At 37.8% G+C, this 144,179-nt stretch overlaps 3 protein-coding genes and 2 long non-coding RNA genes across 6 annotated transcripts in view; all 5 read right to left on the bottom strand.

Moving 5' to 3' along the window:
• The window catches only part of spartb (spartin b), a 54,708-nt gene extending 31,925 nt beyond the window's left edge, over nt 1–22,783 (bottom strand). Inside the window, exons 1-5 of the mRNA XM_046862462.1 lie at nt 22,779–22,783; nt 20,454–20,654; nt 20,195–20,243; nt 19,602–20,087; nt 19,363–19,426 (exon numbers count right to left, since the gene is read on the bottom strand). Coding sequence (XP_046718418.1) covers nt 19,363–19,426; nt 19,602–20,087; nt 20,195–20,243; nt 20,454–20,654; nt 22,779–22,783 — 805 coding nt within the window. The remainder of the gene's footprint in view (nt 1–19,362; nt 19,427–19,601; nt 20,088–20,194; nt 20,244–20,453; nt 20,655–22,778) is intronic.
• A 29,709-nt stretch (nt 22,784–52,492) lies between these two features.
• On the bottom strand, nt 52,493–68,890 carry postnb (periostin, osteoblast specific factor b). Of its 2 annotated transcripts, XM_046863569.1 has the most exons (22): nt 68,653–68,889; nt 68,144–68,242; nt 64,845–64,909; nt 64,072–64,229; nt 63,695–63,859; nt 63,435–63,581; nt 63,044–63,185; nt 61,555–61,767; nt 61,296–61,430; nt 60,320–60,468; nt 59,788–59,924; nt 58,469–58,599; nt 58,169–58,299; nt 57,564–57,666; nt 57,367–57,434; nt 56,080–56,125; nt 55,973–55,987; nt 55,529–55,885; nt 54,550–54,594; nt 53,570–53,632; nt 53,450–53,482; nt 52,493–53,112 (listed from the first exon to the last, which is right to left on the bottom strand). In XM_046863569.1, exons 1-22 carry the CDS (start codon nt 68,769–68,771, stop codon nt 53,063–53,065), a joined length of 2,571 nt encoding a protein of 856 aa, XP_046719525.1. In that variant the 5' UTR covers nt 68,772–68,889; the 3' UTR covers nt 52,493–53,062. The 2 variants fall into 2 exon arrangements, with proteins under 2 accessions (XP_046719525.1, XP_046719526.1); XM_046863570.1 differs by lacking the exon at nt 54,550–54,594 and having other exon boundaries at nt 68,653–68,890.
• A 5,067-nt stretch (nt 68,891–73,957) lies between these two features.
• Nucleotides 73,958–140,203, bottom strand: trpc4b (transient receptor potential cation channel, subfamily C, member 4b). Its single transcript, XM_046862862.1, has 10 exons — nt 139,585–140,203; nt 130,098–130,616; nt 92,702–93,038; nt 91,690–91,829; nt 81,180–81,493; nt 79,436–79,631; nt 79,106–79,297; nt 77,989–78,030; nt 77,807–77,896; nt 73,958–76,861 (listed from the first exon to the last, which is right to left on the bottom strand). The coding sequence occupies exons 1-10, from the start codon at nt 139,996–139,998 to the stop codon at nt 76,343–76,345; spliced, it is 2,763 nt and encodes a 920-aa protein (XP_046718818.1). The 5' UTR covers nt 139,999–140,203; the 3' UTR covers nt 73,958–76,342.
• Nucleotides 102,200–102,859, bottom strand: LOC124394553. The gene is made up of 2 exons (XR_006927518.1): nt 102,417–102,859; nt 102,200–102,259 (listed from the first exon to the last, which is right to left on the bottom strand). It is a non-coding gene; the product is annotated as an uncharacterized LOC124394553 (long non-coding RNA).
• Nucleotides 108,561–108,927, bottom strand: LOC124394552. The gene is made up of 2 exons (XR_006927517.1): nt 108,778–108,927; nt 108,561–108,620 (listed from the first exon to the last, which is right to left on the bottom strand). It is a non-coding gene; the product is annotated as an uncharacterized LOC124394552 (long non-coding RNA).
• Nucleotides 140,204–144,179: the final 3,976 nt, after the last annotated feature.

The following is a 144,179-nucleotide window of genomic DNA, read 5'->3' as shown; positions in this document are numbered from 1 at the left end:
TATAATGCAAAATGTAGAACAGTGGGTAACTGATTAGAAGGTTGGGGGTTCAAGCCCTGGAATCTCAAAGCTGCCACTCTTGGGGCCCTTGAGCAAGGGCCTTAACTCACTCTGCTCCAGGGGCAATGTATCATGGCTAACCCTGTGCTCTAACCCAGCTTCCAAAAATCGCTGGTTTATGTGAAGTAAGAATTTCATTGTGCTGTAAAGTAAATATGACAAGTATTAAAACACCTTTCTAGTATTTGGTCTGAAATGATCTTTTTTTCATATCATCTTGGTATATCTGTTCAACATTGGGTTGTATTACATTGGGATTTTTCATTGAAATAATGATTCAAAACATAAATTAAAAAAAGCATTTTGACCCCTTGAAACAATTACAGAGACTCGTAACCACTAATTATGAACGTGTGAAGATGTTTTTGCCTGCATTACTCTTTTCAACACAGCTGCTACCAATCATCATTGACTCGTTGTTCCTAAAACTCACTGCCTGTTTCTGTTTCCAAGCTTGAGGTTCCATCATAACGCTGTCCAAACTTTACCCAGAGTCGAGTCTCTCAGCTCTGCCTGTTTCTGTTTCTCTTCCAAATGCTGTAATCCAGCTAATGTCGCTTTCTTTTAAACACACCGAGTCTAAAATGGAGCTTGATCTAAGCTGTGGTTCATTTAACTTTGAGAAGATCTGCTTAATGTGTTCTTGGGGTCATTTTTTCATTTAAGCTGTAAACTCCAACTCCATGTTCATTTCAATTAACTTCGCCCATGAATCCACACAAACACACCGTTCTTTCAGTTAAATTATTACCCAAAGGATTTATTAGAGAACCCTGCTCTGAGTGAATGATATTGTGTCTTAAACGAATAGTTCAGCCAAAAAACTTTACAGCCTAAATGACAGTCAGAATAAGACCCATTATTTAAGATAAGTTGGGTGTCTGATGGATTTTAAATGTAGTACAGGAACCAAGTCGCTGTTGTTTCTACCAAATAAGGGATTGCTAGATTAGCATGGTGTAAACCGCATGCCTGAGGGCACTGTCAGAACCTATTACATTGTTTGCAGAGTGATAATGAGAGCAAAACAATCAAACACACTTGATATTTCATTCATTTTTTTAGAGATACACCAGAAAAAAAAAATGTTAGCAAAGTTTTCCCATGTGTGTAAAAATAACAAGAAATCACCACACAGATCACATAGCCAACAATGAATGAATGAAAAGATAATTATATAAAATAGTCTAAAACTTTTTGTGTATGATATTCAGTGTGTATTTTTTCTTCAACTGTCTCGGAACACATGGCATTTCTACAGCATTACATCTACAGCCCTTTCCTTTGGCTCAACTCACACCTGACTGATTCAACAACGGATTTGTGCAGGACACTGAAAGAAAGAAAATAAGCAATAATGACGAACTACCTTTAGAAGGATTACACAGGAAATAAATATTGCATAAAATAGATTACTTATAACTACCAATTTAGTTGCTATGTCACCTATCAAAATCATCACAGATTCCCCTCAAATGAAGTCATATGACCTGAGAACAGAGTCTTTTTTACAAACACAACAACATGTATTTGTTTGCATTTCCATATGACTTGCTTTTATGATCCTTTCTTCATGTGATTGGTGTGCCACCTGATTGTGTCTACTTTTAATTATTCTGAGATACACATTCTTGTTCCTTTTATTTATATGCAACAAACTAGATAATCTAACAGTATGAAGATTTTACTTGTATTCCCATTAAAAAAAATCCTCCTTTAGCATGAATAACAGCTTTACACACTCTTGGCACCTGGACAGTTCATTTCTCCAAAAGTTCAGATGAAATTCTTTACCATGCCTCTTGTAAAACCTGCCAAAGTTGTTATTCACTAGTTGGAGATTCCTTTCTGGCCTTGTCAAGTCATGTCAAGTCAAGTTTATTTCTATAGCGCTTTTCACAACAGACATTGTCTCAAAGAAGCTTTACAGAAATTAACAGTTAAAGTGAATGATGTGCATTTATCCCTGATGAGCAGCCGTGGAGACTGTGGCAAGGAAAAACTCCCTTAGATGTCATGAGGAAAAAACCTGGAAAGGAACCAGACTCAAAGGGGGGAACCCAGCCTCATTTGGGTGAAATGTGATAGAGTTCATCCCAGAGCAGTTCAATAGTATTCAGGTACTGTGACTTGGCAGGCCATTCCATGAAAGATATCACTCCAGACAACTCTATAAATAATGCTTACAGAGCTTGGACATACACTTTGGTTTTTGTTTTGTTGTATGAGGAAGTCAGTTCAAATTGGATTCAGTCCAGATGGAATTGCATGGTGTTGAATTATAGAATAGAAGCCATGATGGTTCAGTTTTCCTTTCACTTTCCTCTGCTCCAAAACAACCCCAAACCATTAGGCTTCCATCTCCATGTTCGACTGTGGGGGTGAGGCAGACTGCTAACATCTTCTCCCATGTTCTCCATCTTACATAAGTTCTTCTGTTAAAGCCGTAAATGACCAAATTGGAATTATTTCTTCCTAGAACTTTCCTCCAGTCAAATCACTGTCCAAGTCTGGTTACTTTTGCCTTTTACTTAGTTGGTTGCATATAAAAAAAAAAGTTAAATGCATGTGTCTCAAAAACAATAAAAGACTATTTTTTCTGTTTTTTGACAGACACTGTATATCCTGAGGATATGGAGCACCAACTGAATGTAGTGCTTCAATATCTTTATGTCGATTTTATTAAAAAACACTGGAATATGGAATCACATAAACATTTGAGATGTTGAAAACTCAACACATTTTACAATTGGCAATTTTAACACAATAAACATTTAAATATAATTTTTTTGTCCAAACTATTACTTTAATTATTCTCCTGATGTTAAGAACTCCACTGTGTACAGTAGACATCAGGATGCCACATGGCATAGAAACAGCTGCCAAGACCTAAAGAATTCCATCCAGATGTGCTTCACAATCTTTCTCTCACTCTCACACACACATATTAAAGAGCAGCTGCGTTGCTGTTCAATCGAACAAATTAAACATACGGAGCTGAATAATTTTTCTATTCCATTTCAGATACATTTAGTCATGGAAAAAAAATGTATAAGAATTTAAATAAGTAACAGATCCTCTGGTATCATCATCCTTATGATTTTCATCAGCTTTTAGTTTTTAAGGCAAAACAAAGCAAAGAATCTTGAACTAATCCTGAAAATCGTGGCTGTATCATTTCAGTAAGAAGCCTCTCATACCATATTCTCTGTGAAATATGTTATTATTTCAAATGTTCTGTTATAAACATCCTAATTGGATGCAGAGATCATAAATTCCACATATTTAACAAAGCATTCGCACATTTCAAATCTTGCCTAGGCTTTGTTCTGACCCGTTCTGCACATTCAATAAGCTAGAAGGGTTTTTTTTTTTTTTGGTGCAGCAATCTCCAAAAATATTTTCACGCTTCATCTTCAATATCATCACCCTTCATTGAACTATTACCAATAAATAAACAATATATTTCAACTTAGGTTTTAAAATGTGTTTAAAGTACTTTTTCCCCCCTGACGTACTGGAGATTTTCTTTGCCCACTGGGGGAACTGTTATTAACTGTGGTCAATCCAACAATCCTACAGTGAAGATTTGTTGGCGTTTATTCTGCACAAGGTAACTGTTTATTCTGTAACTATTTTTGTTAATATTTAATCTTTAATAATATAATAATAATTTTTAATAAATAGCATATCTGTCATTGTTTGTTTAAACTTTAGGAAATAGACTAAGTCAAATTCCTTAAAAAAAAATATCATGCACAAGTAAAATCAAATTGAGGTTGGGGGATTCTCTGAACAAGAATTCATGGAACATAATGACAGACCTGGCATCCTGATCTTGTTCTCTGAATGGCAAGATGGTAGCTAAAAAAACTAATAAAAACATGTAATGCATTTGATGTCAAATTGCGTGTCAATAATTATAGATATCATACTGAATGCATTGATTCTACAATAATTGTGCTTTATTCCTGCCAATTTTAGAAAACACGAACATGTAGAATAACAGTGGAAGTTGATTATGACATGCAGATGTTGACTGTGTTATGTATATATTAATTCAAGCCTGTAACACATCCTAAAGCTTCCCTCCTCCGCATCTAGAACATCAGAACGTACATCATGACCAGTTCGTATTCTCGGCGCTACTGATAAACACCAGATTAAAAAAAACTCATATGCTTTTGATGATTCACAGATAATAAAACTCATCACCATCACAGCTGGAAAACATCTCTGGCCTTTCAGAAGCAAAAAAGCCATTGGTACTAATTCAAATAAACACCCTGAAATGTTTTTTTTTTTTTTGATTGAGTCATGGGTGTGGACATGATTTACAAATGAAGTGAAAGAACATCAAGATGAAGGTGGAGGGGTTTGTGCAGTTGTGGAATTTGAACACGGAGCCTTCTGTTCATTAGCACGTAAATGTCTTAATCGCTTACAGCAGTGATGCAGAGTATGCAGTGTGGCATGAGAATTAAAACCCTGGTGCATATCTAGGCTTCTATCTGTCTGTCTGTTTCTCTGCCATCCTTGCATCCATCCATCCATCCATCCATCCATCCATCCAGCCATATTTATTTATCTTATCTATTACATCATATAAGGTCTAGTGGTTAGGATTCAGCGCTCTCACAGCTGCGGACCGGGTTCAATCCCAGGTCAGGGAACGGACCCCAGCCATTAGGGTTGCACAAGCCAGTGCACTCTTAGTGCCGGTCCCAAGCCCGGATAAATGGGGAGGTTGCATTAGGAAGGGCATCCAGCGTAAAAACATGTGCCAAATCAAACATGCGGATAATGAATATGGATGATCCGCTGTGGCGACCCCTAATGGGAGGAGCCGAAAGAAAGTTATCTATTACATCATATACCTATATATCTGTGTCTGTTTGTATGACTGTCTGTATGTCTAAAATTTATCCAACCATCTTTCCTTCCTTTCGTACAACAATTTTAAGTTATCTATCTATCTATCTATCTATCTATCTATCTATCTATCTATCTATCTATCTATCTATCTATCTATCTATCTATCTATCTATCTATCTATCTATCTATCTATCTATCTATCTATCTATCTATTTATCTGTCTATCTGTCTGTCTGTCTGTCTGTCATGGAAATTTAAGTCTCTACTTATAAAATGAATGAACAGAGAGGATTAGTGAATGAGTAAAGTTTATTCTGTACTCTGCAGAAATCATCTTAGTTACACACACAGATAGAGTCTATTACAAGGAGGTGCTTCTTCTTCTCTCCAGCTGATAATATACAGAGCTTGTCACACACACACACACACACACACACACACACACACACACACACACACACACACATATACATACATACACACTCACTCCTACACACACTCACTCCCAGTCTCATCTCACCCTGAACCCGAACCAAGTTTTTCAACCTCTTATCAGGCTCACAACCGTGGTTCTTTGTTCCTTGTACGCAACTGAGACCTTGTGTCCAGGCATTTTGCACATACACATTTATGAGAAAAAAAAGAAAACCCACTTATTTCGCTAGAAACAGAAACAGAAACGAATCTCATAGGAACAAAGACACAAGACTTTAACAAGTCTAAGTTACAAATGATGCACACAGGTAATTAAAATCTATCTATCTATCTATCTATCTATCTATCTATCTATCTATCTATCTATCTATCTATCTATCTATCTATCTATCTATCTATCTATCTATCTATCTATCATCTATCTATCATCTATCTATCTATCATCTATCTATCTGTCTGTCTGTCTGTCTGTCTCTCTGTCTGTCTGTCTGTCTGTCCAACTATCTATCTGTCTGTCTGTCTGTCTGTCTGGTATCCGTTCATCTTTCCATCCATCATAATTATCTGTATGTCTGTCAATCCATCCATCTCTATTCATCTACTCAATTAATTCACTGATATATATCTATTGCTTAAATGGAAGGAACACAAAAAATTTGGTCTCATCGTATCTGTCCATCTGATTTTCATCCAACCATCCCTTCAGCAATTTCTGTAACACATCCTAAAGCATCCCTCCTCCACTGCTAGTACTTGACATGGGAACGTACATCAATATAACCAGTCCATATTTTCGGAGCTACTGATAAACACTCAATAAAAAAAAAACCTCATATGATTTTGATGATTCACAGATAATAAAACTGATCACCATCACAGATGGAAAACATCTCTGGGCTTTTGTGAATATTGTTAATAAAAAAATAAAATACCCAGCTGCAGAAATGTTTTAAAACTGTTTTAAATTAGGCTACTCAACTAACCACTACTGCAGATATGACCGCCATTATGATTACTTTTGAGATGTCAGTGATGCACACAGTTGTTTTAGTGAATAGCAGTTGGTTACAGTTCAATATAATTCAAATCATCTTTATTTGTACTGCGCGTTTAACAATGAACATTGTCTCAAAGCAGCTTTACACAGATAATGTGGTGATAAAAATGAATAAGATGTTCTTTATAAGTGTAAGTTTGTCCCTGATGAGTGAGCCGGTGGAGACTGGGGCAAGGAAAAACTCCCAGAGATGGCATAAGGAAGAAACCTTGAGAGGAACCAGACTCAGAAGGGAACCCGTCCTCATCTGTGTGGTACTGAATGTCCATTTATTACAGCTAAGCGATGTTGTGGTGTGCAGTGATGGTGATTGGATGCAAACTATAGTCCTGAGTCAGTGTAGCAGAATGTTGACATTAACTACAGTCCAAATCCATTCTCAAAACTCCTGTTCTTACTCCATAATTTCATCGAACCCCAGGGCATTGATGAGAAACCATCACCAGCTGCACAGAGTGGCCTCCAATTGAAGAGAACATTATCCAGAGACAGACCGGGACAAAGTGGGCAGATAAGAGGAGGGGAGAGGGGCGGAACATTGGTCACTGGAACCCAGAAGCATGTTTAACTCGACAGAGAGAGAGAGAGAGAGAGAGAGAGAGAGAGAGAGAGAGAGAGAGAGAAGAGGGGTGACAGGAAGAGAAGGATATGGATTATTATGTGCCTTTATTGTTGTATAAAAGTTAAGTACACTGTGTAATTGTGGACTCCGGTAAGACTCGCTGTGGAAGCATAACTAAAAGGGTGAACCAGAAGGTAACACAGACATGAGGGATCTCTGGGATAAGAGACGACAGCATACAAATATCCCAGTTCACCAAATACTCAAAATCCATGATCCCTCCAGATCTGCTCCTTTACCTAAGAAAAACCCTACTGATAAAAGACTTGACTAAATAAATACATTTTCAACCTCGACTTGAACACTGAGACTGTGTCTGAGACCTGAACACTGATTGGAAGGCTGTTCCATAACTGGGGCTTTATAAGAGAAGGTTACAAGGCTTCGGACGTTTGAGCGATCTCCCATTAATCACTTTCTTTAATCATGCATGTGTTTAATAAACCCTGTGGTATTTCCTTTTATGCACTCACTGCCATTCACTTCTAGAGACACACACCTACCAGGAAGAAGCCAAATTAACATTAAAAGCATATTATTAAATATATTTTATCCCTTAAAATGACAGTCTCCTTGAAACTAGAAGCATGGCTTCACTGGATTTCTGTCAGCCATGTGTCTGGGGTTTCAGAGGACACAATACAATTTTCAGAACAAGAACATTTTTCTTATTTCATTTGCTGAACTACTGATTGAGGAATGTAAACACTTTGGTAAACATCACATTGTCACTTTTTTTTATATTTCAGTTCAGGGAAAGTGTGTAATTTGTGTGCTCTTCTACATTCCTATTGTTAGGTCACAGCCGAACTCACTGACTACACCAAAAGCACACACACTTCCATGCTAAGAGTCAGCTTCTAATCAAACACACATTCTGGCTTGAATATAAATGGCTTTCAATAAGTGATCCCTTTGCAAATTATACACCCTGTTATTAGTAGGTTTGAGTATCTGATTTTGATCCCTTCATTTTTATGTTCTTGACCATGACTATGGTTCAGGGAAAGTGGTAGCTCAGTGGTTAAGGCTCTGTGTTACTGATCAAAAGGTCAGGGGTTCAAGCCTCAGTATCACCAAGCAGCCGCTATTGGGGCCTTTGAGCAAGACCTTTAACCCTCTAGGTACCACAAGCGCTGTATCATGGCTGACCCTTGGATGTGCGTATAAGGAATTTCACTGTGCTGTTTTGGCAGCAAAAGATGGGACCAACACAATATCAGGCAGGTGGTCATAATTTTATGTCTGTCCTGTGGCATAAAGTTATGCCTGGTAGGTGTATGTTGATGGTCAAAAATACATTTTCATATGGGGTATAAATTATATAAATCTGGTTAAGTTATTAAGTTTTTTAAGACTGTTGCAAAATATTGCTATATTTAGTGTTAAATTAATTTTCAATGATCTCCATGACCTCCTGTGTTAGAAAATAGATCCATTGCGTCACATGCCACACGCCGTTTCTTCCGCTCTATACACTTTATTCCCGGGAGGATGTCTGAGGTTAGTTTTCGACATAATAAGGCGTTGCACTTGTGCTGTGGGATTAACTGATATTAGTTTGAATCCAAGCAGATGTGAACAGCCTTAAGCTTAGAAATCTAAATCAAAGGCAGTGTATCTCTGAGATTTCAATAGATCTTGTATCCAAACCACTTCCAGTAAAATAACTAAACAAAAAAACAACTGCAAGGCAACCGAAATGGTGTCTCTCATGCGTTATTTAGAGCCAGAAAAGAAGAACCTGTAGGCGAAGTTGGGACAGATTGGATTAAAGCCCCCTTTTTCTTGGCTCTGCATTCATGTGTGGGACCTCAGGCTGGATTCGCACCTTTATCTTTTCTTTTGTTATTTTCGAACATCGGGTCTCGACATGCAGCAGGAAAAGGAATAAAGAAAAGAAAGATAAACAGACATTTCAGGTGTAAAAGCTAATATACAACGTGATGTGGAATTTTGTAAATGTATCTAACACTCCAGGGAATTTTGGTTATATCATGTATTACAGTTCATAACACGCAAAGCCTTACATGAACTCTATTAATTAATGCAGATAATATCGCTGCCATCAAATCTTATATTATAATTAGAGAATTTTTGCATGCCATGACAACATATTGCATGTGTTTGATGTTTTTTTAACAGGAATTTTTATACAAGGAGATAAAAAATACTTCATAATACGTCGTTATAATTAACCCCTGCAATACGTATTGTATGGGATGCAATTAACAAGACACACACAGACCCAAAAGAACTTTATAATCACCAATCCAGCCTTCATGCATGTTTATGTTGTCTGTGAGGAAAGCAGGGAACAGGAAGCTCACAGGGAGAACACAACTCCACACAGCCTGTAATGCAAGCTTTAGATCTGAACACACACTGGTGAATAGTGACATAATTGTCGAGTGATGTAACATGATTTGTGTACTTTTTAAACATCCCATTCTACATATAGTCCCCATTTTCTGTTCTAATAACCCCTTACTCTTCTGGGAAGTTGTCTTACTAGAATTTGGAGTGTGCTTATAGGGAGTTGTGCTTATTCAGCCACAAGGCTGTTATTATACCTTGGGTGCAGTCAGCATTCCAATTAATCCCAAAAGTGTTCAGTAGGGTTGAGATCAGGGCTCAATAACAGGCCACTCAATGTCATCCACTCCAACCCATATCTTCATGGGGCCGGCTTTGTGCTCAGGAGCATTGTCATGCTAGAACAGGTTTGGGTCTACTAGTTCAAGTGAATGGAAAATGTAATGCTACAACCAAATATGTACTGTACTATCAAATGCCTCTATCTTTGTGGTAACAGTTTGAGGCAGATTTATATTTGGCTGAAAAATGTAGGTGTACCAATATATTTGTCCCTATCGACACTTCTTCTTCTTCTTTTGGCTGCTCCAATTAGGGGTTGCCACAGTGGATGATCCTTCTTCATACTACTTTGTCCTCTACATCTGCCTCTTTCAAACCAACTATCATGTCTTCCCTCACCACATCCATAAACCTTCTCCTTTGCCTTCCTCTTTTCCTCCTTCCTGACAGCTCCATCCTCAGCATTTATCTACCGATATACCCCATGTCCCTCCTCTGCACATATTATCTCAATCGGCTCTCTCTCACTTTGTCCCGAAAACACCCAACATGCACTGTCCCTCTAAAAGAATTTCTAAACCTGTCCATCGTCATCACTCCAATTGAAAATCTCAAGATTTTTAGCTCTGCTAGCTCCAGCTTCACCTCCTGTCTTTTACTCAATGCCACTGTCTCTAAACCATACAACATCACAGGTTTTACCACAGTCCTATAAACTTTCCCTTTCACTGTTGCAGATTCCCCTCTATCACAAATCACTCCTGTCACTCTTCTCCACCCACTCCAGCAGGTCTGCACATCTCCCTTATTCTTAAAGATCGGTACCAGCACACTCCTTCTCCATTCCTCAGGCATCCTTTCACCTTCCAAAATCCTGTTAAACAATCTGGTTAAAAACTCCTCTGCCATCTCTCCCAAACATCTCCATGCTTTTACTGGTATGTCATCTGGTCCAACCGACTTTCCACTCTTTATCCTCCAAATCACTGCTCTCACTTCCTTCTTACTAATCCTATCCACTTCCTGCTTCACCATCTCCACACCATCCAACTCTCCTCCCACCCTCCCTCCTCTCTCTCTCTCTCTCTCTCTCTCTCTCTCTCTCTCTCTCTCTCTCTCTCTCTCTCTCTCTCTCTCTGATTTTCCTCAGCTGCTCAAAATACTCTCCATCTTCTCAACACACTCTCCTCACTAGTCAACACATTTCCATCTGCATCTTTTATTGCTCTAACTTCCTTCCACAGCTCAGTCCCTCTGCCTGGCCAATCGGTACAAATCCTGTTCTACTTCTTTATTGTCCAATTTTTTATACAGCTCCTCATATGCCTTTTCCTTTGCTTTCGCCACATACCTCTTTACCTTCTGCCGCATCTTCTTGTACTCCTGCTTACTTTTCTCATCACTCTGATGATCCTAATTATGTATCACCAACCTCTTTCTTCCTATGCTTTCCTGCACTTCCTCATTCCACCACCACGTCTCTGTCTTTTTTTCTCTTTCCAGATGTCACACCAAGTACCTTTCTAACTGTCTCACTTCTGCAGTAGTTGCCCAATTATCCTGCACCTCTTCACCCCACCGAGCCCCTGTCTGACCTCTTTCCTAAATTTCAGATTACAGTTTTCCTCCCTTTAGTTTCCAGCATCTTATTCTTCTTTCAGTCCTCATTCTTCTCCTCTTCTTCTTCACCTCCAAAGCGATTCTACAGACCACCTTTGAAGGTTGTTTAGCTACACTGTCCCCTGCCAACACCTTACAGTCTTCAATCTTTTTCAGGTTGCATCACCTACATAAAATGTAGTCCACCTGTGTGCATCTTCCTCCACTCGTATACGTCACCCTATGATCCTTCTTATTCTAAAAATAATATTTACCACTGCCATTTATATCCTTTTACCATCTGCACTTCTACATTCCTCTCCTTACAGCCATACCTACCCATCAACTCTGTTTCCTTCACCTCTGCATATTTAACATTTAAGATTATTTTCCCTTCATGTTTGGCTTAAACCAAGAATAAAATGAAAAATCTGCTAACAATGTTATTGTGACTGTGGAAAAGGGATAAAATGTCATAAAGTGGACAAATCTTCTTCTTCTTCTTTTAAACTGTCCTTTCATGGTGTGGATGGAAAGAGAAATGGTGTAGGGGGATTCTGAAGGAAGAGTTTAGTAAGAGTGTAGTGGAGGTGAAGAGAGTTTCTGATAGGGTGATGAACGTGAAGCTGGAAATTGAAGGGGTGATGATACATGCCATCAGTGCTTATGCTCCACAAGTGGGTTGTAAGATGGAGGAGGAGGAAGAATTCTAGAGTGAGTTAGATGAAGTGCTAGAAGGTGTACCTAAGAATGAAAGATTGGTGATTGGGGCAGATTTAAATGGGCATGTAGGTGAAGCAGGCTGTGGTCAAGATGTGATTACGGTTAGAAGGATGGATAACAATGACTTGTACTAATCACATCCAAAGTGCTGGAGCCAGATTTTGCAAGCGTAGCACTAGAACTGTACCATCACTGAGCTTATTTACATTTGCATTAGTCATTAAGCAGATGATCTTTTCCAGAGTATCTTGCAAAATATTCACTTTAAGGGGCATTGACACTAAATGACTCTTAGTGCAAGGATTCCAGATACTAATCCTGAGGTTAAAGACCAGGGTTGGGGTGCAAAGAGTCAAAATTTTACTTAACTCAGCTTTTATTCACATGCTAACTGTATATTAGTGTACTTTTAGATTTATTTGTTGTATATCCAAGAGTGCAATCCCTTTTTATTTCTTTCTTTTCTTTTTATTTAGTTAGAAAGCTTGCCAGAAATGTTCACCAGGCATCTGGCAGTGCAACAGTCTAACATCATGCTTAAGATTTACTCCAGGGATTAACTCCTTCTCCCTCTTTAGAGATGCACAAAAACTTTTTACAGACATCTTCATTTTTATCTTACTGTTTTTGAGAGAAATTCTCACTTAAAAAAAAAGTCAATTTAAAAAAAGGAGGAAAAAAAGTCAATTATCCTCTGTTTCAGTTACCACGTTTTACATTTACATTTTACATGTATGGCAGACAAACTTATCCAGAGCGACTTACATTTATATCATTCATACAGCTGAGCAGCTATGGAGTTAAGGGTCCTCCTCAGGGGCCCAGGAATGGCAGCTTGGTGTGGCTGGAATTTGAATTTGAGAACTTCAGATTTTTTGTGAGGATCAAAATCAGAATTATACTGCATTACCCATCAGCCAGTGCATATGATAGACTTGACTTTAATCACTCATGCTTGATCCATGTTAACATTACTTAGCACACTTATTTAATTTTGAGATTCTTTTTTTTTCTTTTTCTTTTTTTTTTGTGCATTTAATAAAATTTGTAGCCACCTTTGCTTCAAATATGTGATGATTTGATTTAAATGCACTTGACCACAGTCCAAAAAATATGAAACAGAAAATTTCAAAAAGGTGCCCAAATCTTTACCTATAAAGGGCCAAAAATTAACTTGAAAAAAATATATATTATATATAAAGTTATATTCAAATGAAAGTTGGTCATGGTCATGGTTTCTTCTAATGAATGATTTCAGAATATAATAAATAAATAAATAAATAAATAAATAAATAAATAAATAAATAAATAAATAAAAATAGAGCTATTTAGTAAATGTAAATACATATATAATAGATCTATTTAGTAAAGTCTAATGAGAATCATCAAATCAGTTCAGCTCATCTTAATTTCCAGAAGGTCATTTGGTTGCAGCATACAAGCATATCACATTAGATATATCACATAAGTCATAAGACAAATCAAACACACAGTACAAACCAATTTCCTCCCAAAAACTTAAAAGTTAAATCTTAATTTTCTTAATGTCTCACATTAAATCACTTAGTTTACACAAACAGTACAATTTTTGCTGCCCCCTCTTACAAAAACCATTAGTATTTGGAATAAAAGACGATGTATTATCCAAGAAGGTACCCAAATGTATTGTTCATCACTCAGTGCTCTTAATACCTGAATACATGAAACTCACTTTTATTGTTCAAAGCATGGTATATATATATATATATATATATATATATATATATATATATATATATATATATATATATATATATATATATATATACATATTATTATTATTATTATTATTATTATTATTATTATTTTTTTTTTTTTTTTTCATTTTTTCCAGCTCTTTGGTTGAATTTTATAGTATCCAGATAAGACTGAAAAGAAAACCAAAACAAGAGAGCTTCAAAGTAACACAAACACTGGGCCGCTCCATCTGTGTAATTGTATTAGACATGGATAGTAGTGGCATCAAAAGCTTATAAAATCATTTATCTATGAGATAAATAGTGCAACAAAATGCCTGATTCAACATATATGGGTTTTTTTTTTTATTGCTGACGTTCCAAACACTATTTGGGAGATGTTTCCTAGCTGGGGGCTGTGTTGGAAACAACTCTACTCTATGTTGTGGTCTTCATTATTCTAGGTACTTATAAAGAACCTGCATGTTTTGATTTAAGCAGATGTAATCTAAATTACCATAGTCTGAGATCTAAGGTACCAAAATGTGAGACCATTGCATTATGGGTTATTTAATAAATCACTTGAAATAAATACGTTAATAAATAAAAGAAGTGCTAAATTAGGTACTGCTGGAAAAGGTAAGTCGTTTGAAGACTTCTAGTGACACAAGCCAGGATGTCAAGTGGAAATCCACCACCTAGGGACATGTCAAAAGTGTCCTAAAACATCTTTAAATTCTAAGTGCTGGGGTTCTTTTGTTTTGACATGACATGTATGTTAAATAAATCTCAATGACACTACAGAGTGAAATATAAGCCATACATGCTGTAGGCAAATTCATTTTGAACTAAATGATGTACAGAGCTTTCTATAATAACAGTGTTTAGGGGTAAACGCTCCTCAAAAACTCGAACAGCTTGAATTTAATCCTGATAATTATGAATTTACAGTAAAAGTGATTTCAGTCTTTCAAATTATACTTAAATACTAGTTGCCTGGAGTTGTAACAGTTGAACCATGAAGATTTATCAGGGTTTGGACTTTTGCCAGCTCTGACATTCTTAGACTCCATTATGTCTGTGCAGTTAAGGTTGACCTGCATGAGCTCAAGAGCTGGAGATGTATTGAACTGTGGCATGCTGCAGGCCCGAACTGGTTCAACACACATACTGTGCAGTGGAAAGTTGGCCCTAGGCTTAACAAGAATCCCAATCTACGTGGCTTTTTGCACTCTCAAGCCTCCGCCTCTGCAGAGGGAATGGGAGAGGGGCAAAGATTTGGACTTGAAGATGCTCTAAAATAAAGGATGATAAAAAACGAGTTTAATGGGAATTATTATTAAATAAACAACCTCTGGTAAAAATCCTGTAAATGAACAAAGAGAATTTATGAGTGTATGTGTACAGAGTGTAAATGTTTATTCTCTTTGGTCTTAGGTAAAAAAAAAAATACATAAATATATATCCATCTATTGTGCACATTTTTTCTCTTAACATAAGTGCAAATTGTTTGTGCCTTATATGATATTATTTACGATGTGTAGGAATAGGACAGAGGTGAGGACTTGGACATATGATTGTACCTAAATAAAGGTGATCATAGGGCCTTTTAAAAAGTATAATAGGAATTATAAAATAAAAAAAAACCTCCAGTTAGAATATAGTGAATGAACGAAAATAATTGGAGTGTGTGTACAGAGTGTGAATGTTTGTACAGTACATTCCTTTTAGTCCTATGTTAAAAACATACATAAAATATATATATATTTTTATTTATTTATTCAATAACTTTTTTCTTAAAATAATTGCACATGATGTGCCTTATTATGGTGTTTAAGAATCGAAAAGTCCAAACAGGCTGTGAGTCAATCAGGTAACAGGAATATAGTGTGATGAAATGTGTGTGTCTATATATTAAATATAACATAATTAAACAATCGGATATTATGGCTTTTGGTTCGGATTCAAGTGTTTATCAGTGAGCAGTTGATAGTCGTAGCAATAATGAATATAAATTTGGTGTCCCCCTGATAAGGAATTTTTCCCTTTTCAGTCTGATTTACTGTCAAAGTTTCTTCCTTATACCATCTCAATGAGATTAATTTATGATGTTAAAATGTAAATTCCTAATGTATTTAACTTGGTTAAGCTCTTTCGGCACAATGTTCATTGTTAATCAATAATGATTCATTATACAAGATGCTTTTTAAAGCTTAAATGACCTTTATTTGTCTGTTATCTGTTATATGACCTGTATCTGTTATTAATTGAAAGGGGGAAAAAATCATAACAGATTTATTATTAAATTATTTCTAACCTTAAAACTGCTTTTCTGAGGTCCAAACTTGAAAATATGGACCTTCCTTGTGTCAGGTTCATAACAAGGTACTATGCTTCCAATAAGCCACTGCAAAGCAACATTTTGTGTCACGTGACTTTTAGCACCTGAAGCATATTGTCTTGTATTTATCATGTTGGAAATCAGGCTCTGGTGATATTTTTATTTCGGTTGTCTCATGTTTATTTTATTTTTTGATTATTATACTTTGGAAATAAAATTCTCCACTTGCATCTGCCTTCACTTCAATTACATGATGAGTTACAGCTGGAGAAAGGGATAAAACATTTGATTTGCTTGGGGACATTGTGTCCAATGTCAAAAACTGTCACTGAATCGGAGAAACAGATTTGAATACAAGATGAAAACAGCCAAAATATTTGGTCTAGAAATAAACCAGACAGCAGGAGACTTTCAAAAACCCAATATGTAATCCAGTATTACAGAATAATGTTATCTCTGAGAGAATCCAAAAGCTGTTATAAGAGGACATAAGAGAGGCTGGCGGGAGTGAAGGCAACGGCTTGGCATAAAAAAATAATTAAGGAGCATTTATATGATTAAGAAGTGGAAGTGTAAACCTCTTTAAACTCCCATCATTTAGTTTTTCCACTTTACAATGCTGTAACATTAACTATATCCTTGAAGCACCACAAAAGGTTCATAAATTAAATTTATTTAAATGTGTAAAAACATTATGTAACCAATCTCATTTAGAAACAAGTGCTTTCCCATTACTAGGAGACTGAGATAGCAAAACAAACATGGAGGTCTCTGGTTTAAGGTTTTAGCCCTTGGAATCTATTTTCCTTGTCCATGCGGACGTCATGTCTCTTTAGATTTAAGTTTTACAGGCACTTGTGCTTCTGCCACAATTTTATTTGCTTATTCTGTACTGCAACACTTTACTGCAGTTGTAAACTTCTGCTTGCAGTTTATCTTAATCTAAAAAACCTTTGACTGGTGAGATGTAATTTGTTTGTATTTTAATCATTGCTCAGCATTCAAGGTTTAATGCAACGATATCTGTATTCATGTTCAAAATGTCACTACTCAGGTTTAAATTCGCAAAAATAGCAAGTGGCAGAGCATGGAAATGTAACTCCAGAACTTAGTTCTTAGTCTCAAACAGATGTCCTGATGAGCGTTCTGGCAAGCTTTCTACCTGTAGTGACTGATATACAGTATCCTGCTAAAGAAAAAACATAGAAACGGTCACAGAAAGTCTAATAGTATCTATTACAAATACCATTAACAGTTTCCATTGCATAGTGTGTTTGTGTATATAATTAAATCTTCTGCATCAAACCAAAAGAACCACTGTAGAAACATATTGGAACCTGGATGCCTAATGTTTAAGGTGCTTTATACTTTTTACATGTACTTGTCACATGATACAGTGCCCCTGGAGCAGAGTGGGTTCAGGGCCTTATGTAAGGACCCATGAGTTGCAGCTTGGCAATACAGGGGCTTGAACCCTCAAACTTCCAATCAGAAACCCAGATACTAAATGCACATTATCAGCTTGTGCTGTTAATATCATGAACAGCAGCTACGCTAATTTCTCTTTACTGCTTCTCTTTCTCTATCCATCCCGAGGAATCCTGAGGTTGCCCTAGTCACGTCCCACCTCATGAAGATTATGACCTTTAAAGAAGTAGATGCCGAACTCATAAACTTCCCGTACCATCTAGAGACGTACCAGTGCCAATTGGATCCCACTTCATGTGTGGAGTTTTGACACTGGACCTCCTGGAGTGACCTCCTGGAGGCTCTGGCATGGAGAAGCTGGTGTTGGATCTGTGATGTTCGCAAATGTTGAGCTATTTTATAAGTTGCTCAGTAGCTCCTAGTTTTATAAGACAGACAGCTGATGTGTTAGAAGCAGGAGAAATAAGAATGCGTAAGGATTTGAGCAAGTTTGACAAGCACTAAATTGTGATGGCTAGATGACTGGGTCAGAAAACTGCAGCTGTTGTGGGATGCAGTGGTGAACCCATGTCAGGTTAATGGGCAGCCAAGGCTCACTGATGCACATGGGGAGCAAAGAGCTGGCCCATGTGTTTCGATCCAACAGACAAAATTCTGTATACAGACAAACTGTAGTTCAAATTGCTGTAGAAGTTAATGATGTTGTAGCGTCTGGCACAGGTCATTTAGATTTCATGTCCCAGGCATCCCTTTTAACCTTCGACATCTGCTCTTCAATCAAACACACAATCAATTCAATCACACACACACACACACACACACACACACACACACACACACACACACACACACACTTTTTGACTAATCAAACAAATAAATAAGATGTTCCACATTCCACGACATTAACCTATACCTTGTATGTATCTCCTCCCCAATTATAGTGGTGCTCTAAAAGTCTTATTCTGGTAACCCTGTTTTAAAGTTGTCTCTTCTGTTTAGGCTTGACTGACTTAAAATTATCTTCGCTTTATTCTTTCTTTCCTAACAAGGGTGCATTGTATACATCAGAATACAACATTGTATTAACATCAGTTATACTTTAATTACTGATCTCTGTATATTAATTTAACCCTGTTCTAATGCTGTAATTCCTTTTCATGTTTAGTATCCAAATGACCACAAAATTATCTATTCCTTATTTTTCAAACAATGGTGCATTTTATTTGATCACGAAAGGTACTATACCATCTTAATACACTTTGGATAAAACTTTAAAGTCCTCCAAAGCAAGTATAGCCCGGAAACCATGCCCACAGATGCATGAACAAAGGAAGTCTTTCCCTCCAAAATTTCAGGCCATAGCATTGGCCATTCCCCCAAAGATGGGTGGGGTTCAGGACCTTTAAAACATCTTGAACCCAACTAATCAACGTTCAGTCAAGCAAAGCAAGCCCGCTTACTCGGCTCGACCAGAAAGGCTCGGACCCCCGGGGCCCAAAGCCCAAATCTTTTGAGATCTTCCAGCAAGCTTTGTCTTCAAGAACAACACCTGCTCTGATCTTCAGGAGAACCTGGAAGAACATCTAACTCTATCCTAACTGACTCTTCAAAGATCTTTTTGTCGCATCCAGACTCTTGTGCAACAATCCAATGCAAGTAACCATTTTACCAACCAATTCAGATGCGTATTTAAATGTGAGCCCTCTATCGAATTTTTGAATTCAATAAATTCAAACTCTATCATTGTTTATTGAGTGATACACACACATACACAGGCATCAGAGAGTTACGAACCGACCATAATCCACAGAACGGAAGATAATCCCCAGAACAGAAAGTAATCCACAGAACTGGAACGTAATCCACAGAACTGAACGTAATCCACAGAACCAGCGTGGAATGCTGGTACCCTCGAGAAGGTCGGTGTCCGTATCCATATAGTAGGTCCAACACGAGTGAGATGGGAACAAGTGCTTATATAGCGTAAACAGTTACAAGAGACACATGCCAGGAGCAGCAGAGCGAGGCAGCATGACAGCTACCGAGGGGGCGTAGCAGGTGGATCCCCCCCCCCTCCAGACAATCAAGGGTCGAAGGATGAGGCCTGGAATGCACGACCAAGAAACTGGGGAAGGTTGGGGAACTGACTTCGCCTTGTGAGGAACTCTGAGGCATGGCTTCTCCTTGCAGGGGACTCTGAGGCCTCTGGGACTCTGTGACCTCGCCTTCAGATGGACTTGGAGGCAAGCCGTAGCCTTGTGGGGAACTTGGAGGCGGGCCATCACCTTGTGGGGAACTTGGAGGTGAGACATCGCCTTCAGGGAGACTTGGAGGCGAGACGTCGCCTTCAGGGAAGCTTGGGGGCGAGACGTCGCCTTCAGGAAAGCTTGGGGGCGAGTTGTCGCCTTCAGGGAAGCTTGGGGGCGAGACGTCACCTTCTGAGGAGCCCGGGGGCGGTGGTACAACATCCCCTTCACGGCCAGGCAGCGGTTCGATGCCCCTTTCGCGGCCAGGCGGCAATTTGACGTCCCCTTCGCTGCCATGCGGCGGTTCGACGTCCCTTTCGTGGCCAGGTGGCGGTTCAACGTCACCCTTGGTGAGACCCTGGAGCGGAGCGGCACCCTCGGCGGAACACTGAGGCGGAGCGACACCCTCAGCGGAATTCTGAAGCTGAGCGGCACCCTCGGCGGAACTCTGGAGCTGAGCGGCACCCTCGGCGGAATTCAAAAGCTGAGCGGCACCCTCGGCAAAACTCTAAAGCTGAGCGGCACCCTCGGCGGAACACTGGACCTGAGCGGCACGCTCGTGAAAAGTCTGTGCTCGAGCCAAAATCACCTTCTTTCATGCTCCAGAGCTTGCTGGCTCTAGAGAGTGCATCTCCAGATAGGAGGGAGATGCAGAAGGCGATCTTGGCCCGCTCGGCGGGGAATTAGGATGTCTGTGTCTCCACATACCTGCCAACGTTCCGTAGAAACCCACCCCCCCACTCGGTTATCTCACCAGGAAAACGAGCCGGGAATTCCACCAGGCTCTCGGGAAGGCGTGGTGCAGCTGCGCTCGAGTGCGAGTTTGAACTGAGTTCGGCTGGCGAACTCCGCTTTGGATTTTACCTGGAAGCTCGTTGCCGCTCCTCGCAGTTCAAACTCGCACGCGGTAAGACGATCCCGATTTCGGTTCCGGTCGGACCTTCTGTCAGTAACTCTATCATTGTTTATTGAGTGATACACACACATACACAGAATCCACAGAACGGAAAGTCATCCCCCGAACAGAAAGTAATCCACAGAACTGGAACGTAATCCACAGAACCAGCGGGGAATGCTGGTAGCCTCGAGAAAGGTCGGTGTCCGTATCCATATAGTAGGTCTGACACGAGTGAGTTGGGAACGAGTGCTTATATAGCCGGGAGCGGCAGAGTGAGGCAGCGTGACAGCTACCGAGGGAGGCATGGCAGGTGGATCCCTGACAATTATATTATATTATATTACTGAATTGACAGTAACATTGGTGTTATGTAGGGTGGAGCTCAGAAAACAGGAAATTTCACTAAACCCAAAAACCCAATTAAATATATAGTCCAATAATTCACAACAATGTCGCATTAATGCCCCAGTAAAAGTCTTCATAAAACCTATAACTTTATTTCCTGCTCCACTTGGGATGTGATTGAGACATTAGTTTAATATACTTTAGAGTTTTGTATAGTCTTCCGAAACACAGATTTACTGGAGAGTATTTATTTTGGCGTGGTGTCGTTTTAGCGGTGACGCATACTATAACTTTGCACGTTTTAAAAGTAAACTGAACTTTCATTGCGAGTTGAAGACTTTGAAGAAAAATAACCTGCCCTCTTTCAACCATCTGTGCTGGATATCCTGACTATTTATTAGCATCGCTGGATCTTATTTTATTAGTGTCATAGTTGACAGATATTGTAGTGGTGTCGCAAGATTGCTCGTTTGTTTACTTCTAACAAATGAATTAGATTAGCAGAACGATGTGCTCCCAAGGATTAGAGACAAATCACTGTTATTCTGAAAAGTGTTGAATATTTGGCTTGAATAAATGTGCACTAATGTTTGAATCACAATTTGTGGATCATTTGTAAAAAATGCGATTATATTTTCTATTAGCAGATGTTCCTGAATTAGTAAGCCAGGCATGACTTTTGTGTTGTTAAGAATAGGAAAAAAATGTGTGATAAATAAATTACACACTTACCTAAGAAGACTCTTTCCAGTGACAAATCAAACAATGCAATGTGTATTTTCTAACCCTCTAAATACTGACTGAATAATTACAATAACAAAATTAGCTCTATTGAATTCTATTCATATTGTTGCTTTAGAAATGAAGTCAGTGTCTAAATAAGAGCATGGTCTTCTTCTTCTATTGGTTGCTCCCATTAGGGGTTGCCACAGACACTACTCTGTCCTCTACATCCGCCTCCCATCTTTAACTCAATGCCACTGTCTCTAAACCATACAACATCGCAGGTCTCAACACAGTCCTATAAACGTTCCCTTTCACTCTTGCAGATACTCTTCTATCACAAATAACTCCTGCTATCACTCTTCTCCACCCACTCCACCCTGCCTGCACACTTTTCTTCACTTCTCTAACACACTCTACATTGTCCACTGTTGACCACAGGTACCCCCTGAATTCAGGACCCTGTGAATTCCTCCTACTTCTCCACCTCTTCTCCCTGCAACTACACCACTCCACTGCCCTCCGTCTCATTCACACACATGTTCTCTGTCTTACTCCTACTGACTTTCATTCTCCTTCTCTCCAGTTATCCAGTAGGGGAAATAATTATTTGATCCCCTGCTGACTTAGTAAATTGACCCCCTAACAAATAAATGAACAATTTAGAATTTTATGGTAGGTTTATTTAAACAGAAAGAGATCCAGAAAAATAATTTTAAATTAATGGTATATATAAATGAATTAAATTTTTGTTCGAGTAAAATAAGCATTTGTTCCCCTACCAACCAGCAAGAATTCTGACTCCCACACACCCAAATCAGTCATTGTATGTTAAGAAAAAACTCCTAATATCAGCTTATTGTGTACAAAAGACACCAGTCACAGAATCAACCTCTTCCATATAAACCTCTCCACCATGATGGGCGAGACCACAGAGCTGTCAAATAACGTTAGGGACAAGATTGTAGACCTGCACAAGGCCACAATAGGCTACAAGACCATCGGCAAGAAGCTTAGCGGGAAAGAGACCACTGTTGGCACGATAATTAAAAAATAGACGAAATACAAGATAAGTCAGTCACCCTCGCTCTGGAGCTTCATGCAAAATCTCACCTCATGGGGTAAGGATGATTCTGAGAAAGGTAAGGGATCAGCATAAAAAACACAGGAGGAGCTTGTTAAAAATCTTAAGGGAGCTGGAACCACAGTCACCAAGAAAACCATTGGTAACACATCAAGGTCCTCCTGCTCAAGAATGCACATGTACAGGCCCATCTGAAGTTTGCCAATTAACACCTGAATGATTCAGAGAAGACTTGGAAGAATGTAATGTGGTCAGACTCTGCATGTTTGAAGGCAGAGAAATACTAAATATGACCCCAAGAACACCATCCCCAATGTCAAACATGGAGGAGGAAACATTCTGCTTTGGGGCTGTTTCTCTGCTAAGGGTACAGGAAGACTTTATCACATAAACGAGGCCATGCACTCTAGAATCTTGGATGAGAACCTTCTCGCCTAAGCCAGAACATTTTGGAGTGATGGTTTGAATGGAAGAGATTGATTCTGGAACTGATGTATTTTATACAAATAACAAGTTGATATAATTAGTACTTTCCTAGAAGGACAAAAACATTTGGGTTGTTGCAGTCAGAATTCTTCCTAATTTGGTACGGGATCAAATACTTATTTTACTCTATCAAAACCAAATAAATTTCTAACCTTTCTTTAATGTTTTTTTATGGATTTTTTTATATTCTGTCTGTCATTGTTAAAATAAACCTACCATAAAAATTCTAGACTTTTAGTTTCTTTGTGAGGGGGTAAACTCACAAAATCAGCAGGGGATCAAATAATTATTTCCCCCACGGTATAAAAGTGCAAAAATAATTTATCTGTTCCATCTTAGCCCTGCTTAAACTCTTATTTTAAACTAACCAGAACTACCATCTTGTTTCTGGCAGATCTACCTTTGCATGCAACTGGTATACTGCAACTGATCCAGTCACATTTCCACAATATACAGCAAGTCCAAAATACCTACAATATGTTCCAATATCATTACAGATGGGATATGTAACTCCACATGGTGAAAGTCAATCCATTTAAAGTGAAATTAACAAACTTTGGTCCAGACTCCAATAAATCAAGCAAAAAACAATAGCAACAAATGTAGTTTAAAATTAAACCTGGTCACTGAACATGCATAGAAAAATAACAAAGATGAAAGAATAAATCCACAAGGGCATAAAGCATAACACAAACCGTTATTTCTGGCCCACGAAGTAACAGCAAAAATAGACACAATTACTTGTTCGAAAAGACCTTCTGTCAGTTTGCCAGGCTACACAAACCTTGCTCCTTTTACCATGTCAGTCTGCAAATTCTGGGTCTGCAAACCCCAGACAGGGTCAGGTTTTCCCAGCTAAACTGCACAAATATCACAAAATATCACTACATTATTACAGTGGTGGACAAAGTACACAAACCATGTACTTGAGTAAAAGCAGAGATACACTAGAATATTTTATATATATATATATATATATATATATATATATATATATATATATATATATATATATATATATAAAAGTGCTCCCTTTAAACTTTCACTTACATAAAAGTACAAAATTGCCTTCAAATGTGTTATGGCATATTATGTCCTATCATCATTTTTGTCAAAAGGCTATTGCTTAATCAACTTTAAGCAAGGTTAAATCAGTTTATGTAAAAAGACACTAATGTTACTCTCAGCACACTAATCTATTAAATAGAATGATATTAATGAGTCAAACACTGATTATCAATCAAAACAAGTTTAAAAGCTTCACCCTGATTGTTGGCTTGCTGTGTGCTTGACTGGTTAAGTTAATCCACTCATAAAGAAAAAAGAATGACTGATTTCACAAAATGTAGTTGAGTAAAAAGTTATATATTTGATTTTAAAATGTAGTAAAGTTGACGTAAAGTTCTCCCCAAATGAAAATACTTCAGTCAAATACATATACTTATTAAGAAAAGCAACTAATTAAATTTACACTGTCACTGCATTATTCAGAATAAGCATGTCTTCTAAACAGACACAAACAAGACTTGAAGAAAAAGCATCCATACTGTAGTAACTGCTCTGAACTCTATTTCCCTGGTGTTTCCCAGGGTTTAAAGAAGTATAGTGGTAAGAATTATACTTAATCATTGAAATCAAACGAAAGAAAAACACAAAATAAAATAAGAAAAGCCTGGTTAAAGATTTTAAAGTAGCCAGTTTTGATAGTGACCTTTTATTAAAAGCCAATTTATTTCACAGTTCAGGAGCAGCCACAGCAAAAACCTCTGCTTTTGTACTTAGTCCTTGTTACATGTAAAAGAAGCTGATGGAAGGATCTACTGTAAGTGAGCATGATGAAGAATGCAGCTGTAGTAAGTCAACAAGGTATTTGGGAGCTGAATTATTTAAATCTTTATAGGCATGTAAGTTTTAACATTAAAACCTTAAAATCAACCCTGAAACAAATTGGAAGCCAGTGCAGCAATGCCAAAACATGTTTTCACCTACCAGTATTAGTCAGAAGATGAACAGCAGCATTTTGAACCAACTGTAACCTGTTCGGGGATGATTGTGGGACACCAATGTACATCAAATTGTCTTAAAATCTTTCCTGGGTTTGTGAAATAATTCTCACCATAGGACTAGGCCTCAAAAAAGACCTGCAACATGCAGAATTGTACATAATCTTTTGCCATGTGTTACGAGACACTACAGCTCAGGGTAAATCATGTTTTTGGACAGATGAACGAAACAGACGTTACTGTAAATGAGAAGCTGTTATCGTGGAAAGGACAATCATCTTGGAAATCTGGATTTGTAGGCTGTTTGAAAAGAATAAGTATTATCTGAGAAAATGTATTGTAGATTTGTTTTATTATTAAAAACACATTTTTAAAGTGTGACTTGATAAATGCTTATCCAGGGATTTGTCGATTCTGCCATTTCTGCTAAGCATCTGTGTGACTCTCCGTTATTACTCTTTCCCACTGGCATAGCATGGTTATAGTGTTCATGACAAAGCACACAGGCAAATTTATTGAGCTTTGATGGATTTGCCAACAGCTGCAATGGCGTGCAAATAGTGAAATATTTAATGCTAATCAACAGATTGTTTGTGTCTGTTTTATAATTAGTCTCATGTTTGACTTGTAACTGCTTATTCGAGTCTTGAATGAAGTTTTCTATTTGTTTTATTCCCAGTGACTAACTCTTCCGGTTTTACCATCTGCCACTGGTTTTGGATGTGAGTTATGAGAGACCTTTGCTGAATATTGATAACTGTATTTTTACCTCACTTCTGAATATAGATAACAATAAAGGTGAAAGAATAAAGGGTTATTACTTTAAGATCTTATTTTTACCCTTCTTTTTATTACACATTTGCAGAGATAGAGTAACAAGAAATTTTTTTATTACATACATTATGCATATGTATATAGTTTGGAAACACCTGGTATTTAGTCTTTTTTAAAGACACATGCATTTTTTTTTGTTTCTATGCAAAAACTAGGTAATTTAACAATATAAAGATTTACTTTAATCAAACAAATCCATAAATGTACAGATGTTCAGTTTTATATTCATTGAAAAATCCTCCCTTAGCATGAATATCAGCTTTACACACTTTTGGCATCCGGACATTTAATTTCTCCAAACATTCAGCTAAAATTCTTTTCCATCCCTCGTGGAAAACTTTCCAAAGCATTTCTTCACTAGTTGAACATTTCTATCTGACCTTGGGATCCAGTTTATCCCAGAGCAGATCAATAGGATTTAGGTGCGTGACTGGGCAGGACATTCCTTAATATATAACATTCCAGATGACTGTTTGTATGGAATGGTGGCCATGTTGGTTCAGGATTTCTTTCACTTTCCAAAATAAGTCTCCAACATTCCCTGCACAAAACAAGCCCAAACCTTTAAGCTTCCACTTCCATGGTTAACTATGGGGATTAGGCAGTCTGCTAACTCTTTGGTTCCTTTTCCCAGAACCTTTTTCCAGTCATTCACTGTACAAACCGTGTCTGCTTTTACCTTTTACCATGGTTGTTGCAAATGATAAAAAGAAATTGATAGAAGACTAGGAGTTTCCAAATTGTTTGAAAACATTAGTCTGTGGTATTCCCAGGCATACATCTAATTGTATGGTCATTGTATCTGCATAACCAATATGCTGTTTTATAGGACGTTTCCTGAGAACCTGGGAAGTATTTTCCAATTAAACACACTGCGGTATCTCTTGACTCCGCACACCCATCATCTAATATGCATTAAAACCAGAATAGTAACTACAGGAAGCCAGTGCATATAAAGTTGTGTGTTAGAATACTAGGAAGATTGACTCTGTGGACTCTGGCAAGTGGACACTATGGACGTTGTTCCTCCAACTCCAGGGTCTATACAGTAGGTCTGTGGTCTTGGCAATAAGTTTTAAGTTTGCTGTCAGCCAGGACCACACACAGAGAACCCAGAGAAGTGGCCTTTGACTTCCATGGATACAATACACTAAGCATGGTCATTATGAGAATTTGGTCAAGTTTACCCACAAGCGGTGCAACAACCATATGTGATGCCCACGAAAGTGTGCCCACATTGTGTATTAGTTGTTTCTTTTGTAGTTAATTTTTATTATACACTCTTTTTTTCAAGATTTATTTTTGCATAACATGTAATGTTAAACAGTAACATATACATGCAATTATACCTCTGCGCCTGTAGGGGGGGGCAATGGGACTAGTTTGCCTATGCATCACCGGAAATTTCTCTCATAACTGAGAAAGATTTAATGAAGGCAAGCCACAGTTTCTGTGTCATCCTTTTTGTTCTCCACTTTTCAGGTGGGTAATATGTTTAAAACTTAACCAAAGTTGTTGTTATGACTTTGTGAACATTCAGAGACACTTTTGGTGTTAGTGTAGAGAGTTTTTTCCACAAGGCTGGATAAATGCTAATAAAATAAATGCTAATGCTGTTTAGCAAAGGTAACGCGGCACCGCGCTAGTGTGGGCAAGTAGTACTTTATGTGAGGTTTGTGTAGGCCACGTGCTTATATTTTCACGAGTCAAAATGTGATATCAGGCTCCCTGCATTTTGTTTTATTTAATATGTATAGAGATTTGGTTTTACTTTAAAATGATGTTAAGAGATGTTTAAATATAAAATTATATGTTAGTGTGTTAGTATATAAACATATGTTAATTAAAAGAGTTAAAATACACAGAGTTAATATGCAAAGCTCTACACGTTTAAAGAAGCTGACAATAAAAACTGCCATGTTATTTACAAGTTGCTGTGAAGCATGTAGTCCAAGAAACACTGAATGGTGTGTGTAAAAGTGCATTTAAGGTGCAAGTAACCAGCATGTTAATCTGTAAAGTGATGTAGAGATGTGAAAATGGTGTTGTAACAGAATGTGTTTATTTTTGGACACTCCAATATGTCTAAGAGGACAGTGAATATGGACAGTGAAATAAACTGGATAAATGGACAGTGTTTACACTGCAGTGAATAACATGTCAATAAACATAACTGAGAAAGATTTAATGAAGGCAAGCCACAGTTTCTGTGTCATCCTTTTTGTTCTCCACTTTTCAGTTTTTTTTATACAGCTGTCTACGGGCGCCACAACCCGGTACCTGTAACAGTTTATTGGGGGCTCGTCCGGGATCTTCTCCGCTGTCAGGGTGGAAGATGATCCAGTGATACAGACACCTGGGACCAAAGGTGACCAGCCAGGAACTAGCCACTCATTGGGGAGAGAGATTCGACACGGTGACCCATTGCGTGAAAGAGGGAAACACTCATGGCAGACAGTGAGAGGAAAAGCTTGGTGTGGACCATCAAGAAAGGCCTGCTCACCCTTTCTGCAGATGAACTGTTCCAGATTGCAAAGTCGCTGGGTCCTGTGCCAGGGGTGGACCGGTCTCGTTTGGCACCTATGGATGAGGAGGCTTGTTTCGACTACATCAGCAGTTTCATGCACAGTAAGCACTTGCAAGAGTCTGAGGATGAAGGCCTAGCTCACTTATTAGAGTTGAAAGAGGTAGTTGATGTAACTATTCAGAGTCATGTGTCTGACATACAAATGTGTGTAAAAGGTAATGCTGTCTCACATGTTCCACTGTCAAACTTACAAGTTGATATCACTGATGAGGAAACTCAAGCTAATGTTAATGTAAATCCAGTTGATGGTGAGACTGTTGAAGTTGATGCTAATGCAATACACCCTTTAGCAAACACAGCTATCAACACACACAACTCAGAAATACAGAAATTACTGGCTAGCTATGAGGAACTTAGTAAGAAGATCACACAGTACATACCCACCTCCACTCTGCAGTCCACACTCCATTCACCTGCAAAGTCACATCTCACATCACAGAATAGGGACACATTGAACACTAGGCGTTTGGGTGAATATCCCACAACTGTTGCTCATGACAAGTTGGTCTCCTTAAGAGAGTTGTCCTATCTACATCGTAGAGAGTTCAAGATTCAGGGTGGTCAGATTGGAGATCATGGTTCAGACATCAGTTATAACAATGTTTGCCGCCAGATTGAAGAAGGGGTAAAGGAGCAATTTAGTGATGCAGAAATTGTTAAAGCTGTCCTCAGGGCAATAAAACCTGGAATTTCAAAGATATGCTTATGAACAAGGAAGATCTGACTATCGAAGAGTTCAAAGTTTTTCTTTACTCCCACCTCGGTGAGCAAAACACCTTGGAGCTTTTCCAGGAGCTCATGTGCACCAAACAGAAGGACAATGAGACACCTCAACAATTCCTGTATAGAGCAATAGGGCTTAAGCAAAAGATCTTGCTGGCCTCAAGACATGCTGATACAGATGTGAGGTACAGTCCAAGCACAGTTCAGGATGTTTTCCTCCATACTGTACATCAAGGCCTGGGGCACAAGCATGATGAAATCCGTCGAGAACTCAAACCATTGCTTGCAGATCCTAGTGTGACTGATGAGACAATCCTGAAACAGATACATAAGATAATGAGCGATGAAAGTGGAAGACAGAGGCGTTTAGGTCCGGCCACCCGTCAAAGGCTCGCTACTGTGCACAGTGCTCAGGCTGAAGCAAATGTCATTCAGTCTCCTGGTGTCAAGGAAGAAAAAGTGGAAAAGAAATCAAAAACAGATGTGATCCAACAGTTGACAGACAAAATTGAGAAGCTGACCAGTCTTGTAGAGGTTATGCAACAGTCAGTACAAACACAAAAACCGGGACAAGTCAGGCATGCACAGAGAGGTAAGACAAACGACAGGAGGGAGAAACCATATGGATGTCACAAGTGCATTGAACAGAACTACTCCGCTTGCACTCACTGTTTCCGTTGTGGCGGCGGTCATCGAGCAGTGGGATGTCTGAAGAAAACGGTGCAGCAGGAAAACTGGAGCCAGTCCCTGTTGGGGGACAGACAGTGACTGGATCCCTAAAGTCCCAGACACACACCCGCCATACCAATGACCCAGACACACAAAGTGTGACAGCCGTTCAAGCACAAGGCATGACAGAAGTTCAAAGTCAGAGACAAACAAACCCAACCTCTGGTACACCATTTCACATCCTACCGAACAGCAAAAGTGGGCGTCTTGCCAAACTCATTGGAAGAAAAGCTCTCACCTACTGTAACCTGAATGGGTTAGCTGTGACTGCTTTGTTAGATACTGGAGCTCAGGTGAGCATGATTGACAGAGATTGGAAAAACAAATACTTGCCAGATACCATTGTTAACTCGCTTAGCGAGATTTTTCAGGATGGAGAGGAGCTGAAAGTCTGTGCAGTTAATGGTGACATGATTCCATTTGATGGCTGGATATCCCTAACAGTTAATTTGATGGGAAATGAAAATCCTGCTCTGTCAGTCACTGTGCCATTTCTTGTCAGCAGTCTTACCCTGGAGAGGCCACTACTGGGATTTAATGTACTGGAGGAGATGATACAAACACAGCCTGAGCAGCTAGTCCCCACACTCACTACCCTACTTTGTAACGCCATGTTGATATCAACCGATAAAGCAGAGCTTCTTGTAGCCTTCATCCAGGTCAGCAAACCCTCTGTACAGTGTGGATGTATACGGACTGGCAGACAAGATGTTGCCATTCCAGCGGGTCAAGTAGCCTGGATAAAATGCCAAGTCCCACCAAGCATGGACTCGTCTGATTTAGCCTTCCTGTTTGAACCTGATGATAACGCATTGCTGGCCGACCTGGATGTTGGTGATGCTCTGTTGGAGGTGCAAAACCCAAGGAAGCCATATGTAACTGTACCTGTCGGAAACAACACAAAACACTCCATCCTCTTACCAAGAAAGACAGCTCTTGGTCGCATTCATACTGTTGAGAAGGTGATTCCAGCGGCCAGCCCAACAACCCAACATCCACAGTAACCATCAACAGTGCTGTTTTAACCCCTGATGGCCCCAGCCCACCTCCATGGCAACCTAATGTTGACCTTAGCCATCTTAACGAGGAAAAAGGTTAGTGGTCAGTGAAATGCTTGAAGAAGCTGGCGCCGCACAAGGTGAAAACGATATTGGATGCATACCAAGCCTACAGATGTCGATCACACTTAAGGATACAATACCGTGCAAAGGACTTACTCTTCAGTCCCTAAGCCACTCTTTAAAGAGGTAAAAGAGTACATACAGGAACTGATGCTCAGAGGCTGGATAGTTAAATCCAAATCCCGTATGCTGCTCCAGTTGTCTGCGTCAGAAAAAGATGGAAGCTTGAGGCTGTGCATTGATTATCGCCTCCTGAACAAGAAGACTGTCCCTGACCGACATCCTCTACCTAGAATACAGGACCTGACAGATACCCTTGGTGGCAATACCTGGTTTAGCATATTGGACCAGGGCAAAGCCTATCACCAGGGTTTTGTTGCTGAAGATTCCCGTCATTTCACCGCGTTTATCACTCCTTGGGGGCTTTATGAATGGGTCCGTGTCCCATTTGGATTGTCGAATGCCCCTGCAGCATTCCAGCGAAGCATGGAAGAAATGCTTGGGCCTCTCAGAGATGAGTGCTGCATCCCATATCTTGACGATGTGCTCTGCTATGCAAAGACATTCGATGAACATGTGGAGGCGCCCGCAGAGTCCTCCAGGCTCTCCAGCGCCACGGAGTAAAATTGAGGCCAGAGAAATGCGAGCTATTCAAACAAGAAGTCAGGTATGTGGGCCGTCTTGTGTCAGCTGAGGGATCAGAATAGACCCCGTGACTTGGAAGCTGTCAAAACCCTGACGAGTAAAACACCACAGACAGTTGGTGAGGTGAGGAAGCTGACTGGATTCCTGGGCTATTACCGCTCATACATTCAGGATTTCTCCCGAATTGCAAAGCCGATCTATGAGCTGCTCCAAACGAAGTCAGGAAAAACCCGGATCCCAGTACGAGGTAAAAGTGCTGGGGGGCCACAATTACCCTCCCGAGAACCTGTTAGCTGGACTGCTGTACACCAGGGGGCCCTTGAACAATTGGTCACTCTCTTGACAAGTCCACCTGTTTTGGCATACCCTGATTTCCACTTGCCTTTACTTTACATACCGATGCTTCAGACCGAGGCCTTGGAGCAGTCCTATACCAGCGCCAGGATAGCAAACTGAGAGTCATAGGATATGGGTCAAGAACACTCACACCAGCAGAACGCAATTACCATCTGCACAGTGGGAAACTGGAGTTCCTTGCACTGAAATGGGCAGTGTGTGAGAAGTTCCGATTACTTATACTATGCTCCACACTTTACTGTCTATACAGATAATAATCCGCTGACTTATGTCCTGGGGACGGCGAAACTCAACGCGTCGGTCACCGTGGGTTGGTGAGCTTTCTGATTTTAGATTTGACATTAAATACAGGCCGGGAAGTCAAATGTAGATGCAGACACTTTGTCACGCCTGCCTCTGGATATAGAGACATATGAGATGACTTGCACTGGGGAAGTCACAGATGAGGCAGTGCGTGCAACATGGGATGGGAGTCAGGCAGCTAAGAGCAAGGACGTAGCCTGGGTGGCAGCACTTAATATGACCTCCTCTAAACCGCTCCAACAATCTCACTCCAACATACTGCCCATCAACCATGAGGATCTTGTGAGGGCCCAGCAAGAGGATAAAGCAATAAACCAGATAAGAGAGTTAAAACTGTCTGGCACTAAATTGACGGAAGCAATCCGAAAAACAGTGAGAGGAGCCGCTCAAAAGCTGCTTCATGAATGGAGTAAGCTGTATTTGGAAAATGATCTCCTTTACCGAAGAACTAAGGAGCAGAAACAGTTGGTCCTCCCCTGCAAATACAGGGTGCTTGCTCTGAAATATCTGCACAATGAGATGGGACATGTGGGCACAGAAAGAGTCCTCCACCTTGCTAGGGAGAGATTCTACTGGCCCTTTATGGCAAAAGAAATAGAGGATTATGTCACCGAAAATGTCCATGTATTCAGGCCAAGAAACCTACCACACAGATCCGTGCACCAATGGGCAGCATCACGTCCAGTTTCCCTTTAGAGCTTGTGTGCATTGACTACTTGCATTTGGAAGCCAGCAGTGGAGGTTATGAGTACATTCTAGTAGTGCTTGATCATTTCACCAGATTCTCACAGGCGTATCCCACAAAGAACAAGAGCGGTAAGACTGCAGCCGAGCGCCTGTTTAGCGACTTTATACCCCGATTTGGGTACCCGCCAAACTTCATCACGACCAAGGCCGGGAGTTTGAGAATAAACTGTTCCAAACGTTACAGCAACTGTCGGGAGTAGCCAACTCCAGGACAATGCCGTATCACCCGCAAGGAAACCCAGCTGAGCGGCTAAACCGCACCATACTCCAGATGTTGAGGACACTGACTGAAAGTGAGAAACTGCGGTGGAAGGATCACCTCCCACATGTTATACACGCATATAATTGCACCAGACACGAATCAACTGGCTATTCGCCCTTTTTCCTCCTTTATGGCCGTCATCCACATCTCCCAGTTGACTTACTCTTTGGGTTACCTGAAGACAAGGAGTCATATTCACCTAGAGGCTATGCCGAAAAATGGGCCGAAAGAATGTCAGAAGCCTACCGGATTGCCAGTGAAAACAGCAGGAAGTCCAGTGCAAGAGGAAAGGTTATTTATGACAGGAAAGCAAAAGGAGTGGTTTTACAACCAGGTGATCGGGTTCTGGTTAGGAATCTCAGTGAACGTGGGGGCCCAGGCAAGTTAAGACCGTATTGGGAGAAGACTGTCTACAGTGTTAAACAACAACTGGCCAACAATTCTGTTTACATTGTCTGTCCTGAGACTGGGGACCAGGAAAACCCGTACATTGCATCGCAATCTCTTGTTGCTGGTGAACGACTTACCTCTCGACATCACCGCATTCTCATACCAGACCTATCACTGGAAAAAAGCAACGCACAGTAAGACAGGGGGATCAGACAGCCACACAAACGGGCACCAGTGAGGGTCATAGCTCTGATTCAGATGATGATGATGATGATTACAACCAAGGGTATTGGTTGAGAACCCCTTCAGTGAGACAGGAGGCAGGGCCTCCTACTCATCCTGAGAAATCTACCTCGTCTCAGAGGAACCTCTGTGCAGCTCCAGAACCTGTATGTAGCACACCTTTTACTGTACCTGGGTATTCACCAAGCTTTATCCTGGCACTTCCAGAAAGTGAAGCTACCCAAGGCACTGATAAGGTCCTACATGATCTCAGTAGACCTATGGAAGAAAATGAAGGCAACCAGTATGTGGAGCCCAGCACCGAAAGCCGACCCTAACCCATCTTGTTGAGCAAGGCCACACAGAACTGAGGAGGTCGACACGTGAAAGGAAGCCAAGACAGTTTCTCACCTATGAAACATTAGGTGAACCATCAACGCAGTCACACACTAATCTTAACTCAGTTTCTGCTCACTTATCCCCATACACGCCCATCACCCATCTCCTTCACCCCATACCTGCCCATGTCATTTATTACCCCAATGAGTCTACCAGGTTTACAACCCATCTTGTACACTCAGACACCGTACCCACCATATACCCACCATACACCAGTCACATATATTCCATCTACAACGCTTTGCTATTGAGTAGAATTTCGATTACTAAGGATGTTTATGATTGAAGAACAGTTTATGTTGTTTGGTTAATATGTTTAAAGGAATGCCAGGAGCCATTCTTATTTTGTCGGGAGCGTGTGATGCCCACTTAAAGTGTGCCCACATTGTGTATTAGTTGTTTCTTTTGTAGTTAATTTTTATTATACACTCTTTTTTTCAAGATTTATTTTTGCATAACATGTAATGTTAAACAGTAACATATACATGCAATTATACCTCTGCGCCTGTAGGGGGGGGCAATGGGACTAGTTTGCCTATGCATCACCGGAAATTTCTCTCATAACTGAGAAAGATTTAATGAAGGCAAGCCACAGTTTCTGTGTCATCCTTTTTGTTCTCCACTTTTCAGGTGGGTAATATGTTTAAAACTTAACCAAAGTTGTTGTTATGACTTTGTGAACATTCAGAGACACTTTTGGTGTTAGTGTAGAGAGTTTTTTCCACAAGGCTGGATAAATGCTAATAAAATAAATGCTAATGCTGTTTAGCAAAGGTAACGCTGCACCGCGCTAGTGTGGGCAAGTAGTACTTTATGTGAGGTTTGTGTAGGCCACGTGCTTATATTTTCACGAGTCAAAATGTGATATCAGGCTCCCTGCATTTTGTTTTATTTAATATGTATAGAGATTTGGTTTTACTTTAAAATGATGTTAAGAGATGTTTAAATATAAAATTATATGTTAGTGTGTTAGTATATAAACATATGTTAATTAAAAGAGTTAAAATACACAGAGTTAATATGCAAAGCTCTACACGTTTAAAGAAGCTGACAATAAAACTGCCATGTTATTTACAAGTTGCTGTGAAGCATGTAGTCCAAGAAACACTGAATGGTGTGTGTAAAAGTGCATTTAAGGTGCAAGTAACCAGCATGTTAATCTGTAAAGTGATGTAGAGATGTGAAAATGGTGTTGTAACAGAATGTGTTTATTTTTGGACACTCCAATATGTCTAAGAGGACAGTGAATATGGACAGTGAAATAAACTGGATAAATGGACAGTGTTTACACTGCAGTGAATAACATGTCAATAAACATAACTGAGAAAGATTTAATGAAGGCAAGCCACAGTTTCTGTGTCATCCTTTTTGTTCTCCACTTTTCAGTTTTTTTTATACAGCTGTCTACGGGCGCCACAACCCGGTACCTGTAACACATACTGAAATCTGTGGAATAGATAGTCCTGTGTTTCTTCAGCAGATTGACCAGCATCAGAATGGTAACATTGCAAAAGATAATGCAATAGGTCTTTTGTTGATTAAAAAAAAAAAATTTGATTTAAATTCTATGTTACAGCGTTTCTGAAATGTCAAGACTAATTGGAAGCAAATATGATGATCCAAATATGTTGAGCAAAACTTGCAATAATGTTATACAGTAGCTGAAAAATGTGTAGCGTGTAAACCTGTTTGAAGACACTGCATTTGTTATGTAAAATAAATACAAATTAATATTTGATATAAATAAATAATATGTAATATTTGTTTAATCTGCCAATGACTTTGGATGTGGATTATGATAGACCTTTATTTATATATATATATATATATATATATATATATATATATATATATATATATATATATATATATATATATATATATATATATATATATATATATATATATATATATATATATATATATATATAGTGTGTGTGTGGAAGTGTTGCGGTTTAAATCGAGTGTGTTCATTCTTATTTTAGTATTATAGTGTGTTTAATAAATGGAAACTTGAACGGAAGCCCTATTGCATAAATGACACCTTTTTTATCTTTTTTTTTTCCCAAAATAAAGAAGGAGAATACAAATTATAATTATTTTTACTAAAACATCAGGGCTATAGTAGGACTGCAGACACTGTGAAATATTTTGGTTGATCGAAAAGAATCTACAGAAACAGAATAAAAAGTACTCAAATAAGATTTAAAGAAAACAAAAATTCACCATTATATTTAAAAAAGAAAACACATTCAGCATCTGTAGCAGATTATTAGCCAATTATTTAACTGATGACAGATCATTAAACCAGGGAAATTGAAACGTTATGTCAAAAAATGTATTGTTTAAGACCTTGGAGTGGTTTTTTTTTTGTTGTTCATTTTTAAGTAGCCTCCTAGCTGGCAACATGGATTGTTTTAAGAACAGCCAAGGCCTAAAACAAAGTGCCTAAAGATGATTGGATTCTCCCTGCGTCAAATTCAAAACAGATGCTTCATCTGTTCAGAGTCGATGATGCAAGCCGAAGTGCAAATACACAAAAGTCTGATTAACGACAAACTAATCAGTAATGGTTATGCGTTAAACAGTAACTTGTCTCCAATCAGTCATGTCAAGATTTTATCTATGACTTATACTTCAATATTATTATATATATTATATATATTGACTGAGGCATCATGACACGCATCAATGGTGAGTCATAGACAGATGTGGTGGAAAGAATCCGGTAATTTTCCAAAATAAAACATCGTTCAGAATCAGATAATAGATTAAACGGAAATAATGTAAGTTGTGTATTCTTTCTGTGCGCCCCAGTACCAATTAACCCTGGGGTTGAGGACCACTGTTCTATGTGACTTTCAGGACATGCCTCGTTCTCCGTAGTGCTGTGATACGTCATATTCACGTAGTTGCAGTGGTGCTGAGAGAAGTCGCTTGAGAAACAAGTGAGAAGAAATCAATCTGCATATCAAATATTGGTCACAAATTATTGGTCACTTATTAAATAATAAAAGTGCAGCGCATCTATATATAAATAAATAAATATGTTCGATGTATACGAACAATCCGATGCATTCAGGTAACCTGGTTGTATCTTCTACACATACAATTTTTCTTTTCAACGTATACACTGTATCTTGAGGTTTCTGTCACCAAGAAAATAGTTCTTCCAGTTTATTGTCTGTAAAAGACATTGAGAGTGTAAATTGTAATAAATGTTTGTATGCTATAAAGGAACAACTAATTATTGCTAATTTTTTACTAATAAAATTATATGATACAAACATATAATATCAGTTGATTAAACCAGACCCCATCCTCAATCTGCAACCCTTTGCTGTATTTCTTCTGCCCTTTTTTTTGGCCCCCAAAATACTTACATAATCCTTAGGACCCAAGGCAAACAAGAACTCTCGTGCAATGGCATGTCAGGGCCGGAAATCTCTTACTTCCAAGCAGGAGTTGATGCATACAATCCACCCCACAAAAGCTCTGTGTGTGTGTGTGTGTGTGTGTGTGTGTGTGTGAGTGTATGTGTGTTTGCGCAGTATTCGGATAGTGGTTGAACTTTGTAAGTGGGAAGCAGACAGAAGAAGGCCTGCTGCATGGAAAAAGAACTCCATATTCATACAGTATATGTGTTGCTTTTTGAGTATCTCCTGATAACTCATTTTGTTCATTTATTTAATCCTTGACGAAACTCCCTTCACTCGCACTACAACAGAATTCCTGTTAAACACTTTCATAACTCATAGAGGGAGGACAGCGATCATAAAAAGGATCATTTTTTCTCTCTTGTGCAGAGAAGACTCTCAGATTCAGACACTGGTTTCTATTCTGTTAGTGTATGAAATGGTTCTCAGTTGTATTTCATGGTCTTTTTCAAAGTTTTTCGTTCACAGTTCTCAAAATGTTTTTGATAAAGTTCTTATGTAAATCATGCTAGTGAAATATTTACAAAGACAAAACGATCCGGTGTAATGCTTTTTGGCGAATATCGCCACAGTGCTATTTGGCAAAGTCGACCTCGCATCACCTCACACCTGGACTGGAACACAGCTTGAGTAATAGACTTGCTCTTCTTTTTCTTTTTTCCTTTCCTTAAACAACATTCTTTTTTTTTTTTTCAACTTTATAGGCCTCATGTGTCCTTATGCTGGATACAAACATATTCATTCTCAAGCTGCTTGCAAGAGTGTTACTGAGAATCCTTCAGTTTGTGTACGTTTACGGTTATTGTGAACTCTATTTGATTGGCTTTTTCTATGCACTAAGAGTCTCATTATACTAGATGCAAAGACTGTGTGGATCGCATGATGATTTATCTATTTTTAAAACCTTACAGTGATAGACTCTGAGGTTTCATAATCATTCTATCATGGATCAAATCTGTTTTAGGTACTCAGCTGGCATTCATTACTGTATGCTTTGAGTTTGCATTCAGTTTGGCCAAAAAACATGTACACAAACTAAAATTTAATAAATCCTGATAAATGTTCCAGTCGTCCTACTGCAGTTATCTTTTTCAAATTACGTTGTTCCCGAAAAACAAATGTGGAGTAGGAAAAATGGCTTTATATATTTATTTAATATGTTATCATTGACATTGTTAAATATAATCCTTAAATAGTTTTAAAGTGCATACACAGACACTCAACATGGAAATGATTTTCTGTAGATAATCAAATAGTAAATTCAAGTCAAGTCAAGACAAGTTTATTTCTATAGTGCTTTTCACAAAAGACATTGTCTCAAAGCAGCATTTATCCCTGATGAGCAGCCATGGTGACTGTGGCAAGGAAAAACTCCCTTACAGTAGATGTCATGAGGAAGAAACTTTGAGAGGAACCAGACTCAAAAGGGGAACCCATCCTCATTTGGGTCACATCAAGAGTTTGATCATAAATCTTTCAACAATACAGAACACTGGAGAGAGAGAACTAACATGAGTACTAGAGTATAAGATTATAAGTAATGTTTTTTCTACAGTCTTATTTGTATGATTGAATGCAATCATACAAATGTATTTGTCACCTGCTTAACATGTCTAATAAATCAGAGTTAAAGACACTATAAAATTTGGTTTTATTAGTGCACAGGATAGTATTAACTGTTTTAACATGAGTGAATATACCATATACTCTATACAAACTAGAAACGAATGAGTGCAAATCCTTACATCCCCTCATTTTTTATTATACAAAATCCTCAGTGTTACATTAACAACTACAGTATTGTTCTAACTTTCATTTGTGACCAGTTGTAGACTGTAGGTGTTAATTTAACACAGAGGTACCTGTCAAAATTCTCAATTTGACAGTATATCTAAAAATAAAAATAAATGCACAATTAAAAATAAAATGGTCCATGTAAAAGAACCGAAGAAAACATTTTCCTGTTACTTACTCAGAGACTTGAGTCTGTTGAAAAGGTCATTTTCATTAATATTAAGTTTTTTTTATTGGTTTGACAAAAATACTATGTATAATATAGTAAGTATAATATTTTACACATAAAATATGTTCTATTTATTTTCCTTTAAATGTGTTTCTTTTTTCTTTGGGATCTGAAATTCCTGCTTTTTTTCAGAGGTGTGGGAAAACTGCATTTCAGTGATCAGAGGAAATGCATGCTTTATACAGACCATGTGTGTGGCCACATTTCTCAACAACAGTGAGCTGACAGCCAAGACCAACAACAACAAAATGAATCAGAGTGCACAGTACGAGAAAACTTAACGCCTTGTCGTTTATGAGAAATACACAGGAAACCCACTCCAGGTTTTTTCTTCCTCTTTCTTTTAAAGACTGCCAAGCTATTCAGTGATAAACTTCTGCAGTTGGGAGCTGCAGTTAAGTAGTTTTTTCTTTTTTGTTTGCTTGTTTTTTGATGGTGAGACCATCAGAGTGTGTGTCTAAGCACATCAGCTTATACATACACAAAAGTGCCCTGAAATAAAATTAGAAAGTAAAGATTTTTCCATGAGGTTGTATGTTGTTTTATTGACGTGTTTTTATTTAATTAGTTTAAGTTTCCATACCTGCATATAACATCAAGCCAAAAAAAATAAAAAGAAACCTTTGGGATTGTTAAAGGCGAATGCTATATGGAAAAGTAGGAGTAGTGTAAAAAACTAATCTTGTATTGTAAGAAAATTTAACCCAGACCCACTTGCATATGAATCGTCTACATTTATTTAGTAGTGTTCAAGATTTTTTAACCTTATTTACCATTGATGCTTATGTACATATATACATAGTTTACTTTGCTAAACAGGTTCCTCATAATGCTGTTTGACTTCCTGCCTGATTTTAGTGCACTTTGAATTGCTTTCTTGATCTCTACATAAAGTGAGTGATGTGGCAGTGTATTAGTATTTTAGTTTGTCCAGCTTTCTCACTTCCTTGTTACTAGGTACACTGGGTTTTGAAAACACATCATCATTCAAAAACATCGTTAACAAGCTTAGCTGAGTCTCTGTCATTACTTAGTGCCACATATCTGCATTGCTTTCTGGAATTTTGAGTCTAATATTCGCTGTATTAATGTTTCCTATGATGAATTTCTCATTACTATAGTGTTGAATGTTTTCGGAAATTTCTCAGTGACAAAAGAAGCTCAGAAAGCTCAAAGCAGCACATCTGCCTCATTTATCCTTCTCTTATGTATGAATTATTTGTTCTTGTCTTTTTTTTTATCGTTATTATAACAGTTTCACAGACAACCTCTAACTCATCAAGAGTAGACAAATGAGCCAAATCAGCACCAAATTCCCCAATCACGTCGCAAAAATTTCAATAAAACCACATTTGATGTCTTTTGCAGACTTTTGTTTTTAGTGCCTCATTAGCGATCTTGCCTCGAACCTGATGCGCATAAAAATAAAAGACCGTACTGCCGTTTTAACAATGCAATCATCTTTATCTACAATTCCATAGCATGCAACTCCTAATCAGCCTGAACTACTGGCCAAATATAAAAATAATCAAACGCCTTTTCAAATTGACTCTGGTATGAAAAACCCATAATTCTCTTTTATCAGCACTCTAGTTCAGTGCAAAAGTGGTTATATCTCTGGCAGTGAGCTCCTCTGAACGCTCTTAAAAACATGCCTATAAATAATAATCATATCCATATGATTATTATTCTGACGCATCAACGAGGTCCAAGAAGTACATGGCCTGCAAATTTACTTAGATTTTATAATATACTTTAAAAACATTGCCAAATCCAAACCTGGAAAAAGTGCAATTAGAGTGAGTTTCAGGTGTAAAAGTTATAAGTATAAACATTATATTTACTTCCAGATAGAATGACTGATTGATTACTTATAGGGAACCGTATATAGTAAAATAAAGCCCTAGAATTGTCGCCATTTATCTGCGATAAAACTATAACCCGAAGCATCTGTGCAAAATGATAAATGTCTTCATAGCTCAGTAATGCATCCAAGACAGGGAATGTATTCTTCCAAAGGAATATGAGTGTTCTTCCAAGTAAGGATGAACAAAACATACTCCAGAATACACACTGAAATGAATACTAGCGTACTCACTGGCACATTTGGTGCAAAAACACATTTGGACCTCCATATTTCAGTGTACGACAATTGAAAAGGATGTTATTTCTAAAGAACTTCCAGAGCGTGGTGTGTCACCAAACAGTGCCCTGGAATAAAAAAGAGATCCGAAGGAACATCGTACACAGATTAACACAATGTTCGAAACTTCACAGGTGGAATCTCTGACTTGTTAAATTAATTAAATAGATTATCTATCATGATTATATTATTATATAAGAGCTTGTGATCTACCAAACAAGAGCCAATCTGATTTTGAAGAATAATCGACAGCAATTAATCAGGTGAAAACAAAAAAGGTTCAGAATGTTCATGTGTGTTTTTTTTCTTAAATCTCCGGTTTCACGTCAACCGCCCAAAAACATGAAATGTGTGCATCAAGCTGCAAATGAAGTCATCTAATCCATGGTGTATTCTTTCCTAGCACCCAATGTTCCTAGGAACTAATGGACTCTGTCCAGGATAATATGTTTACTTAAAAAAATGTAATGAATAAATGACCGGTTTCTGTAAAAGGACTAATGACTGAGAAGCCTAAATTTCAAATTTCTACAGTAAACCCTAAAGAACAGTTGATATGTTAAAGTTTAACAATTTGACACACAATGCAAAAAAAGATGCATCTTACTTTCATTAAATTTACTTATTCAGGGACACATTTAAACATACTACAGGTCCATTGTTCTGGAAATACAACCTGGGTGAGATGCCTGTCTGTGACAAAACACCATGCCTAAACACATTTACGCACTCCTTCATACGGTGCCTGTGGGCAATTTACCATAAGAAAGCTCTTTCTTGTTTTGGGAAGGTGGGAGAAAACTGGAGAGCAGAAATCTGAGTACTGTAAAACCATAGTCTTTTAAGCAGCAAAGAAACCCTTCTGACATCATTGTGCTGTCAATAACTACCAATTAGATCAATAATATATAATTTAAATATAAATTTGTAAGAATATAAATAATAAGTTTGCTGATATTCATATTTTATGAAACCAGCTTGTACCAAACTCACTGGTTCCACGCTGAAAGAAAGAGAGACCAAACGTTCAAAAAGCATAGCTTTCTTTATTTACTTTCATTTTTACCCCGGCGCTTTTCTTTCCAGTACTCACGCCAGGGCTCAACCACACACTCGCAGTTCGGGACACCTTTCCATCTTGACGTCTTCCGTTGGCCACTCGCGGTTCGGCCCGCCTTCCTCCGTCGTCTGCCTGTTTAACTAGCGGATCAGCACGCTTTCCTGTGCTCCGGCCTGTGCTCAGTCACCGTTCGGTGATGCTTCCACCCGTCTCTGCTTGGTGGCTCTCTCCCCGAGGTTGGTGTCTCGCTCCTCCCTGCCGCCATACCTCTCTTCCACCACAGGGTTTCGCACCACTGTAGCAAAGGCTTTGGTTCCACGCTGGAAAAAAGAGAGACAGGCAAAAGTTTAACAAGCAGAGCTTTCTTCATTTACATTCGTTTTCCCCCTGGCGGTTTCCTATCCGGTACTTATGCCAGGTCTCACCCACACACTCACAGATCGGCCCGCCTTCCTCCGGCGTCCGCCATCTTAGATCGGCTCGCTTTCTCTCTTTAGTGCCCGCCCGAGTTTACCTGGTTTTCCTCTTTTCCGGGTGCACTCGATGCCCTTCCGCCTGTCTTTGCTTGGTGGCTCTTTCCCCGAGGCTGGTGCCTTGCCCCTCTGTATTGGCGTTGCCAGACTGAAACAGAGTGCACTGATTAGTCTCAACAGCTGGAGGTGTTTCTTATCGCTCGATCTGTCCGGCTCCACCCTCCACTTGCTCACCGCTGGCACACAACTCTTTCCTTTATATTAAGGGCATGCTACTTGTAATAAGTACATAGAATGGTAAAGTATTTAAAAGAACTCAACACAATTACTTTCTCAAATTGAATTGGGATTCAATTTGGCTCCAGCTTCAAAACATACAGTACTTTCCAAATCATACAGTATATCACTTCAGGTGATGCGTCTATATCAGAGTGCCTACAGAGGTGATCTTTCCTGATGACAGAAATATAGTGTTGAACTCATCAGGTTTTTTTTTTTGGTTTTCTAAAATGTATTGCTCAGTAAGTGCTGAAAACCTTCAGCCTAAGGACATGCTTCCTGACTTAGCAAGCCGTTGATGAGGTAAATCCTTGTGTGAACCCCATAATACATGAAAAATGTCAAGTGACATCACATTTTTTGTGAACAGTAAGCACTATAAGTAGAATTAAAGAAGATTATTATGTTCTGATGATGTACATACAACATAGATGTACAATCAGCCAGCCATGCTGAAAGAAAGAATGGTGCTTTATACTTATATTTTACAGCACAGTGAAATTTGCATATCCCAGTGATGTTAGGATGCTGGGGTTAGAGCACAAGTGCAGCCATGTTACAGTTCCCTTGGAGCACAGAGGTTCAAGAGCCATGCTTAAGGGCCCCAAGAGTGGAAGCTTAGGGGCTTGAACCCACCATTCAGTAACCCAGAGCCTTAACCACTGAGCTACCACCTCCCCTTACTCATCTGCAGATCAGAGGTTCTGACTATTTAGTCTTTTCTATTCTGAGCTGCTTTTCTGCTCACCAATGAAACAGGCATATTGCAATAATATTAAGCATATATTAAGCTTTTTAATCCACAATAGTTAACACAATAGTCTGTGGTAACTCATTTAACCACTCTTTACTGTATAACATATTAAACTGGTCGGCTCTTTTTGTGTGTTTTGTGTATCTGTCCTGTATTGTTTTATATTGTCTGTCTACACTGTTTTTCATCTTGCACTGTTTGCATTAGATTGTGGCTAGGACAACTTACTTTTAGTCCTTAGCTCTGTGTTGTGTGATGTAGCTCTATGTTGTTTTATGTAGCACCAGGAGCTTGGAGGAAAGTTTTTTGTTACTGTGTACTGCATCAGGTATGTATGGTTGAAATGACTATAACAGCTTCTTGACTTGACTTGGCAACCATGATGAGCAGTAAAGCATCTCTGAACAGAAAACACATCATGAAGAACATGGGCTATAGTAGTCCGTGCCTATCATCGAGGAAGTGGAATCTGAGTTACCACAGGTTATGGGCTCTGGAATAATTGGAAAAACCTCTGTTTTATTGTTGTTAATTTGTTTATTTTTTTGCAATTTTCAATTGTCCAATTTGTCTGCTTCAATAGTCCAGATAGTGTGGCTGGCTAAAAGTCTGGACTGGATTATTAAATCGATGGAGGACATACTAAATTGATTAGCCGATCAAACCTGTGTGTGAGGAGTTCTCTTATAATCAAATGACACATTGAATGTTTTTCACACTAACTATGCTTGTTTTTCCTCAAACAAGAAACATTAGCAGCACCTGCAGGTTTCCAATAAATAATTACAAACTTCTGGACTCTTTTTCCATGCACATGTAGGTAGAATGGAGAAAATAGCCGGGAAAGGCCTGCTAAGGTCTGTTTCAACCACGTGGCGATGATGTGAATCTTCTTTTGGTCCTGGCTCATCTTGAAGAGCAAATAATTGTCATCAGTTACTAAACACCAGATGGCTGACTTATCATTTATAATCAATGCAGATCAAACAGATGTTGGACAGAACCCCCAGTTTTTTTTCCTGTTGTCAGAAAACACTGCTAAACAATATCGAGTCTCTTACACCAGTCACGTAAATAATCAATAGATTTGCTGACTCGCAGACCCAACATGATTACACATCTCATAAAAATGTTTTAGTAGAAACCCCTCATTTAAATAAAATGTGTTACTCATTGTTTTACATCTAACATGCTCTGGAGAGCAGATTCTTACCAACATATCGCATGACCTATTAAATACATTTAAAAATCTAACCACCAAAGTGTGTTCCCTAAATTATATTTTTTCACATATGTTTTTTAATTAAAGCTTTTACACCAGAAGACCCTTTTTTGGGGAAATTGTGGCTTAGGTTCATTTAAGTGTAATTAATTTTTGCTTATATAGCGCTTTTAACAATGGACATAGTCTCAAAGCAGCTTTACAGAGATAAAGAGGTTATAATGTTGTATAAAAGAATGTATATCTTTAATGGCTGTACGTTTGTTATTTGAGATATCATTGTCTACTGTTACAAATACAATTACAATCTCTGTGAATAAGATATCTTATCCCATTGAAACACTGGGGTGCATACGATTCTGATAGAATCCGTGGAACAAGGATATGGACATGCTCCTGAGGTTCCAGTGACCAGTGTTCATTTTCTTCTCTTCGGATCTGCTGGATTCATCTCGACACCCTTCCTCAGGATTTACTTTGAGTTCCTGTTGAGTCTGGTTCCTATAAATGTTTCTTCTCATGCTAATTCAGGGAGATTTTCCCTGCCACAGTGGCCACTGGTTCGCACAATAGGGATTAACGTACAATTATAAGGAACCACTCGTTACAACCATGGTAAGTAGAAAAGCATCTCAGAACGGGGAATATTTTAAACCTTCAAACAAAGAAAGCTGGCAGAACATGGACATTTCTACCTTGCACACAGACAGTCATACACAAAAAGTCTGCACACTGCATAGGGACAAACATAAGCTTATAGAGAACAATTTTATTCACTCTTTATTAACATATTATCTGTGTAAAGCTGCTTTGAGAAAATGGCCATTGTTAAAAGTGCTATACAAAATAATAATAATAATAATAATAATAATAATAATAATAATAATAATAATAATAGAATTAAATGGAAATCGAATAGATTCTGTACAGATAACTCAATTTATATTTGCTTCAAAAATAAATAAATGCAAAAAAAATTAATTATATTATATTACATTATTAGATTTAATCTGATTTACCTGGAACAATTATTTTCTGTAACTCGGGACTAACATTGTCTCAGAGCGATTTATTTATTCCTTTAAAAGAACAAACCATTTGGAGAAGAAGTTTAGGAAGGTAAACTAACCATTTCTGTTTCCTGTACAGAAATCAGAGGTGCAACAATGAGGTATGCAGTATATGCATATGGGGCACCATTGTAATGTAATGAATCGAAGGGTGGTACCAACCATACCCCTCAGCAAATGTGCAGTTGTGCCCAATACAGAACGTATGCAATTTTTCCATTACAAACAAATGATGTGTATGCACAGCTAACAAAAAAGTAAGGATTCACCCAGTTGAGTGGTGAATAAATAATTTATATTTCTTATAGTTTGTCCTTTGATGTTTTTCTTCTTCTGAATATTATAAAAATGTGTGTAGGTAAATGTGTTGGAAAATTTGGAAATTTATATTTAAATTTCTTTTGGCTGAACAAGATCCAAAGATTTCAAAAAATATCATATAAACATTTGGATTCTACTTCAGTAACCTGGCTAATCAGCATCGGCATCTTTAAACCATTTGCATTGCTTGGGGAACAAAATAATTGAAAGAAAAAGTACACAAGCTATAAGCTCTCGTGACTTGTGTATAAACTAATAGTGCAGGAACTAGATGGTCTGTTGTGGAATCAGAGCCTGCTGTTACAGTTTGGATAAAGCACTTCCAGAAACTTGATACTAGAAATTTTGAATAATTACTTCGGTAATTTTGCACACTAGGGAGTTTGTGCACAACTTCAGAAGTGTAATAAAATCTGTAACCATTCTTGCCTACTGCAAATGAACACCAGCTGTATTGTGTCTGAGCAGCCACAACCAAGGCATGGTCTAAATAAGCAAATAATGAGTAAAGTACAAGCAAAGGAAGAAAAGAAGGCATTTGTCAGCAAAATGTAGCTCCTTGTTATTAATGGGAGTAAGCAACTACTTATAGTATTATATTCGTATTTAGTTGAATTTATTTACATAACAAATGAGATGTGGGGTCAAAACCTTTTCAAGCATTGAGTGTTTAAATGAAATGGCAGTAAGTCAAAGAAGCCATTAGTTGAGAGTTAACAAACATTACTCCACTTTTGATGCTATTAAACATCCAGGTTTATGAATATGTAATTCGGAAAAGCTTCTTGTTCTACATGAACCTATGAATCATATAATTAGTTAATAAATTAAATAAATAAACATACTGCATTATATGTCGGGATATTTAGGGCACACGGTGCACTTCCTGTTTTGTGGGGCGCACTTCCGGGTTGGCGGCCATCTTGCTGTTTTTTCCCCGCGCCTCCCAGTATACAAGGACATCTAGAGTTTAGCTTGGGGCTAGTTTATTTCACCGGCTTCCTTAGTCCTTGAGAATATTCTTGCCACTCTTTCTGTTCCTGTTCCTGACCCTAACCCTGTTCCTGCCCCTGATCCTGCCCCTGTTCCTGACCCTAACCCTGTTCTTGACCCTGTTCCTGTTCTTGATCCTGATCCTGACCCCTGCTCTGACTCTGTTTTGTGGTTTGAACTCTAGACTGTTTTAGCTTTTGTGTTTTTGCTCTGCCTATGTTGCACTGTTTGCCGGCTTTATGAATCTTGGACTGTTTCTGGATTTGGTTTTGTCTCTGCCTGCGATGCCCTGTTTGCCCTGTGTTAAGACCCTGGATTGTTTGTTGGACTTTGTTATTTCCTTTGTCTCATTGCTCTGCTTGCTACCTTTTTATATTAAAGCCTGTTTTCTCCATACCCCTGTAGCATCCTGCATTTGGGTCCTCTAATACAGTCTCCAGTCACACACCTGACTCACTGACAATTATCAATAATCACAAATGTGTTCATTTTTGGGCATTACCATCTTACTTCTGTTGATTATGTGCAGTATTACTTATGTAGAGTGGTGGACCAAGTACACAAAGCATGTACATGAGTAAAAGTAAAGATACAGGAAGTAAAATATTATCCCAGTAAAAGTGTCCCTTTAAACTTTCACTTGAGTCAAAAGTACAAAAGTATTTGCCTTTAAATGTACTTAAGTATCCAAAGTACTAATTTATTATCCCAGACCACTCATTGTGGTGCACTACATATGGTGTAAAGGCTAAATGGTTCATTCCATGTGCAGTGCACTTCCATATCCAAGTGGAGAATTCTGGGTTATTTATGTGATTTTACCAATTGGCAAAGTCTGCACAGTATTCTGTTTACTAAATCAGCCCTTTTTGTTATTTATTAACTAATGCAGCAATGTATAATTTTACTAAGGAGACTGGTTAGTCTCTAAAATGCAATCATGCAAATCTTTTTTTTTAATGAAAAATCAGTGGTAGTTGGGAATGGTACTGTAGCTTAGTGTTAAAGGCTCTGGGTGACTGATTGGTAGGTCAGGGGTTTAAACCCCAGTGTCACCAAGCTGCCAATTTTTGGGGTCCTTAAACAAGGCCCTTAAACCTCTGTGTTCCAGGGGTGCCATAACATGGCGGACCCTGTAATCTGACCCCAGCTTCCTACATAACTGGAATATGAGAAGATATAATTTTCCCTGTGGGATCAATAAAGTATTCTAAAAAAAAAAAAAAAAAAAAAGAAAACCCCCCTCTCTGATTAGTGTGTGGTGCAGATGTGACCACATGAATAAAATTTAGCAAAGAAGTGAACTTGGCTGATGCAGCTTCATTTTCAGAACAGCAATGTTATTGCATTTTGGACTAAATCCATTTAATTAAAGTGGTTCATTTTATTGGTTAATATCTATAAGCACTCAATAATAATTGCAATGAATTTGATAATACCCAAGTGTCCGTTCCAACCATGTGACCTGACAAACTTGACAGACCCCCAGGTTATGCTGTACAGCCTCTATTTCGAGAACCAGTGCAAGAAACACATAAGAATAACACAGTTGTTCATCAATTTATCTTCAGTAAGTACTTCTTCCTGTTTAGGGTTATGATAGATCCAGATCCTTTCCCAAAAACACTGGCAGTGAGCCAAAAAATACAGCCTGGATGAGATGTTGGTCCACCTCAGGGCACCGTAAACTCACACATTCACACATTCTTTCAGAATTAGGGGTAATTTAGTGTAGTTAGTCCACCGTATGCAATGATTTAGGGAGGTGGGAGGAAACATACGTGAATAGTATTTAACAAAGGACACTCCAGGACACTAAAAGACACCCAAGCATGGGTTAGATGAATACACAGAAGAATTGTAAAACACAACTAGGAAGAATGACAGAGACAGACCCTGATAAATTATGTTAAAGCTATGGATTGTGTTATGTTGATGCTAATGCAAAAAATAAATAATACATGATAATGCAATAATATATAATGCTAAGTTAAACTAGGTGCTGACCACTAAAAGAATTGTACCCTTCAATAATATTATTGTTTTATTATGTTTTAACATTAATATTTAATATTTTCTGTCAATTCAACCACACTGACTGGGGTTGGTTTACAGGGGGTTTAAAACACATTGACCACTGTCAGTCATTCCATATTTAAATTCAAATTGTCTTATCTGTTTTCTTTTTTTTTTTGGTGTTTGAATGCATGAGGTGAGGGCTGAAGTAGTGAGATATTAGACAAAAGTTTCTATAGAGTTTCTATACAAAATCTGTAAAGGTCTGACCTGGGGACCCTGGGTTCCAAAGTTCCAGGGTCCTACACAAGCTTTTGGAAATGCCATGATAGCTGGTCACAGTACTGAATGACAGCCTTAAAAAACATTTCCTACTCTTTACTACCTTGACAACTACGACTGTCATAAATGTCATGAGTCTTCTAGCCTGAGGTCTCATCATGAGAGATGAGATAAGAGAGAATAACTAGAGAATAACCTGTTGACAGAAATATTCAGTTTCAGTGCCAAGAGTTTTGCAGCTTCATGTCGTTTTGCTCCAAGATATTCCAATCTTGTAGTTTTTCTTTTTTTGTTTTTTTATCATCCGTTGAGTGATCAAAGAACTAATTGATCATCATATTGAGCTTTAGCTTAGAGCAGTGCTTACATTCTCAGGAAGATGTCAGTGTAAATGGGAAGAATAGAGAAAAGCAACCCAGGAATTTCAAATTAATATTAAATATAAATACATTTAAGATTAAAAGAATGCTAATAAATTTTTATTATCCAGACAATTAAAGTGCATAATTCTCTCCACATCATTCATCTATTAATCATCATTAAATAGTTTTCGTTTGCTTGTGTGTTTATTTACTAACTTTAAAATGTCTATCTAAAAATGAATATATGGTAAATCATGTGAGAACTGATTCATTCTTTTAAAACTGATGAAAGAACAAAACAAACAAAAACAAGTAAGGCGGAGGATGTCAAGGCTGTCAAGAGGCAGTCAAGAAGCAGACACTGGCTACTCTCTGCATGTATCAACGCCTAAATGGATTGTGTTTCCTTATGAAAAGTAGATTTTTTGAGGCATAAATCTTAAATGCCTCAAAAATAAATCTAAAAGACAAAAAACCAAGACAACTATCAGCCAAATAACACGCTATCCAAAGCAGGGTGGTTTTAGAATCATGCTACTTCTTTTCAGCTGGGATTAGAACTGTAGTCTAGAGACACTATATTTTCAAAAGTATTGGGACACCTGACCTTTTCTGCTATATGTGGTTCTTTTCCAAACTGTTACCACAAATCTGAAGGCACTAAATTTTACAGGACGTCTTTAGATGCGCTATAATACAATTTTGCATTTACTTGAACTTTACTTGAAACCTGTTCCAGCATGGCGATGCCCCTGTGCACAAAGTGAGCTCTTTGAAGATCTGGTTTACATGCTTTGGAGAGGAAGATCTTGAGTGGTCTGCTATAGGGCTCTGATCTCATCCCTACTGAACACATTTGGAATGAATTGGAATGCTGACTGCACCCCAGACCTCCACATCACCTAACTTTCGTATGTTTAAAAATCACATACTATACTTCTGACCAGGTGACCCAATACTTTTGCCAATATAGTGTAGATAGAATAATTAATTTTTACAAAAATTTTTGGCAAATGCTGGTTTTTGTTAGACAGCTGAAGGTGAAGAAGTTTTATGTTTCTGGATGAGAGCAGCCCAATGTACAAATCCAAGCATAGAAATCAATGGCTAATAAATCATACAAAATGTGAAAACCTGTCAAAAATCTAAATTCTGGCAAAAACCTACCTAATTTGAAGAGGGTTATGCATAGAAGTGTGGAATGACAAAATCATGAACAATCTGGAAGCTTTTAAGGGTCAGTTATGGAGTAACCAACACTTCACCCCCCCATTATATAAAACATGTTTTTATGTTTTTCATTTGAATATGGTTACTAGGTCCTTTATCCTACTTGCAAAGATCTGGCATGATTTTACCTTTGTTTCATTCAAGGCAATTTTAACAGGGGTGTGTAAACTTTTCACACCACTGTACATAAGTCTTATTTAGATGATATAACCAAGAAGAGTAAAGATCAAACTACTAAGCTGTGATGTAAAAAAAAAGATCCATGGAGGCTTTTTTTTTTTACCAAAATCTTGCAGTCTTTTATTATTTTTCGAAAGAAACAAATACTGAACATGAGCACCATGAAATCTTTCGCCATGCAGAAGTACAACCTCAACCCTAAAACAAAATCTGAATTCATGTTCCTTCTTGGTTTAAGGAGTTATCCATACGCTCTGATATATTCTCCGAAACAGATCTACTGAATGGAATTTAATGTTTAAAAAAAATATGCAGATGTGTGCAATTTCCACATGTTGCCTTGACATTTTTTTTCCCCCACTGGACTTTTTCACTGGTCTGTTCCTAATGTAAGCCTCTACAAAATCAAAATGATAAAAAAAAAAACTATTAAAAAAAATATGTACATACAAAGGGACAGTTTAATTTTGAAATTCCTCTCTGGATGTGCTAATGAACAAAACACAAACACTGATTGTCAATGTAAATTTATCTCTTTTTGGTTTAAACCAAGCTCTAGTTGGACTCATCCAAAAGGCTCTTACAAAGAGAGACCACTTTTCCCCACTTGAACCCCTGATTTCTTTTAAGCATTGAAGGGTCCATTTGTTTTTTCCCATCTCACTGAGTCTTGGGCTGGCTGGTCATCCTGGTTCTCCTTCTGATTCCAGCTGGAAAACACAGAGGGAGGAAATGACATAAGTGTGTGTGTGTGTGTGTGTGTGTGTGTGTGTGTGTGTGTGTGTGTGTGTGCATGCTTAGCTTAAAACAATATATTGGTGGCATTGATATTTAATATGATTCATAGACCTTGTTCACCAGTAGACATAAAAAGCCAAAGGGTGGATACATTTAACCTGCCATTCATTAAACTGGCATAAGTTTTTTCCATTATTTTTAAAAGTTATCATCATCACTACACTCAGGACATAAGGCTTGTCAGAACATGAGGCTCTCCAATGTCTTTAAATACAAGATCTAGTAAAACTATAGAGTCAAAGGCCTCACCTGGCACACGCCTTCCTGGCACTCGTCTTCCTTCTGTAATGAAATAAATCGAATTATATGGTTTGTTACAGAAATTTGTGACATATTGTGGAAAACCAGAAGGGTTTATTCGAATCTTACCTTGAATAGTTTGGGTAAATTTCTCAGCGTCCGTGTCCACATTGTAGTACTCTGTCTGTTGCCCTGTAAGGAATAATTCAGAGTTGTTAAACATGAACTTATGGACTTAAAGGAACTTAAAGGAAACTTTTGCATTTGCTGCATTTCGGAAGACACCCTTATCCAGGCTCACAATAATCTCAGCTATACACTGAGCAGTTGAGGGTTAAGGGCCTTGCTCAGGGGCCCAACAGTGGTAGATTGGTGGTGGTGGTGGAATTGGAACCCCTAATACTCTGATAAGAAGACCATCTGAGGGTCTTAACCACTGAGCTACCACTTCCCTGCAGGTTAGAAGATTTCAAAGTAAAGGGACTTTAAGAGAATCTGAGAAAGGAAAGAAGGGAGAAATCTTGGTACACTGCATCCATTCATTTGTTTTTAGTTCGGAACCCAAAAAAAAAAAAAAAATCAGGAGTTCAATTCATAGGAAATTTAATATTTATGAATGGTTAAGATTTGGGATTCAGGTCATAGTAGCACACATTTGCTGCTCTTTTTTGTGGATTAAAACAAATTCTCTTCTTATACTGTAATAACTATGAATTGAACACCAGGTTGTGCAGGAGGAGTCTAAAGAAATAATAAAGTTGTTTAACCCCTTAAAGTCTCAGCTTATTATCCATTGACCACACAGCATACTATCACATTGTAGTGTATGTATGTATATATATATATATATATATATATATATATATATATATATATATATATATATATATATATATATATTGGTAATATTTAATAACTGTAATAACACTTAGGAAAGTATGTCATTAAAAAAGGCAAAATGGTAAATCTGTATGCTGGGATTTTAAGGGGGTGGTGGTAAAGGTTTATAAAAGGGAAACAGCAGAAAGATTGGATATTTCTTTATATTTGTAGCTCTAACCCCACTAAATGCATGCATCAAAAAGGTTTTGCTCAGTATAGCGCACTACCATTCTGCTCCATTTCGCCAATGTTGCTGAAAAAGATCTCAGGACCTGTTGATGCAGAACATTTAGGCATGGTTAATTGTTTCCACGTTCCCATAGAACACCAAAAGCTTGATGCAGCAAAAGTATAAAGTCTTGAGTTGAGTTTTGAATGATATGTTATAACTTGCGTCTGATCGACAGTTTGAATAGTTATATGAGAGCATATGAACAATTTCGGCATTTTGGACCATTATGAAAAGGGGTCGCATTATATTATTTACCATTTTTCCACTTTAATCTATGTTATATGAATATTACCCAAAGGCCATATTTATCACACTGGATAGAGTTAAAATGAGGGAGTGTAGTATTCATCCAAATCGAATTATTTAAAACGTTTGCATCCCATACGTGCTCATGAGTTTGCAGAAATTTATATATATTTTTTTAAGACTTATATTTGGCAGTCACTCTAGTTTTATAAACTGATAACACAATATTACACATTACAAGTTTAAATAATCATTGATTGATTAATTTAATAATTAGATTTATTAATTCAGCTATTTAGGTACTGTTTAAACCTGGCAGGAGTAAAACAATTAAAATCATCTATAAAAGAATACAAATAGGAATAGCCATAGAGTTGTACACTACAAAAACAACGTTATTGTTACATAAGCATAGCCGTCAAGCTGCAATGACTTGAGTTGCATTAGTGGAAGATTTGCCACAAGCTACATTTGCGCATTTTCAACATCTAGTCATTATTAAAAAATTTCCATCTCATTGTGAACTTTGTCTTGCCTGCATATTTCTGAATGTCTGCAATTGTAAAACAGCAACGAACTTTGTTAAACAGCATAAAATAAAAAGTGATGAATCAACATACTGTATATACATGAATACAATGATTGTTTAAACCTTGTAATTCTCGTTGTGATTATTTGTTAATTTGATGAAAAAAAAAATCTTTAAACAAGAAAAAAAGGAATATTACCTTCCATAACTCTGGTCACTTTGGTAAGAGATGGAATCCCTTCAATTACCCGTGTAACCTTGGTGATGCTAGGGTCTCCCTGAATAACCCTTGTGACTTTAGTGAGACTTGGGTCACCTTCGATGACTCTTGTGACCTTGGTGAGACTTGGGTCCCCTTCGATGACCCTTGTAACCTTGGTTAGGGCTGGCTGTCCCTGAACAACCTTTGTGAACTTGGTTACAGTTGGGCCTCCCTGAATGACTCTTGTAACCTTGGTAAGGGTCGGGTCACCTTCGCTATAGCTGGTGATGTGGGTCTGTCTTGGGTCTCCTTCGACGAAACGGGTAACTGTAGATACCGAGGGTTGTCCATGAACTGCAAAGGCATTTGTGTAAGTGACACAAATAAGAACTTTCCATCTAATGCATACATGCTTGAATGATGATCAGCAGTGTTCAATACCTGTGACGATTCTCTCTGAAAAAGAATCAAAGTAAGGCATCAAATCACCATATTACCATATTAACCAACATTTTAATACAATGTGAAATTTGTATAATAAAACTTACTCATGAATGTCAGGGGAATCTCCTGAAATTTGTAGCCTGATACAAACTGTGTCAAAAGAAAGAATATAGTCATGTGTAATCACACTGCAATCAATCAATCTATAAACTTTTTTATTGCTTTGCATTTAAATACTTGATGCTAAACATCAAAACAGAGCAGTGGTATAATAAAAGCAGTGTTATAATAATGTAACAGCGGTGGACAGTAACGAGGAACATGTAATTCGCTACTGTTCATAATTAGTTTTTTCACGTATTTGTACTTTACTGAAGTATTTCCATTTGGTGAAACTTTTACTTTAACTTCACTATATTTCAAAGTCAAATATCTTCCTCTTCATCAGTGGTTCCTTTCCATATGTAAATATATCACACTGCTACCAATGCACTTCTGGTTAGATGCTAACTGTATTTGTTTTGCCTTGTACCACAACATGTGCAATGACAAAATTGAATCGAATTGTATCAAATCTTTTTTTTATAAAAGAATAAAAAGTAAACTAGTCAAACATGCAAAAAGCCACCAATCAGAGTAAAGCACACTCTCTGTTTTGACCTTGTTTTGATTGCCGCTTGGTAATATCTAATTTTTAACAATGAACATAACAATTTGAGAAACTCCTTATACCATCTCAGGGAAGAATCTGGTGAAACCTTAAGAGGAACCAGACTCAAAAGTGAACCCATCCTTAATTGTGTAAATATCCATTCATTATAGTTCCATCATTGTTGAGGATCTCAACTGTTCACTGATGGGTACTCGAATGCAAAAATATAAATGGCAGTTTATATTAGTTAAAACTGTGTATAATTGCTACAGTCTAGTTACAGGCTTTATAAATTCTAATGTATGTTTTATAACACATAATAAATGCATATACAATGTATTGCTCTACATACCCTGCATGTATCTACTGTATTTATAATTGGAGCATACATTCTGATTGTCAATGTAATAAAGTTTACTTTAAAATGATTTATTTAGTATTTTTTTTACAAAGTGTCAATATTTTTGCAAATTGCAAATGTAAAGCTGTAAGCTTCTTTCCTTTAATATGATATGCAAACATTTTATATTAATAGCAATTAGTGGTGTAAGATTAATAACACACTTATTGCTCTTATTGAAAATTATTTAGCTGTGATGACAATTGGTCCATATCACACCACTCCATTTGTGGATTATTTTCCTATAACCACACAATAACTAATGATTTATTGTCAATAAAAAATTTCCATATGAGCTCATATTTAATGTTTTTAGTTTTACCCAATATAATTTGATACCTTGATCTGGATGTACCTGATGAACCGTCTCAGGAGGGAAAGGAATTCCTGGTTTCCAACTGGAACATCTGCAAAAAGTGGTTTAGATGGAATGAGGTTTAGTTAAAAGATTGTTATTATAAGCTTCTGAAGCCTTGGTTAATTTTTAAATGCTACTGTATTTAGTATTATGTAGCTTGGAGTATTGGAGTCCACACCTGCAGGGTACAGAAGGCTCTTGGTGACATGAATGACTCCATTTGAAGCCATGAGGTCAGATTCTGGAATTTGCACAGAGTCCACCCGCATACCGTCAGCCCCCTGGAAATGAGTATAAATTAAATCAGTGCAATGGAATAATCCATACATTTTTTTCCTGGAAAGATCTTAAAAGATGTTAAATGTGAAACTGGAAAAGATCTTTGCACTTTGTTTTGAAAGGAATTCTTGATTATTTGAATAGATCCATTGTTTAAACTAATGCGACATATTGTAGGCTTTCATTCTTTTGTAACCCAGGGAAAGGACACAAAGCTAAGCAAGTAGAAACAGCAGTCTAAAGTAGCATGTTGTGTGAAGTAGTGTTGGCATGTAAGGTCAAGCACTCGTCTCCCACCCATAAAACATACAGACTTGGTAAACTTTTGAACCTCATTCATTTCAAATAAATCTATTCATACGCCTTCAGTAAAGCCTGCAGAAATAAAAACAGGCGATGCTTTAAAATGTGATTGACACCGGATTTTCATAAAGGTCTGAAAAGCCGGACTTGGAAAGAAAGAACCTGTGAAGAGAAAACTGTCAACGTTTTTTAAACACTTACATGCAAGACTTTGAGGTTGCTGCCTTGGAGAGATTTGAGCAGATTAGTGACTCCGGACTCCAAACCTCCACCAATGAAAATGCCTTTGCTGAAGTGGTAGAGCAGGATGGCTCTGAGGGCATTAGGATCACCTAAACAAAGAAAAGAAAAGAGAAGTGATGAGTATGGTATGTACTTTGGGTCTGTCGTACTTATTTTAAGATAATTGACACACCAGATGCATTGCAGGTCCTGCAGATCAATCATTGGAAACCATTGAAATATAGATATCATGCACAAGAGAAAACTTCTAAGACTTACTCTTCAGAATGTTGATATCTCTCTCAGTGAGACCAGCAAGAGCCTCATCACTTGGCACAAACAGAGTGAATTCGCCCTCCTGCGTCAGCAATTCAGTCAGACCAGCTGCTTCCATCAGATTCAAAAAGATTCTGCAAGCATTGAGGTCACCACTTTGAATCTAGATAAAAATTCTCACTATCTCAGTTGTATAAATTGCTTCATTTGGAGAATTATTCATTTTAATATACATTCGAATCGCCCATTTTTAAAACTGTATAGCACCCCCTAGTGTAACCACCAAAGACACTTCTAAAACTGCCTCAGCCTAAACACTTTCTGAAATTCAATCTGAGATAAGGACTGACATTCAACATGGCAGACGGGCAAGTATAGACCCTTTATTGTCTCACATCATTTTTTTCCATTACAATTTAGAGTCCCTGAGGCTACGCATATCACAGTAATTTTCCTCCGGGCAGATATTTTTTCTGAAGCTGTCAGATTATAACAAGAACCATATCATATTAAAACATCCTGACTGACATGAAACCTACTAGGGGTTTAAATACCAAAAGGCTATACAGCACCTGACAGTTCTCATTGAGGACATATTATTAAAAAATACCAGTTTATGAATTCTTGTCTTAATCTTTGCAGTTTTATTTTTTTTTTTCGTTTACTGTTTTTACTGTTTTTTTTATTACTATTTTAGCCAGGAAGAGTAGAAAAAAAATTAAAAGTAATCTTGTTGAAGCTATGAACAAAGTGGGCACCTTCTTAATGTGTTTACTTACTGTCCCACTTACTTGGTATATTATTTCACGACTCATGAGTTCTGGATACAATTTATTACCAGAAATTCCCCTTAAATATTGGTATTGGAAAAATAAAATGCATGTTCACACTTTTTCTCATCTAATGAATGAAAAATGGTAAGCATGCATTTCTTTGCGTTTTCAGTTCACCAGGTAGAACAGTTCATAATCACTTTTGCGTTTTACAATCTCTGCAAAATACTTAAACCTTCCACCATTGCAGATGCTGTCTATATTCCCCATTGTTTCCCTTCGCTTGTTGAAATGTATTAGACTTCATTCCATTTACTTTGTTTCGAAACAAGACCTTGGTGGTCTGGACAATTTTTTAACTAGCTCAATAAACCTCTATCCATTAAAATTCTTTTAACACCAACAATCTCATTCCAAATCCAACTCCATTTGGGATGAAAAACTCTGACCAGGGTTGCGATGGTTGCCTATGTGTCAATATTTTTTAGAGTCTCTGTTTAGAGATAACTTAACTAGTAAAAGTATCTCATTTATTTATATGTCTCTTACTTGAAGTTTCCATTTTCACTCAGCACTTTGTACATGCTGAATTCAGCTGGTTTGATCAGAGTCCTTATGAGATGGAGAGCACCGTTAATTCCCTCTTTGCTTCCTCGAATCATGCAGGAATTCTCAATGCAGACAGCCTTTCAAGATACAACATGCAAAAAACATGGAATATAGGCACATGGTTATATATAATACAATTCTGAAGTTTGTTGAATTGATTGCTTATGCATTTCATAAAGTACTATTTAAGATATGACTGGTTGCTTGTTCTAGTTGATTTTCTTAAATATTAAGTTTAATTGCAGATTATTATTTATTTTATAAAGAACATAATGGTTTAGATTTATAATGAAGTTAAATCAGAATATGCAAATAGGTTGACCAGGTCAAGTATGAATTTTTTTACAAGTACTAAACCAACAATGAATTCAATACAATCCTCAAGGTATTATATCTGCTAAGGCATATTAAAAGTAAGAACATTTTTTTTAATTTTCTCCATTACTGTGCTGGGGTTGGTTTAGAAACTCACTGTGCGGTAGACGAACACCCGGAGAAACTTTCCTCCAAGGGTCTCCAGACGTTGGCCATTAAACAGCTGACTCAACACAATCTTGTTCTTTAGGATGTGGTTTTCCAAAAGAACTCTCATGTCATCCTGGTCCATTGCCATGATCTCATCTATGGTAAGCATCAGCAAGTAAAAAAGTTCATGTACCTTATCCGTTGCATGGAGCCTCATCCTTTTTATTTATCTCCTCCATTAACGAGATACGTTGCCATTTTAGGACATGCAGCAATGTTTCTACACATTCATAATCAGATATCCTGTACATTCCTAAGAAAGAGCTGAACTTAACCACAGGCATAAAGTATACAGCACCATTTGGGAGGTCTATAAGTTTATTCTGAGGGAAAGACATTGTGTAATCTAAAATCTTACTATAAACAACCAAAAATGTATCATATTTGAGATTACTAATTATGTCCATTGAAAAATGTACATTCACTTCTACAAGATAGAATTTCAATTATTTTGCTATCTTTGTATTCACTTGGCTGATTTTGGGCATAAATCCTTTCAGTGATATCCAAAAGCATGTGAATTGATTTTAAATAATGGTCTAAATAATAAGGAATAAATGTACAACATGCATTATTAGTTCTTCTTCTCCAATTCATTTTAATACCAGTAAATCAATGTAGAATGATATGGATAAACACTACCCAGAACAAAAAAAATAATATTGCCAATTTGACTTATAAAACCTTATACCATCAACAAAATTCTTGGTAATGGCAAAACGTTTTTCACATCCCTGCCGAAATAAAAATACACACTTTATTTTGTATGTTTAGCAGCAATTGGAGTGAATGAATAAAATTCAGTGGGCCAAGAATTAGAAGATTTAAGCAGAACATTAAACTAATAAGTCAGTGAGAAAACACAGATGACACGTTCAAATCCTGTCAAAAGTGACTTAAGGAATTTATTTGGAGGAACCTACCACTGAAGACGACATTGGGGGGAGCCAGCAGCGTGTACTCGGCTTCCCCTCTCATGGCTGCTGACAGACCCAGTTCTGACACCATGTCGCCGAAGGTGGACTGTGACTGGCCAACCAGCTCCATCACCTGCTTAGCTTGTAGGAAAAAGTCCCAACCAGGATTTTTATGACATGTTGTGTTTATGACATCCAGTTTCCCGGTTGGTTTACTTATTTAAAAATGACAAATTTCGAACAAGATAAATAAGATGCAGCTAACCTGAGTTTGGAATGAGCACCTGGTCAATCAGGTGAATAACTCCATTACTGGTGACAATGTCCTTCTTGAGCACCATCTTAACCCCATTAACGGTGAGGCTCTCTCCATCACAGCCAATTTCAATGTTGCTGCCCTCCATGGTCTCATATGAGGTGCCGCTCATGATGGCTTCTGAGCACTGGACTGAGTCCAAGAGGTGATAATTGAACAGGGCTGTGAAAAAGAATGGAAATGCGCTTGAAGAAATGTTTGGTGTTGTGTTATTGCTGTAATACCAAATAATTGATATTAAGAACCTAATGATGGACAGGTTTTCCTAGGACATTAAGAGAAAATCAAACATGCATTACTTGCATGAGGTTTGTGCTTTAATGGGACCACAAGGGAACCAGTCACATTTCTCAAGCACATATTTAGTTGAGACTAATCGTGGACTTGAGTGATGCAATTGAGGATGACGAAGTGTCAGTCCAAAATTCATCTGAATACAGTGTTGAAATTCTACATTCTGTCTTTTTTCCAGTGATTTTCCCCTACACTCTCCATTTGTGGTTAAATATATAACATCATGGACTGTTTCTAGTAGTTGTCTTCTAGATAGTTGTCTGTCTTCCAAACACAAACCACCGAAACGCACTATTATGTAAGCTGTATGTCTGTGCCAGGTAGTAAATGCACCATATAATGAACCAGAGTCTCCTTAGGAACCCTTAGACCCCTTGAGAATATGCCTGTCAACAACCCCCTCACCATTTGCTTTCGAGTGGAGGACAGTTTCAAAGGGTTGTCAAATGACTGATGTGGGACCATTTAAAATGCAAGAATTCAGACCCTGCCAAATTTGATGGATTGTAAAACCAGCAGCTGTTTCCTGCTTCATTGCACTTGGCATCGTGCTTTGCTCACTTTGCAACTTACAGGCCTACAGTTTACATTGGAGCTATGTTGCACCACTTGGGCAAAGAGCGTTTCTTTGGACAGTCGCTTCATTGCACATGCAATACATTAGGAGATTAGTATATAAAGAGCAAAGATTGCTTTGCATGATCAACAGCTAAAATAATAGTTCTGAAGTCCAACTCAAATAAGTAACTGTGTATGACTTCATTTCTCACCAAGGTGTTTCAAATAAAACAATAACTCAATCTAATTGTCATTGCAGACTTAAGTCTGGTTTTAATGCTGTTCTCAAACTGTCTGAGAATTCCCACTGCAGAGAGCATATCAGTGTCACCATCTGTTTTGAATGGGGATGAAAAAAAGATAGATGTAACATCAGCACTCTTGGTTCACTCGAATCAGCAAACATGTCCTGTGTGAAACGTCATGCGGTTTTCCTTGGACTTGCACTTTATTAAAAAGTACCACATTGCTAAAAGGCTGCCATCTATATGTAGGCTCAACATTTTGCCTTTGGATGTCCAAGCTTTGTTTGAGAAAATACTTCCAAAGATGTAAAAGCACTCGTGACTTGAATTTACCAATTTACCTTGGAGGGCACCTTTGTTTCCCATAAGCCTATCTAGCACTTCCTTGTCTAGCTTAGAAAAGGCATCATTGGTGGGAGCAAACAGGGTGTAGTGGCCAGGTTTGCCCAACAGCTCCAACAGACCAGCATTAGTAGCCACATTCTGAAACAAGAGCAAAGACAAACATTTTACTCATTTGAATGTATTATTCTTTAAAATAAAATAAAAAAATTCAATTTCATGCAGTATATTTAGATCTCTGCCTTAAGAGACATTTAAATAGACAGTAATCGAATCGTTCCCTATAGGAAAGAAATTAAGAAAGACTTTGATGAAGAATGTTATCAATCCATCTAAAAACCCCTTCTTTTCTAAAAGAATATATAGACTTTTCTGCTCATTGTGACTTACGTTCAGAGAAGACAGATCGTCATCAACGTCAAGCACATCCTGAATAGTGTTTCCCACAGCAGTGATAACACGATCAATAACATGCACCACTCCGTTGGTAGCCACCTGGTTCCCATGAATGATCCTGGCACAGTTGACAGTGACGACCTGAACAACAGTGGAGAAAAAAACACTTTAAACTCAATATACAAATAAATAAATGAATAAATTTGCTTCATCATATCTCAAGAAACCTTTTTAAGAGCTTTTAGAATACTTACCCCATTGGAATAGTGGTTGATATAGAGCGTAAGGTCGTTGTACATGGACTTGATGGTGAGTCCATTCTTCAGGTCTTTAGTGAGAAGACGCTTGTTAGCCATGTGGTAATGCAGAGCATTGTACAGCTCAATGTTGACGTTGCTCACCAAAGCACCCCGTATTTCCTGGAATGCAATAAAACGCATAATTGTTAAGGAAGCATATTAATAACCATTTATTTAACCTAACCGACTGGTCGACTTAAGGATCAGTTTAATGTAAATGGATGATTTAATTCAGGGAATATCAGGTTAAAAACTGAAGGAAACAGATATAGAGTTATTTCTGCTTTAAAAAGGGTGGGTTTAAACAAGAGTTAGTAAAGAGGGATATTTACCGCATCTAAAAGATCCCAAGCTTCATTACTAGGGGCAAAGAACGTGTAAGATCCTGCTCCTTCAATCTCCTCTTTCAGCTTGGACAAGGCCGAGTACTGCTGGGTGGTGACTGCATTCACCAGGCCAAGTGTTCCGTACACATTGTCAATGGGAGCCACTGTAGAGGAAAAAGACAGTATAACCATTACAACAATATTATAAGTAGTGTTCTTTACATTTGTCAGTCTTTCCACTGGACATTGCCAAATTAATTGCGACCTTGTAATTGACAACTTTAGAAAAACAGGAAATTACATAAAATCCACCAGTATATAAGCAGTAAGTGGTTGTACATTTAGAAGCTCCTCCAATTAATGCATATACAGGTGGCAACCTACTGTTATAGGAAAATCACTTGGATGTGAAGTAAATACATTAAATTTTCCCAATAGTATACAACGCATTGTACTGTTACATTTAATGTTGAGAAACATCTGGGAGAAAACAACTGTGTTCTCTGATGGAAAACCTATTTTCATATACAATGCACTGATATCAATAATCCTTCCATAATCAAATCAGAATCAAGTTTACTGGCCAAGTTGACACACACAAGGAATTTGGTTCCAGCTGTTAGTGAAATATATATATATATATATATAGACCTTTCCTCTTTTTTTTTTTTTTTTTTATTACAACTAGCAGTTAAACCAATCAGTTTCAAGAACTAAACAATGTCATAAGCCATATTATTAAAGTCTATTTTATGTTTAAATCAACTGAAACTACTCACCAGCGGGACAGCCTAGCATACCGTCCAGCCTCATGTATCCTGGACAGCATTCATAAACAACAGTACTACAAAAAGAAAGAAAGATTTCTCAATAGACATAGAATGTTTTCTCAATAGACATTTAACCTTCATCCTGTACATCAATCATACAACAGCAAAAAGCACAGATTTGTGTTCCCATTCAATTACAGACTTTATAATCTAGCTGACCAAGCTTTATAGATGCTTTGGCATGTTTCATGACTTTAGCTTTCATGAACTATATAATTACACAAACATGACATGTGGCTTTGTGGTTAGAGATAGTTAGCCACACTAGCATTACATTCCCGCAACATTCCTAGTTGTTCTTTGGGGGGAAAATTGACCCATTCTAGCATTTTAGGACATGTGGTTAGCAGCAGGGGAATTTATATAATTTTAGTATTATTTATTTTATCCCTTGCAATTGTATTTTTTAAAATCTAATTCCCAACCAAATATAAACATTAAATTGCTACAGTAGGTTGAATGCCATAAAATAGGAAAAAGGAACTAATATTGGACAAAAGCCTTGGTTAATATCTAATGCAGTATGCACTATATATACTCTATCTATCTATCTATCTAGATAGATAGATAGATAGATAGATAGATAGATAGATAGATAGATAGATAGATAGATAGATAGATAGATAGATAGATAGATAGATAGATAGATAGATAAAAAAAAACAGCTTATGTTACACAGAACCCAAAAAGCACAAATAGAACAGAAAATAAAAACAGATTATCGCTCATAAATGTTTTTTTTTATGTATTCTTAATTAGCCTAAGATTATTTACAATAATTAGAGTATATTAGAGTAGTTACTATAAAAATTACAATGTATCGTTAATATAAACCTCTCACTTTGGTTAGTCAGAATTACAGTTCAAGCTGCTGATATAGAAAATTATTCCCTAATTTGAGAATCAAGATGTTCCAGTCACCTAACGTAAATTACTTGGGGAGTATTACATGTGTGAGTGTATGTGTGTTTTCACACATGGGGGTTGTAGGAGGTCAGGTTTAGTGGGCTGCAGTTCTGGAAAACCCCCACAACTGTAAATGGTTCCATATGTTTTTTGGGGTTTTTGTTGTTTTTTCAGCCTGTCTGTTGGAACACCTGGCTAGACGGAAGTCTACAAATCAACCTTGAAAAAAGCTTTTGGTCTGAGTCTTAAAAAAAAAAGTCAAAACCAAGGGCTGCCTTTGTGAAGTACACAAATAATTAGTTAAAGAGAAATTAGTCAGCAGACTAAAGAACCAGAGGCAGCAGACAGAATTTGGGCAACATTTTTTTTTTAGTTTGGGAACATGAGCATTTAGGTCATGGCACAGTACCAGCCTTGAATGTGGCAAGAGCTTTGAAGTGCAAAGCTCAGGGAGGAAGCAATATCTATTACACTTCTAGGCGGCTAGCCAAAAGAAAACAAGATTGTTTCAAACATTTCTCCCATGCATAGAGGAAGGCCTGACGCTCTTATTTTGGTAACCTGTTGGATTCCTGCCACAGCTACAGTTAAGAGTTTCCTAATGTATTTTAATCTTTTTTTTGTCAGTAATGGAACTTGTGGTTATTCTTCATTTAATTACAGAAAGTATTAAAGTGAAATATTCGAGGCACATGTCAAAATATTTAAGACAGACCCAAATTCAGATGGTTAGTGCCTTGGTTCACTGGACCCCTGACTATATTCTAAAACTGAGTAGATTATTCCATGTAGGAAAGTTCTCTCTATCAAGATGGTTGGTGATTCAAGTATCTTCAACTTCAGTTAAGCTCAAAGGATGGCCAGAATGGAAGGCAAGAATCGTAATTGGTCAAAAATCCTTTAAAGAACTATTAAATCCGGTGAGTTTTTTTGGCTGTGTCCTACTGTTGGGTACTCTTTAAAAAATGTAGCTAAATGCCCTTTGCTTTTGGTGCATTCTTAGAAATGGGGATTTTCATGTCTTTATTAAGGCTCATTAGATTAATTGAATAGTTAAGGGTTCCTAGCCTTCCAGGTAGAGAAACAATGGTAAAGCATTACATAGAGCCCTAAAGAGTACCATTAGGTAACATAAAAAAATAACCATTAGGGGTCTATTTCTTTCCTCCGCTTCTTCTTTTTTATATTTTAGTAGTTAACAACCCACCTATTAGAAAGTACCTTCGTACACTTATCAGGTTCCTTAAAGGTTCTTTCAAGTGCTTTTCTTTTCTACAAAAAAAAAGTAAAATATTTTTAAAGAGAACGTCTGTATTTTAGGGTTCTACTTTCCATCTTTCAAAAACTGATCCAGAGAGAAATATGTTTCAATAATGGTCACCAATTCTGCTAATAGAGAGGACCATGTTGTAGGGTTCTACATCAAACCTTTAAAGGATTCGCTCAGACTAATTAACCTATGCTTTGGAGATCTAGAAGGAAACTTTGGTCTAACTTTAAAATCTGATCCAACAGAACTCTTGTGGCAACATCAGCATTGACCCTAATTAGCAAAGTAAGTGAAATGAAGGATGATATTAAACTAGACCCCTGTAGATGCTAGAGCAAGCTGGATGATGTAAACCACTAAGTGTTCTACCACTGCTTTACATGGACACATAAGAAGAATATTCATAATCAGCTCGTGGACACACATGCGGTTATTTCCGCTGTTAAAAGAAGGATTGCTGAGTCTACAAAAAACGATCAGCGTAGAAGCTGTAGAACATCTGAAGCTGATGAGAAAGTCTGGTCTGGCTCAGCTCCATGTTTGAGGAGAGGCGCCGAGGCAGGACCCAGAGCGCTGGGGGAGCCGGAATCCTGCTTCTTTGTGGCCAGTGTGCCTCATAGCACGTGAGGCTGTCTTTTTTTTTTTTTTTGGAACCCATAAGCCACCCCACCCCCAACCCCCCTCACTCATCTCCAAACCTCGTCCTCTTTTCCAACCGCGGAAAAACAAATGGAAACCAGAAGCATCACAGACTCGACACGACCTGACATTTGTGGGCTGAAAACCCGAAGCGATCAAAGAGTCATGATGAGAAAATAATGATGACTGTTTTTGCAATAATGAATTTGATGATCCGTTTAATTTACACCATTTTGCTACAGTGTTTTGGATGCTTTTTGTTTTTTTCCGAGACCTGCTCTATCAGCTTGTCTGTATCTGAGATGCTTTATTAACACCTACTTGAAAACACCCAAACCAACTTTAAGGTCATGTTCACATCTAGCGACCAGATGTGTGCCTTGCCTGTGGGCGGGAACTCTTTTACAGGCCCAAGGAAAAAAGTTCCACTTACGCTTTCTTTCCACAGATAGTTCCTTGGTACCAATTACGGCAAGTACTGAAGTACTTCTTCTTGGTTCCCAACACATGCTGAAGAGCGCATACGTTTGGGCTGAGTGGGAATAGCAAGGGAAAAATGAAATATTGAGTCAGACCAATATACTACATGCATTATAAATGGTCTTTTTAAAAAAATCTTATTTTTATTATAGAGTACTGTATTAAAATTACAGGCTTATAAATAGCAATGTATCATAAATATTGGTATGATCTAAAAAAAAACTTACTGTAAAAGAAATTATAAAGGAAAAAAATTGATATTCATATTTTTTTATTTATTAATGTACATGAAAAATGAATGCATTTCCTTTATTCAAAACTCCTGAGATTTACTGAACGAATTCCACATACTTTGCATTAAAAAAAGCAAACCTAATAATAATATTAATAATAATAATAATAATAATAATAATAATAATAATAATAATAATAATAATAATAATTATAATAATCACTTCTTACCCTTCTTTCTTCGCTCTTATGCGGCTGTGGCTCACGATTTTATCATAAGCAGAGGAATCGACCTGATCGAAGGTCAAAAGCGCAAAGAGTGCAAAGGCAGCTGCAAAGAGGAGCTTCATCCTGACACCTCCTTCAGAGGGAGCTCAGAGAGAGAAGTGCTTTGAGCCGGCAGGAGACACGCTTATATAGTCTGGCTCAGAGTGACTCCACCAGCCTCCCCTGTTCTCCTGTGAGCCTTTTGGAGCTCATGCTTACCTATGAGTTTATATGATGTTGTGCCCCGGGGGGAGAGGGCTGAGAAGAATGAGAACAGGGGTGGAGGTTGTCACCATTTTGATGTAGTTTAGCCAACAAAACTGTGTGCCTTGGGGAAATGAATAGTTTTTGTTAGTTTTTTTATTAATACATTGAACCAAATTGCATTAGATAGATGAATAAAATGAGATGTATTTTAGGGTGTATTTTCTTCTAAGTAGAATTTGTAGTTTAGATCTCAGTTTACTTTATTCTCTGGAAATGATGGCTCATAATTAAAGTTTTCAAACCGACGATCATGCCAATGAAATGCAAACGGATATTCATAATTACATATTAGGAACTGTTTGTGCTCCATCAGTCATTTTGTGGCTGTTCTTGCAATCTGCTTGGTAACTTGGCAGGCTCACACTGCTCTTTTTTTTGACAGAAAAATAGATGACATTTTTTTTTTCTTCTGTACTTTTCGCACCGTATTAAAACACACCATGTATATTTTCCAGAAGAACCAGGATGACTCCTGTAATGTCAATGCAGTGTTGAGGACCCTGCAAGAAATCCTTGCATATGATCGAAATCTGCTTACCAGATGTCAATATGAGATGGACAGAGGAGTTTGAGATTGGCTTGGATCCTGAGAAGCTTGAAGACTCGCGGCTCCCTCTTGTGGCAAAGTTTTGATAAGGTTTCAAACCACACGCATGAGCCATGAAGGAAAGAATGATCAAACCATAAAGTACATGTTTTCGAGCTTATAATATATTCCACATTATTATGAACTTTCACGAGTATTGGATATCTTGTTTTTGTATTTTTTTTTTCCCTTAACATTTTAATTTATCGTATGCAATTTCATTTTTATCTATTTGTTTTATAATTGTTTTTATTAATTTCCACCTTTAAATGTGTTTGCAATTGTTTTTGCACGTTTTGATACTATTTATTTTATTTTCACATATTAGGATGTAACAGCTAGTTCGTTATTTTTTAATTCTTACACATATAATGTTTTTTATGTTAAATAGATGACATTAATGTTTTGTATGTTGAATTGTAATATATACAGCATATATTTCTAATTTTCACATATTTTTTACAATATAATTTTTTGTATATTTTATGTATATTTTCTGATACAGGGTATATGCTTTTTTCTCACATGTAATTCTTCCACACTTTTTTGTTTTACACAAATTGAAATTATATTCATATTTCATTCATATTTCAAATTAAGTCTGTTTGTGTGATTATTAAGTACAACTCAAGAACCATGAGAATGGATGAATATAAAGAGTTGAACAGTTAATGAAAATAGTACTATAATAAATGGACATTTGTTGTCACCCAGATGAGGATGGGTTCTGTTTTGAGTCTGGTTCCTCTTAATGTTTCTTTGTCATACCACTTCCTTATTACTAATACCTATTGGGGATAAATTTATAGATCAAACTTATATATTAAACAAATGTACTTATTTCCTACTTTATAACAATGTCTATTTTTAAAGCACTAAATATATATATATATATATATATATATATATATATATATATATATACAGTACAGACCAAAAGTTTGGACACACCTTCTCATTCAAAGAGTTTTCTTTATTTTCATGACTATGAAAATTGTAGATTCACACTGAAGGCATCAAAACTATGAATTAACACATGTGGAATTATATATGGAATTATATACATAACAAAAAAGTGTGAAACAACTGAAAAATGTCATATTCTAGGTTCTTCAAAGTAGCCACCTTTTGCTTTGATTACTGCTTTGCACACTCTTGGCATTCTCTTGATGAGCTTCAAGAGGTAGTCACCTGAAATGGTCTTCCAACAGTCTTGAAGGAGTTCCCGAGAGATGCTTGGCACTTGTTGGCCCTTTGCCTTCACTCTGCGGTCCAGCTCACCCCTAAACCATCTCGATTGGGTTCAGGTCCGGTGACTGTGGAGGCCAGGTCATCTGGCGCAGCACCCCATCAATCTCCTTCTTGGTCAAATAGCCCTTGATGCCTTCAGTGTGACTCTACAATTTTCATAGTCATGAAAATAAAGAAAACTCTTTGAATGAGAAGGTGTGTCCAAACTTTTGGTCTGTACTGTATATATATATATATATATATATATATATATTTCACTGAATTGGAGTACAAGATGCCTCACTAATGTATGTATGTAATGTATGAACATTTCCTCCTCTAAAGAATACAATACCAAGAAAAAACCCTATACATTTTATACCATATAAAGTATGTAATGCATGGATGTGTTTGTGAAGCCGTAGTTTGACCCGAGCGAACCTTTAGAGGAACGTTGCCAGCAAATCAGTGCAGCTGCTTGAAGAATCCTGATGAATGTATCTGTCTTAGTGCTAAATGATAGGCTTGAGAAAGGTAACTTATTGAATATTTGTGGTTATCTGTCACTTCGAAATGTATACGTGTTTAAACACAAATGCAAAATTGCTCAATCATTCGCAACTCTGGAGCTTTCCCTTTTTTTCTTTCATCCTTTTTTATCTCTCCTTTCCTCCCTTGTACTCTTTGATTTTATGGCTGTTGGACTGGAATGCAGAGCTTATCCAGTGTTATAGTCCATGTCAGGGGGAGTCCATAAAGGCCCTGGTAGGTAATAGCTACATGAGACCAACTGCTAGATAAAAATAAGCTCTTGCAAGAGCCTTTTGTTTGACTTAAATGCAAAAACGTGCACAGAATGAATGAGGGTATAAATCTTACAGTGGGTAAAAAATGCACAATGTTCACAATTATGCTTTTCCTTTCTGAACTGTGCATGAAAATGTGGATTTCTGCTCTGAAGATGGGTGAAGGGAGCAATAATATAGACAAGTTTGGTATCTGATATACCTTTTCATGATATTCCTCCATAGGAAAAGGTTTAAAGACGCAAATCAAGGTTAAAAAGTGTTCATGCTTGAAATAGAAAGGTTTATGTGGTGCTCGTGAGGTGGTTTTAGCAGCACTGTTTTACAGAACTTGACTCGAATACAACACGACTGCTTTAATAAAGGTAATGAACAGATATCCTGGCCAGCGCCAAATGTCCTGACAAGGATAGGAATAAATGACTGTTCTAAGCATTTTGGGGCCTTCATCTTTCTGAAGGAGAGAGTTTGTTTGGGTAAATTTCTGAAGAAGATGGTGGTATTGACAAAAAATTCTGAAAGAGTGTGGGGGATTGTTTGAAATTTTGCAAAGAAGAGCTGAGACTGGTGAAACTTTCTGAAGAAAAAGTGGTATTGGTGAAACATATTGAAGGGGAAGCAGGACTGGTCAAACGTTCTAAAGGAAAAGTGCGATTGGTTACGTTTTCTGAAGAATGTAGTTTAGCCTAAAGGCAGGATTAGATAAACTTTTTGAATAAGCAGTGGAATTGTTTAAACTTTTAGAAGGAGAATTAGAATTTGTTTTTGAATGTAAAATTCGATTGGTTAAACTTTTGGAAGTAAAGGCCTGACTGGTTAAACTTTCTGAAGGAAAAGTGGGAATAGTTAACTATTTCTGAAGATAAGATGGGATTGGTTACAATTTCTGAAGATAAAATGGGATTAGTTACACTTTCTAAAGGTAAGATGGAATTGGTTACAATTTCTGAAGATAAGATGGCATTAGTTACACTTTCTGAAGGTAAAATGGGATTGGTTACACTTTCTGAAGGTAAAATGAGATTGGTTACACTTTCTAAAGGAGAACTGAGATTGGTTAAACTTTTTGAAGGAAATGGGCATTGGTTAAAATTTCTGAAGGAGAGGTGAGATTGAAGTGTCTGAAGGTAAGATTGGATTGGTAAAACTATCTGAAGGAAAAGTAGGATTGGTCAACTTTCTAAAGGAGAGGCAGGATTGGTACATCTTCCTGAAGGGAAAATGTTATTGGCCATACTTTCTAAAGGACAGACAGAATTCATACAAATTTCTAAAGGAAAGGCAGGTTTGTTAAAAAATTCTGAGGGAGCACGCATGATTGCTTATCATTAGTGGTGGATATTGGTCAGACTCTTTAAGAGAGCCATGTTCTTTTGATTTATTTGGAAGCACTTGAGATTCTTAAGATTTCCTTAAGGAGCAAGCAAAATGCATTAAACTTAAGTAACAGTGAGCAGAAGTCCTTAGTGTGAGTGAGAGAGATGCTCAAAAATGTAAATTGGATTAGTTTGTATGTCTGTGGATGAGATTAATCAACGTAAATGAGAGTTATAGGTCAAACTTAGTAGAACTGGTCAAAATTCATTCTGGAGAAAGTGAGATTGGTCACATTTTAAGAGGGATAAAAATAACCACCAACAAAATTGGTTAACTTTTTGATATTACAGGAGAGATTCTTCATCAGAATTCTTTTGGCAGCAGATAGAAGTGGTGGTCCTACACTTTAACTGTACATCAATCACATAATGCAATGCAACCCCTATCACAGAAAAACTCAAGAACTTCCACCAGGTGGTAGTAAACCTGTATAATTAGAACAAGCTAAACCATCAGTTGTATTGTTTTGGGGATTTTTCTGGATTGATGAAAGATTTGATGCATTTTTCCAACATTTGAGAAAACAAATATCTAATGCCTTTTATACTCTACAAAATTCTAGGCATTAACACTGTAAGTGTGTGGCAAAAACTTTGGTAATTTTTTTTGGCAACGTTTATAATTTTGGAAAGTACCAAAAAATAGTTTAGATGTTAGTACACTGAAATGTCTTACAGGGTTTAGAAATGAACTTAAAACACCTCAACTGGATAATTATTTAGAGTAACAAAGTGGTATGAAGAAACATCTTCACCCAAAATGTCACTGTAATACCACATGTTTAAGCAGAAAGATAAACTGTTTAACATCTGGAGCACCTGAATGCTATTTAACCTAAAAAGGCAATAAGAACTAAACTAACCCAGCAAAACTATTAAAGTTAGGGACTGTAATAGGCTGCGTTGCCAAATATGGATCTTTTGTAAGAGATGTAGGAAAACTATTATGTGTAAAATTGTAGACCCTAAAAAAAGAAAAGAAAACAGATTTAAATATATACAACTCACTGTAATACATTATGCAATGTTTATTCGTTTCCATTGAGTATAATATGTAATGCATAACATACTGAACCCAGGTATAGTCCATAATGCTAAATAGTACTGTGTAGACAAACTTCCAGGTGTTACACAGTGCTACAACTGCTTAGGAAACATAAGCATAATTATTTAAGGGCACAGGAAAATGAGCTTGATATATTCAGTCTAGATAAAACGCATCATTTCACACTGAGGCCTGTATTCAGGGTTATGCACATGAAGTGAGGATTCAGAGCTTAGTATATTCTACCTAAAATAGAGGCACTGAACAAATCTAGTGCCAAAACTTTGTTTACTTCGAAAGTTGGGTTTTGACTGTACAATGCACAAAAAAACATTGCATTTAAATTGCATTACGTTAGAAATATAATAGTGCAAATCAGGAGATAAATAATTGTATGCATTTTTGCAACATGCCAGCAGCAGATGCAGAATTTCAATCCATGAATTTTGTTATAAGGATGTATCAGGGACATATAAATAAAATGAAGTAGAATATTTTTATAGTAGTGATGCATTAAACTGAGCTTTGTTTATTCACCTTATTTTATTTGTTTGCTTATTATATATTTGTTTACTTATTTCTAAATACATCATCGCAAAATATAAGTTTAGCAACTGAAAATTTTACATTTACCTCGTTCATACAACTGAGCAGCTATGAGCGGCTATTTTGCTCTGGACAAAGACATCTGCTAAATGTAAATAGGATTAAGGGCCTTGCTCAAGGGCCCGGTAGTAGCAGCTTATTGTGTGTTCGAAATTTCAACTCATGATCTTCTGAGCCAAAGTCCCATGCATTAACCACTAAGCTACCACCGTTATATTTTTGAAAATAGAGGTTTGACTATAGGTTTGAATATTGTCAACTCTATATAGTATTTCTTGTTACAATAACCCAAATATGAGACCTATTTCTGGACATTTTGACTCACTTCAGGTTTGTTTTCTAGTTTGTTGACGGATCACTTTGCTCCTTTTCTGAAATAATTGCTTACAATAACTATTATTTTAAAACAAGCTTGAAATCAGCAGGCTTGAAACAAGTTTAATACTCATATTAGGTTTTTGTAACTGCATAATAGTAAACAAAAGAGAAATATATCTTTATTCAAGAGACTTCCACTTCTAAAATGTCGTTTTTTTTGGAGTGTGGCATCTAAGTTTTTTTTTAGTTAGCAATTACAATAGTTGGAAGCAAATTTAAGGAAAAGATGGCAAGGCATGACAAGGGCAAAGATTATTATCACAATTTCCTTGGTGGGCTGGAAAAATCCTTGACATTGTCTCTGAAAACAGTGAAAAATAAAGAATAATTGAATTACTGATTAATTATTGAATATAAAAGAATTCTTGACCTAACTGAGTTTCTATATGACACATTTAGAGTCTCTAGGAAACCCCCCCTAAATTATACCGAATTATTGTTTATTTATAATAATAATAATTTATTCAAAATAAAGATCATGTTGTCTAAGTAGCCAGTTAAACACAGTTTCCCAGTGTAGAGTGTATATGCAAATGCAATGCTATCACATTTATCTTTTTCCTTTTTTTTCATATGTGTATTATTGTATATGTTGAAACTCTTTTTATCACCGCATCACATTTCGAAACCCATTTTAAAGCTGAGTGCTTCTTTTAAAGGGAGTGATCTACACACAACAGAGAAAAGTGCCATATATGCTTAGTACAAAAAAAAAAAAAAAAAACCACCCTGGCAACCCTCCAGGCATGAATCTTTTGAGGTCAACTCAGAATACAGCTCTAACTATTCATCGAGTTTGTTAGGTGTCAATGGTTTTAATATTATTTAAAGGTTATTGTGCAAAAAAGCGAGTAGGTCGCGAAGAAGTGGCCGTGTTGAGTTGTCGAGGGTTGACGTCAGAGAAATGATGCTAAACTGCATGACAGGAGAAATGGTTCAAAACACTTCACTGTTATTGCCTCAAAGCTTTGACACTGTTTACCAAGTTAACTAGTGCTCAGGGGATGAAATGAGATTGACGATGAAAAGACAAACAATGAAGTACATGGTATTGTTCCTGGATCAGGCAGCCTGCTATTTGTTGTACTTGAGTGAGCATTTTCCATCAAGATACACAGCATGTATTGGCAAAGTGTCGGTCTTGAATTTAAATGTGCTCAATATTCTCTCTTCCTATAGAATCGCTGAAAAATGCCACAGGCTTTGGCCTTTCCCTGAGACTTAGATTAGAAGGACGTCTATTCTCGGATATGTGCCAGTTCAAGCTGAACTTCGCCTCGGCACACGAGCTCGAGAAGCGACCCAATTCTGACCTTAAAAGGTGATCTCGCTCATCATCTCGCCTCAACTTGTTTTCAAGTTATGTGTCTGTTGGTGAAAGAGAGCAGATCTTATCTGCAGTCTCGGATAGAGCTGGCTCTTTTTCCTCTCCCTCCTTAGACTTCGACTCATTCCCGCAATCTATATGTCTCTGGGTCAGCGAATGCTCACATTCGTGCTCCTTTGCACAGTCAGATCGTTCAATCTCTGATTTACGGTCCTCTTCAAAAACTGAGTAAATATTTGTGTTGGAACAGTGACTTAGAGTAGAGCATTGGAACAGACCAAAGTCACTGGAATTGTCATTCTTCTGCTTTTCTCTGGCAGACGTTTCAGGCAGGGACATGACCGAGCCATTGAGGAGGCTCCTCCGAGGCTCTAGCACATGGTCTAAGCTCGCCTCACATGTACTTGGCTTGATCTTGAACTGGTGTAAACAGCCCGGATGTGAAGAGGCTGATGTTCCAGAAACCATTTTTGGCTTACGCAGAGATGTCCGATTGCCCTTCAGCATTTCCAGTACTTCATAGCGGAAACTGGAGATGTCCTGCTTCAGCTCCTGCAGGGAAATAAAACAACTTTTAAACTATTTTTTGATGGTTTAAATGTTTTTTGTGAGAATCTACAGGTGATAACACTTGCAATTCATATGTGACATTTTTTTTATATTTTGCCATTTAATTCATAGGCCTATTAGTGTTACTACAACTACTGTACAAATTCACATTACAGCAAGAGATTATGCTATATATATATATATATACAGTATATATATGTGGATTGACAATATAACTTGATCGGCAAATATTAGGCGACAAATGTAAACATTTTGTCCTCGAATTTGGTGTGTTACAAACAGGAACAATGGACAAGTGTAAGGATTTAAGTGAGTTTGACAAGAGCCAAATTATGATGTCTAGATGACTAGATCTCCTACACACCTCGGTTTGCCATTGAGCTACGCCAAGTTATTTCTATTGTTTTATATATTTGATACAGTATTTCTGGTTCGATTCGATGAAATACTTGGTGGATTTTCACCTGGACAACTGTCTGGACAACTGTCTGCTAGTTGATGAGCCCTAGCATATGGCACACCTTTTTTAGTTTATAAGATTATAAGACTTTAAAACTTTATTTCATTAATGCTAAAATGCTTAAATTTACTTTTTAGTCTTGCACAGGATTATAAAGTTCCAATGTTGCCAGCTGAATGTAATTTCCTAACACTGTAAATGTCTCACTTTTATTAAGTTGTTGCATAGATTAATACTATAGATATTAGCTCTCAAAATGTCCAAAATGATTCTGCATTTCAGTCAGAAATGCAGTTTTGTCTCTTTTTGCTTTTAACCTTAATGTAATTAAAAAAATAAAAAACTTTTTCCAGAATTATTTTATTTTAACAGGCATTAAGTTTTACCATGCACATGTTTTTCCATGTTGCCACACACACATTTTTACACTGGAACCGATCATTCCTAATAGAAAATACTTTTATTACCTTGAAGTTTTCTTCTGTAAGTCCTTCTTCTTTTTTGGCATCTCTGATCATAGCTGCTACATATCTTTTTACCAGGTTTCTCAAAACCCCCTGCAGAAACAAAGCCAGAAACATAGATAAAAAATTATCCCCAGCCAAATTAATCTGACAAATTTTAGCTTTCAAGTAGTGTTTTAACAAACCTGATATTGGTGGCTAAGTCTTACTTTTTCGGCAGCTCTTCTCTAAAAAGAAACAAAAATCACTATTTATTTAGTGCATAAATTTTTCATCTCTTAGAAACTGAAAATTGGAAGCTGGAGCATTTATCAGAAGGTGTTTCATCACTCCTGACAGAAACTGACAAGCGGTTATTTACAATCGGCTCACACCAGCGTTTTGCTTATGAAGTCCACAGTCCAGCTCTCGACCATTTTTCAGTTTGAACGTCTGCATGAAAAGTGATTTGTCTGGCGTTTGTTTGTCGTTTTGTGGAAAGAAGCAGAAAATTCAAATGTACATATGCAAAATCAGATGCTTAGATGCAGTAGAGAATGAAATGATCAAATCTGTATGAAATGTAAGATTATACAGTGCTTGTCAAAAGTTTGGAAACACCTAGACTTTTATGGATTTTGAGAGACATGCATTTTCCTTTTATTTATATGCAACTAATTAGGTAATTTAACAGTGTGAAAACAAATTGTTCACCAAAAAAGTATATAAATATACAGATGTCAAACTTTATATTCATTGAAATGTCCTCCCTTAGCATCAATACAGCATTACACTTTCTTGGTATCTGGACAGTTCTTTTTTCCAAACATTCAGCTGAAATGCCTCTTGTAAAACTTGCCAAATGTGTTCTATAATAGTTGGAGATTTCTTTCTTGTGATCCAGTTCATCCCAGAACAGTTCTAAAGGATTTACATGTGGTGAATGGGCAGTGTTATATGATAGATAACACTCCAACCAACTGTTGGTTCCAATCAGCCGCAGTCAAGACGAAATTGCATGGTGTTGCTTAGGATGTTTGCCATGTTAGTTCAGTATTCTTTGCACTTTCCAAAATAAGTCTTCAACTTTCCCTGCTCCAAAACAACCTTAAGCTTGCACCTCAATGTTTGACTGTATGTGTGAAACAGTCAGCTAACATCTCTCCGGTTCTCTGTATTATATAAGTTCTTCTGTTACATAGCTAAATTACTGAATAGTTCAATATACATAAACACTATATCTAAGATATTCCAGTTACAATTATAATAAAATTTATTATAATAATTACAATATTAATAAATAAATAAAGATATTCAGCTCACCCCTAATGCTCCAAAAGTTTCTGTACTCCTCAACCTTCTTCTGAAAATGTGAATCTTAATCCAATTAATGAGGTACCACATGGATTTGGGACTGGGGATGATGTTGAACGGTGGTGGCAGTGTACCTCCCTCTTCAAAATAGCTCATCCACAACTTCGTCCTGGCAAATTTCCACTCAATGTCAGCATGATCCTATAGCAAATAAAGGACCTGCAGTAAATCATGCTGGAGAATGTGCATTTAATACGAACTCAGCTCATTCAATGGAAGGCAGTAATAATTCAAAGCAATGAAGTCAGTATTGGAGACAGGGCCTGCTATAGCTCTTACTGCAATGTGCTGATACGAGTTGTTCATCATGGCGATGAGCATATTGAGGAGCACCACCAGGGAGATGATGTTATACGTGCCGAACATCGTGGCGCCTACAAACTCGGTGAATTTGTGGTCGGCTTGAACGTTGGTCACGTATAAACTGATCAGACCAAATATGGACCAGAATAAAGACTGTAACGTTTCAAACAACCTGTTGAAATGAGTAGAAAAACGATTACAATCAAGCAAATTGTTAACACTTTATTAAAAGGAACACATATGTATCCATTAGGAGAACTCTGATATGAGATTTAAACTACAATACCCAAAACACAATGCAATCATGGCTGCCGAGGACTACAACACTCCGTCAATACAAACTTAATTGTCATATTCCCCTGATTACTAAATACCTTGACTCAGTCTTACACACTTTTTACTTGAAAACTGTAGATTGAATTAACTTAGTTATTGTTTAATGTGAAAAGTAACTATGACAAGAAAGTTTGCTAAGCAACTACTTGATTTTGTCATTTTGTCTCTGTTCACTTTTTTTGCTGATTATAGGTATGATTAATGCTACACAATCTGCTAATAACTACATCAGATATAATAAAATATCATGCAAATAATTAGGGCTAAAAAAATTTCCATTATCTTGAATTCGACTTCTGGGATTCTATGCTAGTCTAACTAGGATTAGCAAGGAAAACAAGCTAACCTGGTTACATGTAGCTAGTTATTGTTAGCAATTTGTTAAATTGACTTTGATTGATTTTTTTTTATCATGTTGGCAAAGATGGCTTTAAGAGAGGCAATGTGGTTATTTCATATAAGTAATGGGTATGTTTAAAGTCTTTTTTTTTTTTTTTTGGTTCTAGACACCTGTTACTACCATATAATTGGTATGTGCTTTTTGGACATGATTAGTTCTGATTAGCTTTTATAATTAACTCTACTCTTCTGTGAAGATGTACCACTAGATATTGGAGTGCAATTGTTAAGATTTGTCTTAGACTCATTTAGCCACAAGGGCATCATTAAAGTTAAGCACTGATGTAGGTGAGTTGAGGGGGCCTGGGTTGCAGTCAGCATTCCAATTCATCTTAAATTAAGCTCTATAGCAACCCATGTAAACCATATTCTCATGGAGCTGGCTTTGGGCAAAAGGGCATTGTCATGCTGGAACAGGTTTGGTTCTCCTAGTTAGAGTGAAGGGAACATTTTATACTACTGCATTCATAGGCATCCTATACGATTTTGTGTCTCCAACTATGTGGTCAAAGTTTGGAAAAGTCAAGTGTCTAACTATTTTGATGTATGTTTCTGTTTTCTATCTATCTATCTATCTATCTATCTATCTATCTATCTATCTATCTATCTATCTATCTATCTATCTATCTATCTATCTATCTATCTATCTATCTATCTATCTATCTATCTATTAAATTCACATCTTAAAATATAAGTGCAAGACATTAGTCCGATTTATACTAAAATGTTTTTTTGTGTAGAAAAAAGTAGAATTGTAATCATCACTACTTACCATGTCACAAGCACTAAACATGGATTTAATATTACCAATTTCAATAATGAATAAGGCGCATGCAGTACATGTACATGCCTACGTCTGATTTGGACTTTACTAGACCAAGAACAAGAACATAACACAGAACAAGAACATCTACTATGTGTTCATTAAAATAAAGTGTTACCACCAACTCCAGCATATTTATTGGCATTGAATACACAAACGAACGTTGAGAAAGCGTTGTTCTGCTTTTCGCAGCGGATGCCCTTGCAGTTATCGATGCCTTTGGTCTCGTAGTAGAAGTAGAGTTGGTTGAGGCCATTGGCAAAAGCCACCAGCACCAGGCAGTAGATGAAAAGGAACTTGAGGATGTCTAAAAGCATTCGGCCCAATGAGATTTGCAGAGGACCAAGGTGAGAATTGGCCGTGAAGAGGGAGATGAGGCGCAGGGAGCTGAAGATGTTAGCGATGGCAAACACAGCCTCGGCCACCAGCGTGGGGTGCCACATTTCCCAGCTGTCCCTGGGTTTACTCTCACTGTACTGTCATGGAAGAGAAAAGCTTGCTTCATTACCATGATTAGTATTTGCAGTAACTAAAATATACATAGTTTTTTCATTTTAACTTCCATTGCGTATAAATGTGTTTTCAGTATTCAACACAGACTCAGAAAAAAGGGTACAAAACTGTACTTTTTCTTATTGCTTAGGTGGTTTCTGTTCCTCTTTTATATGTTTTAATATGTATCTTTGACCTAATAGTGTGAAATGTAGTATACCCTTGAGATTTAGATCAAAAGTTCAAAATTACTTTTAAATACTGTATATGCAACATGTATATCTGGGGATGACTTTGACTTTGTTTATTTTATTATTTACATGTGTTACTTTCAACATATCTATTTTTTATAATGTCATATCAATAGTTTACAGGTACCATAATTTCCGGACTATAAAGCCACCCTTATATAAGCCTAATATTTTACAAATATTTTTATTTTTAACATAAATAAGCTGCACCTGTGTAAAAGCCACAGGTGTCTACACTGAAACTAATGAACTTTACATAAGCTTTACCGAAAGATAGTGTCTGTTACATGGTGTAACGGGTGAAATATGTTGTGGCTTCTTTAAGAGCAGAGCGCCATTTTGGGAATAGCATGTCACTGCACTCTTCCGGTATTACTGCATGTGTGTGCGTGTGAGACTGAGGATTATGTCCTTATTATTTTCTGATGCTCATTTCTGTTTCTTTGACTAACCCATAACGCTGTTGCCAAGAAAAATAAAAAAGCACGAGTTTTGGAAAGCTGTCTGTGCTTATATGATTTGTGTTGCAACTGGAGTTAGTGAGCTCTTCCTTCACCCAGACTCAACGCGTTACAACGGCTTGTATCTAAACAGTAGCCGATAAAGAAAGTCATTGTTCACTGTCTTCCTCCTTCCTTTCACAACTACAGTGGTACCTTGACCTACAAGTGCATTAATGTACGAGTTTTCCGAGGTACGAGCGGTTACTCAGTCTATTTTTTTGCTTACGCGAGCAAAAAAATGAGGTACAAGCTTGAGACAAGCTTTAAAGATAAGCAAAGAAGAAAAAGTAAAAACTGTAAAGTTTAGGGATACGTAGTGTACAGGAGTGATAGTAAAAAACAAGTTTTCCCTCCGCCACCACTTATCGCCTCTACCCCCCTCCACACACACACACACACACACACACACACACACACACACACACACCCCACCGGCGTCTTCGTTAGCTCAAGTCGTCTCATCTCCAAGGAAAATACACTGAATAAAACCTTATTATATCTTTACATACTCTTTCTATTATGTTTTTATACAAGATTTGTTGTTTAGAAATTTATTTTCCAATTTATTAACATGAAACATAAAAACGGGGTGTCATTTTGAGGGTTGGAACGGATTAATGCTATTTTAAGTATTTTCAATATGGAAAACTGATTTGATGTGCGAGCAAATTGAGATACGAGCTCGTCCACGGAACGAATTAAACTCGTAGGTCAAGGTACCAGTGTATTTCTCTGGGGAGTTTATCTTTTGGCATCATTGTGCGTTTAAAAATCAACACCGGTGAAAGTTTTTTCTCCCGATGCCCTGCAGCTCAGAACACAGGTGAGGTGCGTTTTTTCTTTTCCGTTCGGAAATTTCATTGGTCTAATGTTATGTCGCTCAGTTTTTTGGCTTTAAGGCATATATTATGCCTTCGTTGTTTCAGCCGCGGGGTTCACAACGTGGGGAAAAAAGTCGCGGCTTATAGCCCGAAAAATACGGTAACCTGCCTGTCAAAAGTTTGGAAGCACCTGGTCTTTTTGTTTTTTTGAGAGACACATGTTCCTTATTAGGAATTCCTTAATCCGTAGATTGTCTTTGACCAAACAAATATATAAATGTACAGATGCTACACTTTATTTTCATTGAATAATTATCTCTTAGCATGAATTAGCATCTTCGCACACTAATACTGTACACTGTTTCCCCAAACATTCAGCTAAAATACTTTGCCATGCATCTTGTAAAACATTCCAAAGATGTCCTTTACTATTCAGTGATTTCTTTCTGACCTTGTGATCCAGTTTATCCCAGATGGAATTGCTCAACGCTGAAGTATGGAATGGCAGCCATGTTGATTTAGTATTCCTTTCAACGGCATTAAATCTCCAACCTTCCCTGCTCCAAAACAACCCCAAAACATGAAGCCTTCACCTCCATTCTTGCTAACATCCTCTGTCTTATTCTTTGTCTAACCTATATGTTTTTCTGTTAGAGCCAGAAATGTCAACGTTGGATTCATTACCCACATAACCTTCTACCAGTCATTTACTGTCCTAAACACTATCAGAAGCACTGACCTACATTTACAACATAAATTCTTATATTTGTTTCATGAAATTGTATTATTTTATTCCCAACAGTTTATTCTCTTTATTTTTTAGCTTTTCTCTTGGCTGACGGCTTTCAGTATGTGTATGTGTATGTTCGATTTTTTGTCCAATCAGATTTTAGCCTCTATTTGCTGCAATTTCAATCTAATCTGCCCACGCCTTCAGAATCAGTAGTGCTGGCCGTTGTACCTTAGATTATATTATCAATGGGTCTGTTTCTTTAACCAATCAGATTTAAAATTCGCCTAACAGGGCCAGCTAGCTGACCCAGAATAGCGTCAGCCTTTTTTCCGTCCTGTTTGTTTGTTCAGAGGAAAACTGTTACAGCCAAGTTCGACTAGCAAAACATGTCTGTAGCGATCTGCACACATTAATACATCTGATTTAAACTTTTATAAACCCACAATGGCTGATGGAGTAGGAACAAAATTTAATTTGGTCTCGGACATGCTTAAAAATAAATTTTCAAGAAAAGCTAGACATCGTGAGGAGAGGTCAGCCAACCCTGAATTTGCCTCAGCCTGGGAAAGGGTTTGTTTGCCACTTCCAGTCCAGTGCCTACGAGCGGTAAAACTGGCTTCCTACTTAGGGCAGTGGTGGTCCAGTGGTTAAGGCTCTGAGTTACTGATCATGCAGTCAGCGGTACAAGCCCTAGCACTGCCAAGCTGCCACTGTTAAGGCCTCGAGCAAGTCAATTTACCCTATCTGCTCCATTGGGCCGTATCATGGCTGACCTTGTGCTCTGACCACAGCTTTAAGACAAGCTGGGATATGTGAAAACCTCAGACATTTCCCCACTGTGCAACAAATAAGGTATATCTTATCTTACCGCCTCTGAGGAGCGGTGCAGATTATGTGAGTGTGCATTATGAGTATGCATCTCTGGTGAGTAGGTTGTATTTTAATTAAATGTTTAATGTTTTTGTCATGTTATTAGACAAATATTGATTCTGAACTGTTCCAGATGATGTAGGTGGCACAGTTACAGTTATAGTGTAGAGGATTGGAGCTTTCTTTAAAAGAAAAAAGGTATATGCAACGTGATAGAGCGGGAATTAAGAGGTGGATTAAGTCGGGTAAGTCTCCACTGAAGGCCCAGGTATCAAATGCACAGCAAGCCACTAAGTTAGGGAAGTGTTTTGTCTTTCGTTTGGTATTGTTTGTAAGTGATTTAGTGTTTGTAAAAAGAGCGTTTTTGTTTATTATTTTGGCCTTGGTCGATCCTAGAGTCTATCCCTTTGTGTTTGTGTTTATATTCTTCATCACTCCTATACCAAATACACTCCCATCCACCTAATATCCATCACCTCATGCCTTTAACGCTATGCGCCCCAACCCTAGACTGGGATGTAACACCTAGTTTCTGGCATACAGACAAAAGGAACATACAGCATGTAAATCAAAAGCAATAAAGGTTTAGTTGTTTCCAAACTTTTGACAGGTGATGTAATGTAGTGTATACTTTTATTGGGCAATATTTACTGAGATACTTCAGCATACACAGGTGCTGTACCCCTTCAGAAACGTCAGCAACACTTTTGGAACGCTTCTGTGTTGTCCATGCACTGAATCACATGTGTAATCAGTCCAATGGAAAGCACGGCGTCACCAGCGGGGTGATGTCACGACCAAGAGGCTATAAATAGCACATGGAGTGAAGCCGGCGCTAGCTTCTATTTGTTCAGAAAATGCTCTATGTGTGTATGTTTCTAACGGTAATTGTTAATGTCCGAAAGTAAGACAAGTCAAAGGAAGCACTCTTTCCAGCTGTGTGTTCCTCCTTGCTCCTGCTATATTACAGGGGGGATACGCACAGCCTGTGTGATGCTTGCTTAGGAGCGGATGTTGTGCGGCATACCCAGCTCTGAGGGCCACTAAAGACTGCTGGGGCCATTGGCTGGTTTATAACCGCACTCGTGTCTGCTGAAATGCACCTATAGCTCACCCTATTGGATCTTTCCATTCTTGGAGGGGCAATCCATTCGGGTTTCTGTATCAGGGCCACTTGCTGGGAGTTTCTGTTCATTGTGTAATGCTACTGACAGACGTTTACCTTCTTTGATGGGGGGTGGTCATGAATGGCCGTTTTGCCCAAGGTCTTACAGAAGGGCCCCATCTACTGTGGCACATCAATTGCATAGAGATGCTGGCCATGTTAATAGCTTTAAAGCACTTTCTTCCTGACCTCAGAGGGAAACGTGTTAGTCCATTCGAACAACACCTCTGTGGTCTCCTATATCAACCACCAGGTCACGCATCCTGTACAAGCTGGCACATCAGATTTTCCTGTGGGCCCAGAGGAAGCTGCTCTCTTTGGGGGCAGCGTATATCCCGGGTCATTTGAATAAGGAAGAAGGCACCCTCTCGAAGCAAGTGCAGAGGCCCGGGGAATGGCGACTCCAACCCCACGTGGTGGAGCAGATCTGGTAGAGAATCTACAGAGCTCAAGTGGGCTTGTTCACAACTCAAGAGATGTCACACTGTCCCCTCTGGTTCTCCCTGGTTCTCCCGGGAGTTCTGGAGAGAGTTTGCCAGGACAAAGTTCATCTCCTCCTGGTGGCCCCATGGTGGCCAGGCAGACCATGGTTCGTGGACATGGTAGCCCTTTTTGAACACCATCCTTGTTAAATTAATCTCAGGAGAGATCTTCTCTCTCCGGCAGAGGGCACACTAGTCCATCCCCACCCAGAGCTGTGGAGATTGTGGCTGTGCCCCCTGAGGAGGCATGACTCCCAGCCTCTGGTCTCTCCAGAAAGACTATTCTTCAATTCAGAGCTCCCTTTATGAGGACATTGTACACCATGAGATGGCATCTGTACCTGCACCATTTGTATCCAGTTAACTGCCCGGTCGGCCCAGTGCTGGAATTCCTTCAGGAACAGTTCAACAGGAAGGGTTGGCTCCTTCCTGTTGAACCAGGAGATTGGCAAATTTCAGGCCCTTTCAGTGGCCCCCTCGTTCATAGAGTTTTCTCCAGGCATAGCCAGTGCTTTTCACCTTAGATCAGGTTAGGTTCCCAATGTACCCACAGTCTTCCCATGACCTGTTATTCTTCAGGCATTCTTTCCTCCTCCCTTCCAGGCCCCAGATCAGGAGAAACTAAACTGACTAGGTCTTGTGCGAGATTGTTCAACTGCTATGGCCCTCCAAAGAAAGGTCTTCCTGCGAACAAGCAAACGCTCAGAGGATGCATTCTGGATGCTATTCCATTTTCCTCTGAGTCATCCGGTTGCCCCGTTCCTTTTAGGGTCAGAGCTCACTCGACCCAGAGTGTCGCAGCCTCTAAGGCTTGGTTCCCTGGAGTCTCTCTCCAAGACATTTGCAACGCTGCTTGCTGGTCCACCCCGTTGATGTTTGTCAGGTTTTTTTATAACCTTCACCTCGGTGCCACTCCTGGCCCCTCTGTCGACCTAGCTGTGCTCTTCCACACAATTCAGGGTCTGGTCAATCTGGCATTATTGGACTCGTTCCCAAAGCATTGTTGATGCAGCTCGAGTTCCTGAAGGGAACATCTTTAGTTTACGTATGCAACCATGGTTCCCCAATGGAGTGAAATGCTGCGTCTCCATGCCACACTGCCAACATCCCTGCAGCGCTTCATTATCTTTTTAGAAGCTAGTGCCGGCTTCACTCCATGTGTTTTTTTTATTTCTGATTGTGACGTCACCCCGCCAGTGACACCGAGCTTTCCATTGGACTGATTAAACACTTGAGAGCTTTAAAGCTTGGACAATGTGGAAGCGTTTCCAAAGCGATGGTTATATACATAACCTGGAGATGGTTTTTGGGTACTTTTTATCCCACATTGAACCACAGATGCACTTTGTTCAATTTGCAATACAATTTGTTCAAGTGTTGTTGAGAAAAAAATGTAAAATAAAATAAAGATTAAAAATCCTGACACAATATTCATGTTTCTTTATATTTTATATTCATGTAAAAGAATGAATCAGCAGACATGGAAACTTCTAATCCAGAAATCTGTTCTAATGAGGTTACCAAACTACAGTCCCTGACAAAAGTCTTGTCGCTTATCTATTTTGTAGAAACACCTGCTATTAACCTGACTTTTAATTAATCAATTGGTGTTAGAAATAGATCATATGAAAAGCTAAAACCCTCCCAAATGATGTTTAATGCACTGAAATAAATTAGTTTCACTGAAAAAAGATTTATCATTTAATCAAGACAGAAAGGTCAAATTTTGGCAAGACAAAAGTTTTGTCGCCTATACAGAAATTGAACAAATTTTATGCAAATAAAAAATATGTCAGCAAATTAAGTAGTGGTGCTGTGAGATCCAAATTTTATATCTTGTATGACTTCCATGAGCTTGAAGGACTGCATCCATGCGGCTTAGCAAGGATTCATACAATTTATTGATGAAGTCGTCAGGAATAGCAAAGAAAGCAGTCTTGCATGCCTCCCAAAGTTCATCAATATTCTTTGGTTCCGTCTTCCATCCTACCCCACATATGCTCAATGATGTTCATGTCTGGTGACTGGGCTGGCCAATTCTGGAGCATCTTGATCTTCTTCGCCTTGAGTAACTTTGATGTGGAGATCGAAGTATGAGATGGAGCACCATCCTGCTGCAGAATTTGGCATCTTTTATGGTTGGGAATATAAGAGGGAGCTAAGATTTCTTGGTATTTTAGACTATTGATGTTGCCTTCCACCCTGCAGATCTCTCGCTCACCCCCATACTGGATGTAACCCCAGACCATGATTTTTCCGCCTCCAAAATTCACTGTTTTCTGGGTGAATCTTGGATCCATGCGGGCTCCAGTAAGTCTCCTGCAATATTTGCGGCGACTGTGGTGTAATTCAACAGAAGATTCTTCTGAAAAATCCACCTTTAGCCACTTATCCAGCGTCCATCCTTTTAGCAGGCTGTGGGCCTTGGCAAATGCCACACGGTTTTTCAATTGTCTTTTGTTTAGTGCTGGCTTCTGGGCACTGATTCAAACATAGAGGCCATTTCGAGACAGAATCCGACAAAATGTTCTGGTTGACACAGGAACTTCAGGTGTCCAGGTCTCGTGGAGCTCTGCTGCAGTGAAAAATGGGCTGGCCTTGGATTTTTGTGCCAACAAACGGTCCTCTCGAGCAGTTGTCTTGTGGAGTCTGCCTGACCTGGGCTTGTCAAAAACATCTCTCTTCAAATCTTTTTTTTATCCTCTGTACTTGATGCTGAGACACATTGAAGGTGTCTGCCACATCAGCAGTGGACCTGGTCTTCAGCCTCTTGATAATCAAAACTTTAGTCTTAGGGTGAATCTTAGGCATGTTTGCAGAGGTCTAGTTGCCGTTGATGTGAAGGTCCAGTGTACTGCGGTTCTTTTTAATACACACCTGAGACCTAATTGATCCATTATTAGTCACAGGTGAAGCTCATATGACAAGGCGACAACACTTATGTCTGCAAAAATTGACTCAATGGGCTTTACCAAGCTGTGAAAATTAGAATACTTTATGACAGTTTCGTTTTACACTGAAACATTATTACAAAAGCTGTTGGGATTAAAATGAGCCATTTCTTGTAAAAAAATCTTGATTCGAAATATATTTCAGCGGCACATCAGGTCAATTTGTACACAAGCAACAAGACTTTTGTCAGGGACTGTACTGAGAATGAGTTATGTACTCTTTAAATGAGAATGAGAATCAGAATACTTTATTGATCCTATAGGGAAATTGTTGAAATTGATTTCACCACACAACTACATTTAGAGGTCATATGATAATGGTTGAATAAAAAGAGATAATGGACATAATGCCATAATAAATATGGATTTCTACCTTTTGCCTCCACATACTTTACTGCATTATTTATGTCACAAACATCGGCAACATTAAATCATTAGCAAAGATAATGAACCACCAAATACAATTTTGACCTATTAATTGACATTTGTGTAAACAATAATAATATATAAAATAACCTTGTATTGGCTGATTATTCATTTCAAGTCTAAATACACTGTAAATAAATATTAAAAAGCCAATATTTTCATAGCTTCCTGAATTCTCCTTTACTTCTCTATCTTATTCAAATTATTACTACTCATGTTATTTATTGCATTAATACCAATAATATATTTATTTTTCTAGATTAAATACATGCAAATATTTTTGGCACTTGTTAATGACAATACCAATACCAGGACAAGTAATCTATTCGGCATTAGTCATTCATGTAACAAGTCACAGAATATTTCACACTCCCACACTTCATAATATTAACCATATTTGATTTCAGAAACATGTACAGAGTGAAATATTGTGTTCAATATGCCATCCCTCATTGTTAAATACAGACAATAGCTGATTGCTTTATTAAGAATAATATACTCTGAATTAGCTGTTTCCCTGAAATTAGAATAATCAGTAGATATCGATAGGTGCTGTAGTTCCTCCTCTGGCTATTTCTGTAAAGAAGTGTGAATAAAGCTTTCTTCACATCTAAGTCACTATCATTTTGTATTGTTTGTTCACTATCTATCATATGGTGTTAGACATTGTTAATGGAGAAATCAACGTTAGTATTGGAGTAGTATCCAATATCAGTATCAGAATCACTATTAGACCTATTGCTACAATCCTAGGATCCTGTATCAGACACATATAGGACAACATTCCTTCTGCAAAACCTCAAAAACTGGTCCATGAGTTCCCATACGTATACAGACAGAAGGCATGAAGCAGCCCAGTGGAAAACATGGCCTTGTACCAACTTTTTTGAGACCTGTTGCAGCCATCAAATTCAAAATTACCTTATTTTCGCCTTAAAAAGGTACATTTCTTCAGGATAAACTTTTGATATGTTTTCTATATTTTACTGAAATATAAATTTCATGCATTCAATGCATTCTGATTTTATTTGCATTTTAAAATATTCTACACAAGTAAAAGTACTGTTACTTTAATGAAATTATACTTAAGTACAAGTAAACTTACCAGTCTAAAAATCTACTTAAGTAAAAGTAAAAAGTTTACAAAAATTTACAGAGTTAATTTTTTTAACAGTAGGGATGGGGTGGGGATTGTAGCGTAAAAATGAAAAGTGTTCAAAAAGGACAAGGGGATATAAATCTTAAACTAGTTGTTTTTAATTGAAGGAACATATTTAGCACAATAACAAAAAAGAAAAATAAATAATAATAAAAAAGAAAATACACAAAAAAAAAAGCTCTATGACTTGAGTCTAATGTGAGTTATGCACTTTAGCACGATTCTGTCTTTTCCATCTCTATCTTACATTTTTTCTTCATTTTTTCTTTTTTACTACATAACGGATATGATTTAAAACATGTGAAGTACAACACTTCAAACTATGTAGTAAATAAAAGTAAAATGACAGATTTAAAAACTACTTTTAAATATAAAAAAATCTACTTAATTACAGTAACAGGAGTACATGTAATTCATTACTTTCAATTTTACACAGTGTTCCCATTTATTTTTTATTATTATGGTTGTATTTCTAGATTATTCATGCAAAGGTTGGTGGTTTGTTCACATGATGTCAGTTAAAGTTAACTTTAGTTAAAAGTGTTACCCAGGGCAATATGAAATCTGTATCTTGCTTCAAATATAGCATTCTAAATGAGACCAAAATCAATCCAGATCTATTTCATTACTTGTGGGCGAACTGTGGTTGTATCCTAGCATTGTGATTCTGATGCGCTCCTGGCTAGATATATGCCAGATGATCATGGTATGTCTGGTGTAAATCTGGGGCACCAAAAAGGTCATCACTAATTTGCTTTCTTGAAAAGATTAATCACTAGTCTTCCCAGCATTTGCTATGATTGTTGTGACACAACATACCTTAACATATGCAACTATCTTTAGTGAAATAGTTGCCAAGTAGAGGGCGTTCATAACAAAGTCCATGAGGTTCCACCAGTCGTGGATGTAATCCTGTAATCCACCATCCCACATCTGCTTAATCTCTGTCCATATGAAACCTGTTGAAGGAGCCAAGCAAAGCATTAAATGCATTAGGTCAGTGTGTGTGTGTGTCTAAAATCCCTAACACTTAAATACATAATCTATCTCAACAAACATTTGTGGACACCTGACTATTACATTTCATATGTGCTTTTTGAACATCCTATTCTACATTTATTCCCTATTTGCTGTTATAATAACCACCACTTTTCTGAAAAGATGTTCCACTGGATTTTTGAATGTGATTGTGGAGATTTGTGGTAGATACAGATAGGTGTTAGTAAAATTAGATACTGATGTACAGTATGTGAGTTGAGGAGGTCTGGGGTGCAGTCAGCGTTCCAATTAAATCCAAAATGTGTTCAATAGGGTTTGAGGTTCGACCTATATAGCGGGTTAGTCAAGATCTTCCACTTCAAACCATGTAAACCATATATTTATGGAGCTGGCTTTGTGCATAGGGGAACTGCCATGCTGGAACAGGTTTAGGTCTGATGGTTCAAGTGGTAAGGTTGTGGTAACCGTTTGCGAAAGAACCACATATAACTGAAAAAGTCAGGGGTCACAATAATTTATAATAATTTAAAATATTATAGTTTTGTATAGTTATGGAAAGAAATATTGTTTTTGTTATCCTTTAACTTATAGGAGCTAAAAAGCAGTTTCCTTACTGGTTGTCTTTCTTAAAATTGATAAGACAAAACATTCGTGTTTTTAACACTGGCACTGGAGACTCCTTCCAAAGAAATTTTACTAAAAGTCTCCACACAGAACACGTTTTAATTCCAGGCCATTTCACCAAACTAACTTCACATCTGGAATCATTTTGGTTTGCTGAATTCCAAACCTAAATAAGATTAATACAGCTTTGCCTAGAATGAAGCTTTACCTAAAACCCAGGGCAGGATCATCCACTCCACCGTGGTGGGCTCTGGGCCTTGACGCCTGGGGTCGGTGGGAACGATACGCTGCGAGGCCAGCAGGAGGAGGAAGAGGAAGGTCAGGTAAGATGATGTATGGCAGATGAACTTGATAAAGGGCTTGCGGATGAAGAGGCCGATGCGGCTTTTGGGAGCCACAAGGTAGCAGACAGAGAAGAGTGGGAAGAGTAAGCCGATGAAGATACACGTGATGAGCTTGCCTGCCCAGTGGCGCCTCCTCCAGCCTGGGAACTCATCATACCAGCGTGAAGCCAAGAGCTGCTGACAGTTCGGCTGGGCTACAAACTGAAAACATAAGCAGAGGAGAAGCGCAGCTCACTTATCTACACTTTATATATTCATTGCTGTGGGGAAGATCGATCTGTACCATCCTCGCCACCAGCCTCACTTGCACCTATGAGGTATATGTGGTTTCTTTAAGGGTTTTTAGTCTTCTTTTTCTTCTTTTTTTTTTCGGCTGCTCCCAATAGGGGTTGCCACAGCGGATCATCCATCTCCATACCCCACTGTCCTCGACATCTGCCTCTTTCAACCCAACCACCTGCTTGTCTTCCCTCACCACATCCATAAACCTTCTCCTTGGCCTTCCTCTTTTCCACCCTCTTGGTGGTTTCATCCTCAGCATTCTCCTACCGATATAACCCATGTCCCTCCTTTGCACATGTCCAAACCATCTCAAATTTCGCCTCCCTCACCTTGTCACCAAAACGTCCTACATGTGCTGTCCCTCTAATAAACTAATTTCTAATCCTGTCCATCGTCGTCACTCCCAATGAAAACCTCAACATCTTCAGCTCTGCTACCTCCAGCTTCACCTCCTGTCTTTTACTCAATGCCACTGTCTCTAAACCATACAACATCTCAGGTCTCACCACAGTCCTATAAACTTTCTCTTTCACTCTCACAGATACCCTTCTATCACAAATCACTCCTGCTATCACTCTTCTCCACCCACTCCCCCCTGCCTGCACCCTTTTCTTTACTTCTGTAACACACTCTCCACTGTTGACCTAATAATAATAATAAAATTAATTTTGACATTTATTTTAAAAGGTTTTTCTTTTTTAAAAGTGGTAGTTTATGATGCTGCTGCTGCTGCGGATGATTGTGCTTCTTCTCCTTTTTTTTCTTATTCTATTTCTTTGTCTTTTTCACATTTTTCTTATTATTTATTCATGTATTAATTTTTTGTGTTAGTTTTTAAAATATCTATCTATTTGTTTATTTATTTATAATTAGTCTGAAGTAGTTTAAAATGTATTGAAATAAAAAATTTATTGGATTTTATTTTTTTTGTATGAGAATTCCTTTACTAAATCAGTTTTTTATATTAGTGCTTCTTTCATGGGTTACATTCTAAGGTGCTATAGTGTGCGTAATTAGCAGGCAAACCACATTTTCTTTTAAGAATCTTTTCAAATGTAATTTTTTTAACTTGAGTTTGTGATGAATTTGAATTTCTACTTTGAAAGCTTGATCTTTTTTTGAATTGTAATTATACTTTTATCTGTGTAAAGTTTTTATTTAAGTGTCAGTCTTTTAAAAACGTCACAGTGCTGATGTAGCAATGCATGAGCTAAATAACCATAATATCACATTAATATTACTTAATAATAATATACATAGCATGTAGCAAACCGAAAGCAGCAGTAAGAACCAAAAAAAACGCATACTACTAGCAAGCGTACTACTAGGGCATCTATGGTTTAGTCATAGCATTGTGTTTTGTAATGATGATACAGATGGACATCTAAAAACTGGCCTTTTCTGCTTTTTAGAAAAGATAATGGTCAGTGTTGGGGGTAACGCGTTACAAGTAACGTGCGTTACGTAATAATATTACTTTTCTGGAGTAACGAGTAAAGTAGCGCGTTACTTTATAAATTTACACATTAATATCTGAGTTACTTTTTAAAAAGTAATGCGAGTTACTTTTCAGTTAAATTATTTTGCATAAAAAAATGTATGATTTAAAATGAACGTAGTCACGTAGAATCGCGCACTCATACATGCGAGCCGCTAGAACAGAAGCTGGTCAGAAGCGGAGATGGCAAACCAGAGAATTACATTACTGTGATGGAAGTATTCTTATTATTTTGAAATAGTGGAGGAAAAGGAGAAAGGAATAATGGTTAAGTCTAGATTATGTGTTGGTGAAAAGCTCTTGTCAACTGCAAAAAATACCACTTCAAAAAAAAAAACATCTGCATGCAAAGCACAGCACTACAGATGTGTGTGTGTGTGTGTGTGTGTGTGTGTGTGTGTGTGTGTGTGTGTGTGTGTGTGTGTGTGTGTGTGTGTAAAATGTTGAATATATGCAACATTATGCAATGTTGCATATATGAAAATGGAGACAGAAATATAGAAAACATTTGCCGACTTTCCACCACTGCAGATCTTTGGACTGCTCAGAATAAAAGTTTTCCGTGGGAGACACATGTACGATGCCATCACAGCGGAGAAAGAGAGCAAATTCACAGCTCATTTGCTCTTTGTGGGAAGATAAACTGCCACGGTCACTGATATTGCACGTTACAAGTTTTGTAAGATGACAGCGAAAGGTATGTTCTCCCTCCACATCACCGGTGTGCAGTCCACATGTCTTTTGCCCTAATATAACTTATTTCTTAATGGCAATTATCTATATTACACCTGTTACACCTGTAAGGCGTGAAAGAGATACAAGTAACGCAAAAGTAACGCAAAAGTAATATAACGCGTTACTTTCCATAAAAAGTAACTAAGTAACGTAATTAGTTACTTTTTTGGGGAGTAACTCAATATTGTAATGCATTACTTTTAAAAGTAATGTTGCCCAACACTGATAATGGTCATAATGGAAATTAATTGGAATATGAATGATACACCTGTTAATAAACCTGTACAATTGTATGTTCCAAAGTTTAGAAGTGAAAAAAATCAATTTACATAAAATCCCTCATTTACAAAAATACCATTAAGTGATTGCCTTTTGGCTTTGTTTTCTTTCACACACTTGATCGATGTTACCGAATTTGATTAGTGCCATAACTCTGAACAGATGAGGAATTCTGGTCAAATTTGAGGAAATGTAATCCAAAACTGTGGCCGATTAAATTTTAATGAAAATGAACACACAGTTTGATTAAATCTGTTAAAGTCTTTATAGATTCTTTCCTTTCTGAGCTAGGGTCTTAGGACTAGCCCTGTACCTAGTTCCTTGTCTGATAAGAAAGAGGCTTTTACTTGTCACAATAATATTACAGCACAGTAAATTTCTTTCTTTAAATATCTCAGTTTAGTTTGTTAGGAAGCCAGAATCAGAGTGCAGGGTCAGTCGTGATACAGCGGCCCTGGAGCAGAAAAAATTAAGGGATTCGCTCAATGGCCCTCAAAGACTCAACAGTGGCAGCTTGGTGATACTGAAGCTTGACTGCTAAACTTATCAAGAAGTAACCGAGAGCCTTAACTACTGAGCAAGAAAATTACATCATTCTAAATTGCACCGGATAAATTACGAAAAACATACAGAATGCAGTTTCTACTTCCTTTATCTCTGTGGACTTTTATCAGGAGCACATAACAAAAATGAAACCTGAAGCTTAATGTATAATTGTTGCACAGACATAAGTTATATGTCTATACAAACACTGAAATGTCTACTTTTGAATGAAATGGTTAAAACACAAATACACTGCATAACATGCTTGGGTACAAGGATAAATGGCATGAAAATAAAATGGCTATAATTGAGTATCATTATAATAATTTACTTTTTGGATGGTGGCAAGTTCTCCAGATGGTCCTCAACACCAAAGAAGAGTTTCCTCAGTAGTGCTTATGAACACTTCAGTGGACATGGCAAGCATTTATTTTCAGGAATTAAAGTTCACCAGATGTCAGGTGATTTTTATTGTCATTTCAGCCAAATACAAATCAATACACAGTGAAAAGATAAATGTTCCTCCAGGACCAAAGTGTTACATGAAATAACATAAATGAATACAAGATAACAAAACTTAAAATAGTACACAAAACATTATAGTATACTAAATAAAATGCATGTGTACACATAAAAATTAAGTTAAAAGGCAGCACACAATGAGACAATAAACTCAGTGACAGTGCAGTAAACGTGTCTTAAGTCAGGTGCTCTGTGTGCGATTTTGGCTACGATTTAGTAATATGAGAACATTTTTGAAAATCCTAAAAAATTCCTATAATCCTAGGCTAAAAACTGTAGTCTTTCTCTGATGAATACTGAAAGTATTAAAAGATTACAGACTCTTTCCTGCAGTGTGACTTCTCCTACAATGATTATCAAACCAAGAACCAGTAGACAGATTAACGTTGTAAAACTTCGGAGTGTTTTTCCTCGTGTTCTGTCATACAGTCTGACATTATGACAACTGACATCCTACAGTGTGACATGGGGATCATGTTTGTACAGTCTGACAAGCAACAATTGCAAAGGATATAATCAATAAATTGTCCATATAATAATAAATCTTGCACATGTAAACTTTGGTGGTTCAACAGCAGTTATTTCTACTGTGTGGTTGTGGTGTGTCAGTTCAGTCCCATTGTACTGGGAAGTTAAAAGGCTTGATGCTTTAGTACCCCTTCCAGGTGGCAGGCAGGTAAATAGCGGGTGTGAGGTGTGTATGGTCAGCTACAATGCTAGTGGCTTTTCGAATGTGCCGTGTGGTGTAAATGATGCAGTATGTACTCTAAAGAGTAATTATACACCACAAATAAAGATGAAGATGAAAAGGAAGAAGGGATGCTGATTTTACTGGAAGCACATTCAATAAAAACGCTCCAGGCCTCGTGTCTATGCCAAATCACATTGTTTCCAGTATACAGCATTACTGCACTCTTGCTTATGTGAGGTTAGTCTGAACCATTGAAAAACTTTCCTTTTAGCATTGAGAACAAAAGACACCAATTAATGTCCCTTTAAATTTTGTGAAAAATATCACCTAAACTAGCACTTTTTCTGCTTGTTTTATCTTTGTTTAAAAAAAACCTGTGCCCTAATTCTTCTCAACAGAGTTTTAGGCTGATGGTATCCTAAGTCAGAACCTAGTGAGCCAGTGTAGATTTATTTACTGAAAAGAAACTCAAAGCACTTTTTTATGTTGCTCTGGATAAGGGCGTAAATGTAATGAAATGGAAATGTAATATCAGACATAGTTTTGCGAACCCAAAAAAAAAAAACAGACTGTGGTAAGTAATAAAAAATGAAGGTGATGCCTTAGTCAAGACTTCTGCCTCAATAGGTACGTTGACATGCAACCAAATAGAGATAGTCCCCGTCTTAATAGAGACATGTTGCGATACAATAGAGATGTGTTGAGATATCCATCGTAACCCAGTCGTAAGGTAGAGACATGGCCTATTCTACCCAGGAATATTGAAGAATGGTGATCAGTATAGTAGTATAGTATACTGTAATTGTTGTTTAACAAATTACAGTACATAATTTAGCAAATCAGAGCAATTTGTAGTACCAAAATGTATAAACTTTACACTCAACTCTGTTAACCACTAGCGAGAGTAAGGCATCTCACAATGGGGGAGATGCATATATCCTGGCAGCATCCCAGTGTATCCTACAAAAATGACAATGGCGTGCAAAAGTATTTAAAAGAAAATTTTGTTGTTCAACAAAATCGTAAGTAGAACCATTGTAACTCAGGGACTGCCTGTAATCTGGTATTTACAGGAGTAAAAAAAGTTATGTAAACACCTAAAGCGATCTGTAAACACCTGGAGCGATCTGATTAAACCCGATCCGAATAGAATTTCGTGTTAGTGACCTAAAATCATCTGATTGAAAAATACACCTACACTTGCACGCATGCACTGACACTCCACGCTTGCGTTAACAAATATTTGATTCCGATTGCAATCTTCAGTGTTCGTTAAAACATTTTTGGAATCAGGAGTCAGATCAAATTCATTCGGACTGACGAAAATAGACACGTGAACACACCGAAATGCACATGCCATATTTCTTATTGCTGCTTGGCTCACATCTGTAAAAACAATGGATATCTCATGTGGTTAAATTGTTTTCTTTCTTAAACATGATTGTTCAGGAACAGCATGGCCTGTGCATAATAATGTTAGATAAGCTGAGTGATGAAGTGGTAATGGACGAGTAGGCAGGAGGTCTGTCTGTCTGCTGCAGTCCTGCTCTGATTCATTTTACCCTTCAACCCTGCTGAGCCGCCGCGATCACGGCTGACATTCTGCCGGAGTCGCCTTGCCCTCTCACGTCCACCTTCAAATGACATTTTAAAGGAGTGAGTGCATTAAATGCGCCGCTGAAAAAGAAACCGCAGGGCTTTTTACCTCCGAAACTAAGCTTAATCTTTAAAAAAATGTAATTCATTCTGGGTGTCTTTATTCTCAATGTTTCCACTGAGATTTGTCTCTAGTCATTAACTGAGCTGCTGCTCAGCCGAGAAGAAGTGAATTGGAGTCTAAGTAAATTACATCGAATGATTCCTCGTTAGACCTGAGCCAGTTGTTCTCTAAGTAATGGGGTCAAAGCTAACACACTTTTAAGTGTTCTTCATCAGCTCTGATTACTGCTAGATGACGTGGGCCTGGACTCATGGGACCGATTCGGAAATAAACATTTCCTTACGTCATCTCTGCTACTTCCTCAGAGAGAGTACACGGATGTGGGTTTGTGGGGGGTTTTTGGTCTAGAATGTAATTTCATCAAGTGTCTATCAACAAAAGCGAGACTGGTGCACAGTGTAAGGGTTCTTTATTACTGAGTGATGGATTTGAAAGTGTAATAAGGGATAAAAAAATATTCATAATCATAATCTCCTTCTCAGCCAAGAGCTCTTTGAAACCATTAGACAAATCTTTTAAAACCATTGTACTGAACCTTGGGTAATTAATAATCATTTAAACAATAACTTATGGAAATTGGGCTCATTAGAAAAAACCTTTCTTTCCTATGGGAGTTTCTGAATTTAAAAAAAATCTTGAACACAAACATTTGATGAAAAATGAAGGAATGAACGAAGGAGGGAACGAATGAGAGAAGCAAGAAAGGACAGAAAGGGAAGGGCTGATAGATTATTGAATGATGGATGCACTGATGGATGGAGGAATGGTTGAATAGAAGGATGGATGAAAGGGCTGAATATGGGAAGGTTTGATACAAGGACCGGCTGACAGGAAGATGGTTTACGACAAAAAACTCAATTTTATATACAGATGACACATTTTTGTGTGAAACTCGTGGGTTTCAAATTAATAACTTGAAAGAAATTAATCATAACTGGAGACAAAAAAATAATCATTGCATTAGAGCAAAAGTAATGGCACTGTATGAACAAAAAATAGTCAGTTTATGTATATAGTAGATGACAGTAGCAATGGCTGAGCCGCAATACTGGAAAATACGACACTCTTTCGTCAGTCTTTTTTTTCCGTGAGCTTTGTATAAATCAGTTCATTTGAACGCTCATAGTCATTTACAGTCAATTCGTATGTATCAACAGTATATATACACCGATCAGGCATAGCTTTCTGGCCACTGATTACTCATAACATCATGACCACCTGCCAAATATTGTGTTGGTCAATACCAGCATGAACCTCTTCAGCAATTTGAGCTACAGAAGCTTGTCTGTTTGATCGGACCACACGGGCTAGACTTCACTCCACACGTGCATAAATGAGCCTTGTCCGTCCATGACCCTGATGCAGGTTTATCACTGTTCCTTTCTTGGACCACTTTTGATAGTTTCGGAGCACTGATCCAGTCGTCTAGACATCACAATTTGGCGCTTGTTAAACTCGCTCGAATCCTTGGGTTTGCCCATTTCTTCTGTTTCTAACACGTCAACTTTGAGGAGAAAATGTTCACTTGCTGCCTAATATTTCCCACCCACTAACAGGTGCCATGATGAAGAGATAATCAGTGTTGTTCACTTCAACACTTATAATGTTATAATGTTATGCCTTTATTGATTTAAATACAAAGAAATTCATATTTACCTAAATGTCTGTTAATCTCTAAGAATTTCTTTATTTCAACTACAGATATATTAAATATTTAAGATTCCATTTTACTAATTCAAATGGTAATAAATGAGACACGACATCAAAACAAAACAAAAAAAACAGCTAATTTTGTAACTTTTACAAACAACGCAACAAACCCTATATTACATTAAAGGCTAACATTATTCCTAAAAGAAAACCAAATTATGTTTACAGTTTTTTACCGCTTTGAAACTACTGATTCTGTTATTTCAGTGAACAAAAATCCCTCTGTAGTCAGGAAGCAAAAGTCAAGACAGTGCACAATGAATACCAAACACTGAATAGTTGGGTTACATAAATGGTCTGTTTAATCAATTTATCTGTGGTGCATTAACGACCACCAAAAAAAAAAAAATCTGCACCCTATTGAGATTTGACAATGCCGCAAACAAAGGGAGAATAAAAAGAACGCCTGGCCAGGCGTGCATTGTGGGGCCGAGACACATAAGTCTCCCTCTTCCCGATTTAGGGTTAACCGACTGACAAACACTTTTCCGATCCCTATTAAATTTGTAAGTCAGGGGCTACCTGTATTGGGACAGCTGGTTTTTCCAGCCATAAGTGGTTCTTCCCCAAACTGTTACCACAGCATGCATTAGATTTTCTCTTCACTTAAACTAAGACACCCAAACCAGCATGACAATGTTCCTTTACACAAAGCTAGATCTATGAGGATATGCTTTAAATGGTTTGGAGAGGAAGATCTTGAGTGGCCTGCTATAGAGCTCAGACCTCAACCCTACTGAACACATTTGGGATGAATTGGGATGCTGACTGCACCCCAGGAATCCTCACCTACATCAGTACCTGCCTTTACTAACACCCTTGTGGATGAATGAGCACAAATCTCTACAAGTACACTCCAAGTCTAGGTGAACATCAACCCAGGACATATACAGTATACCTTATACACAATTTCAGGAGCAAATTTGGGACAAAATTCTTATGGCTGGAAAAGTTCGGTTTTCCAATAATATTGTACATATAGTGTGTTTTGCATCTAGAATTATGGACTACTTTAAGCGTTTTTTGTTTTCTCTCAACCATAATTAAAAGCACCTTCACAGGAAAAATATACATACAGCTCTGACAAGCAAGTAAAACATCATTACTCTGCTGAATGAACAAACTGCATGCATTAACATATTTATTGTTTAATTTGGATTTATTGACCAACCTGCATTCAAACCCGTCTCTTCCTTATACCGTGCACAAATCTACAGAAACATTTATAAAAAGCCTTTTGAACAACACAGATGTGATTTGGTTTACAGTTGTTTCACTCATTCTAAATGAGAGACTATGGTGAATGTGCTGTCCTCACTGCAGTGTAGCAACTGTAGCTATACAGCCAGCTAACTCTGATGCAAAATGACGACAAGTCGTAGTGAGCGATTTCTTGCTGTTTACTGTGGCTTTCAACATCATCTTACATGACAGAGTGAAAACTGTAACAAAGGAAAAAAGTTCGAATGTTTTAACAAATCTTGTCTAATGAAATATACCTGTATCTACATGTAAATAAACACTGTAACTATGTTTGGTCTTTTCTTTTTAAACAGTATTGTAACATTAACTTATTAACATAATGAATTTTGTACTTACGACATTGCTTCTAGTGCTAACAACAGATGGATTACAAGTGCACACATACTGTCAGCTTCCTTTCTTCTATACAGGAAATAACCTCTAACCCCGAACTCCAGGTCTACATCGTATCAAAATAAAAGTCCTTAACATTTTGCCTTAATGGCAACACACTCCCCGCCTGGCATCTGTGAGGTCACTACACTTAACAAATTATGTATTAACTAAACATATGAACATCATTCTTTACTCAGAAGCAAAACAAGTTCTGTCACTGGTCTAAGGTACTTTTTTGAATGTCCTTGATCTGTGGTCTTCAATTCCACCTTACGGACTTTCCCGTCTTCTCCAGGAATAGCCTTTGTGATTATCGCCATAGGCCAGTTGTTGCGGACAACTAGGTTGTCCTTGAGGAGGACGACATCTCCTTCTTGCAGATTTTGGTGGGACTTGGTCCATTTCTTCCGCCTTGTAAAGTTGACAAGTACACTTGTCTCCAACGGCGCCAGAACATGTTTGACAAGGCTTGTACTTGTCTCCACTGCTTAGTTAGGAGGTCTCTGTCCGTAAAGTCTCCTGGAGGAGGTGGAGTACTGACTTTCTGAGTTAACAACATAGATGGTGTGAGAATGAATGGATCCTCTGGATCATTTGAAACTGGAACCAGAGGCCTTGCATTCATAATTGCTGCCACCTCCGCCATTAGTGTGCACAAGACTTCATGGGTCAGGCGAGTGCCATTTTCAAGAAGCATTGACTCCAGGATCCTTGAGCCACTCCAATGAGGCGTTCCCATGAACCACCCATGTGCGAAGCATGTGGTGGGTTAAACACCCAGGAGCATCCTTGCTGGTGTAGGTACCTCTGTACAGCGGTGTCTGGTTGGTCTGCGCTCATCCCGAGTTCTCTGCAGGCCCCTATGAAATTCGTGCCACAATCTGACCGTAGTTGTTTGGCTGGTCCTCTTATGGCGAAGAAACGCCTTAAGGCATTGATACAGCTTGAAGTGTCCATTGAGGCAATCACCTCAATGTGAACCGCCCTGGAGCTCATACAACAGAATAATATGGCCCACCTCTTGCTCTCAGGCTGAACTCCTCTTGTACGTCTGGTAGTGATGTGCCATGGTCCGAAGACATCTAGCCCCACATACGTGAAGGGAGGGCAGGCCTTGAGACGCCCGTGGCAAATCTGCCATTAGTTGCTCCTGCATCCGTCCTCTGAGTCTCGACAGGTCACGCATTTGTGAAGAGTTGAGTTAATGAGCCTTTTACCTCCCAAAATCCAGAGTCCTGCAGCTCTCACAGCGCCTTCTGTTAAATGGCGACCCTGATGTTTTACTTGGGTATGATGATGTCTGATGAGCAGCAAGGAAACATGGTTGTCCTTTGGGAGAATTACAGGGTTCTTTTGGTCAACCTCTCGTCTGCGTTTTCAGGCGGCCTCCGATACAGATGAGGTCATTCTGCAAGATAGGGTTGAGACGACGTAGACAGCTGTTTATAGGAATTGGCTTGTCTCTTTCTAGAGTTTCAAATTCCTTTCCAAATGCTTTTCTCTGAACGGCTCTAATGATGACTTCTCTGGCTTGGGAAAGCTCATCCGGAGAGCGAGGCAGCTCACATTTATGCCATCCTCTACACTTGTCCATCATGTTAGGGGACTTGTAAGATCTTGCAACATGAATTAAGAATGCCACAGCTCGCTGGAGAGTGTTAAAGGTGGAGAACCTCTCAAAACGCTCTATGCTGAGACCTTTCTTTTGTAGCTGGGTGGCATAACTCTTCACATCCGGACGAATCTCCGCATCCAATTCTGGTGAGACTAAACTGAATGACTGAGTAGGCTCTGGTTGACTGGAAAGCTTACGCAAAAAGGTAGGTCCACTGAACCACATTGTTTGTGTGAGACGTGATGCTGGAACAGACCTTGACGCAATGTCAGCTGGATTGTCCTCTGTGCGTACGTATTGCCACTGTTCAGGATTTGTGGTCTGGCGAATCGCTGGACTCGATTGTGGACATATACATAAAACCGTCTGGATTGGTTATGAATGTATCCAAGGACCACTCTGCTATCAGTGTAAAACTTAATGGAATCTAGCTTCAAGTCCAGTTCATCCTGAATCAGTTCAGCCACTTCCACAGCCAAAACCGCAGCACATAGTTCAAGTCTCGGTATGGTTGGCTCTGATTGAGGAGCAAGTTTAGACTTCCCCATGACAAATCCAATGTCAACAATGTCTTCTTGGATGGTCTTCAAATAGGCTACAGCCCCAATGGCCATAGTAGAAGCATCACAGAACACACAGAGTTCTATGCGTTCGGCCTTGGTTAGAGAGAGGCCTGTGTACATCCTTGAAATATGGAAGTGCTTCAACTCTTGAAGTGAGTTTCGCCAAGCCTCCCACTTGCCTAATTTCTCTTCAGGTAACGGAGTGTCCCACTCTGAAGCCTCAGAATTCAGCTCTCTGAGAAGGGCTCTGCCTTGGATTACAACAGGAGCCAAAAAACCCAAGGGATCAAAAACACTGTTCACCATGGAGAGAACTCCACGACGGGTAAACGGTTTTACATCAACTGACACAGAAAAGGTGAATGTGTCCGTAGCTACCTCCCACAGGAGGCCTAAGCTGCGTTGGATGGGTGACTCCTTCCCACAGAGGTCTACCTCTTTTCCAGCTGCCACACAGTCCTCACTTGGGAAAGCTGCCAAGACTGCCGGACTATTTGATGCAAACTTGTGGAGCCTGAGGTTCGACTCAGCAAGTGAAGCCTGAGTCCTACGCAACAAGTCAATGGCTTCAGCATCAGTAGGGACAGAACAAAGACCGTCATCAACATAAAAGTGACGTTCAACAAAGTTGACTGTGTCTTGTCCATATCTTTGTGCACCCTTTCTGACAGCCCTTCTAAGCCCATAAATTGCCACTGCTGGAGACGGGCTGTTCCCGAACACGTGGACCTTCATCCTGTAGTCTACGACTTCACTTGTTACATCATTGTTCTTGAACCATAAAAATCTCAAATAGTTCCTGTGTTTTTCTTCTACGAGGAAGCAGTAAAACATCTGCTGTATGTCTGCCATAACAGCCACCTTTTCCTTCGAACCGCATGAGTACTCCCAGAAGGGAGTTGTTAAGATCAGGGCCAGTCAATAGGACATTATTTAAGGAGATTCCGGAGTGTTGGGCACTCGAATCAAACACCACCCTGATTTGACCTGGTTTTTGTGGGTGAAATACTGCAAAGCTTGGTAAGTACCAACACTCTTCGTCTTCCCTTAGTCCTGGTGCCACCTCAGCATGATCATTTTCCAGCAGTTTTCCCATGAATGCCACATATTGCTGTTCCATCTCCGGCTTTCTTCTCAAATTGCATTGAAGTGATTCGAATCGTTTGAGTGCTTGGCTGCGGTTGTTGGGCAACCGTTCTCTAGGCTGCCTGAACGGTAGTGGAGCGACCCAATTGTTTGAATCATTTCTGTAGACTTCTTTGTCCATTATGTTCAAGAAAGTCTCATCCTCAATTGATGGTGCCAGCTTGTTGTCCTGTTCGGTGCGGTCAAATACATTTTTACCCAGCCTGTCTTCTTTAGCCCTGCTGAGCCCTAAGACACTCTTCCTGGGCTCTTTGCCATGAAGTTCATCACTGACATGCATAAAACTTGTGCATGGTTGGAGGAGCGAGGGCCGTTGACAATCATGCACTGTTGTCCTGTAAGTGCTGACATTTGGCTTGTGCGCATTTCCTAGGCAGACCTCTCCAATCAACACCCAACCTAGGTCAAGACGTTGAGCAAAGGGGCGTTGGGAGGGCCATTTACTTGTTCCCTTACCTTGTGCACTCTAATTACGTCTCTACCAAGCAGCAGGAGGATCTCCGCAGTGGGGTCCAACTCGGGAATGTGTTCTGCTACTTTGACGAGGTGAGGTTGATGAAGAGCGGCGTTCAGCGTGGGAATTTCAGCCCGGTTGTCAGGTAAGTCATTACATTCAATAAGTGGGGAGAGGATTGTCACTTTCCCATCAAGTGCTTTGACCATAAAATCTTCAGCCCTTCTGCCAAATGTTTCCTCTGTGCGGAACACGTTCTCAATAAGTAAGGATATGGCTTACTCTGAAGCGTTGAAAAGGTCAAAGAAACTAGACGTCGCCAATGACCGGTTGCTTTGGTCATCTAAAACGATATATGCCTTGATGGCTTTATCTGGAGAGCCCTTGTGATACACCTTTGCTAGGCATATCTTGGAACATGACCTCCCAACTTGTCCTGCACCACATACTTCAGTACAGCTTGAACTGACGACTTCCCTACTGTTGTTACCCTCTTCTCCTCCCGCCATTCTGCGATGAGGTTACAGGAGCTGTGGTCTGCGGTGGAGGGCCCGGATGCATAGCGGAGACATGATTGGTGCTGTCACACTCAGAACATTTCACTACTGCAGTGCAGTCCTTCGCCACATGACTATTTGAGCCACAGCACTTAAAGCAGAATCCTCTCTCTTTCAGAAAGGCTTTCCTGTCTTGAAGGTCTTTTGCTCTAAAGGCTTTGCACTTCTTCAGTGGATGTGGCTTTGCATGTATTGGGCAGCTCTTATTTGGATCACTGGAAGTGCTTGACTCTGCTGGGGAGAAATTGGTCTTATGAACTGCAATGGGGTTCTTGGTGCTTTTAAGATAGGGACTTTCAACCTTTACAGAAGATCCACTAGCATTTAAAAAGGCAAAACTGGGATCATTCCTTTTCTTTGCCTCATAGCAGATGAATCTGGTAAAGAATTCAAATGGTGGAAACCGTCCTCCATTTTCTTCTTTATACTTTGAACCCAGAGATCCATTTTTCTTGAAGTCCATAAGGCAGTTTGGCCACTATAGGTTCAATGCCTCGTGCAGTATCAAGGTAGGACAAACCTGGAAAGTAGCCGTCTTCCTTAGCACACTGCACTTCCATCAGCAGATCTGCTAGCTCCCTTAACTTCAGATTTTCCTTTGCGAAACTTTAGGGAACTTATCGAGTCGAGTGAAGAGGGCTTTTTCAACTACCTCTGGTGCTGCGTAGCATTCCTGAAGACGTTCCCAGGCTTTTCTGAGTGCTATGTCTGGACTTGCTACATGCACTGAACGCAGGCGTTTCACTTGGTTGCTGGATTCTTTGCCAAGCCATCGAGTCATTAAGTCTAGCTCCTCAGTCGCAGTGAGAGCCAGCCCTTGTGTAGCATTTTATATGAAGACTGCCAAGCACGATAATTTTCCGGTTTATCGTCAAACTCATACAAGCTTGCGCTCACCAGGTCACGTCGAGCTAAATATTGCGCAAGATGTTCAGTTGCAGACACGCCCTGGTCGGGTTTTAGTTGGGGGTAATAGCACAGAGCAGAAATATTCAAGTCAGTATGAAACTTCTTTGAATCGACCTGAGCATCCTCTCTGTCAGTTAAAGTCTCACCGTATGACAGTTTGACTGCTGGTGGAACATAAGTATCGTCTAGAACATCCTCTGATATATTCACATTTCCTATGTTATTAACCTGTCGTGGCTCATGTAAAGGAACATGGACCTGCGGGTATGGAGAGAAGGGATTGTTCGGACTGAAAATGAGAGTGCCATCCGCAGCAGGCTGAAAAGCCTGTGAGCAAGCCTTCGTAGCTGCTCCCTTTGTGGAGCTAGTGGGGCCAAAATGAGTTTGGACGATTCGCTTGTCCGCTCCATTTTATCTTCTCCTGAAGCGCTCGTTGCATCCAACAGAATACACTTCGCAACTGTCTCAGCCGATTCCCAAACGGCTGCTTCAGCCTCAGCAGCCGCTGCTTCACGACACATGGCTAGTGTCTCAAGCTCAGTCTCTCTTTTTACTTTCTCCAACTGTGATTCAGCTTCTTTAGCTGCCTTTTCTATTTTAGCTTTAGCCTCTCTTTCTGCATATTCAGCACGTACTTTAGCAGCTGCTGCTTTAGCCCGTGCACGGATTACTGCACGGCTTGATGACGCAGATGAGTGAGAACTTCCACTTGCTACAGAAGACTTAGCACGTTTTCCTTCCATCTTGTCACGATGTTCAACACTAACTTCTCTGTCTTTTCACTGTGCTGTCCTCACTGCAGTGTAGCAACTGTAGCTATACAGCCAGCTAACTCTGATGCAAAATGACGACAAGTCGTAGTGAGCGATTTCTTGCTGTTTACTGTGGCTTTCAACATCATCTTACATGACAGAGTGAAAACTGTAACAAAGGAAAAAAGTTCGAATGTTTTAACAAATCTTGTCTAATGAAATATACCTGTATCTACATGTAAATAAACACTGTAACTATGTTTGGTCTTTTCTTTTTAAACAGTATTGTAACATTAACTTATTAACATAATGAATTTTGTACTTACGACATTGCTTCTAGTGCTAACAACAGATGGATTACAAGTGCACACATACTGTCAGCTTCCTTTCTTCTATACAGGAAATAACCTCTAACCCCGAACTCCAGGTCTACATCGTATCAAAATAAAAGTCCTTAACATTTTGCCTTAATGGCAACACAGTGAATGAATCGATATAAAGTTTTTCAAATGAAAACTGGAAATGTACCAATAAGCATGTGTATAGAATGTTTGTGCAACTTCGGATCTGTCTGATATTGCATGTCACACTGTAGGATTGTGTTCTCATACAAGAATAACATCTTCTGGTGCAATTTTGACAATATTCTGACAAACATTCATAAGGCTCCAACAAACTAATACAATTTTATAAATAAACGGATAAATACATTTTAAAGAGTGTATTAAAGAAATAATAAAACATCTGATTATAGGCCATATTGATGAATCAGTTGCAGTCTTAAGAAGGACCAGGTCCAGCATAAAACCAGTGACATTTACACCAGGTTGTGTGACATGTTATAGGTGTCAAAAATGTCATGATACTGATTGAATCGCAAAGAATGATTTTCTTTTAATCTAATATGAGCCACACAATCTCATTCAAGCTAACTTTATTAGGGCTGCTAATCTCAGAAATCTAATTAACACATGGAGCAGGAGATGGGTTCTAACAAGCCCCATAAAACAGAGCTATGGTTCCAAGAATGTTTCTCAAGAGAATAACAATTACAATGACAAGATGGGGGCTAAAATAGAGGTTCATAGGTTTACTGTTATCACCAAAAACTAGTGAATGATCAATATTAGATTGTAGATCTAATATTGTAAAGAGAACGTCAGATTTGAATCCTGCATCCTGTCTTAGAAAAGCACATTTCTGTGTTCACTTTGGATATGCTTCCTATTGAAAAATCTTTCTATGGCTAAATATACATCAACCAGGCATATATTTATGGCCACCAATCAGGCATAACATAATGGCCGCCTGCCTAATATTGTGTTGGTCCCCTTTTGCTGCCAAAACAGTCCTGACCTGTCAAGTATTAATAGCATTACCTTATTTAGCAATTTGAGCTACAGGAGCTCATCTGTTGGATCAGAACACAGGGACCAGCCTTCACTGCCAACGTGCATCATTGAGCTTCGGCTGCCCATCACCCTGTCGCCGGTTCACCGCTGTTCCTTCTATGGACCACTTTTGATAGATACTAACCACTGCAGACCAGAAACACACCACAAGAGCTGCAGTTTTGGAGATGCTCTGACCCAGTCATCCAGCAATCATAATTTGGTGCTTGTTAAACTCGCTTGAATCCTTACGCTTGCCCATTTCTCTTGCTTCTAACACAACTTTAAGGACAAAATGTTCACCTTGTTCTCTACATCTGCCTCTTTCAAAGCAACTACCTGCATATCTTCCATGACCACATTAATAAACCGACAGAGGCAATCAGATGTTGGGTTGAAATGATTTGGTACTGTACATTGTTGTTGTTCATTTTCACAAAAAGCCACCAGCTGTAAAACCGAAGCATTGTTGATCCATTACAATGGTTCACATTATATATGAAAGCTTTTTTAAATAGACGCTCCTTTCATACAAATTATTGCTGACCTGGTGATATTTAGCAACACAATAAAAACTCAAACTCAAGCATTACACTGAATTTAATACCAGTAAAGTTGTTCTTAAGCATAAAACAAACTGTTTAATGTTGCACAAGCTTCTTTGAGGTTCGATAATCGTGTCTAACACTAAAGCAGTAAAGCCCTATTCACACTTGAGATTAGTAAACATAAACATGGTTGATCTTAACATAAGGTTAGTTGTGAAAAGGCTCGGATGTGCTTCATAAATGCATTGCGGTCCAATCATTCAAACCGCCAACCAGAGTTATATTCAATTCAATTCAATACATTTTTATTTGTATAGCACTATAACACAATGGGAATTGTTTAAAAGCAGCTTTAAAGAGATAAAGCAGATATAAAGTTGTATAAAAGAGTGTATAATTTTGTGCCTATAAATTTGTTCCTTATAATTATAATTTGTCCCTAATGAGCAACAAAATGGTGACTGTGTCAAGGAAAAATTCCCTAGGATGGCATAAGGAAGAAACTTTGAGAGGAACCAGACTTATAAGGACACTAATCCTCTTCTTGGTGGCAACAGCTGACCATTCATTAATTTCCATCACTGTTGAAGTGTGCAGTGATAGAGTTTTGTGACTACTAAGATTTGTAGTGTGAAAGCAAAATCACCTTAGTGCCTTCCAGACAACAACAACAAGTGCCACCTAATCCATGTCTTCATTGCCCAGAATGAAAAATACATCATTATTGCTAGATTGGTGTAAGCAGTTATAACAACCCCACATTTCAGCGGCTACTTGTGATTGGATCAATAATGGTGGATTACTCCTAGGTGTGAACAGGGTTTAAGTCACTCCAAATCACATACCTACATAACTACAAAAGATCGTGCCAGAACATGCACAGGAAAAATGGCAATTAAGTAATTTTTCCAGAGACAATTTTTTTTTCTCAAAAATAGTTGTTTTTGCTCTATTTTGAGTGTACAGAGTAAAATATGTCAGTAGAGTGAGAGCAAAATTACAGAGTAACAACTGTGACTCCTCCCCATTGTCTCCTCACAAAGTTTAATAAATTTGCGGTACACTACACGGTCATCCAGCGGTGCAGCTTGTGGAATCAGAAGAGAAGGCTCATTTCTTCTAGATGTAAGTAACTACATTTTTAAGTCTAATTATTTATTTTAGTTTTGAGCCTCTGTTTTGAGCTCATATCAATATCCGGATCGATTGAGAACCTTGCTTAATTTAGAAGCAAATAGTTAATATATAGATTACAAATGTAACGAACGTTAAATGACACCACTGAAATTGCCAACTGTTTATTACATGTTTGAAAGCTAAATTATTGTGGCGAGGATCAAGTTGTGCCCCACATGTACTTGACTCGGTAAAGAGTTAAACTGGAGCCTTGACTGGATTGCTGGAGGCCATTTTGATGTGCATTAGCCCTATTCAGACTCGAATTTATCACGGTAATGTAAGGTATTATCAATATTTACAGGGGCTATTCGTTATTTTTTTTGCCGTCTGAATCCAGAATGTTGTACCCTTTCATTCACAAGCTCTTTGTTGGGCTTTTGATCATTAATTAAAGACTATTTTTGTGAGTGTTGGGCGCTTACACTGAATTTGCATACTCCTCAGCACATGTGCGATTGCGCCATTATTGTGGAACACCGTGCAATGACCTTGCGCTTTTTTATATAGACACTTTTATTCGTACAAAACCCGCTCCTAAATCGTGAATAAATCGCCATCTGAATGCACTGAGGTGCCATTTGGATTATATTTTCAAACATCCATGAGAAAAATGGTCTGAATTCGGCTAGCATGCATGCTAGCACCATGCATAAACTGTTGAACAGTTATTACAAATTAAAAACACACCAGTGAAGAAAAAATTATTCGTGTTGAATGTCATCTTCATCTGACAGTGAGTAATATTGCCTTGTGTTCATCTTTTTGTTTCCTTTAGGATGCAAACCAACAACGTTGTTAGAGTGAAGTTCAAAGATAGTAAAAAATATATTTTTTCTTCAAAACCTATTACGTTTCAAACGTTTTTGGAATGTGGTAAGAGAAGAAACGTTAACATTGTTAATATCATTAATACGTTTCCTTCTAAACATTTTAATAGTATTAAACTAAGTTTATGGTTGTATCTTATGGGGTATAAAAATAATTCTAACTTCCTTTGGCATTGCTGGTTTTTGTTAATTTGGCAATGGTTTGTCATCCTTCAGTTGGCAAGGAATATGATCTTCCTACAGTGGATGTGAAAGTCTTTGATGACTCTAAGACAGAGGTTGATGAGGAAGCATTTGAATACCTGCTGACACGACCAGACCATGGTGTCCTAGAAATTTTGATCCCAGGCAAAGAATGTTTTGATGGTAACATTTTTTACATGCTTATACATTTTTGTGTTTATTTTCAGCCTATTTTTAAACTAATGTGTCTATTGTACTAATTCTCGATAGCTGTATACCATGATATAAAAATAGTATGAACAGTTAATCAGACTATAGGTATGGTTTATATTGAAGATTCTTTAAGCTCAAGCTCAGTTGGAGATACCGAAGGCACATCAGAGTCTGACGACACAGCAATTTTGATTAGAAGTCCTCCTAAAAAATATCCAGCAGAGGAACATGTTGCTCAAGTAAGGATCACCAATCTTGTCTCTGAATAACATCTATATGGAACTACTTAAAAATTAAAGATATTTGGAACTATATACAGTTGCCAGTTGTTATTTTCTCATCTTTGCTCAATATTATATCATCCCCTCTTTTAGATGATCGAAGATATCCTAAAGACCAGCCCTGGAGGTGAAAAGATTGCAAGTGAATACCCTTGCACTAAAAGTCTGTCAGATAGCCGACAACGTGCCATGGTGAAAATCTTGGTAGCACATTTGACAAATAAACATGGGTAGGTTGTTTATACAGTACCTTGTAAATTAATGTTTCTGATGTTATGGGTTGTAATTGGTTTCTGTTTGTGTGTGTGTAGAACAAGGCCTTCGCAACACTTGAAGGAACAATATGCAAAAGGAATCATCTCTCTCTTCCCAAATTTGGCTGACCCCAGGAGCAAACTTGGCTATGTTAGTAGCTGTTGCCTCTCAATCTATTTGATTTACAGAAGGAGGATTTACTGCATCTTGCAAAATAAATATTATTTACAGTATAATTGAAGTGGTATTTATTTTCTTAGTCTAGTAATGTATAACCTTTAGGTCTGTTTGTTATGGTCATAGGAGCATTATTACAATGCAGAAGATGGAAGTGGATTTTTGGCATGGAGAATTAAAACTCTGCAAAAAGAACCATCGGAGAGTCGGAAAAAACGCCCATGGCAACCACAAACAGGTGAAAGATTTGATGTTTAATCAGTGCTTGGCTGCAAGGCTTGACTAACATTTTATTTATTTATTTTTTAAATGAATATGCAACGTTTGCATTATTGAATTATTTTACTCATCTTAACATTTGTGTCTTTTATTTGAAGTATTCATTTGTTCTATAGTGAGAATGAGGTCATATGTTATAGTATCTCTACAAAATATAATTGCTTTTCTTTTTGAATGTGAACATGTTTTTCATAATCTCTAATGGTTGGCAAATTTAAATGTCATTCTGGGATATATATTAATGTTTTCCATGTTATTTTCTGTCATTTATCTTCTTTGGTGTTAACGTGTTGTGCTCTAAAAATAAAAAGAATTACAAATGTGGTTTTCATATTGTCTTAAACAATTTCAGGAGGGCCAACTGCTGAAAGGTATCCCTGCAAAGGAGATAGTTTGTTAAACGATGAATTTCAGTGTCAGGAAGCAATTGCCCTGATGAAGCATACAGCTGACGAGGCAGTGGTAAAGGAAAAGATGAGGTTAACGCTGGCCTATCGACAGAAGCTGCTTCACGACCCTAAAGAGTCAACTGATATTCTATCAATTTTCCCACAATTTCAGGATATACCAGGCTTGGTATGTGAGAATTATAAAGATAAAATCAATTTCTATTGTTCTGCCGTAACACACTTGTTCGGTAAACAAACTTAGTTCCTACTGTGGTACTGACTTTTATTATCTTTGGCAGACTGATCAAGACTTTAGACTTTTATTTGGTGATGCAACCTCTGCAAAGTTGGAGAAGTGTTGTGCCAACATAAAACCAAAGGTTATTGCCCAGAGCCGTGGCCTCACACAGACTTGTGAGCTCCAAGACCTCATCCAAAATGCTAAAGCCAATGAAGTTGAAGCTATAGCTTAAGTTAACTAAGATGCGATTAAGCATTCATGGAAAAGATTTACATGTGGTCACAACTTTACCCATTAGACATGCATGTTTCATACCGACTTGTAATGGGTAAACTGTATGAAAATCACTTGTTGCTCTAACATTTCTACCCTGATCTACCATTTTCTGCACAAGGGCCACATACAGGAGTTGCAGATTTACAATCTGAAATTGTTTTAATTTGGAGCTCTGAATAACAAAAGCATGGTTTATGTCTTACTGGCATACTGTCAGCATACTGTATGACATCGTACACCTGTAGTCAAGACTGTTCATAATTAGTCAATACTGTAATACTAGTTAATGTATTTATACAGGCTCATCTTCCAAGTAATGTTAAGTCAAGTGAAACTGAGTAGGATGGTATGTTCAACACCTTCTAGCTAAAAAACAAAATTACAGGCCTTTAAAAGAAATCACTTTGTTTTCCATGTCTCCAGGTTGGGACAGCGACATGTCATCAATTCTGATTCTGGTTCACCTTTTGCCACCTTCAAATTAAGGCCGCAAAATTTTGGAAAAGTCTCAGCTATACAAGCATGTGATAGTCTTGTGAAATTCATCAAGGTGAATAAAGCAGATCAATTGACACTTTTTATACTGTTCCTTTACTGTGTAACCTTGAACTTGCTTATTTCTCAGACAGGTACTTGAAGATCATCTGTCCTCCAAATTCTTTCATTCTTTTCTACTTCACACAAACTCAGTAACAATCTATTGTAATCTCTTGGAAGTATGTACAGAAACTTCAGTGGAAGACATCAATGCATCTTTATTCATGCTGCATATTGACATTAACAGTTAGGCCACGTTGGCTCGAATATGTTTTCATTCTTTCACAGACTGGTACCAGTATCCAAGAGCACCTGGACGGAATTGGAGAAAGTCTCCAGCCATATTTACTTGCTGTCGGACCAAAGAAAAGTAGGATCCAGAGTTGGTTTATTATAATTGACCAACATGCTCTACCATGCAAGGCCTCTAATTCACTGGCCTGTGTTGATGAGCTTTTTAAAGCTTACTTTGTCTTTGGCACCTCATACTGTCAGCAATTGACCAATGTGTATAGCTTTCTGCAAACCACTGTTTATGATCTAGATGTTGAAGTCACCAAGGTGAATCCCAGAGTGGCTGAGTTGAGAGCTAGAATGCTCCAGTAACCAGATGATTTGTTTCATTTGTAAAAGGGGGCATGCCGATGCCAATTCCCTTATAAGGCACTATAAGTTAGTCCATGGCCTTTGTTCAGGGAAAAACTTAAGTTAAAATGTGCTCAAAGAGGTTGTTCACATGTTTACCATAGTTTTTCTGGATTACGAAAGCACCTCAGCAAATGTTGTGCAATTGACAGTTCATGCCTCGATTTTGGTGAAAGCTCATCCACTGCCAACTCCATTTTATTAGGGAATGTAGGTGATTTACCAAACACAAATTCAAACTGTGAGTCTGTACCCCTAAAAACAAATATAGTAGACAGTTGTGCAACAGTGGTAGCTGAACTTAAAGTTGCTGGTGTCGCAGAGACAACTATTAACTATGTTGTTAGTGCTTTAAAAGAAGTGATTGGAGACATTCATAGTGAAACTCGAGAATCTGTGAAAAACAGCTTATCTTTAGAGGAGCCCATAAAAAGTATTGAGTCACAAATTGACCAGTGTTTTGATAAAATGCTAAATCCTTTTGTGGCAATGAACACTGAGAGCAAGAGAATGCATTACTTTTCAGAGAAATGGGGAAAAATAGATCCTGTTGAATTTGTTCTCGGAACAAGATTTGCTACAAGGTATAACAGAACAACTGGAACCTTTGCCCAAACCATTGTTAAGGATAAATATGTATATATTCCCAATTCTAGAGACATTACAGTCTATTTATAAGCACCCTAAAATTAAAGATATGATGGCGAGAGGTTCACAACAAAAAACTGATTTTCTTTATGACATACACGATGGAGAGTTCTTTAAGAATCATGAACTCTTCTCAAAACAAAGGCATGAAGTTTAGATCCAACGTTTTTTTTATGAATTTGAATGTGTAAACCCCCTTAGATCAAAACGAGGAATACATAAGTTAGGAGCTATCTATTTTACCCTTAGAAATATTTCTCCTAAATACAACTCCAGTTTACTAAATATCCATTTAGTCACTTTATTTCATGCACAAGATATCAAAATATACGGGTTTGATAAAATACTAGAGCCGCTTGTCCATGATACCTCAACATTGGAAACCAATGAAATTCAGATTCCTTTATTTGATCATACAGTTTATGGAACCATTGTCCAAGTTACTGGTGACAACCTTGGTGTCCATTCCATATTTGGTTTTGTAGAATCGTTTGGTGCTAGGTACTGTTGCCACTTTTGCCTACTAGAGAAAGAGGACTTTCAGACAGTGTTCAGTGAAGATAGTCCAAGGATGCCAATGCGAACTAAAGAACTTCATGCAGAACACTGCCAGAGAATGCAGAGCAATCCCAGTCTTCCTTATGTAATGGGAGTAAAAAAGTCTTGCCTTTTAAATTCTTTGCAATATTTTCACACCACTGCAAATTTTTCAGTTAATATTATGCATGATATATTAGAGGGCGTTGCACAATATGAGATGAAATTACTCATTCAGCACCTGATTGGCAATGACACCACATCAGCAGAAGTGCACAGAAGAATTCAGAGTTTTAACTATGGCTTTATGGAACAAAACAACAAACCTCCTGGTGTAGAATTAAGAGAGGGTTCCAATGACTTGGGCTTAACATATGATCCAAATCACTTGAAATTAGGTCCTGGGAAAATGGTCCCCTTGAATAAAATGGAAGTTGGCACTGAGATGGCTGGGAAACTTATTGTGCCCATGTGGACTAAGGTCCTAAATGTGAAATGGGTCAAGTACTGTGGAAATATATATCGGTCAGGGTTAGCAGTTTGTGTTCAGGTTCAAAATGACATGCCTGTATTTCATGTAATCCAGAATATTGTTGTCAAAGATAAACATGTCCTTTTAATAACAACTGCACTGAAAACTGTTTGTTTAGCTGAACATATTCATGCTTACAAAGTTGCACATACCATAGAAGCACCTTGTGTTTTGGATGTTAAGGATATCTTGCACCACAAACTGTTTGACATTCTGATGTCTTATGGTTGTGATTCTGATTTGTTTATTGTACCATATACAGGGAGTGCAGAATTATTAGGCAAATGAGTATTTTGACCACATCATCCTCGTTATGCATGTTGTCTTACTCCAAGCTGTATAGGCTGGAAAGCCTACTACCAATTAAGCATATTAGGTGATGTGCATCTCTGTAATGAGAAGGGGTGTGGTCTAATGACATCAACACCCTATATCAGGTGTGCATAATTATTAGGCAACTTCCTTTCCTTTGGCAAAATGGGTCAAAAGAAGGACTTGACAGGCTCAGAAAAGTCAAAAATAGTGAGATATATTGCAGAGGGATGCAGCAGTCTTAAAATAGCCAAGCTTCTGAAGCGTGATCATCGAACAATCAAGCGTTTCATTCAAAATAGTCAACAGGGTCGCAAGAAGCGTGTGGAAAAACCAAGGCGCAAAATAACTGCCCGTGAACTGAGAAAAGTCAAGCGTGCAGCTGCCAAGATGCCACTTGCCACCAGTTTGGCCATATTTCAGAGCTGCAACATCACTGAGTGCCCAAAAGCACAAGGTGTGCAATACTCAGAGACATGGCCAAGGTAAGAAAGGCAGAAAGTCGACCACCACTGAACAAGACACACAAGCTGAAACGTCAAGACTGGGCCAAGAAATATCTCAAGACTGATTTTTCTAAGGTTTTATGGACTGATGAAATGAGAGTGAGTCTTGATGGGCCAGATGGATGGGCCCGTGGCTGGATTGGTAAAGGGCAGAGAGCTCCAGTCCGACTCAGACGCCAGCAAGGTGGAGGTGGAGTACTGGTTTGGGCTGGTATCATCAAAGATGAGCTTGTGGGGCCTTTTCGGGTTGAGGATGGAGTCAAGCTGAACTCCCAGTCCTACTGCCAGTTTCTGGAAGACACCTTCTTCAAGCAGTGGTACAGGAAGAAGTCTGCATCCTTCAAGAAAACATGATTTTCATGCAGGACAATGCTCCATCACACACGCCCAAGTACTCCACAGCGTGGCTGGCAAGAAAGGGTATAAAAGAAGAAAATCTAATGATATGGCCTCCTTGTTCACCTGATCTGAACCCCATTGAGAACCTGTGGTCCATCATCAAATGTGCGATTTACAAGGAGGGAAAACAGTACACCTCTCTGAACAGTGTCTGGGAGGCTGTGGTTGCTGCTGCACGCAATGTTGATGGTGAACAGATCAAAACACTGACAGAATCCATGGATGGCAGGCTTTTGAGTGTCCTTGCAAAGAAAGGTGGCTATATTGGTCACTGATTTGTTTTTGTTTGGTTTTTGAATGTCAGAAATGTATATTTGTGAATGTTGAGATGTTATATTGGTTTCACTGGTAAAAATAAATAATTGAAATGGGTATGAATTTGTTTTTGTTGTTGCCTAATAATTATGCACAGTAATAGTCACCTGCACACACAGATATCCCCTAAAATAGCTAAAACTAAAACTACTTCCAAAAATATTCAGCTTTGATATTAATGAGTTTTTTGTGTTCATTGAGAACATGGTTGTTGTTCAAATTAAATCCTCAAATAAAATTAATCCTCAAAAATACAACTTGCCTAATAATTCTGCACTCCCTGTAGTTACATGTAATTCGTCCTGTTTGTCATATCAGAATCATTATGTTTTTATTATTTTTATTTTTTCAAAATAAGCTTAAAAATTACATTTGTGAAACCTGAGTATATAGTTTGTTCATTTTTATTTTAAGACTGAAAAGCAGGTTTTTCATTTAGGTCCTTTTAATGGGTAAACATGAATGGTGTAATTCAGAAGAATAACTTTGAATAGAGTAAGTTAATCAGAGGTCACTTAGAATTGGGGATAAACAACTCTGGAGGGGAAGGAAATTGTTGCAGAGTAAAGTCAAAGTACCTCTGAATAGAGTTCAAAAGTAGCAGAGTCAATTTCAAGTAGCTCAGAACTGTGTAAAATAGTACAATAGTTAATTTGAAAAAAAACACTAAATGGAGTCAAATATCACTTGAAAGAGTAAAATATTAACACTACATTGAGCATAATTGACTCTGGAAAAATGACTATCAAAAGAGTAAATTTTACTCTTTTTAGAGAGGGACCAAATGTTATATGGAATAGAGTAAAGTTTTCTTCAAATTGAGTAAATTTTACTCTGGCAAATTTACTGTGTGGTTAAAGAAACATTTCAAATGTTTTATATATATGTGTTTGTCAACTTATAGTCTTTTATGTTTTTTGAAAGACAGGTGCATGTTCATTTTGTTTCTATGCAACAAACTAGGTTATGTAAAGATCTAAGATTTATTTTGACCAAACAAATGCCTGTGCACATATGTTCCACTATATTTTTGTAAAAAAAAAATCCTCCTTTACATGAATAACAGCTTTAAACACTCTTGGCATCTGCACAGTTTGTTTCTCCAAACATTCAGTTGAAATACTTTGCCATGCTTTTTGTAAAACTTGCCAAAGGTCTTATTTACCAGTTGGCGATTTCTTTTTGACCTTCATTTAGTTCATCCCACAAAAGTTTAAGAGGATTTTGGTGTGGTTAATCCATTATAGAGAACACTCCAGCTGAATGTTTGCTCCCTCACGCTTACAGAGCTTGGATGTATGCTTTGGGTCATTCTTTTGTTGTATGGTGAAGTTGGCTCCAATTAGCCACAGTACAGCCAGAATTGCATATTGTTGAAGTATGGAATGGTAGCCATGTTGGTTTAGTCTTCCTTTTACCTGGAATAGGTCTCCAACCTTCCCTGCTACAAAAAAACCCCAAACCATTAAGCTTCCACCTCCATGTTTACTAAGATCTTCTGTCCTGAACTTTTTTGTATGTTTTACAGTGCATACATTTTTCTGTTACAGCCAGAAATGTCAAAATTGCATCCATTTGTCCACAGATCTTTTTTTCAGTTATTCACTGTTAAATTCTTGTGTGTTTTTTCATTTTGCCTTGTTTCTTCCATAGATAAATCTTAGAGCTTCAACGTACAGTTCAGCTCAATGTCTTCTTGTAGGATGAAGTAGATTCCAATTAGCCAATGAATCTATCTTGACAACACTACAGTAAACAGCTGAACTTGTAGTTCCTCAAATAGCTTTACTCATTCTACTGCTAAGGACACACACAATCTGATCCATTTCTATTTCCAGCCTTGTTTAACTTTAGCATCAGAATTACATGAGATACATCCATGTTTGTTGACATTTTTTGGGTTGCCATTTTAAAGTATGCAGTGCCTTGCATGAGTATTGCATAAGTATTCACCCCTGGGGCAATACTAGGTTGAAGCTATTTGGGTTGCAGTAGCAGTTGGGATTTGTCTCAATCAGCTTTGCATACTGTATCTGGATGCTAGTATATTTTTTAGATTTTTTCTTGGCAATCATTTCTCAAGCACTGTCAGACTGAATAGAGGGAACTGGAGAGCTGTGCTTTATTTTGAGGCCAGAGATAAATGTCTGTCCTGCTGGAAGGGATAACTCCACCAATCTCAATGTTCTTGCTGACCAGAATAGGCTTTCATCTAGAATCAGAAGTCAGAAAGAGTTTTGCAGAAGGTGCTCAGTGGGGTTCAGGTCATGGCTCTCGGATTCTTCAACGGGAACGTAGGTGAATTATGTCTTTATGGACCATGCTTTGAGTACAGGGAGATTCTTTGATGAAACTCTTTTTTGACCGTTTATTTCCATTAAGGGAAAGACAATTGTGTGGTTATAACATGTAGCAGAAGTTTGTGAAAGGCCCATGGGATTTAAACTTGTGACCTTCAAGCCCAATGCCGTAACCACTTACAGTGCCCTCCACAATTATTGGCACCCCTGTTTAAGATGTGGTCGTGGACTTCTAAAAATTCTCCTTTTTTTTAAAACAACATAGAACCCAAATGCAAAAAAAGAGAAAAATCCAACCTTTTATTTAAGTACATTACTTTGGTGGTAAAAAAATCACACATTTAGAAAAAAAAAACTTGAAATCATGTGTGCCACAATTATTGGCACCCTGATGTTAATACTCTGTACAACCTCCTTTTGCCAACAAGACAGCACTTAATCTCCTCCTATAACATTTCACAAGATTGGAGAACACAGAGAGAGGGATTTTTGACCATTCTTCTTTGCACAATCTTTCTAGATCATCCAGTGTCCTGGGTCCTCTTATGCACTCTTCTCTTTAGCTCGCCCCACAGGTTTTCGATTGGGTTGAGGTCTGGGGACTGAGATGGCCATGGAGGACCTTGAGTTTGTGACTGCTGAACCACTTTTGTGTAGATTTTGCCACATGTTTTGGATCATTATCCTGCTGAAAGACCCAATGACGACCCATCTTCAGCTTTCTGGCAGAGGCCATCAGGTTTTTATTTAAAATATCCTGGTACTTCAAAGCGTTCATAATGCCATGCACCCTAACAAGGTTCCCAGGGCCTTTGGAAGAGAAACAGGCCCACAGCATCACAGATCCTCCACCATACTTCACGGTGGGCATGAGGTGCTTTTCGGCATACTCATCTTTTGTTTTACGCCAGACCCACTTAGAGTGTTTGTTGCCAAAAAGCTCAATCTTAGTCTCATCTGACCAAAGCACACGATCCCAGTTGAAGTCCCAGTACCGCTTAGCAAACTCCAGACGTTTACGTTTGTGAGTGTTAGTGAGAAAAGGCTTTTTCCTTGCATGCCTCCCAAACAGCTTGTTGGCATGTAGAGAGCGTCTGATGGTTGTTTTGGAGACTCTGTGACCCCAAGATGCCACTCTTTGATGCAATTCTGTGACGGTGAGCTTGGGAAATTTTTTTACTTCTCTTACCATCCTCCTCACTGTGCGTTGTGGCAAGATAAACTTGGGACCTCTTCCAGCCTTGTTTGTCACTGTTCCAGTTGTTTTAAACTTCTTAATGATTCCTCTGACTGTAGATACCGGCAAGTTAAGGCGAGTGGCTATTTTCTTGTAGCCATTGCCTGACTTATGAAGGTCGACACACATCTGCCTTACTTGAATGGTGTGTTCTCTTGTCTTTGCCATGTTGACAAATGGGTAAGAGAATTAGGCCTCTGTGTCACGTCATATTTATACCCCAGGAAACAGGAAATCATGAATTACTAATTAAAAGTCCCTAGATACCCTGACCAACCTTAGCAACTACAGAAAAATATATTTAAAAAAAAACAATTAAATTTTTCAGAGGAATTGTTAGGGGTGCCAATAATTGTGGGACACATGATTTCAAGTTTTTTTTTTTCTAAATGTATGATTTTTTTAACCACCAAAGTTATGTACTTAAATGAAAGGTTGGATTTTTCTCTTTTTTTGCATTTGGGTTCTATGTTGTTTTTAAAAAAAAGGAGAATTTTTAGAAGTCCACGACCACATCTTAAACAGGGGTGCCAATAATTGTGGAGGGCACTGTAGCTACCACCACTTGTCTACATGTTATATAGTGTATACTGAAAATCAACCCCCACAAAATAATGGTACAGTCCAACAACTATGATTCACTACATGAAAAAAACTATTCTTAGGGTGAAACCAATGAGGGGATTCTAACAATCAAAGCACTTTGTGGACTCCATCCAACTATTTATGTGACTCCTGAAACTTTTAGCATCAGAAATAATTCATTAGAATGGGTGATTACAACTTTTAGTGCTTCTTTATAACTCATTTTGAAACCTATATAGACTTTACCCTTCATTTTAGCATTGCAGGTTATGATGTGTGGAATCCCATTTAAGTTCACATTGGTCATTCATTCAGGAATAACTACACAGGATGTGGGCGGGAGAATGTTGCACTCCCAGGGAAAAGTATAATTTCAGGCAGCACTGCCATTGCATTTTTTTCTGGGAATAATCTGAATATAACTGATAAATGTCCCATTCAAGCCTATGTATTTTACAGATATGTTTCTGTAAATATATAATTGCTGAGAAGACCTGCAAGAGTTTTGTCTGCTGTACTTGTGTTTCTCGAGTCTAGCACACATGATGGATTAAGCCAAGGGTTCCAGGATGCATTGAGCCAAGTTCTCACTGTTGCCATGAGTTAAGCCAGAGCATCTCCTAAATGTTTGTTCTGCAGATTTTACAAGATCGGTTGCTGGGGACTAGTCTGGAAACATTGTTGTTTGTGGCTAGTGTGAAATCTAGATGTGAACCCTCATTTGCTTTCTAATTTGAAGTTTAAAAGCATTTTAGAAGCATTAAATCTTCTTGGAGATAACCGAGAGATAACAAAGTTTACAAAAATTTAAATCACAACATAGCTGCCATTTGTCATCGTCACAAACTGGCAATCACGACTTCGCATCAAGGCAACATAACTTCCTTTATTTCCAAAGGTGCTGTTTTTTTCCCTTTTTGTTCCTAATGTTCTCAAATAAGTAGTCTATATTCAATGGTGCAAACAGTTAACTTTGCCCTTAAGGGGCTATTCACCAGCAGAGCATGTGGCTTAGTCCAGGAAACATCAATTCCAGTCTTGAGGGGATAAAAATCCAAGCTTACTTTGTTCTCTTTAATGCTTAAATACACACAATTCAACTCACTAGGTAATTCCCAGACTTTGTATAGGTATTGGAGAAATAAAAATCATCTGTCATGCCTTCAAGCACTAGAACTAATGAGCCTTGACTTCCGAGAAAGTCCAAACGTCTGCACTGGTTGGTACACTTCTGAGAAAACTTTATAGTAAATCTTTAACATTTTGGGGGCTTAAACTGGATACAGAAAAACATTCTCAGAAAAACCAAATATGTACTTTAAGGATGTGATTGCTCAAAATGTGTAAAGATTGCAGAATTAAATTACAAGTTCAACATAAATGATTTATTTGACCTCCTTTATCCCTTTTTGATCTCAAAGCCACACCCCCAGAAACCAGCTAGGAACATCATGGAGGATCAGTATTTCCAAGGATTATCATGGTAACACTTTCAAGCATAGAGGTAAGCTGTAAATTCCCTGACTTTCTTCTTTATAGATTAGAAGCATACCTAACTCTTTATACTTGTCACATGTACATTACAGCACAGTGAAATTCTTTCTTTGCATATCCCTGTGATGTTCGAAAGCTGGGTTCAGCCATGAAACAGCACCCCTGGAGCGCAGAGGTTTAAGGGCCTTGTTCAAGGGCTCCAAAGTGGCAGCTTGGCCAATACTGGGGCTTGAACCTCCAATGTTTTGATCTGTATCCCAGAGCATTAACCACTGAGCTACCACAATCAATGTAGTCTGACCTTTTCTGCTTAAAAATCTTAAGGAAATTAATAAATCTATACTTAATATATAACTTAATATATTTTATTTTACTTTATTTTATTTTAATTGTACTGTGAGAAACAGCAACTACCACAATTTCCAAGTGGGCTCAATAAAGTATTCTGATAATTAATAATGTGTCTTTAATCTGTTTATATTTTCTAATCATTTTATTTAGGGTCACAGTTTTGCATTTTAAAACTGGATTACAAACATGCAAAAATTCACCGGTATTTTTTTATAAGCATGGTCAGAAAAAAAAAAGCAGTCAAATTAAAGCCTTCAACACAACACACATTTATTCATGACCTCCTTCTTTACTCAGATATAAAAAAATATATAAACTCCAGTGAAAAACTATTTAAAATCACTAAACATTCGTTTTATTGATGCGGCAAGTCTCAATTCAACCAACAGAATCCGCCATGATGCGCACATCCGGCAATTAAAACCGTCCGAGTGAAAACATAGCAAATGTTCTGTTTGATTTACGCAATTTAACTTTCCTCTTTTGTTAGGGTCAGACCCATTTTTAGGTTTTAAATGCATAAAAGTAGCGGATAAATTAGTTTATTGCATCAAGGCTTTTTGACTTTGTCAGGAACATCTATTTAAGGAAAATAAAATAAAAAATCAATCTATTTCACTAAATTATAAAGTGCTCTGGTGAATATTATGACCTTTGTGTTGTTAGGGCCGGTTTTTACCCAGTTATAATATAAGAATATAAAACAATATTTAGTGCCAAAACTCAAAACTTAAATCATAAACACACTGTCAGCTCACTAGGGTTTTCACCCAGACAGGGTTGGGAGAGGAGCTGGCTGACAGCGTTGTCAGACAGCAGCCCACTGACAGCCAGCTCCTCTCCCAACCCTGTCTGGGAGAGATGGTTGCAGCTTCTTCCACTGATGTTCAACCCAGGGCCAGAGGTGACAGTAGATGAATTTTTTTCCCTTTCCGTGAAAAAAATGCTCCTTCTGGTAATCCATGCCCAGTAAGATGGCAAATACGGCATAAAAAGCTGTGCAGCCTGTGATGCAAAAAACAGCTATGCATGGAATCTACAGATTTACACAGGCAAACCTGCAAGTGGCATCCCTAAGAAAAATACAAGGAAAACGTGTACCTCTCGATATGACTACTGGACTATGGGGTTACAATATCACGTGTGACAATTTTTTACCAGCTAGGACCTTGGACAAGAACTTCTAAGAAGGAAACTTACCATGGTGGGCACAATAAAAAATAAATAAACCTGAGCTGCCTGCTGAAATTTTGCAGGTGAAGGACAGGGCTCCACTTTCCTCAAAATTAGCTTTTACTGTCGTTTCATATTATCCAAATAATTAAATGTGGCACAGTAATAGTGTAATAGTAGGTTCAAATCTCACACCCCTGGTTTACTGCGGAATTGAATTTGCCACATAACTCACTCATTTGTTTAGATGATTTTCCCAGTCTCTCGTGGATAGCACGATAGACCAAAAAACCGTATAGGGAATTGGTTTTATGGAGTTTTATGTTGAAATAATGAAATTTAATAATAAAAATATAAGTATTATTATGAAATAAAGTCAAATGTTAATACAGTATTGTATACATAAAATAGCATTTTTGGGGTTGCTTCTGTTTATTACTGTTTTTTTTTTTTTTGTTTATCGCGGGCGGTTTTGAAACGTAACCACTACGATAAACGGGGATTACTGTACTTATGTCCACTTTTCACAAAGATGTAGCTATCATCATAAAGTGAGAAAAAGCCCATACTTATCCTGAACTATAATAAAAACAAAGAAGAAGTGGACAACCTGGACAAGATGACTGCCACCTACAGGACATGGCCAATAGTTATATAACATCTTAGATGTGTCTGCATTGTGTTTTGGACCACCATTCACCTGAGATGGAACTCAACCAAAAAACAAGTGGAGGAGAAGATAGGAAGTACCCTTGTCAAGGCACACTTGCCTTGGTCAGACAGCTGCAGAGGTTACCTAGCACTCCATCCATGCTATCAGCAACACAAAGTGCATCAGCACCAGCATCCTCCTCAGCCAGCCCTGCCTCAACATCAACCAGCACAGCCACAGCCACAACCTGACTGAAGCAACCTGATTCTAAAAGAAAGAGGTGTTCGGTCTGTCCTAGCGATAACGACAGAAAGACCAATATATTGTGTTTCTACTGCAAAAATATATCTCTGTAAGGAACACACTAAAATGGTCACTTTGCTGACACATTTGCTTGATTGGTTGTTGTTTGTTTGACTCTGCAAATCTACATTTTGTATTATTACTTGTTCTGCTTTTCAATTTGTATTAAAGTTATATTTTAATACTCAAAAGACTTTTTTACTACTTACAAGTAAAAATATTTGAGTGGAAATTGACCCGTAACACCATAGATGTTACTATAGTTAATAATATTACAATTAAAAAATAAATGTATTTAAGAGATGTGTTTTAATACCCCTTAGTAATAGTCAGGTAACATAACAACCTTTTATTTATTTATATCATTCTCTTGAGGTTCATTTTACCATTTCTTTTTTTAAATAAGAGGCATGCTGTCAAAAGAAAGGGCCAGGGGGGACACACCAAAAATAATAAAACCAATTTTTTTATGGATAAGAAAATATAAAAAGGTGACCAAGAATTAAGAAACACACTGGGTGATAATTGTTTTGAGATTATTTTATGGCTGATTTAAGACACGGGTCAAAACCGACCGGTGAACATAAGAGATAGTAACATAAAGCATAAAACATAAGAGGAAGGATTAAACACCATAATTACTTTGAAACATTTACAAAAATATATTTTGTCTTCATGCTCTATGTTGAGTTTGGTTTTACTAATAATAAACATACTTTAGCATAAAGCATATATATTGGATATTTGTTGATTAAAGAATTAAAAACTTGAAAAGTATTCATTTAAGGTACATTTAGAAAAAAAAAATGTGTGAATAAGTTGCAATTAATCACGAGTTAACTCATGACAATCATGCTTGTCAGAGAACCACCAGCCACACCTCCCTCCTTCACTCAACACTCTCGCTCAGCCGCTCCCTCCTATAAATCACCTACACCTGTCTTCCATTTACCCGTCCCCTTTACAAGGTCCCTATTTCCCTTCACTCACCGTCCGATCTACCAGTTACGACCATAGATCACCTGGACTTCTTACTGCTCTTGTTTCCTGTGCTTCCATGCTCCTGACTAGGCAATCTGTAAAGTTTGCCATCTGCTACAGTCTCATCTCTAGCTCTCTTGTGTTTTAAATGTTTAGACCAATAAAAGACGTTCTATTTTACTCCCAGTTTCGTGATTAAATATTTTATTAATATATATATATATATATATATATATATATATATATATATATATATATATATATGTATGTATGTATGTATATGTATATGTGTATAAATATGTGTGTAAACCTTTATTAAAGGCTGATTCTAATTTGACTGTGTTTCTGGTCATTAAGCTTCATTTTAAGCATTTGTTTTTAAGCACGGTATTGTTTGCCTACAGGACCAAAGCTGTTTGCAAACACTACAACCCATAATGCAGTTCTCCAAATGGGTTTACTAAACGACATAATACACTTCTGCTAATGATGTTGTTGCTTCAGCATCTTTTTTCATGTTCTTCATAATTTGTAGTAACAAACAAGAAAAAATAGACTCTTGCTTCTCGAAGATGCAGAGAGTAAAATCTCTTTCATAATAGCTCCTTTACCACCTTTGAACACTAAAATCTATAAACATGAGTTAAAAAATTTTTAAATTAATTAAAAAAAGTGTCCTGCAAAGACCCTGGCATGACCACACATGGATTCAGACCCTGCAGTGGGGTCAGGTTTTACAGCAATAGGTCACGCAGTAATAAGTCCGAAGAGACTGATGGGAACAACTGCCCATTATGGGATCTCTAGGCCACTGAGGGTTATTATGACCAAACTATTGGTAAAGAAAAAGCCAGTAAGCGTTGCTCACACTTATTCCCAAATTAAATGAGTAAAAATGAAAGAGCTGCAAATTTCATTAGCAGCCAGAGATTCTGCTTTGATTGCATAGATATAAAAGACGTACGGTCACAGGTGTCAATCACATATAATGCATATCTAAATTAAATACATACATAAGTCAAAAAAATATATTTGATAAAATGAGTAATTAATAATCAATTATTTATTAAGCAATAAATAATTGAAAAAAATTAATAAATCAAAACACATCTTTCACAATACTCTCTAATATTAGTTTCCCACTATCGAAGCTAAAATACACAAATGTTTTGTTTTTCTACTTGTTTTTTGTCAGCTTCTGTATCTTGTTGTATTGCTGTGTATAAAGTTTTCAGATAAATTATAATAACCTGGATTTGCTTTACTGCCTAGAAACCTGCTAGCAAATTCTTTGGGGTAGGATTATTATATTGAAAGTATTCATTGAGAAGTTCACTGAGAGGCAAAGCAATAACAGGTTTGGCTCCCCATTTTTAATCTATGTAGTCTATTTTTTTAAATATTTTTTTTTTAATTGTACTCGTTCAAAAAGATTTGGCTTCAAAACACATATATGTCAAAAGCATTTGTGCATTCAGGTTTTTTGCAGGTTTTGGGGGTGTAATGGATGGTAAGATTCAGTTAATCATGGCTAATTCCAGGCTTTTACTTCCAGTTCTGTAATTTTCTTATTTAGCTTGTTTGCATTACCAATTTTATCAGTGAAATTTTGCAATGTTGCTATTTTTCCAAAGGTTTCTCCACTGATCATTAAATTATCTTTGAGGAATTTTGTGAAAAACTGTTTTTGGCATGATTTTGCTCACTTTTTTGGCTGATGTATATTTGGTTTATAGTGAGAATGCAGATACATTTTTTGTTGTTGTTAAAAACTACAGTTTCAGTCTTTTTTCTTATTCTAAATGCATCATTAAATCCCCATTTCTTGCAAACTAACTGTTATAAAATATAAAAAAAAGTGATAACCAGAAAACAGATATTCCTAAAAGAATGATCTCACCTCTTTCTGTCTGTATTTGATGGCCAGTTTAAGCCGAGCCAGCTCGTTGTTGCTTTCCTCCTCTAGAAGGCTAAGGTCATCACGGAAGTTGAGGATAAGCTCCAGTTCGCGTGAGGAACGTGTCTGGTCCAGAAGATCCTTTGCAAAGCGCTTACACTGATAAGATAGCTCCTCGTACTCAGCCTTAAACTCGTTCTCCACCTTGCTGAGCTCCTGGAGCTCCCAGCTGAGCTGGAAGGCGGTCAGGAACGGGTCCTCGCTCGACAGCGCAATGAGTGATGGGCTTGCCAGGGCCCTGTAGATGTTAAGGCGTGAGCGTGAGTGGCGGAGACTGTCCACATCCGAGCTGGATACGCACTCGGAACAGTTGCAGCGCACCTCATGGGGCTGAGGCACTGACACACCTTTCTGCACCAGCATCTTAATAATCTCGTAATTGTTCGTGTGGGCAGCGAGGATGATGGGCGTAAGGTCTGGGGTGAATTCGGAGAACTGTTTGTCCAACAGGATCGGAGGCACCTGGTAATAAATGAGAAGAAACATTGAATATGTGAAAACAGCTGAAGGATGAGAGCTGATTTATTTAGGTGCATTAATATGGACTAGAACATTTTGTACAATGTCAATATAAACAGCAATTACTGCTGAAATACTAATATCAAAATAGTTTCTGATTTTATTTCGGTAATACAGTCAGACCTTTTAAGTTATCCCACTGAAGGCCAGCATGTTCCTAACTCTTTTACTGAACTAATAGTAATTTCCTCTGCCCTTTTCTGTGGTAAAACTCAAAACTGATTAGCATGTTTAAACTTTCTTTGGGCTTCTCCCATTAGGGGTCGGCACAGCGGATCATCCGCATGTTTTATTTGGCACATGTTTTTACGCTGGATGCCCTTCCTAACACAACCCTCCCCATTTATCCGGGCTTGGGACCAGCACTTAGAGTGGCTGGGGTTGGTTCCCTGACCGGGGATCGAACCCGGGCCGCAGCAGTGAGAGCGCCACATCCTAACCACTAGACCACCAGGGAAAACTGATTAGCATGTTTAAATTCAGATATTAAGCTAGCTGGAAATTAAGCTCGGTTACAAGTTGTTGGAACACTGACTAATAATTTGCTATCAAATTGTAAAAGAAATAACTTATAACAAAATAGGCTTAATCAATGCTTCAGCCTAACACCATTGATATTTTGTATGCTTATATGTACCAAGGGGGCCAATGCGTTTACCGGTCGATCGCAAAGGTAGTGTGGGTAGATTGCATGACATAAAAAAATAGATATTTATTTATGCATTTTTATAGTAGGTAGATCATTTTGACCTGTTCATTTTATAAGTAGTTTGCATGCTGAAAAAGCGCGTGGACCCCTGATATATACAGTAAAATTTCAATTAATGCAATGCAATGAATTCAAACAAGGGGCTTTTTTTTTTCCTTTTCTTCCCACAAAAAAGTAACTACCTCTAAACTGTGGTTCAAGCTGTCTGTTATTTGTCAATCTGTGCCTCTGAGCCCATTTATAATTTTCAGTTTGTTCAGTTATGACACTAAAGCCTAGAATTTCCATTAACATTTGAACACAACTCTGGATATTCAGCACAGTACTGTTTCCATTAAAAGGAACTCAAGCTTCTGCACCCATAAAAAGTACCAAAAGTAACAGGTTTAATAGATTACAATGAAATATACACTTTCTATACATTTCCTAGGTATATATATTAGCATTTTAGTATATTATATTCAAAAAACTTTTTAGTAATGAGCTTAAGAAGCTTTAAATCCCTTATGGTGTGGAGGTGCATCATCGCATTACTGCTTCAAGGTTTCATTTTGTACTTAGTTTTGATCAATTCTCTATAGACGACAAAAAATTTATTCACTGTACCAGCTTTTCATTACTTCTAATATGAGAGTCTGCAGTCGTCACTTCAAGTGCAATGATTTGACTGAGCCAGTGACTCCCACAGGATGCCATGTACTGAAGAAATATGAACTGTACAGTCAGATCTCTATAGTTTTGTATTCCTTCTCTCAGACTACATGACTTCTTTGTAAATCTAAAAACCTTTAGAAAGCAATTCGCCCTCACACTGATCTCTCCTGTCACCTGGTCAGTATCAGAGACTGAATAAAAATGCCCACGATTAGTCACATTCATAGTCCTGAAGAATCATGCATATTATATTAATGACCCCTTATGGCCTTCTAAAATCCAGATAACTATAAGTTTTAGCCACAATGCAGGGGACTACAAGCTCCTTCTCTATAAAATGGCCAACAAGTTCTACCTTCCATCCAGGGAACTGCAAGCTTCTTCTCCAAGGGAACAGTACTTTATTTATTGTATCCTCCTCCTATCTAAAGGTCCTGTTTCCAAAATCTCCCACCCTTAAACCAAAGACTTACATGTTATTCATTTCATTTATAGCGGAACATGCTTCTGCTCACTTTTTACAGGTACTTCCAGTCATTCAGGGGACCATAATGGCCTTCTTCCTTCCAGAGGACCACATGGTCCTGCTCGATCAATCTATTCATTAATTTTCCAATCTATTTATTGATCTATTGATTGATCTGTCAATCTATCTCTATCTCTACTCAATCTACTCTATCTAAACATTTTTGCAGACATGTGTAAGTATGGTATGTGCTTTTTTAACATTGCATTCCACTGAGACTGGACAAGCTGATCAGGGAGGCCAGCACAGTCCTGGGGATTCCGCTGGACACTGTACAGGAGGTGGCAGAAAGGAGGATGGTAGCTAAACTATTATCATTACTGGAGAACAACTCTCACCCCCTGTATGAAACAGTTTCTTCTCTGAGCAGCTCCTTCAGTGACAGACTACATGTTACATCCTAAGTGTCTGAAAGAGCGATACAGAAGGTCTTTTCTCCCTGCTGCTATTAGACTTTACAATCAGAGCTGCTCCCAGTGAACCAGTCACCATAATACACACTAGTATTGTGTTTAACTGTGCAATAATAACAAAAACAAAGTGTTTTTATGCAATAAATGTACAATAAAACTAATTTAAAACTGTGCAATCCTATGTGCAATATGTTTGAAAGCGTAACTACTTATTGGTGGTCTCTTTTTTTTTGTATTTATAAACTGTAATGTATATACTTTTATTGTGTTTCTACTTTTCTTTTATATATTTGCACATTTCTTTTTTTATTGCTGATGTAAAACAGAAATTTCAGAACAGAAATTTATAACGTCTTATACAATTGTGTGCCTTCAGTTTTGTGGTAACAGTTTAGAAAATATCTACATATTGCAGGAAAGGTCTTGTGTCCCAATACTTACTTGTGTCCCTTATAGTGTATCTGTCTATTCCTTCTCCCATCTAAGACACAACAACTTCCTGGTCCCGTCTAGGGGACCACAAGCTTTCTTTCTAATCTACTATTTATATTTAAGACACCAAAAAGCTATCAGTCTCACCGCCATCCAAAAGAGGACCTGCTGATCTTTCACGAGACTGCATGTAGTCACTATATTTCTTTTCACACTTATAAATCTCCTCGCACAGGTGACTGCTGACCTCCCCATGAATCAGATTTCTATATCAAATACAAGGAGGTAAAATACGGTCACAGTTTTGATGTTACCTCTGGAGTGCTTGTTAAAATACCGTTTCGCATGCGCACGGATCAGCACTGGGTGAAAGCTGAGATGGTAAATATTTGCCTATTCTTCTAAACAACTCGAGTAAAACCCTCAAGCAGGCTGATGAAATGGTGGTTGAGATATGCACACTCCTAAACTACAAATCAGACTTGCAGTGCTGAGCTCAAAATCTTTTTTAAGCATTCATGTCACCCTTGACTTTAGCTACCGACTATCTGTTTTGAAAGTCTCTCAGAAGAGTGAGTAAATCATATCATACATATGCTTATAATATCTAACGACACCATTCCCTCAGATAGTCACCAACAGTGATCTTAATGTTTCAGGTTCAAGGTTTGTCGGACAACCTTCAGAGGTGTAAAGATTGACACAAATTCATGTTGAAATGCTCTCACTTAACTGCACTTTAAAGTTTCCAAAAAATGTTCTGCAGATTCAAGACGTGCACAAAGTTCGAAGATATTAATCTCCGTCAGTGAAGGACAGTTATGCTAAGCTTTGCAGGTATGCTGAAAGAATGGAGCCAGATCCTTTAATTTAACACATAAAATTCAGATGTGACATGCAATGCATGTCCTAGTGGTCAAGAGATATTTACTGTGGTTTCTGGACAATAAGTCATTTATAAAACACTAGCCATTTGCCATCACTCTCTTATGTAATGTACAGGGTTCTATTTTTCATTTCAAAATTCTATACTTTTCCTGACTTTTCTAAGGATTCTTAAGATTCTTAACATCTGGTCTTAAAATTCAACTATAATATGTGTTACGATACAATCTCTGATGTAAGTCAGAGTCAGAATCTCTGATGTTTTCCATGTGTTTAGTCGCACAGTTGGGGGCGCTGTACTGAACTGCTACCTCACAACATAACAACCAATCACAGAGCTGTGCAGATCCAATGTAGTGCCGAACTTTTGTCTTGAGTGGTTGCTCCTAATGCCACAAAAAACATCTTTTGGCCATGTTCACACTAATACGGGATCATTTGAAAACACATATGTTTCTCTCTGTTTAGGCCTTTCGAACACACTGAGATAGCATTTTAATTAGACGAAAGCAAAGCTTTTTCAAAACGATCTCCAAAGTGGATATATTATAAAATGCCGTTTTGGCGTCGCAGTGTGGACTGTGAAAACTAAGGCTTTCGAAAACGATGACACGTTTTTGTGCATTACAGAGACGTGTGGATGAGCAACTTTTGGAAAGCAATTGAAAACGAAAGTGTGGACGCAGAGCGCTTTTTAAAATGTGGATTAGTGTAAACATGGCCTTTGTTTCATAAACATTTACATTTACATTTATGGCATTTGGTAGACGCCCTTATCCAGAGCGACTTACAACTGAGCAGGGGAGGGTTCAAGTTCAAGTTTATTTCTATAGCGCTTTTCACAACAGACATTGTCTCAAAGCAGCTTTACAGAATTTAACAATTAAGGTAAACAATGTGTATTTATCCCTGATGAGCAGCCATGGCAACTGTGGCAAGGAAAAACTCCTTTAGATGTTATGAGGAAGAAACCTTGAGAGGAACCAGACTCAAAAAGGGAACCGATCCTAATGTGGGTGACATCAAGAGTGTGATTATAGTCTTTAAATAATACAGAACACTGGAGAGTGAAAACTAACATGAGCACTGGAGTGTGTGATTATGAGTAATGTCTTTTCTATAGTCTTATACAGTCATTTAAGATTATGGAACCAGGATCTACTAAGCAACTCATAAAATAGCTAAGGGTTTGCCTTGCACAGGAGCCCAACAGTGGTAGCTTGGTGGTGATGGGATTTGAACTTGTGACCATCCAATTGAATGCCAAATGCTTTAAACAGTAATCTACCACCTCATTATACAACCCTATGTTTTAGAAAACGAATAGGGCAATAGTATGGAAACACATTTTTCAATACACGGTGTTGTTTTTTCCATTATCTAATCCAGACCTGGAAATCACTCAAATCAAATTCCATTCTTTTCCAAAATGGGAACCCTGACTGTATATAACACAAACAATTCTAAATCTAATGCAGGTGTTTTCATCTACCATACAGCATGACCTGAAATGAAGTCTAAAAGACTCAGAGTCTTAGTGGAAAGCACTGTTCCTTCTACATTGACAGCCCTTCCTATCCAACCCCCTGCTGGATCCTTGACCAACACCTTTAACTATCAGCTGCTCATGTATATCCTGTCTCAGTTGTAGGTCATGTCAATTGGATAGCCAAATGTATTAAAGTTATGTTCTTGCAGAGAATTAGCTAGTAAGTGGTGAAAAGGTTAAATTAAAAAAGAGCAGAGCGAGTATAAGCACCCTATAAGCACCCTGTAGCAGCTGGAGTAATTTCTTTCAATCTCTAGCATGACAGTATTTTTATCTACAAAGTCTGAGAAAGCATCTCAATAGCATATGGCAAAGCTTTCAAATATATAGACATAGAATTCTGCGTTTCACATGCTTTATATACAAAAACACATCTATATTAAGGAAAGGATTTTTGCCTTTCTATGAACAAACAAAAATCTAATAATATATACATATATGATCATAAAAATAACAATGTTATGCTATAAAATAGCAACTATATAACAATGTTAACAATGAAATAACAAAGTTGCACTTTGTCACTGCTGAAAAATAATTTTTTTGAGAGACATATAGATGAAGCAAAAGAGATCCTATAAATGTACTGTAAGGAAAAAAGAAAACACAATAGAGGAGTCTGATGAACAGAATAGGTTGGGGAATGTGTGGGGGAGAAAATGTTATGAATGCTTGTGCATGTCAGAACCCCCAAGAGAGCATGACTGTGAATTTGAGAGGCAAGTGGTGATTAGAGGATGGGGTGATTAGCACGTCTCTTTGCAATATCCATCCTGGAGCAGAAGCTGTGAAACTCCCAGAGAGATGAGGACAAGCTATCAGGCAAAAGCATAATATAATGATGACTCCATCCAGACCGGCATGGCAAAAAATTATATTAATGTTAAAATTTAAGCAGTGATTATGACATAAGACTACTGATTCAAAGGTTGGGTGTTCAAATCTACTGGGCCCTTGAGCAAGGCCCTTAATTGTTTAGTTGTATTAATAAGGTGATTTATAAGGCTGTCTGCCAAATGTATAAATGAAAATAAGGCCTTTTAGGTAATAGGAAATGCCTCCTAAAAAAAAAAGAATAAACTGCTACATATTAAAATTGAATTTAGCATATCGTTGTAAAATATAGAATTAAATATAAATATGAAATAAACATAATAGTCTGTTTTAAACAGATACAACAAGATGGGGTTAGGAACATGGCCAGCCATGATACAGCATCCCTGGAGGGGCCCTCAGGGGCCCAATGGTGGCAGCTTGGTGATAATGGGGCTTGAACCCTCAACCAATAACCCAGAGTATGTTAATCATCACTGAGAGGAGATTTGAAGTAAGAATAGGAATTTATTTCTGTAAATTTGCAAAGCTCATTGAATTGAATTGAATTTAGTAACAAACTGGGTCAATTGATCATTTTGCAATAATGCATATTTTTATGAATTATATGTTTTACTGGGGAAGTAGTATATTTACTATCTTAAAACAGTTTTTTTTAGGCCACACAGTGAGGTATCATTGCACACATGACAATCACTATGATCATCTGTATCTGTTCACTAATGGAAATTAAAAGTAAAATATATTTAAAAAAAAACCTGCTCCCATCTACTGATTTGCCTGCTTGTGATTTATTGACATGTTAATTTAGTCTATTTGCATATCAAAAGGTCAGAAGAATAGCAGTGGAATGGGATTCGATTGACACACGTGGCTGGAGAACCACACATCACATCTGCAGTCTTACTAAATGGCCAGTGGTTTAGTGGTCCTCCCTTCCCTTCCTTCCTGTCCATTTCTCAGAATCACCCACTCTGCTTTCGTCTAACCTCCAGAGAAGTCGCACTAAATCGGACTAAATAACCGTGAATGATAATGGAAGGAATTAAGCCTGAAAAAACAAAGCTTCCTGAGCTGTTGTACATCAGTGAAGCCTCTCACTGCCATTTAATCTTTTAATCTAAGACATTGAGAGTGAGCTGAGAGTTTCTCGGTGAGGAAATGGACACATTTGGTCCTTTAGATGTGTAGCTGATAACAGATAGTGCTGGATTTTGTGGTGGTGGTGGTGGTGATAGTGATGGTGTTGCCATTAGTGGTTTGTACTTACTGAAATGAAAGATCGCAATGCTGTTGTGTTTATATGTCAAAAGAGTTTATCACAGCTTTTTTTTTCAGCCCTAAAACAGCCATTAGCAGCCCTACAAAATTTTTATAACTTTTACAAATAACTGTCCATCTGCACACGTTACTTTACCACAGTAACAATGAATGTACAACTGGAGAACTTGCAAGATTAGTCTTTAGTTAGGGAGTAACCTTTTTTAAATACAGAGATTTTAGGCACAATTATCTATTTTTATATTATTATATTTATATTGCTGATTCAGGCTATTCACAATCCTTGGAACATTTAATTGTTATGCAATTCTGGTTCCATATTTTGTGGGGTTGCTTTGTCTGATTCGTGCTCTGGACCAAACCATTTAAAATACTCATCGCTTCCTGCTTTGGATCTGTGTGTTCTCTGTTTAGTGTTCTTGTATTTTACTTTTACTTATATTTAATTTGTCTTTATATTTTAAGGCTTCATAAAGAGGATGACATTTTTTTGTGTCATGAACAACACATTGCCTAGGTAACACTAGGATTCTGTGTGAAAGTTGAACTTGAAAGTGCAGAAAACTGTTACTGTACATGAATAGTGAAAGCTCACTTGTTAATATTTCAGACTTCTATTGGGAAGATTTGGAGTTCAAATCCCACCACTGTCGAGAGTTAAATATTCTAAACAACGTTATCTAGCGTGTGTTTTAATCAGACTAATATTAATCCCCGACACCACCACCAAGCAGCCTTTTGATGACCATGACCTGATCCAGGAGGTTACAGTAAAATGTTGGAATATAAACAGTTTTATTTAATTTAGTTTTGACTTGTTATGTTAATCAGCATTGTGATATTCAAATGGAAATTATAGTGAAATTTCCATCCCAGTGTCACAAAGCAGCGTCAACACAAACCACCAGCACGTTCAGGCACTGAGTATTCAAAAGAAAACATTACCACATTTGGTATTAATTACTAATAAAACACCATAGATAGATAGATAGATAGATAGATAGATAGATAGATAGATAGATAGATAGATAGATAGATAGATAGATAGATAGATAGATAGATAGATAGATAGATAGATAGATAGATAGATAGATAGATAGATGGAAGTGTGTGTTTGTTTGTTTGTGTTTTTAATGCTTCATAAAAACTTTTGAAAAACAAAGACATCATCATACCCCATAGATTCAACTATTTTCCTGAAATCACTTCAAAGTGAAAAGAAAATGTGCTTTCAAACACTTTATTTGCCGAGCATGTGAGCAAAAGGGATATGTGTTTGTTTCTAGCAAAAGTATGTGAACAACTGACCATCTGTTTCTAGCAAAACCGCACACCAATACGTGGTTCCCCTTTTAAAATGTAGAATACACAAACACATACAGTATGTGTGTCTTTTGAAACAGTAGATATTGTACAATTGTAATGCTACAAGTTTTGTAACTTTAGTTCATAGTTTTAACTTAAAAAGTTGACTATAGTAAATGTGATAAAGTTTACAGATAGATAAAAAAAAAAGATGCCAGAGTGAAGAAAAAGTGTGATATAATAAGTTTTGGATGGCTTGGATATCATTGTGCTTTAAAAGTAAAGGAATGATCACTCAGGTGAGATGGAATGGAGCTCCTCACCTGTTTCTCTCCGCTGGGCTTTTTGTGGTTGAGCAGCAGCTCCACGGCTCCTACTACCTCCTTGCGGATGGCGTGGAGCAGCGCGTCCCCGACGTGCACCTCGTGCGCCAACAGGAGCTCGACCATCTCCATGTTCTCGTTCTCGATGGCGATGAGCAGCGCGGTGCGCCCGAGCGGGTCCACGCAGTTCACGTTGATCTTGAAGTAGATCTCGGCTTCGCGCAGTGCGCGCCTCACGCTGCCATAGTCGCCCTTCTCCACGGCGCTCAGGTACGCCTTCTCCAGCGCCGAGAGCTCCGGCTCCGCGCGCACCACGCGCAAACGGATGCGGTCGCGGCGCGAGGAGAACACGCCGCTCCCGCCGCCGTCTCCCCTCCCGCCGCCGCCGCCGCCGCCGTAGTAGAGCTGCGCCATCGCACCCGGTCAGCCCGGTATCATGAGCATCTGAGAAACGGACAGCAGGAGGAAGAGGAGGAGGAGGAAGAGGAGAGGAGGAGGAGGAAGAGTGCGGATGCTCTGATAAAAACGCAGCAGCGCAAGAGGCACGGAAATAACACACCCATTCTGTTAATACAGTTTGGAGTGGAGACTTGTTGACGCGTCTTGTGTCTTTCATGGACAGGATGATGCCATTAACACACACACACACACACACACACACACACACACACACACACACACACAGTTCATCCAAACATGGATATTGCTCTCATACAGTATTTATTAATGAAATTAGGTCACCAAAGTACATGCTTCTTAAATTGCATTGCACACATTTCAAGTGGTCCCATCTCATCTCATCTTATCTCAGGGGCTTTGCTTAAATAAACAGGATTCTACTACTTTGAGTAATTAACTTCCTCCATGAAGCACAGATCTCATGGCACTGATTCATTTAGCATGTATTTGCCATCCTCCCAAAATGGTATACACCTAAAAGAAGTAACAAATATACACACATATTTTATATGATTACATTTTATATTATTTTATAATATAATATAAAGAAAATATACACATATATTTTATATTATTCTATTTTATTGATATTATATTATATATATTTCTTAATAATATATATATATATATATATATATATATATATATATATATATATATATATATATATATATATATATATATATATATATATATATATATATACACCCACAAGTATATTAGCTGGTGGAGCTGTTTGACAGTGTATAACACATGAACATGGTTAGCTGATGCTGGTGTGTAAGAAATCATATGTCCTGCCAGAACCTTGACCCAAATGAACAATTTTGGGATACTGGATGCAATCAAGACCTCCTCACATAAGTGAGTGATCTCAGATATGTATCTGATTGATCACAAATTTCTGCTCTAATATGACAAATATGTCATGCTCTAAAATCTAATGGATTCCGCAGTTACAGTAAAATGTATATAATTTATAGTTTAATTTATAATTTCTAGCATTTAAGTATCAAAAAAGACTTTAGCGTCCAGCGAACAAAGTTAAAGCAACACCAAAAGTACAAAAACATGACCTTAGAGAACCATAATGCTAGATCAGTAGCGCAAAGGGGTTTAAATGTATACATTTTTTATATTTTTATATAGTTACAGTCGTAAGAATCAAAAACTGCAATTTTCAAAATGATTCTATTTATCCTTGCGTTCTCCTCAAACTAAATTGAGTTGAGGTTTAATCCAATCAACTCAAAAACAAGCGGCTAATAAATCCTGACAACTTGGATGTAATTTGTGTGCAAAGTTCTGGAAGAAGGTTCAATAAAAACGTTCTATGGCTTTAAAAAAAATAGACAAAATATTATTGAGTATATTTACAGAATGCTCATAAAATGCATCTGTCCTGAAACCATGACATCTTACTAGAATTTCATTGTCAGTAAGTTGCCATCCAGGCTGATCTATTTCCAGGAAATCAAGTTGTGCCATAATCAAATTGGAAAGTTCATTACTGGAAGAGCCTGGCTTTCTTACAGCAGACCTATTTCAACGTTAAGGCTAATTAAAGTCGGCGCTGACCCCACACTAATTCGGCTGCTAAAAACACATTATGTTTTATCCAAGTACAATATGTTGTCTATGCTGCAAGCACAACAGTAGTAGTACCAGTTCATGTGACTCAAAACTTTCTCATGTCTTTTAAACATGATTGATTTTTAGACATCTGGCAACAAAGTCCAATCTTATATCTAATATATAATATTAATTCTAGATAATATGCAATTCTTTCTATATCTATTTTAATATTATTTATTATTTACTTTAAATTAAATAATCACTCTTTACAACCTTGGTGAGCAAAAAAGCTTAACAGAACATACACCAGTTCAAATTAGGAGTCAGATGTTCTACAAGAGTCACCTCAGATTCCACTCCAAATTCATCATTGGAGGCTAAACATAGAAATTCACTACACATGTTAAGTTTATCAGTATATAATGTTATTAGCACCATATTACAATGTGTGAGCTTTTATTCATCCTGTCATTGTAAAGTACTAACAATTATAACATTGTTTTATTAAAGCGCATATACTATTTTTCTATTCATTGCTGTTATAATATATCTATTACTATATTGGATTGTATTGTAGAAGAACATCCATAAAACAAGTTGATTGCCTTTTCTGTCACTAAATTCTCACATGAGAATGCATAATTGATCGGCTACAATAATATAATATGAAATGTATATCCTGGTTGTAAAAAACATATTTATTTTAAAAGTAGGTTATAAGGCCATTGCATGATTTCTACAAAGCCTATAAGTGAGAATTGGCCTCTTTACTCTAAATATCTTTGTTGTTAATGGATTAGTTGGTCTTTATTGATTTTTAGGTACAACACAAGAGCAGAAAATAGATACAGAACATCCATCAGGTTTAGGAGCAGCACCTGTCACAGCTGTCCTTATCCCAGTTGCTAGCTCATTGTGCATGTGCTTAGGATGAGGAGTAATAGTGTCAAGCTGTTGGATTTCTATTATATATGTGTTTCATTGGCTGGGGGTTTTTTTGTATCTATTATTTTCCACATATTCAGAACTTTGGGCAATTTTCTTTGGTTTGTCTTTGAAATAAGAACTGAAATTCTGTTCTGTTGTTATATTTACCTTAACAATACCTGCAGACTTTCAAAGATTTGACAAAGGCATCCAAAGAAAAACTTACACCACTCATACGTTGCAAATGCCACTGACTCATGAAAGTACAATTGTTTTAATCACTTGCTGCTTTAAGAATATTTATTTAAAAAAAAGAATAAAAAAATATATATATATATATTTTTAGATATTATGCTAATATGCTATAACATGCCAAAGCAATATATTCAACCAATTACTTAAAGGACATCTAAAAAAATCCTATAATTCATTTGGTTGACATTTCCACAAAAAAAATTATACTATTATTATTAAATATGAATTAATATTATATATATATATATATATATATATATATATATATATATATATATATATATATATATATATATACAGGAGTGCAGAATTATTAGGCAAGTTGTATTTTTGAGGATTAATTTTATTTGAGGATTAATTTGAACAACAACCATGTTCTCAATGAACACAAAAACTCATTAATATCAAAGCTGAATATTTTTGGAAGTAGTTTTAGTTTTAGCTATTTTAGGGGGATATCTGTGTGTGCAGGTGACTATTACTGTGCATAATTATTAGGCAACTTAACAAAAACAAATTCATACCCATTTCAATTATTTATTTTACCAGTGAAACCAATATAACATCTCAACATTCACAAATATACATTTCTGACATTCAAAACCAAACAAAACAAATCAGTGACCAATATAGCCACCTTTCTTTGCAAGGACACTCAAAAGCCTGCCATCCATGGATTCTGTCAGTGTTTTGATCTGTTCACCATCAACATTGCAGCAGCAACCACAGCCTCCCAGACACTGTTCAGAGAGGTGTACTGTTTTCCTCCTTGTAAATCGCACATTTGATGATGGACCACAGGTTCTCAATGGGGTTCAGATCAGGTGAACAAGGAGGCCATATCATTAGATTTTCTTCTTTATACCCTTTCTTGCCAGCCACGCTGTGGAGTACTTGGACGTGTGATGGAGCATTGTCCTGCATGAAAATCATGTTTTTCTTGAAGGATGCAGACTTCTTCCTGTACCACTGCTTGAAGAAGGTGTCTTCCAGAAACTGGCAGTAGGACTGGGAGTTCAGCTTGACTCCATCCTCAACCCGAAAAGGCCCCACAAGCTCATCTTTGATGATACCAGCCCAAACCAGTACTCCACCTCCACCTTGCTGGCGCCTGAGTCGGACTGGAGCTCTCTGCCCTTTACCAATCCAGCCACGGGCCCATCCATCTGGCCCATCAAGACTCACTCTCATTTCATCAGTCCATAAAACCTTAGAAAATCAGTCTTGAGATATTTCTTGGCCCAGTCTTGACGTTTCAGCTTGTGTGTCTTGTTCAGTGGTGGTCGACTTTCTGCCTTTCTTACCTTGGCCATGTCTCTGAGTATTGCACACCTTGTGCTTTTGGGCACCCAGTGATGTTGCAGCTCTGAAATATGGCC

This window comes from Silurus meridionalis, chromosome 12, assembly GCF_014805685.1.
Source record: "Silurus meridionalis isolate SWU-2019-XX chromosome 12, ASM1480568v1, whole genome shotgun sequence".
Lineage (NCBI taxonomy): Eukaryota > Metazoa > Chordata > Actinopteri > Siluriformes > Siluridae > Silurus > Silurus meridionalis.
The sequence above is the reverse complement of the archived record's forward strand: the minus strand, read 5'-3'. Positions and strand labels throughout refer to the sequence as shown.

Excerpts from the sequence above, each read along its gene's own strand:
- postnb (XM_046863569.1), bottom strand. The coding sequence starts at position 68,771 with ATGAAGCTCCTCTTTGCAGCTGCCTTTGCACTCTTTGCGCTTTTGACC. Across the intron at positions 57,667-58,168 it reads GCAACCTCAAAGTCTTGCAT|GGGGCTGACGGTATGCGGGT; the intron begins GTAAGTGTTTAA and ends ACTCATTTCCAG. Across the intron at positions 53,633-54,549 it reads TGGCGAAATGGAGCAGAATG|GGCAACAGACAGAGTACTAC; the intron begins GTAGTGCGCTAT and ends TATTCCTTACAG.
- trpc4b (XM_046862862.1), bottom strand. The coding sequence starts at position 139,998 with ATGGCGCAGCTCTACTACGGCGGCGGCGGCGGCGGCGGGAGGGGAGAC. Across the intron at positions 79,298-79,435 it reads ACTCGTATCAGCACATTGCA|GATCATGCTGACATTGAGTG; the intron begins GTAAGAGCTATA and ends TATTTGCTATAG. Across the intron at positions 76,862-77,806 it reads TTACAGAAGAAAACTTCAAG|GAGCTGAAGCAGGACATCTC; the intron begins GTAATAAAAGTA and ends ATTTCCCTGCAG.